General features: G+C 41.3%; 11 protein-coding genes across 15 annotated transcripts; 6 read left to right on the top strand and 5 right to left on the bottom strand.

Moving 5' to 3' along the window:
- Positions 1-2,175: 2,175 nt before the first annotated feature.
- pes (pescadillo) lies at positions 2,176-10,541 on the bottom strand. Its single transcript, XM_080467841.1, has 15 exons — positions 10,369-10,541; positions 10,099-10,178; positions 8,740-8,893; positions 8,552-8,661; positions 8,139-8,310; positions 7,947-8,036; positions 7,612-7,728; positions 7,416-7,490; positions 6,171-6,260; positions 5,212-5,342; positions 4,976-5,101; positions 4,506-4,690; positions 4,234-4,385; positions 3,986-4,153; positions 2,176-2,602 (listed from the first exon to the last, which is right to left on the bottom strand). The coding sequence occupies exons 1-15, from the start codon at positions 10,390-10,392 to the stop codon at positions 2,528-2,530; spliced, it is 1,749 nt and encodes a 582-aa protein (XP_080323967.1). The 5' UTR covers positions 10,393-10,541; the 3' UTR covers positions 2,176-2,527.
- Positions 10,542-11,974: 1,433 nt separating this feature from the next.
- On the top strand, positions 11,975-16,918 carry p2rx2 (purinergic receptor P2X, ligand-gated ion channel, 2). The gene is made up of 11 exons (XM_080467180.1): positions 11,975-12,283; positions 12,652-12,787; positions 12,876-12,947; positions 13,050-13,315; positions 13,831-13,911; positions 13,988-14,141; positions 14,787-14,917; positions 15,017-15,107; positions 15,195-15,260; positions 15,377-15,454; positions 16,358-16,918. The coding sequence occupies exons 1-11, from the start codon at positions 12,117-12,119 to the stop codon at positions 16,469-16,471; spliced, it is 1,356 nt and encodes a 451-aa protein (XP_080323306.1). The 5' UTR covers positions 11,975-12,116; the 3' UTR covers positions 16,472-16,918.
- Positions 16,919-18,918: 2,000 nt separating this feature from the next.
- On the bottom strand, positions 18,919-35,097 carry pole (polymerase (DNA directed), epsilon). The gene is made up of 48 exons (XM_080468021.1): positions 35,001-35,097; positions 34,745-34,880; positions 34,589-34,669; positions 34,439-34,483; positions 34,268-34,360; positions 33,750-33,904; positions 33,466-33,610; positions 33,295-33,375; positions 33,094-33,201; positions 32,908-33,018; positions 32,705-32,790; positions 32,480-32,599; positions 32,093-32,225; positions 31,893-32,006; positions 31,579-31,791; positions 31,386-31,493; positions 31,171-31,299; positions 30,852-30,954; positions 30,622-30,768; positions 29,755-29,900; positions 29,418-29,566; positions 29,229-29,321; positions 28,623-28,925; positions 28,317-28,512; positions 27,983-28,197; positions 27,392-27,494; positions 27,208-27,288; positions 26,931-27,053; positions 26,620-26,829; positions 26,218-26,430; positions 25,982-26,125; positions 25,741-25,881; positions 25,364-25,517; positions 24,955-25,061; positions 24,676-24,852; positions 24,112-24,335; positions 23,464-23,684; positions 23,172-23,376; positions 22,857-23,030; positions 22,435-22,560; positions 21,681-21,813; positions 21,402-21,597; positions 21,190-21,321; positions 20,911-21,104; positions 20,613-20,813; positions 20,394-20,519; positions 19,366-19,455; positions 18,919-19,269 (listed from the first exon to the last, which is right to left on the bottom strand). Exons 1-48 carry the CDS (start codon positions 35,069-35,071, stop codon positions 19,141-19,143), a joined length of 6,885 nt encoding a protein of 2,294 aa, XP_080324147.1. The 5' UTR covers positions 35,072-35,097; the 3' UTR covers positions 18,919-19,140.
- Positions 35,098-36,130: 1,033 nt separating this feature from the next.
- acacb (acetyl-CoA carboxylase beta) lies at positions 36,131-59,168 on the top strand. Of its 3 annotated transcripts, none has more exons than XR_013935473.1 (54): positions 36,131-36,254; positions 38,333-38,874; positions 41,855-41,987; positions 42,107-42,245; positions 42,348-42,457; positions 42,567-42,648; positions 42,750-42,848; positions 44,121-44,230; positions 44,437-44,547; positions 44,659-44,868; positions 44,947-45,117; positions 45,484-45,645; positions 45,731-45,894; positions 46,052-46,202; positions 46,283-46,386; positions 46,467-46,548; positions 46,624-46,769; positions 46,859-47,009; positions 47,098-47,232; positions 47,420-47,566; positions 47,719-47,907; positions 47,985-48,085; positions 48,178-48,266; positions 48,356-48,480; positions 48,576-48,689; positions 48,940-49,053; positions 49,151-49,240; positions 49,336-49,454; positions 49,959-49,982; positions 50,985-51,119; positions 51,222-51,321; positions 51,408-51,515; positions 51,616-51,672; positions 52,130-52,171; positions 52,250-52,465; positions 52,983-53,138; positions 53,413-53,616; positions 53,749-53,904; positions 53,990-54,112; positions 54,197-54,466; positions 54,569-54,666; positions 55,079-55,199; positions 55,310-55,420; positions 55,579-55,722; positions 55,818-55,938; positions 56,041-56,137; positions 56,243-56,339; positions 56,431-56,566; positions 56,699-56,876; positions 56,968-57,054; positions 57,170-57,324; positions 57,405-57,575; positions 57,749-57,885; positions 58,065-59,168. XR_013935473.1 is itself a non-coding variant. In XM_080467507.1 (54 exons), the coding sequence occupies exons 2-54, from the start codon at positions 38,429-38,431 to the stop codon at positions 58,189-58,191; spliced, it is 7,191 nt and encodes a 2,396-aa protein (XP_080323633.1). In that variant the 5' UTR covers positions 36,131-36,254; positions 38,333-38,428; the 3' UTR covers positions 58,192-59,168. The 3 variants fall into 3 exon arrangements, 2 of the variants coding, with proteins under 2 accessions (XP_080323633.1, XP_080323634.1); XM_080467507.1 differs by having other exon boundaries at positions 56,968-57,080; XM_080467508.1 differs by lacking the exons at positions 54,569-54,666; positions 55,079-55,199; positions 55,310-55,420; ... (9 more) ...; positions 57,749-57,885; positions 58,065-59,168 and having other exon boundaries at positions 54,197-54,237; positions 54,311-54,392.
- On the bottom strand, positions 59,062-66,058 carry foxn4 (forkhead box N4). Its single transcript, XM_080467509.1, has 10 exons — positions 65,261-66,058; positions 64,561-64,672; positions 62,125-62,291; positions 61,471-61,583; positions 61,277-61,387; positions 61,057-61,184; positions 60,865-60,961; positions 60,568-60,775; positions 60,068-60,460; positions 59,062-59,982 (listed from the first exon to the last, which is right to left on the bottom strand). The coding sequence occupies exons 2-10, from the start codon at positions 64,638-64,640 to the stop codon at positions 59,738-59,740; spliced, it is 1,542 nt and encodes a 513-aa protein (XP_080323635.1). The 5' UTR covers positions 64,641-64,672; positions 65,261-66,058; the 3' UTR covers positions 59,062-59,737.
- Positions 66,059-76,642: 10,584 nt separating this feature from the next.
- myo1ha (myosin IHa) lies at positions 76,643-84,206 on the top strand (the record flags this gene model as incomplete). Its single annotated transcript, XM_080468225.1, has 31 exons — positions 76,643-76,795; positions 77,079-77,194; positions 77,321-77,519; positions 77,621-77,701; positions 78,256-78,435; positions 78,522-78,620; positions 78,717-78,830; positions 78,934-79,005; positions 79,112-79,231; positions 79,317-79,384; positions 79,494-79,599; positions 79,677-79,757; positions 79,871-79,962; positions 80,308-80,402; positions 80,523-80,569; positions 80,942-81,022; positions 81,197-81,302; positions 81,387-81,504; positions 81,618-81,731; positions 81,811-81,887; positions 81,970-82,038; positions 82,128-82,212; positions 82,299-82,461; positions 82,550-82,633; positions 82,719-82,812; positions 82,975-83,030; positions 83,116-83,251; positions 83,329-83,399; positions 83,812-83,909; positions 83,991-84,090; positions 84,180-84,206. The coding sequence occupies 31 exons, from the start codon at positions 76,643-76,645 to the stop codon at positions 84,204-84,206; spliced, it is 3,102 nt and encodes a 1,033-aa protein (XP_080324351.1).
- Positions 84,207-84,561: 355 nt separating this feature from the next.
- Positions 84,562-88,474, bottom strand: kctd10 (potassium channel tetramerization domain containing 10). Its single transcript, XM_080468235.1, has 7 exons — positions 88,391-88,474; positions 87,083-87,296; positions 86,827-86,996; positions 86,513-86,599; positions 86,351-86,403; positions 86,069-86,264; positions 84,562-85,960 (listed from the first exon to the last, which is right to left on the bottom strand). The coding sequence occupies exons 1-7, from the start codon at positions 88,391-88,393 to the stop codon at positions 85,742-85,744; spliced, it is 942 nt and encodes a 313-aa protein (XP_080324361.1). The 5' UTR covers positions 88,394-88,474; the 3' UTR covers positions 84,562-85,741.
- Positions 88,475-89,740: 1,266 nt separating this feature from the next.
- Positions 89,741-100,408, top strand: ube3b (ubiquitin protein ligase E3B). Its single transcript, XM_080467727.1, has 27 exons — positions 89,741-90,137; positions 90,290-90,461; positions 90,588-90,705; positions 90,876-90,935; positions 91,021-91,125; positions 91,218-91,314; positions 91,414-91,499; positions 91,612-91,694; positions 91,827-91,932; positions 92,017-92,137; positions 92,257-92,434; positions 92,766-92,932; positions 93,031-93,198; positions 93,289-93,460; positions 93,972-94,090; positions 94,171-94,285; positions 94,383-94,482; positions 94,565-94,684; positions 94,792-94,968; positions 95,047-95,157; positions 95,249-95,386; positions 95,483-95,548; positions 95,635-95,693; positions 96,458-96,640; positions 96,815-96,926; positions 97,020-97,112; positions 97,943-100,408. The coding sequence occupies exons 2-27, from the start codon at positions 90,301-90,303 to the stop codon at positions 98,132-98,134; spliced, it is 3,207 nt and encodes a 1,068-aa protein (XP_080323853.1). The 5' UTR covers positions 89,741-90,137; positions 90,290-90,300; the 3' UTR covers positions 98,135-100,408.
- Positions 100,409-101,647: 1,239 nt separating this feature from the next.
- aldh3b4 (aldehyde dehydrogenase 3 family, member B4) lies at positions 101,648-106,788 on the top strand. Of its 2 annotated transcripts, none has more exons than XM_080466784.1 (10): positions 101,648-101,810; positions 102,279-102,474; positions 102,558-102,668; positions 102,962-103,082; positions 103,169-103,254; positions 103,655-103,736; positions 103,842-104,231; positions 104,315-104,481; positions 104,575-104,674; positions 105,356-106,788. In XM_080466784.1, the coding sequence occupies exons 1-10, from the start codon at positions 101,761-101,763 to the stop codon at positions 105,553-105,555; spliced, it is 1,503 nt and encodes a 500-aa protein (XP_080322910.1). In that variant the 5' UTR covers positions 101,648-101,760; the 3' UTR covers positions 105,556-106,788. The 2 variants fall into 2 exon arrangements, with proteins under 2 accessions (XP_080322910.1, XP_080322909.1); XM_080466783.1 differs by having other exon boundaries at positions 101,763-102,207.
- Positions 105,680-108,411, bottom strand: mmab (metabolism of cobalamin associated B). The gene is made up of 9 exons (XM_080466785.1): positions 108,250-108,411; positions 107,740-107,798; positions 106,952-107,045; positions 106,799-106,856; positions 106,643-106,715; positions 106,458-106,555; positions 106,311-106,375; positions 106,134-106,193; positions 105,680-106,059 (listed from the first exon to the last, which is right to left on the bottom strand). The coding sequence occupies exons 1-9, from the start codon at positions 108,339-108,341 to the stop codon at positions 105,975-105,977; spliced, it is 684 nt and encodes a 227-aa protein (XP_080322911.1). The 5' UTR covers positions 108,342-108,411; the 3' UTR covers positions 105,680-105,974.
- A 48-nt stretch (positions 108,412-108,459) lies between these two features.
- Positions 108,460-119,085, top strand: mvk (mevalonate kinase). 2 transcript variants are annotated; one of them, XM_080468288.1, is made up of 10 exons: positions 108,460-108,911; positions 110,110-110,257; positions 110,506-110,650; positions 114,160-114,315; positions 115,055-115,119; positions 115,319-115,364; positions 115,531-115,621; positions 116,029-116,148; positions 116,272-116,425; positions 117,751-119,085. In XM_080468288.1, the coding sequence occupies exons 1-10, from the start codon at positions 108,834-108,836 to the stop codon at positions 117,900-117,902; spliced, it is 1,155 nt and encodes a 384-aa protein (XP_080324414.1). In that variant the 5' UTR covers positions 108,460-108,833; the 3' UTR covers positions 117,903-119,085. The 2 variants fall into 2 exon arrangements, with proteins under 2 accessions (XP_080324414.1, XP_080324413.1); XM_080468287.1 differs by having other exon boundaries at positions 108,485-108,911; positions 115,055-115,158.
- The last annotated feature ends 15,247 nt before the right edge of the window (positions 119,086-134,332 follow it).

Here is a 134,332-nt window from a genome sequence, read left to right as displayed (position 1 = left end):
CATACTGGTACATACATTTTACACACTAACAACTTCTAACACAATCTGGACTGTCTGACAGTGTAAAATTGTGAAGTTGCATTCACAACAGATTTTCTCTCTCTTCATCATCAGCAAAGCTTTCAACATTTCTATACTGCTGCTGTTATAAGGCAATGGTAGAGTGTGCACTGCACGGACAGTATCCTTTGCCTGTGAAGCTGCCGTTATCAGAAGTTTCTTAAACAAGTCAGCACAGGCGGGTCAGCGGAGACACAAATGAGCATTCGACTGGAGCGATGAGTCTATTTCGCTGTGTGGCAGGATGGAGCAACATGTGGTCACAGCAGTTCACCGAACACAGTGCGCACAAGCTCTGTCTCCCTCCACAGATACTGGACGGCATGCTGGATTTGCACTTGCTCATCCCACATCCGCCATGGTCAGGCATGACAGAGCGGCTTTTGTTCAGCTGCGAGTGCCTCAGCCCACAGGCGCCCCGAGTGCCAGGCTGAGACTTGAACTGGGTGGGCATGTGTGGAATGCAAATGAAGGGTGAGAGGGGCAAGACGACTGTGAAGTGCGAGGCCTGACTGGCCTGGCCTTTGGCCCTACAGATCCTCGCTCCATCAAAGAGGGCAGAGGGGCTTCTGCTTCTTCGTCATCAGCACCCACTGTTCAAGCCAGGGCCAATCAGCGAAGAAGTCCAACAAACAGCAGCATAGTGAGTGCAGCCTCTGCTCAGAATAGAGTATTGAACTATTTGACCTTGTGGTACACAAAATAAAGCAGATGTATGAAATGTCAGGTCTGTGGGCCAAAACTACGGCCTGCCAGTGAGTGAAATCCAGCCTGCGCTGTGAAAGCCAGCGATGCTATTAAAGTAAAGAAGCCTGAGCATCAAAGTCAAACGAGGGTGAATTTCCCAAAAACATTAACACTGAATGTTGCAGAAATTATGAGTTCAGACAAACAGGCTTCAGCCAATATTAGTCTAGAGAGAAAGAGAAGCACTATGCCAAAGGACTTCATTTCCTTCAGCAACACGTACAAAAGTCATTTGTTTCATCTAAAATAAGAGTGAAGAAATGCAAGCGGCAAATGGAGGACAGGCTCTTTTGTACTTTTCACTGAAGAGGTTTTGGATGAAATGCACATGTTCATAACCGACTCATAAATCCTTCCACTAGATTAAAGGAAAACATTTCGTAGTTGTCATGGGTTATGTTGTCACGTCACTGCTCCAGACACTTTAGATCAAACTGGGGTTCATGTGGAATCTGAATAAAAATGACTTTGAAATGTATTTTAAAATCTCAAATCCCCTAAAAGGAAACTAGAAAGTGAATAGTGACCTCTCTTCTATTTTTAGATGAACACAAAATGAAAAAGACACATCTTCAATAGAGGAAGAGACATTGATTGGTTCTGTTTGTTGGTAGATTTGCAGTCTTCCACCAAATGAAATCTACTATGAGCATTTTCTTTTCAAATCAAACCCAGACATTGAGGATCAGAATGTTTTAAATTTGACTTTCTTCCAACGAGGCATCGCGTTGCCTCTTACATTGTACACACAGACCGAGGCTCCACAGTGAATAATCTAACCACACCATGCCTTGTAAATAATCATTTTCAAAAGTGAGCGACCATTAAAAATCATACTGAGCTTTATTGAAGGATAAGTGTTGATGCAGACCTGGTTTTCAAATAGTGTGGTGGAATGAAATTGTGCATGTGAAACATTAAATTTCACTAAAATATGCATCTTTATCTAAATGAATGCATCAAATCAATGGTAATACAGTTCCTACAGACACATGCTTGTTCAGCTCGTTGCATCTCTCGCCAACACAGTGAACCCTCATAATTCCACACGTTGTACACATGTATGCATGCAAGTCTTGTCTTTGGACCAGTGATCTAGAGGTTAGCACTCTCAGCTTGCAATGAGAATATCCTCAGTCCTGGACTCAAAGCCTTCCTGTGTCAAGTTTGCATGTTCTCATACGTGGGCATGACTGTACTACCAGTTCAACTATTGTGAACAGGTAGTACAGTCACTCTTACTGTCAGTAGAGATCTGGTCAAACACTATGTGGTCTCAGGTTGGATGAACTGGCCTATGGTGACCGTGGTCGGTGATAAATAGTAAGTAACATGTCTTGGTTGTGACTGAGTAAGTAGTTTTAGATTGACCACTAAAAGAAAACAAGACATCATTTCCTCTCTTTATTTTAAAATACAGTTTCAAGTACAGATTTAAAAATATGATAACACAGGTAATGTATTATGTGGAGATTGGAGCGAGGTTCATACAAATGAAATGAACATAAACACTTTTACATCGATAATTACAGTTGTTTTGTGCCACATCCTGAACTTTAGCTGGAAGTCCATCAGGGGGTGAAAACGCCCAGAATCTCAGTGAAAGTAACTCACATATGGAGCTCTCATCACCGCTTTCAGAACAGATCAACCTGTGAGGGGCGCTGCCTCACCACACTGAATACAAAAAGTCAGTCTGAGAAAAACATCACGACACATGTTACTTTCTGGTCTTTTTCTTCTTTGCTTTTTCAGCATCATCATGGGCCTTCCTCTTGGCAGCGAGCTTGTTAGCCTGTAAGAGAAGAATGAGTTCAGTTACTGAACAGATACCCAATATCTGCCACATTTTTGCGGTCAGTGAACCCAGGAGGTCTGGCTGGGCTTATGTGTTCTTTACATTGCTCAAACACAATATTGTTTAACATTCTGGGCCTGAGATAAGATGCCAGGTTGCAATAATGAAGCATTCAATGTTAAAAATGTAAGAATGTCCCCTGTCCACATAGCCTAACAAAGACTTATCTAACCGAGATTCCATAAGTGATCACATGGTGCTGCTCGCCCAGAGGCCAGCGACATCCAAGGCTTTGGAATTATATGCTAAAGGTCAATAACCAGTAGTTGTCTAAACCTTTGTTATTTTAATGTGATACTAGGATGGAAAGTCGTCTCATTCATTCTTTCACTGCAGCTGCCTTTATCATGGACTTGGCCCCGAATTCTATACACGCACCTTAAATACCAAAAGTTAAATAAATAACCGCAACAAGTGCAATGTTACATGGTGAGAACGTACAGGTGGTGGGGTGACGTACATGAATGTAAACTGCTGAATAAACGCTATTGGTTGGTTTTCTTAAAATTCAATCCTGTTTTTAACTGCCTATATGTACCTATTTACTTTATTCTTTTTTTTTTCCAAACAAATATTCCAACCATAAGTATGCACCCAAAAAATGTCCTCCAAACATCAGGATTTGGCAGATAATGGACACCAGAATAGTTTTTTTTAAAATACTGTTTGACCTTTTCCATTTACCACTCTTGTATTAGCATATTCTTGATTAAATTAATGCGTTAAGTACAATTTTAGAAGTAAATCTGATTGACCAGGACCAGAGGCCCTTTAACATCCCATCAAACCCACTAAACACAAAGTGTTGTCAACACTCACGTTTAAATTTGTTATTAATGTCGTACTTCTCCTCGGTTGAGCAGACTTCATTCAAAAAAAGGCTCAATGAGAAACTCATGGTTTTATTTTTTTCCTTTTTTAAATTTAATATACCGACAGCTGATTTAAAATATTTGACATAGTCTCTGTTTAATAAAATGTTTCTGAAAGAATCACACTGAACGTCAAAACCGCTTCACTTTTGTCTTTTTATGTTTGGTGTTAAAGTGATCTGATAGTGATTTGGTACATTCATTTGGTGTGAGAGTAAATTACTGCTTAAATCTTTCAATAAATACCTTGTAATTGTCATGGATTATACTTTCAAAGTAACCCTCCCAGCCCCGGTCGCAAAGCAATTAAAAAACCCAGTGAAATATGTGGCAGAGCAGAAGGGAAATACAAACAAAAAAACAGAGGAGCAGAAGTGAAAAGAAAGACCTCCTTGTGATGAGAAGCCTGTATTGATGACACTGATCTGCTTGGTCAGAATGAACCTACCTCTCTGACTTTTCGTTTCTTTCCAAACATAATCTTGTCGTACAGATATTTTTCCTTTTTCTTCATCATCATGATGGCCAGGCGTTTCTCCTCTGCTTTCTCTTCCTGCTCCAACCGAGCTGGATTTTCTGCCTTCAACTTCCCTGGCGTCACTTTGACCTGCAGAGTCTGGAAGAAGAGCGACGAGTCAGTAAGATGAAACTCCTACAAGAACAATTGACGGCACCAAGAGTTACAAATGGACTTACTTTGCCCTTCGATCGCTGTTCTTCCATCTCCTTGAGGCTCTTTTCTTCTGCTTCTTCCTCTTCATCAGCGTTATCGTCATCTTCCTCATCATCCTCTTCTTCATCGTCCTCATCCTCTTCTTCATCCTCATTTTCTTCCTCCTGTTTGTTAGCTGTAATGAGAGAATTTTAGGATTCTAAAGTATTGTCCCCCAAGCCTTCATCTAATTCCTCTATAAAACACTCAATGTGGTAAAACTTGTGAAAGAGGCTACATGTAAAGTCAGATGTACCAGATTTTTCTCCTCGCTGTAGGGCCATAATCTTGAGTTTCTCTGGGGGCACGTAGTCGCCCTCCTTCTCCTCCACGAAGGGAGAAAGATGAGGTGGAAGAGTCACTCCGATGAAATAATCTTCCACAGGCAGGAGGATTTTGGCATTGACACAATCATACACCCACTGAGGCTGGATGTAGTACCTGAAACAATGACAACATATGAAAATAACTTATAATAAATGAAGAAAAAAGAAAACTAAGCTTTTTGTTTTTGCTGTTCAATCTGAGGGAGAGTTGGTAATGACTACCAAATACGAGGAACAGAGTTACTGAGAGAAGCCGGCCAAATAAAAACGCTTCTACTGATGTAGAAGGCGCCCTAACTGCACACGTCCTTCTGTGAGTCTGTTTTGTGGGTTTCAGAATTCAGAAACAGACAACAAATCCAAGAAAATGTCAAAAAAATATATATTCAGACTAACTCACCTGTTGATGAACTGTTTGTCAATGTTTGGTCTGTCAACAATGTGATGTGTGATCGTCTCGTCGGTCATCTCATATGTGCCACCAATGCAAACAGACTTGTCCCAGGACACCTCGCCACCGAAACATCTGTGAAGCAGCAAGCCCACAAAGAGCTTTGAACCAGTTCCATGGATTTTTCATGAAGCTTTAAAAGGAGCTGAAGTTATGAGACTGTCCCATCTCGTTTCATTGTTTACCTGATGACAAAAGCCAGGGACTCCCGCGGAACTTCTCTATTCAGGAAGAACTTGAGCCCCTCAAAGATCTTTTTCTGGGCCTCCAGCAGTCTTTCTTCCTTTTCTCTCGCCTCCATCGTTTCCATGTTCTCCTGAAGAGGACCAATAAAAATTTAGGGTTCTGTTAATTTCATAACTGTACCATCAATTCTTCTAATGAGGGCACAAGATTTAAGAATGAAAACAAATCAAAGTCGATGTCATGACAACTGTGACTCAAAAACTAAATAAATAACATCCTGCATTGTGACACGTAAATGTTATGTTTTAAGGTCAAGCACACCGCCTAGTAAATGATGCTTACAATGAAAGTGGGAATTCCTTTAGATTACATTTTTAATGTTACATACAGTATTTGTTTACACACTATTGTATCCTGAAATGGAAAAAGATCCTTACCTTTACAAGTTTACATAAACAATTAGGTGTTATATTTCTAAATCTTTAGTGTCTAGCAGTGGGTTGCACACTTTGAAGCACATCACCACATGGATCGTTGAAGCTCACAGGACTGGCTCATGCAGCGACCGTCCCAAAGGACAGTGGTTGATGAGGAATAACTGAAGCCTTGGGGTGGATTTCTGCACTCTAGCTACAGGACTCCTTATAGGTGGCCAAACTCGGTGCAGTCGCGTTAGGCCAAAAGTAAACAACTTCATACCAGTTTAAGAAGAGAAAGTGTAAACAAGCAGCTGTGAAGTGTCTCCTCTCTAGCAACCATCCATAAAGCTGTGAATCCCCAATCTCACACCTCTAAAAGCTTCAACTCCTCTGCTAAATCCACAAAACCTTTCACTTCTGTCCTCAGAGACCAATTAGCTCATCGACTACTGTTTCTGTGCTGCAATACTTGACATCAGTGTTTTATTATCTGCTTCGTATGCTGACAAAATAGTCTTGATCCATTTGGTTCAACTTACCCCTTCATCTGGAAATTGATCAAGTTCAGCCTCCTCATCCTCTGTAGAAGAAACCACCCGGGCCAGGCTGGCGCTGAGAGCCGACAGTTTCTACACAATGGAGTCAAGGAAGAAAATAATGAACTGCTTAGTTATATTTTCACATCGTTATTCTGAACATAGATACAACAATACCGGTTTGAGACAACACAGGTTTGCATAATTTCTTGGCCAATGTGTGGCACTCCATGGGGATGGGGCCAATCCGATCCAGTATCGGGTTCCAAGACCAACGGAATTCATGGATGGGAAATTTCTGATCCAAGCTGCACTGTGCGTTACTGTCTGCTGAAATGACTCAAGTGTTTCCCCGCCGGGTGCTCTGCTCGCTGGCAGCAAAATGTGGAATAGATTTCATGAACAGAGGGGGGTCTCAATGAAATGCAGAGTAATGAGTCAGGAAATCCATTCCACAGTTTGCAGCCAGCGAGCAGGCGAGTGCCGCAGCACCGGATATCAGACTTTTCATGACAGCATGTTCGCTGTTTGGACGTGTTTTACGCTCAAAACACTGCAAAGCAAGACAGGAACGTCCAAAGTCTGCAAAGCCTTTGTACAGTGAGGCGGCCGCTCTGCAGCCAGGCGTCACCATTTTAAAACGCCAGGAGAACAGCGCTGATGGTGGCATCAAAACACTGAAAAGCTGCTCCTCCACACTGCCAGCAGGCGATTCAAACCTCTGTGAAGCTGCTCCGACTCCACACAAAACTCTGTGAAAATAGTCCCAATCGGTTGTGTTGCTTCAGTGCTGGAACCACTGTTGTTTGTGCTGCGTTGCTAAAGAATTTCCCCTGGGATCAATAAAGTGATCCTGAGGTTTTAAAGATATAACAACTTTTTTATGATGACGTCACGCAGACCCCCACATTGTCCAAATTGAACAAAAATAGTTTGTACTGCTTCCTTTTCTGACCTTATACTTACTTCAAGTTGCCTTTTTGGAGCATACATGCATACATTCCCAAAACCAAACCCCGAACCTGGGGTGACAGAGCCTTCTCGACATCTGCCCTTGCACTCTGGAACTCCCTGCCCCAACACATCCGTGACTGTAGTGAACTTAACACCTTCAAATCTCACCTGTTCAGACCTGGTTTTAATAATTGGTTAAAATAATTTTCTGTTATCTCTTCAAATCTCAAAGTGTGGACTCTGTATTGAGTGAGAGGCTTAAGATTTTTGTTTATTCAAAACGAAGGGACTCACTTCTATGTAGCTTTCTGAATCCATGGCGTAGTCCTCACATTCTTCCTTCAGCTCCGACTCTGCTTTACTGTCCAGCTGCAAAGAGTCAGGACATGTGCAGGGTTGTGGTTTGAAGGAGGCGACCAGATAATCATAAATCCCCGGAGCCACAGAGAAAAGACCTCGTGATTATTTTTGAAAAGACCATATAAGATACCTTTGGTGGGTAGAGCAAGTTGAGTGAATGGTAGAGTCTGAAGTTGACAAAGCCCAGGAGGGTGGTGTACATCTCTGTGAAAGTTGCCATGACTCTGTAGTCAACATCTGTCGGGTGCTGTGAAAACACAAATCTTTACTTCAACCAAGTCACAGTGGAGAGCTGCATAATAATGAAGCACACACGCAGCTTGAAGCAGTGAAAGAACTGCATTTAGCTTGTTGTGTCAATTAGTGCAGTGCTTTCTTCAAACTCCAGTCAAAAAGCTGACATGGCTGTAAAAACCTCCACCCTAATCCCATAGCTATAAAATAATCACATTCATCTGCACTTACATCATGGGAAAACTGATATGGCACCAGCCATGTAACGAGCTGTCCCATCACCTCTGCTTGATAATATATTCCCTTGATGGAGATGAAAACCTATCACGGAGAGAAAAGTGTTTAGTGCATTACAGGTCACGGGATAATTAAGTCATAGCAACAACCAAACATTTTCAGTTGCTGTGCAGAGTGAACTTGCACCTTCCGCAGAGCGCGCGACGTAATCACAAAATTCATCCACTCCACAGTGAGACGTCTGCACAGCTGGATTGTCTGCACATGGCATTTTCCTGTTCTTGCAAAAGTGGAGAACAGGAAGCCCATGCAGAGGGCATCGTCAATGTCACGGAGCGCATCAATGAAGGTGGGATACCTGTCACAAAAGAAAACACCAGTCAGGCAGGATAAGTCTATGATACGTCATGTGAATGTTTATTATCTTAAAAAGACAAAGTTCTAATAGATTAAAAAGACCTCTGAAAAATATCAGCTGCCCATCTTTGTATTATAAAACTGGCAGATAAAGAATCATTTCAATTTATTCAACTTGACGCTGAAGAAAAATACCAAGCTCAACACTGCACTCTTCTGTTGAGAATGCAGAACTGTCTCACCTTTCTTTAATGATGTGGTCCAATTTATAGGTGGGCTTGTTCTCCCTCAGCCTTTCTACTGCAGACCACTCTGTTTTTCCATAAGCCCTCTTAAGCTTACGTACAAAGATCTGTCAAAATAGAACAATGACAGTTTGTTAATCTCAGTGTGGTTTTCTAAATGACAGAGGAAGGGTGTGTTAAAATACCTTGTACTCTCTGAACTTGCCAACGATTGGTTCATGGAGCAGGAAGCGGATGTCTTTGAGGAGATAGAAAGTCCTTGGGGCTGTGGAGCCTTTGTTCACCTTCTTTTTGTGCTTTGGCTCATGAGGATAGATGCCTTTAAGGATGCACAGTCGCCTGAAAATACAGAAAGTAATGAAATTTCACTATCTGATGCATCTGTAAAATGACTGCTTCTTTTGAATGCATCCTGCCTAATAGAAAACAGGGATGGGCTGGGTCATTTGTATAGCTATGCCTTTATTATCTTGTTGAGTAAGGCAACTGTACATCATGCTACCAAACAATTTGAAAATGGCTTCACAGTGACAATGAGGAGTTATCATAGTATATTGGCATCAATGTGTTTGAAAACCTAGTACTTATTTATCAAAATCAGTGGATTTGCCACACACTGATCCATGTTTCTTGTATTTAACCAATTTGAGAAATATATCTTTAACAGGTAGAAATTATGAAAGGCAACATGATGCCTTCTTATTAAAGGGTAAATGAAACACATTTGTTGAATTGTATGGAGGTGTTTGCTGTTATTCTGTTTGATAAAGCACATTCTTGACAAGCTAGAAATCAAGACATGCATACTTCTATACTGCTTCTTCAGAAAAACTAACCCATTTCGTTCAAGTTGACATGGTAAGGATTAAAGTTGGGAAAATGTTGATGCTGGCCAATGTATACATGATGTTCAGTTGAGCAGAAGACTAAATTAGAGTGTAAAAATGAGCTGATTGCTCCAATACCCACTTTACATTTGGATGGGAGTATTTTCTTATGTTTATGTTGTTTAAGAACCAGCCTTGTGAAATGTATATTTTTTGTCTGCCTGATTCTATTTTTTTGCCCCCTGCTACAAACATCTCAATCAATAAGCACCTGTCCCGCAGTGAATGCAATGATGAACATTTACAAGCATAAACTCGTCTGACAGTTAATCCCTGTTAGTCCATTAATTTAAGATTCCAGTCAGACATTATGTTGTGAAAATATTTAATGATGACCCTCTTCCATTTATCTTAGAAGCAAACTAAAATGCACAATACTATAAGGAGTAAGATCTATATCAAAATACAAAAATAAATATCCTCACGTAAAACAGATACTTAAATTTTTTTTTTAAAAATCCCAATGACTGATTTTAAAAAGTTGTCCCCTCTGAAGACATGTGACCTGTCGAGCTACATGACCAATACTTACTCATTTAACAAACAGAAATGGGATAACGCATTTAACATATATAACTGTGTCCTTTAATAACTCTAAAATGGGACAAAGTAATAACACAGTATAAAGAATTACAAACATCACATTACACATGTTACCTGAAGTCTGGCAAACTCAGCTGAAGCTTCTTCCGAGCTCTGTTTCTGGTGATGTAGTTGGTGGCAGAGCCGCTCTCAAACTGTAAAACAACAAAAGTTCTTTAATCACGTGCAAACCGCAGGGCAGAGAAGCTGCTTCAAGTTAACAGAATTCTCTTTGGGACGAGAAACCGACTGGAGACAAACAAACTCCAGCTAGCTATGTTAGCTAACATGACGACCGGATTTCTGTCGGAGTTTAATGTGTCTCTGTTTGATGTCACCTCCTACCTTTTTCTTCTGAACGCCTCCCATTTGATAAAGAGTAGCGACTCCTCGCACAAGTTTAAGAAATGATCTGCAAATTTAACAAACGTATAGAAAGCTAGTGCTCCATACACAGAATGGAACTGCACGTGTTGTCTGACGCGCACTGAGGAGGGTAGGAGGCGGCGCGTGCAATCCACAAGGACCCTCGGGCGGCCCGTGTCTCCGCCTGTATACAATAAAACAAAACAAGTCCTTTGCTGCGCCTTTGGAAAATTATATTCATGTGCATACACCAATTTATTATTTTAATTAAAATAGACAGACTAGGACTAATACTACGCCCTATAATCTAGAATTATTTACTTCATATTTATCTTAACTAAGATATTGAGGAAAATCAAAATGAAAAAAAAAGTACCAATCTGCAGGATAAACAAGGTGGCGACCAGGGCGATATTATTGTTTGGAAGTTAGCACCAGATAATATAATCAGATATATAAGGTAATATCATAGACATATATAAACTTTAGTTAAATATATTTTAAACATGACATGGCTACCGGCCACAGGCACATCTGTCCCACAGCGCCACCGTCCGCCAGCAATGGCATAGCAATGTAATATGTGTTGATAGATGGTTTTTGTGTGAAAGTGAGGTTCGTGAGGTCCTGTGAGCAATCATAGTAACATAGATCCACTGAGACAATCTGTATCTTTGTTAGTAAGTAAATGATTTAAACTGCTGTGTTTAATCGGGCCAGTGGTGGCCTGGAGGCTTGGGAGTTTGCAGGTTCGATTCCCACAGTGACCAAGTCACAACCTTGGGTCCCTGAGCACAATCTTGACCCCCATCACGTCCCCAGAGCTCCTTAATATGCTAAAAACACAACTCCAGTTATTCAAATATAAATATAGAAACACATTAGATTCAGAGTGACACAAAACATACCCACCAAACAAACAACCCAAGCATAAACAACCACAATCGGCTGCACCTGAAAACAGTGCAGTCAAAGATATAAAATGTACAATAAAATAAATTACCTGTAAATAGTATTGATCTGCAGTGACATTAAAAATCCACATTTACACTCTTGAACAAGACAAAAGTTATGAGACGCAATACAGCAGAAATACAAATTCTGATATAGTAGTCTATGCAATTTCAGCAGCTATCAGAACTTCTGAACCCCAAACAGTCATAATAAAATTAATTCTCAGAAGCATCTGAAGCAAAAGTGTCACAAACTCCTGCAGTTTAATAAATTCCATAACTCTGTAGAAGTCTAGAATACGAATGCACGAGGATCAGAGATTTAATGTAAACGATGCTGTTGAATTTGAGTTCAATGTTGAAGCTGACAATGACAAAACAAGAAAGCACGAGGTAAAGCAAACACTTAAAATTCATCCACAACAAAAGTGATAGGAAATTAATTAAGTCTTGTTAAAAAACGAATTTCAGTATAGTGGATGGCTTGTGGGACTTCCAGGATAATCAGCTTATTGATTCAGACAAATCGAATGGATACAGAGAAATATAACATTTTCAGCATACTTTGTGTAAAAATGACTCACGATGCAACCACATCCTTTTCAAGCCACACCTCTTTTGTCTGCATTGTCGCTGATGAAAAGGCTGCTGGAGTGAGATGCAGGCAGATGCTGCCAGGGTCAGACAGTGTATAGAGGGAAGAATAAGAAAAACATGAAAGTAGGGAGAGAAAACGCATTCTAGACAAAATAGTCTTTAAAATAATCTGCAGATATGTGTGAAGTTTTTCAAAACATTGTCATGGGGTTTAGTGGCCTCATAAAGGAATATTTTCATGGTTTCTGGGACTATGAGACCCCCAAAGTGATGGTGGTGAAGAACAGGACGCTTGGACTAATTTACAGAGCTGTTCAGTTTCTGGTAATCACCTATTTCATCTGGTAAGCTTCGTGTTTGCATGCAAACAGTGTCTCCAGTTTTAATACAATATTCTCTGTATAATCTTTAATTGATGGAACGACTATTGGTGGAATTGAATCCTAACTGCAATTAGATAAAAACACAATATAATTGACTGAAAAAAAAATGTATGACAAGAAGTATGACGGATCCTTGCTGTTTTTTCAATGAGAAGTAGTTTTTACATATTAAGAGTTTGTTTCTCTGAACGTATTCACATCATAATTTATTCCTAAAATCCGGTGTCTTACATCATCTCATTTTCTTGGACAGTCCAGATGGCAGAGCTGTCCTGGAGTTGCTTGATTCTTCTGTTTTTTTCTTCCGTTTATCTGTTATTCTCCTGAAGGTACGTCTTTATCAGTCAGAAAGCCTACCAAGAGAGTGAAAACCGTCCAGAGAGCTCTGTTTACACTCTCATGAAAGGCACAGCAGTTCGAGGGGATGAAATCTTGGACACTGTTGAGTATGCTCGACCCCCAGAGGTGAGCTGAGAAAAATAATGTAGAATTACAAAGTATCTGTGAGTTTTTCCTGATGCTCAGGTAACCAATGGCATGATTTCTCTTTTAGGGTGGGGATGTAATCAGTACAATTTTGAGACGTGAATTCACCTATAATCAACAACAGGGTACCTGTGCTGAGGTGAGGGGGTTAACTAAAGTTACTGCATTAAAAACAACAGATGTAACAGTTACGGACTCATTTATCCTCTCTTCACTGAACATCTGTCTTTTTTCACTTCAGTATTTCAAAGTTGCCAAAGCCAACTGCACAAAAGACTCTGACTGTGTGGAAGGGGAGGTTGACTTCGACGGCCATGGTCCTGTCATCACTTCCAAAATAATCTCAATTAAGGGTTCATTTTTTTGTTTGAAGCCACGTTTCCCCATTTTAAACTCTTTATCCCTCACAGGCAGAAGGACTGGCAAATGTGTCCAGTACTACAACCACACCTTCAAAACCTGCGAGGTCCAAACCTGGTGTCCCGTTGAGGACCATGCTGTTGTACGGTAAGACCAGAGATACATAATCTCCTGGTTTCATTGATCACGTTTGAGTCAGGTTCAATTTGATTATGCTATAAACCAGAAATGGTCAAACTAATGATTAGCCTCAAAATATCTTAAGACTCAACAATATATAAACAACCCAGGTGACAAAAGTGAAAAATACATTATTTTTAAACAATTTAAAAACAGAAAGACAGATGTATTACCTCATAGAGAGATCAGGTAATTGATACAAATATAGACTTGTTCAGATTCTATCATAACAGGAAGATTCTTTCATCAAATATCAACTTCAAGTTCTGATATTAAAAAACATTTTCATCCATCTAGCAAATGAAAAATATGAAGGGTGAATATGAAAACATTAAAATACAAAAGAGTTTCGAACTGTGGGAGGAAGCTGAAGCATCTGGGGACATAATGGAGGTCAAACCAGCCAAACAGCATTTTAATGACATCAGCTGCTAAAACCGAGGTCACTTAAGGGACCGCTGATCATTTGTTGCTTTCAACAGAGAACCTGCATTAGTGGAAGCCATCAACTTCACCATATTCATCAGGAACTCCATCCACTTCCCCAAATTTAAAGTGCTGAGGTACAGTAGAAGACAATGCTTCTGTTACCGTCACGCTCAGATACTGATGACGATATTGTGCTTTTGTGTTCGGCAGGGGAAATATTAAGGATGCCTTAAACAAGCGTACCATGCAAAAATTCCTTAGTAAGTGTCAATACGATGAAGAGACGGAGCCATACTGTCCAAACTTTCGCCTGGGATACATTGCAAAGCAAGCCAGGGAGAATTTTAGTGAGCTCTGCCAGACTGTGAGTATGAGTTGGTTTTTTTCTCTTCAATTTAACAGAGATAAAACTAAAATAGAAACAGCTGTTAAGGAGAGAAAAATACATTATTTCAAAATGAGCACATTTTGCTTCCTACAACAGTATAACGTTGTGCCCTATGCACACTTAAAGTAGGTCTTAAAGTCTTAATTGATTTCTGCTTGATCTTGCAACATGATGCCGTCCAGATTTATTTCTAAGTTCATTGAGACTCACGGATGTTATATGTTGATTATCCTCTCAAATGTTATCATATGTTAATGATACGCTATAGACTTACACATGATGCCAATGAAGGCTTGCTTCAGCCTTTCTTTAAAAGGCTTTATCATTTCTTTTTCAGCATTTCATCCAGTTTATACAGATCAGCACACTCTGCCTCTCCTTTACTTAAGTTACAGTGACTCTGTGTTCGACCACGGCACGTTTGTTTCATGTTTCCCAAGTTCTTGGCTGTGAAATTCTTAATGCATTTTAATATTTGTTGTCTTCTGGATTCAGTTCATAAATATGGTGTTTCCTCAATCAGTTTTTATTCCTCACATGGGTTTGTTTTACAAACCCACTTGTTTTACACTTTGAATACTCCAGAGCTGTGCTTTAGATACTGACATGCTGTCTGTTCAGGGAGGTGTGATTGGAGTTTTCATCAACTGGAACTGCAACCTGGATCTGGACCCTTCACACTGTAATCCCACATATTCATTTCGTCGTCTTGACCTGCGAAAGGATCAGGCCAGCTCCGGTTACTATTACAGGTTATCACTGTTTCCTCCTTCTTTATTTCTGTAAGTGTGATGTTCACTTTGGCTTTTGGTAACAGTTTTTGATTATGAGATTTATGTCTGACTACCCAGGTATGCCAAATATTATAATAAGAATGGAGTCGAGTCTCGAACACTGATCAAGGCCTTCGGCATCCGTCTAGATATTATAGTTCATGGACATGTAAGAGGATCCTTCAGCATCTCTGCAACACATTTCCTCCCTAATGTGGTGACTATCATTACATCGCTGCATGTCATTTCTCTGCAGGCTGGCAAATTTAGTCCTATTCCAACCATCATCAGCACCGTGACTGCTATGACATCTGTTGGGATTGTGAGTAATAGCTCTATCTTTTTGAAAAAAAAACCCCCATTATTTTCAGACTCTGAAGTGAAGATCTAATGCTCTATGGACCACAAACTGTCTTATCCTTTTCATTTCCCCTCTAGTGCACCATTATCTGTGACTGGATCATGCTCACATTTATCGACAAGAATGAAGTCTATAGCGAGAGAAAGTTCGATGAAGTGAGTTGCACAACTTATCTCAATCATTGTTCGATAATGCACCCTTTAGTTTTAAGTTGAGTCGAGAGTTAAGTACCACTTCAACAGCAAAACATTTATCCAACATAAAAATGGTTAAATGTTGAGGCAGATCAGAACATTGTGTTGTCTGTTTGAGACGAAATAGCAGTTTCACACTGCAATACTTAAACATGCAATATATGAGACCTACAATTCTGCTTCACTGGTAGTAATCGATCTTTGTACTTCATAATAAGAGTTGAGTTCTCTGGAATCCAGAATACTTAAACGATAACTTTTTTCTGCTCGTTGTAAATACAATAATGGGGAAACAACACACAACCGGCCGTACAACAGCTGAGCAGCCAATTGTCCAATTATATTTGGTCCCTTAAAGATGTGGAGGGCACATATAAAATATGTTTAAATTCCTGTGGCATAAATACTGTATATCAGATATATTGCATAGGTGTTGATGTTTATTTTAAATCTACTATTGAACAGCCTTTTAGAAACACAGACAAATTTAACACTTCAGGGCTTGTCTGTGTCTAAGGTTGTTTTGACTGTATGAGTAGTGTCATTAGACCTTGAAAAAAAAATCAACAAACATAGTCTACGATATATTTTAGAAATATGTTTTAGAATAGATGGAAGCTTAGTTGTCTGTGCCTCCTTTACTTTAAGAAAGTTCATGTTGTGTCAGGAATCTGTGTCAGCCTCTAACTTATCCATTAAATCCCTGCAGAAACCATCCACTCATACAATGTGACCACAAAAATATGGCTCCCTTTTAGTAGACACTTCCACAATAACAGTGTAAATGTTTTCAAACATATTTCAGTGCTTTTCAGTGATTTCTGCAGATATTCTTTCTACTTTATGAACATGTATTTTCCACAGGTGAACAAGGAGCCCGCAAACCCCGTTTCTCCAGATCCCATCTCCACAGAGCTCAGCTTCATCAACAGCTTTGGCTCAACACATTCGGACCTGTCAGACGGAGTACCGCTGTGACGTTGTTCGAGTTGCCTCAGTCACTACTGGCTCAGTGCGTGGAATCTCCTCCATGACAGGACTGTGGCAACAACAGCAACTCACCTGCTCCTCAGGTGTCGGCATCATTTCCGACATGGACCGGACATAACGACGTTGTTAGTGGGAGCACACTTAGAAAGAAGCACATGCTTGTGGGGTATAGCACGATCAGTAGATATATCACCTTAACTCTTCATGGACATCAGCTGTGCATCAGTGAAATCATACTTGCTATTTTTGTTGAACCACTCCAATCACAAACAGTTTGGAACAACTGTCTTAGAGAGCAGGGTTCTTCTCTCAGTATGAAAACAAATACTCTGAGATAAGAAAAATATCTGTGCACATCTTCATATCATAGACAATCTAGATGTATTGCCGATATCCAGCTGATCAATAAATGTCCCTTTTTGTGTTTGAAAATCTAACTCGTTATTTTATAATTTCTTGAGCATAAAAACTATTTGAAAAGCGTCTGATCTTTATCCATTTGAAAACATTTTAGGCACAGTGTTTTGTATCAGCCCAATTATTCTGATGCAGTTCCTTTTGTCTTTTATCCCGATGTGTTATGTAACGAGAAAATACAGGAGGAAAACTGTCAGGAGGTCTACAAGGAGTGCAAAGAACCGTAATGAAATAACACAGACATTTCCCATAAAATGGTTTCTCTAACTTGATTGTGGGGCAGTGTGATTCCATCAGTGGTGAGGAAAGACTTAAGTCTCAAGGCTGGTGGATCGATATCCACCGCGATGGATAGAGGAGCACGATGGACAGACAACAACATGGAGATATGGACATTTTGTTTCCAGAACGAGAAACGTTCAAACACGTTACGTCATAAAGGAATGAATTTATGTCTATATTTGACTTGAGCTGAAGAGCTAAAATCAGAAACCATGAAAGATTTACACACAGAAGTGCTCTCGTTCCCCTTCTTTATCCTATGTACAGCAGGTGTGAATGAGAAACACATGAAGGAGTAAATCTAATTGTGCCTCAGTCCTTTGGCTGAAATTAGATTTTTTTTTTTTCATCTGGGACACACCCACCGGCAGGCAGGGTGAGTCAACTGCAAGGCAATGAGGTTAAATTGATGGAGGCACGTGGTTTAAAATCACTATGAATCGGATTTCTTCGCAATGATCATAAATAATAAAATATTTTCATCACACTAGATGACAAATGACTTTACAAATACATGAGTTCATTGTAAAATTGCTTCTTAATTACTATCAATTTATCAATGTTCTGAGCATCAGCGGGCTTTTCCCTCTGAAGGTGAACGCAAAACATGATCCGTTTCCTCATGTAGCAGCGATCACAATGCATGTCAATCATCGCTGGTTGAAAACCTTTTTGAGCACACTCACTAAAACATGTGTGAATTGCAAATGTGTAACCTAAGGGTTGTATTGAAAGATATCTATTCACTTCAGGACAGTAAAGTGAGTGTTACGCCAGTGAGTGTCAGTGTCCTGAAAAGCGCGATATAAAAGTCAGACATTTCACTATTTCTAGTTAAAATTTTTTTTAAATAAAATAGCCTTCAAAAATCACAATTATAAGAAAGAAAGTAAACAAAACAAAGCAAAATAAAATTTGTCATTTGGCTCAGAATAGAAGCATACAGAATGTCTCTCTGGACACGGCATGGTGAGGAAGTGGTTCGTGCTCTTGCCTCACAGAGATGCTCACTGACTCAACCACAGGCCGGGCCTTTCTGTGTGGCGTTTACATCCTCCTTGTGCATAGGTTTCCACCCACTGTCCAAAAGCAAGCATGTGAGGTTAATTGGTGACCCCAAGTTGCCCCGAGGTATTCACACCGTCCGTTGCTCTGTTTGCTTTGTGATAACCGCTCTTGTCCAGAGTAAGCTGGATTGGCTCCAGCGCCCTCTGGCCCTTATTAGGATATAAGTGGTATAGAAGATGAATTTCTCTCTAGGCTCCATTTGACTCAAAACATTTGTTTATACGTCATGAAAATCCATAAGTCAAAATATTTTAATTTTTTTATGATAAAATGTTTAATCTTCCGAACTGAAGGTCATAATCATAAGTATTTAAATAAATGTCTGAAACACTTGATTTCTCTTTAAAACAAGCTATTAAATAAAATCACAAAACAATACATTTTTAACCCCCCCCCCCATTATACTTCAAACATAAAAAATACAAAGATAAAATTCTCACTTTCCGCAGCAGTTTGCAAACTGCAATCAGGCTGTGGAATGAGAATACAGATAAGTCAGTGAGGCTGAGCACAAACCACAAATAGCCACATTAGGAGCTGAGTGAGGAGGAAACAGACAATTTTACCGCTGATTGATGAAGATCCTCACTGTGGGCAACAATCAGGATCCCATTGCTTCCTCTTTCCAGTGAACTGGAGTTATTTTCACAACAAACGGGCTCAGAGTTCAAACAGACAGAAAAGGTTTTATTAACAATGAAATTCAGAAATTTACACACATACATAATTGTAGCTTGGCATAGTAAAACATGATCTACAATGCACACGTTTCACTACCTCAATGTCACGAAGCAGATGAGGTGCATCAACTCGGTACCCTGAACCTTCGCGCGAGTTGGAAAAGGTACAAGCTCGGCCGAGGAGGTCTTGGAGAAGCTCTGAAGCGGCCGTCACACGTTGGAAGCGTTCTGGTCGAGCTGAGGACTCATGGCAAGCAGCCAGGCAATGGTCTCCTGCAGGAAGCTCATGTTGTAGTGAGACGCTATGTTACTGAACACTGCGACCTGCTCCGAGAAAGTCTTTAGGTGTAGGAAGAAAAAAAGACAAAATCAGCGATACAGTTAACAAGAAGTGACCTGTAATATTTATGATACAAGAAGTCTGAGAGGAGAAACCTTGGCTGAGAAGGTGAGGTCAAAATCTCCAGCGCACCGGCAGTAGACAGGCATGTTTGCTTCCTTCACTCCCTTACATTTGGTGCACAGCTAATGGAAGGGGAAAGTAAAATGAGGCACATGTTAACAGGAAGAACAATGGTTCACTTTACTGACCAAAGATTTCTTTTAGGTATAGCCTGGTGAACAAATGATTGTTCACACACGCACACACGCGCGCACACGCGGGCGCACACGCGGGCGCGCACGCACGCACGCACGCACGCACGCACGCACGCACGCACGCACGCACGCACACACACACACACACACACACACACACACACACACACACACACACACACACACACACACACACACACACACACACACACACACAAAATAGGTTGTGTCACAGCCACCCGGCTCAAAGCTCTAGTTTTGTCCTGCGGTTTCACCAGTTTGTTAAATGTGCTCACAATCTGTGTGTGTATGCATGTATCTGCTCTATCGCTCCAGTCTAGACTGAAAGATTGCTCATGTTGGTTATGAGCATCCATTGCAAGTTACATCGTGTTTCTGCACTGAAAAAGCTCAGAGACCTTGACTTGACTTCTCTTGTAGTAAACCGGGAGGTCGTAGCATAAATGTTTAATTAAAAATGAAGGCCTCCAGACCCTCCAGAATAAACCTTTTTCCTGCTGGATGTAGGTTTGCCAAGTGGATTTGGGACTATGAAAGCCCGCTCCAGGTGTCATGAGGGACTGTTGTGTTTGTGGCTTACTGATGGTTTCCATCTTGACTATAATCTCCCTTGGGTTTATGAATTCTCCCCAAAGGACAGAGCAGACTAATATGTGAGCAGACGTTCTGTGGGTTTTGCACTGCTCTCTGGTGTTCTCCGTTTTGTAAAGTGAAATTGTTGATTGATGTATGGATTACATTTATAGGTTTTTCTTTTGTTCTGGTATTGTCCGGGTCTTTAGTGTCTATTATTGCCAATTCATATTCTGACTTAACACATATTGTATAAACACGGTTGCACTCACCAGGTCCTGCAGAGTGTAACTCATCAGTTTCTTTTGAAAAGCTTCCACAAGAGCCATCTCAATAAATTCGGTCTCATACTGTGCCTGGCAGTTGGAACAAAACCACTGAGGCAACACTGATCCATCCTGCGAAGCAGACACCACAGTTTATCTCACTTACTGCAGCAGAATTACAATTTAAATGGCTGAGAACCGTTATTGGAATGGCTCAGCTCTTGCCTGGGCCATTGACGGGTCCTTGCAGAGGTCCAGGTCACGGCAGAAATTGCAGTGGTGGCAGATAACCTCTGGCAGTATGTAGGAGTTACAAGGGTCCTGAAACTGGGCGTTCTCTGAAAACTCTCCGACGTCCACGAGCCGCAGGAGGTCTCTCTTCAGCTTGTTCACCTGATTCACGATGTTGGCATCCAGTGAGAGAACCTTAATAGATGAGAAACAGTGTGAAATGAAAATAAATGAAACAAGGTTTTCGATTTGTGCTGCTGCCTTTGCCAGTATCGTGGTGATGTTTGTTTACCTGACAGACATATTTGATAAACTCCAGCGCTGGGTTGTTGAGAGGCAGGTGTGAACCGGGCAGGATAGGAAACATCTCAGAAGTCTTGGACACACTCCTGGTGCCCGTCACCTTTTTCTGAATTTTCTGAGTGATTGTGAAGAAGTTCTGCGTCAGCTCGCTGGACACGTACTCCTGAGAGAAGGAGATCATTCCTGCGGGAGAAAGTGAGTTTAACTCGAACTCTTAAAATAAACAGTGACGCAGAAACCTGAAGCAGCCTCCCAAAGGGCGTCTTACCAGGAAGAGCACTCAAGTCGTGGACAGTCTGCTGGGAAGCCTGACTGCCTCCGCGTCTCTTGACTGGCGTGGCTCCAGGCGCGTTTCGCCTCAGCTCCTCTTTCATGCTGTGGTAGACAGCTGCGATGTAGGCTGGCATGGAAAAGGTGTGTGTAAGTATACGACAGGCCAGATAATATGTATGTGTGTGTAGTGTTTTGTTTTTTTTATACCTGAGACAATCATGAGGAAGTATTTCTGACATGACGCAGTTTGAGGAAGATACTGCATGATGTTCCAGTTGCTCTCAATCAACTCCTCGACTTCATCCGTGTCTCCATCTCTGTCCTCTTCCTCAGCATTTTCTTCCTCTTCATCCTCGCTGGCGTCCTCATCACCCTCCCCTCGTTTCTTCTTCTGTGTGTCACCCTAGTAAAGAAAGGAGCGCTGCATTCAGCTGAATCTATATGAAAGAGTGACCCTGAACATAAAAGTGGGTCTCAGGTTAGTACCTCTCCATACAAGACGCTTGCAGGGAGTTTTCCCTTCACACCGCCGTAGTTGGCAGGGTCCATCCACAGCAGGAACTCCCAGCATCGTGAGAAGGAGATGGACAAAGAGTGGAAGATTTCTCTGGAATGAATACTAGGAGAGAGAAAAAACCCCAAAAAACATGTTTTTTAGTTTTTCACAGCATAAAGAAAGTCAACTCCTACAGTGTCTATGATATCCACAGAATTCAAAAACTACCAGAAAGCAGAGAAAGAACCATTTGCACTCTTGTACTACTCATTGTGAATCGCAGGACTTGTGTATAAGTCACTAAAAGTTGAAGTGATCTTGTGTAACGGGGCAGAAACACTCATTGCATGTTTTTTCTTTCAAACTATTTTGCAGGCTTAAAGTCAAAATAATTCTTGACTTTTAAATACCTTTAACCAAAAGTGTTCAAAGTATTTAAAAGTATATCCAGAGATGATTTAAGCTTTGAAGCATTGTTGCTAAACTGACGCAGTGGCTTGCGAACCAAAATCTTCTCTAGCCTGTATCAGTTTTAATGGGCACGTGCATGTATTTCTGTGAGTTTTCGTGGCGAGACTCAACCATCAAACCACTTAAGAACTACAGAGACAAAGGCATGCTCGGTTGCTTGTGGATAGGAATACCTACTAATATATATTTAGGAAATGGAAAAAAGAAAAAGAAACATAAAACAATACCACAAGAATACAACAAGAATTTAAAATAACGATTACAAGTGTCTACCTGTTGGTTATGTATTCTACGTAGCCGATGGCGTCATCGATTCTTCGTTTTTTAGTGCACAAGATGATCCGGTTAAAGTTTCCATACACCACAGTCGAGCCGAGACGCTTAAACTCCGCAACCAACCTGAAGGCACAGACAGAGGATAATTACTGGAGGCACAAGAGATGGAAAATAAGACCCCACAAGACCCTGGTTGTTTAAAAGGTTTAGTGCTTTTGAAGCCAAGTGATTAGAAGAATGAATAAATAATATTCTCAATGAGAAAGCAAATGTCATCAATTCGGGATAAACTGAACTGCGCTGCCTCTGGTGGTGATCCAGTGAATAACTTTGTCAAACAAGATTTATTTTGATTTTAAAAAAACATCAACAAAATGTTCAGGAAATGACAAAATATTTTACAGGTTTTTTGCACTCACTGCAGAAACACCTTCTTCATCATGTTGAGCAGGGTGCGATGCAGAGCTGGATCATAGAGCAGAGAGCTTGGAGAGCGCAGCCAGCGGTAGAAGTGCATCACCTGGTTGTCTGCGTACACATTGTGGTACTGTGTGATCTCCCTGACCCATCCTACCACCATGCTCTTCAGGATCCTGCTCAGGAAACACAGCACCAAGAGCGGACTCAGTGACATACAAAATATAAATGAACAAATTTGAATGTTTTAAGATGACAAGCCTTGAAGTGCTACACATTTAATGAGATTGTACACATTCAAATCACAATTCACACACCTGAAAGTGTTGGAGCACAGGGCAGTTTCATCATAGCTTGCAACCGCAGTTGCACCCTGGTTTCCGGACATCATGTCCTCCAGTGAGGCCTGCTGGATCACATCGAAGCTGACTCCCAGACTGGCTCCGCCCTCCATGTCATTAACATGCTGTGATTGGAGGATGGTGTTCACCGCCAGGCTCTGCAGGTCCAGCTCCACACACGCTGGAACAAACACGAGAACGCATCGATTCAGAGAAGATCTAATGAGGAGTGACGGGATACTGTTGTGACTTCTTGATGTCTGTGTACCTGTGGAGTAACACCCTTGAGCGTTGATCTCCACTGAGCCCCTGTCGTCACTTTCCATGACCAGACGACTGTCGTCAGCCTCCTTGCCCCCGAGGTCGGGCCTGGCTGTGGGTGAAAGCCAAAGCAGGTGGTTGTGTTTCCGCAGATGTCGAGCCAGGAACAAGTCTGATCCGAAGATGGAGACATCGTGGGGCAAGTTCCCCACAGGTAAGTGGTAATACCTGAAAGTGAGAAGCATTTATATAAATCAGTCACATATAAATCTTGAAGATGTCCACCTCAGGTGATGAAGATGAAGGTGGTAAAGACTCAACTTGATCAAATTTGGGAGCTCCACTTTTCCTTCTATAAGTAGACGGCAGAAAGACACGTCCTCTCTGTGTTGTGTCAAAGCTAAATTCATCTGATGTTTTTTTTTAGGTTTACAACCACAAAACCAAACAAAGACCAAGTCCATTCAATTTACAACATTAAATGAAAACAGCTTATTGATGATTTGCGGCTTTAGAAGGAAAACTGCAAATAAAATACCTTAAGGAATAATTGCTAGACGAGAGGCTACAGCAGAGTTTGACTGACGCTTCTGACTGAAGTAAATGTATCAGAACAAGTCATCTTGCGAGATTCTTGTTTGCGGAGAGCTCGTACCTGGCCATGTCAAACGCCTGCGACAGGCAGCTGTCAAGGTTGAGGTAGTGGCGGATCATGCGCCGGGCCCCAAGACGCTGCCAGTCGAGCACGTTGTAGCTGATCTCATCCACCACGTGTACAGGGACGACTGGGAACTCCTCGAGTACCGGCATCCCCGCAGTCAGCCGCCGCAGCTCCCAGTTGGACTGCACCGCGATGAGGGTGGGCCCACGACGCTCCTCCTGTGAGAGGAAGCAGACACGTACCAACATGAACACAGGATCCAATATGAAATGATATACATTTCTCTCAAACTGAGCCTCAGAAGTCCACAAGGAATTCATATACTAGTTATTTAGGACCACCAATCATCCAGTGCTCCAGAGCAGCAACACAGAAAGTTGGTTTTGTCCCAGTGGACAGGTGTAAAAGAGGCGTGCTTGTCAGGGCCTTCTCTATGTCAATGATCCACTTTCTAAATGAATACAAGTGATTATATGAACAACCTCCCTACTATGGATCAACACACTCACACTTTGATCAAGTAAAACGTGTTGAAGAGTATGGAGCGGTGAGTTTCACCTTGTAGCTGAGCAGGATACGCTGCAGAGCGCGGGCAATAGCTTTCATGTCATTTTCAGCGCGGACCTCAAAGACGTGTTTCTCTGGAGGCAGAAGCTCCTCTGTGGTCTTTTCCAGTAAAGAGGTGCGTTCAGCTGTGTAAAGGTTGCTCAGGTTTGGCATCTGGTTGCTTCGGACCTAAAAAACCCCCAAAATAAACCACAATGTTAAGTTCAGTTATTTAGCCGGAGAGCAATGCATTATAATACTGGGCTGAATCCAGAGTTGAAGGATTCTCACTGTGTCCAGGACGAAGATGCTGGCTTTGCGCTGAGATGGAATGAACAGGCCAAACAGAGCTTTGTGGCCTTGGCTGTGATGATACAAATACATGTGGCGCACACTCCCTGAGTAAACAAACAAACATAAACACTCCAATTTGATACGGTAAAAACATTTAAACTGTTCATGTGGCTCATACACAGTACTGTTGGTGTGGCTAAGAAATAATCCTCTCTCGATGTCGTCTGGCTCAGATACTTTTTTCTATCCAAACAGAATCAAAATCTAAATATTACTAATTAGATTGAGTTAGATATACTTCAGGCAGCTGTCAGAACTCTAAAATATTTCCAAGGAGAAAAAAACACACACATACACACAACAGCCTACAAATCGATGAGTATGAACAGCATTTTATTTGTCTCACCAGGTTCCAGGTAGCTGAACTGGGCCAGAGATCTCATCTCCAAATGCTCCAGGTCAAACGAGTCGGCCTCCCTTCCACCCAGATCCCTCACCACGTGTTTATTGACCATACACACACATCCGAGCTGCACCAGGGCACGAAAGAGGAGCGGCACCTAACAGGAAGATAAGACGTTTAATACTAGTATTTACAAAGGATTACCTAACACTTTGCACATGTTTATAGTATACAAAATGGTGGAGTAGGTACAACACGGGACAAGAACAAACCGAGTGATGAGCGCTCACGTCTGAGCGGACAGCAGGAGGGTTAAGACATGATGAATTATGGGACCAGTCATGTTATACACATACAACATGTGATGAATATATAAAAACCTGTGTTTCATAGACGCCTTCGATGTCTGGTGCCGAGAGGTCAGCGTTGATCTCATTGATGTGCTCCTGGTACATGTCCTCTGGCACGGTGTACTTATAAAGGTAGTACACTATGTTGGAGCGAGGCAGCATGCGGTTCACCTACAACCACACAACATCAAGTTTATATGCTTGAGATGTCACGACAACATGCGTTTGAATAGAACCAGGTGATTTCTATGTGGATTTCATCATCGCATGCCTTCTTGTATGTGGCTCCCTCCTCCTGTTTTGGTACTTTCTGGTTGACATAGAAGACTCGTGGGATGTTTAGCTTCATGCAGTGGAGGTCATTTCCAATCACAGCCCACAACTTGTACAGACCAGGATGACTTGTCTCTGCGATCTGACGGGCAACAAACAGGGAAGGATGTCATGTTTCAAATTCTTCACTTGCTAGTGAAAATATCAGCGAATGATGGGCTAACGTTTCCCCACCTGCACTATTTGCCAGGGCATGTCCAGGATGCTGCGCGCTGTCTTGCGGAGGAAGCTTCCCAGGCCAGTGGTAGGGCCATCTCTGATAACTCCTCCTCCAACAGACTGGGCTGCACCATCCAGCAGCCTCCTCCTCTTCTTTCTCTCCTTTCTCTGCCGTAGCTGCAGCTCCCACTTCTTCTTATGGTAACGCAGCCACACCAGACGCTCCTCCTGCACCCAGACACAGATCACCGTTCACAGCTTAAAGCCATCAGTTTCATTTATTTATTTATTTATTTTTTTGAAGTTGGCTCCAAAAATGCTGAAAAGTTTCTGTAGCATTTGAAATATGATCCAAATCTAATAGAACACCACATGTAAATCTAATTAAACAATACATCGACAGTACTGCGTTCCTACCCGGGTCTTTCCCATGGGTGGAGGTGGCCCCAGGATTTCTCTCCAGGACTGTGTGAGCTCAACATCTTGAGACTCCGCCTGGCTGTCGTCTCCCTGTGAAGCTCGTTTCCGCTTGGTGCTGATGAGGATGGCCGGCTGCAGGGGCTTCGCTGGCGCTCCAAAGTCCTCGATGTCAGCAGCTTGTCCTGCTTCAAGAGGCTGACGGGCCACCTGAGACGGCGTCATTCACAGAAGGAAAGTAGAGTTTGATGAGAGTTGGAAATTTGGCAGCTGGTTGGAGAAGCTGAGGACACTTTAGGAGATGAACCTACCTGTCTCTTGCCCTCACTGGTAAACAGCTCACTGATCTTCTTTTGCTTGTAGATATCGTTTTTCTCCAGGAGTTTCTTGTGGAGCCAGTCAGGGTGCCTCACTCTGGGAACTGGATTCTTCACCTGACGATCAACAGAGGAAAATAATTAAGTTAGAGAGACTTATTGCAATTTATCGAAGGTTTCCATTAATATATATTAGTTCATAAAGGTTTAAGGAAAAAGACAGACTAACTTCGACTGACTGGAAGAATGTAACAATTCAGTGTTTTTTAACCTGTTGCAGAGCTGCTGGGATGGTGATGATTTTCTGGATCGCACTGCCCAACCTCTCTATGTAATAGCTCCAATCAAGGATCTGGAAAAGGAAACAAGCAGCCAGAGAAAATATGAGAAACGGTCACATAATCATCGTTACAGTAAACTAATGTTTGCCAGGGTCTCGTCTTCTAAAAACTCACAGAGCGTATGTCCAAGTCGTGCAGGCTCGGCATCTTCAGCCATTTACGAAGGAAATGTTTCTTCACACTGGGCTCTGCCTGGAAGATGGCGAGAGGAATCGCCCTGATGGAGAACAGCACAGACCAGTCAGTGTGGAGGATTTTACTTCTGTGAGAATCACAAAGTGCTTATTCTCTATCATGCACTTAACCTTTGAGAAGCAGCTTTAAGATAAAGTTATTTGGAGCTGCCAACAATATCAACGATAATAGAAATGTGCTTTAGAAATCCTTTCTTTTTGATTTGTCTTGGCAGAAAAAAAAAAAGTGCACTGTGGAAATTTGAATTTATGTTTTGAACCTCAACAACTGACTTTGTCGAGACCCGTGTGTTTAGTCTGCTCACAGCTCACAGCTCTTTGGTCTGTGTTGATTTTCAGTTCACATCAGATTTTATTCGAATTCCAACTTAAACAAATACAATGAACCAATGCAGCAGTTGCACCACGGTGTGAACATACCATTAGGTTGCTTTGTGAAATTCGTATCATGATATAAAGAGTCTTCACACCATCTAGTAATATAAACACACATTCTGAGAGGATGCCCCACCTTTCTGTGACAGGTGAACCTTCAGGTTTTCGGGAGATAACGTAGCGACAGCTCAGACCGGCATCTTTCACCATCTGGTCTCCCAGAAACTCTGCCAGTCTCTTCGCCGTGCTGATGGACGTGGACTTCTGCTCTCCATAGTCCTCAAGTTTTCTGGACATTGAACGATTCTCTGAAATGAGTTCGAACAGCTCTGCATCTGGCATGTTGGCAGCCTGCAAAAACAGGAAACAAAGCCGTGACTGGGCTTTGCTCTCTTTTCTAAAAGGACACAAAGCAATATTGAAATCTGATTTTAAATGCCGTCTTCCAGCATTTGATCATGGACATTTACCTTGCTGTAAAGCACATCGAGCCAGTAGTCTGCTACTTTGGAGACCGAGGCATAGACTTCTTCCAAAGTGGTTCCTTTGAGGAAGGCCTCAAACACAGACGACTGGAAGATCTTAATCAGTTGCAGCTCGCCTCTTCTCTTCACTTCGAAACCCTTCAGCTCCGCCAGAGAGCCGTCCTCGTTAAACACAGCATACCTGAGGACAACGGGAAACTTGTACACCAATTCCCCTTACAACCACAGTATCCACTTCTGTTGCACCTGCCAAAGTGAGATGACACATCACAGAAAACAGGAAACACTAACCTTTTCTTCAGCTTCTTTCCTTCCTCTTTGGAGGCGGGCAGGATCATTGCCAGGTACGGTCCATCCACCTCGAAGAAGATGCTGTTCTCTGCACGAATGTTGTAGTTGAGGGACGCGGGGTCGACCAGCTCGTGGTACTGATCGTTGGTGAATCCCTCCTTCACCAGGATGTTCAGCATGGCCCCCGGGTAGGAGATGGTCACTTTGGGCTTCTTTTCGTTGCTCGTCTTTACCACAAAGTTCTCAGGGAAGGTGTTCGGCAGTACACACCAGATACCATCCGTGTCCAACTCAAGAGGCCTCCTGAGTCACGAAGAGGAACGAGTGTGATGTGTGAGAACAAACAAACAAAATAACAATCCCAAGACAAAACTAAAAAATTCATAAGAAAGTAAGCCGGATTTAGGATTCACCAGGATGTCAACACTTGGTTGATGACCTCCACCCAAAACACCCAGTAATATCCAAGAACTGCCACGTATTAAAAGTCAAAGTCGGAATCAATATAAATCCAGTCATACGAGGGTTAAAAAGCCAGTTGGTAGCTTAAAGAGGACTGACTGAGACGGTGCTTACTGTAAGAGCTTGTCACAATATCACACTCACCCGATCTGTTCTATGAGCTCTCTGGCCTGAGTGATGATGTTGGCTCCAGTGAAACACACGATACCAGCCATCTCCATGGAGTACCACCGAGCCCTGGTGAAGACACGCCGTCAGCACGGTCAGCATCGGCAAAAAAACATTTTAGAGCTCCAGTAACAGTGCAGGTGGACGTGCAATCAAATCTCTCACCCTTTCCTCATGACGTAGCCGTAGAAAGAGTTCAGAATACATTTGTGAGCGAGCTGAAGAGACTCGTAAAGGATTTCCATGTTTTTGCAGCGCTTCACCTCTGCAGCGTCTCCGCTGTCCTGAGCAGACGACAGTTTCTTCTTCCATACCTTAAATTATGAGAGAGAATTTTTCATCAGAATGACCAAGTATTTGGAAGGTTGTATTTCGAAAGATCCGATTGTACGGGGCAGATCTTCTCAGAGTCGCTATCATTATGATGGAAACTGAACACTTCAGGAAAAACTCAAAGGTCATTAATTTAATAGTCAATATTTAGTGTTTTCGGGAACTGTACCTTGTGAAGACCTTTGAATTCATATCGCCGATCTCTGAAAGCTCGTACGGTGTCGACATAGAAGGAGTTTTCCCTCTGACAGATGGTCGTAACGCGCTCCTCCAGCTTGGTGACGTGTGTCTTCTTGTAGGCCTTCTTACAGTAGTCTGCGAGATCGAAAAGACAGGTCCAGTTATAATTTCCCAACCAATACCAAAGACTACTTAAAAACTGGCTCTATAGTAACCACCTGGAAATGTTTCATGCATATGGGTGCATTGTATACAATGATACTGTGTGTAAGTGTGTCTACTTTTTGTTTTTTAAATGTTTTTAGAAAGCCTATAGTAAATAGGAAAATGGCATCACACACATATTTTCATGCAATCAGATTGGCATCTGCCTCTTTGATTCAATCTCCCTCAAACAACCAACATCATCACCACGTTTTGTGCAATTCAAAGTCAAATGCTGTCTTCACTGAAAATGAATAAAAACTGCTTGAGCACGTCGGCTGCTCGATGCCTTCTCTACAAGAAAGCAAGATTGGCGCAACACACTAACGTCTGAGTTTGTAGTTGATGGCTGGATTGATCTCTTGATGTGATTATACAATATTTTCGGAAATTAATTCCATTATCAAAAAAAAAGAAGCATTTTACAAACTTTGAAATCAATAAAATGGAAAAAATAATATATATATATATATATATATTTTTTTTTTTTGAGAGCATTACTTATTTATTTACCTCCTGATCTGTGTCAAGCAATCGCCTAAAACTAATTATTGGCGTATTCTCGAAGATATTGAGTTAAACAATGTGGATATTTGCTTCTGCCTTGAAGCACATATCAAATATCATTGCGTCCTTCATTTTTCTTCCATACCTGCCAGCCGTTTCTTCTCGTGTTTGGCCTGCTCCTCCCGGTTCAGATTGTGAAAGGCTCGAGGTGGACCATTGGGGAAATACGGTGGGAACTTCTCAGACTCCAGTTGTTGCTGGATGCGGTGAAACTCACTGCGGCTGGCCGGCACTGCAACCACGTCGGAAATCTTGAGCAACCGTTGTGAACTTTTGAGGCAAATGATGCTCCATCATATCTATAAGATGACTCACTGATCTCCCCTCTCCACTGCCACGCCATCCTCCTCTGGCAGGTGGAACCGGGCTTGTTGAAGTCACAGGCAGCACAAGTGGCTTCATCGACCATCGCAGAAGGCTAAAAGTGTAGGAAAAAAGATCCATCATTTTCAAGATCTGACGGTTTTGTTTTTTTCTTTTATCCACCACAACAGCCAGAGTAGTAACAACACAACAGATTAATCAGAACTCTGTAACACCAGATGATATATTCATAGTTTAAATATCGAGATGCTTAAATAGGACAGGTCTTCATTTGTCGTCTTCATGTTTAGAAACATTCAAAATCTTTCACCTGAAGTCGGTTCGTCAGAATGATATTGGGGTACATTGCACCAACGTCCAGATGGTAGATAAGAGGGCATTCGATCCTGTTTGGAACCTCTTTCAGCGAAGTCAGCTTCTGTTTGATTTCATCGCAGACCTGAGGAAATAAACCAGAGGGATTTAAGAACTTCAAGAGGGAAACACCGAATGAAGAACACAAGAAAAGAGGGAAAGTTCAGATACCTCATTAAAGTTAGTGACTTGGTCCAAAGGGATTTTCTCTTCTTCTTCAATGGCATGACGTATCGTTCGCTCAACTCTTTTCATCAGGAAGTCAAACGCAGCTGGATTCTGTTTGCGCATTAAAAGCTCATGTTTAAGACATGCATTCACGAGGATTAATGATCGTTATGAATATTTGAATTTCCTCATTCACCATTTTAAAACGACAGGGGATGTCACTGCGAAACACCCCGGACTCCAGCGCCTCCACGTGGCCTCCAACGTACGTCTCCGAGTCCGTGACGTGGCCGTCGTCCGTCAGCTTGTTGAAAACCTGCTCCTGCTTGTTGGGGAAGATGATGTTGGCGTGGAAGGCCTGCACCATGAGCAAGGCTTCGCACAGAGTCCCGGAGCCCTTGCGCAGTACCTGGTAACAGCCAGACGAAGCAACAAAACAAAACCATCATTATAGAATCTGTTCTTGCTTTAAACTTGAACTTTCCACGCCAATAAAGGTCTCAAACAAACCTCATCGGGCTCCATGGGGATGATGGTGCACAGAGCAAAGATGAAGGGGTGAACATACTTCATGTACAGGTAATATGTGGCCACAGCGTCTGACACAGAGTAGGTCGCTAAAGTCTTCAGAATGGAAACGGAAAAAGAGTTAAAGGAACTACTTCTTCTCATTCAAAACAAATCAAAGACTTCATTTCCTGTATCAGGACCTGTGGCTCTTCGGTGGCCATGCGGCACATCTCCTCTGGGTCCAGCTCCACCGGGTCGTAGCCCAGCTTAGCCTTTGCAGCCGCCTTCAGATTGTGGCTTCCCACCGGCAGGTAGCTGTCTCTCTTTACCCACCTGACACACGTTGAGAGACTGATGTTAAACCAACTGAAAATAAACCTAGAAATTACAGTGAACATCACCGAGCAAATTACTGGGCATGTCTGAGAGGAATGATACGATCTGATCGTGCATAACAAGAAAACACAGGATTAATTCCTCATGGTCTTCGCAGGAGGGATGGTAATTGCTCCACAGGTATTGTGAGACCATGTTTTGCCCGAATAACAAACGAATGTTCATAATTTAAATCGCAAAAGAGTGCATACCTCAAGCAGTCCATGTGGATGGCTTGACTGGACTTATACTCTCCCTGGTTGTCCTTCTGGAAACCGATCTCCCTGTGCATGTTCAGGCCGTGGAGGGCAGCTCGAGTCTCAACAAAAGGCCTTGAGAGAATCCAAATCAATCAGAGAGCCGAAGGAGCAACTAAACTTTATGAAATACATTCAACTGGCTTTAGAAATTAAAAGAAAAGGGCAAATGAAGCTCACCAATCAAAGAAATCTCCGTTGTAGGTTACAAAGATGTTTGGCTTGGTTTCTTGAACGTGGTCAAAAAACCTCTGAATGAGAGCAGCCTGTGGTGGGAGTCACATATTAACATGCTATTACAGGAAAAACTCTCAACTCAAACGATGGAGTGATTTTTGGATTTCTCTCTCTATATATATATATGCTGTCACGTTGTCGCACACCTCATCATCCTCGTTAAAAACTGTGAAAGGTCCCTCGTATTCTGGTTTAGGGGTGAACTCGAAATCCTCAATGTTTTCAGACACAATTTCTCTGTTTGTGATTAGAAACCCCTGAAAGAGCAGACAAACAGTAATCGATACATGTCATCTGAATAGAACTGCAACTGTGAATTCATTAAAACTCACCTGTCCATCGATCATGTAGGAGATCATCATAACTTGATCCGTCTCTGCGTCTGGGAATTTCAGAGGAAGTTTGGTGGTCTCTATGTCGAAGGCCAAAACCACAGGGTCCTGATGAAAACAGGCAACGGGTCATAATGAACAAGAAACATTTCTTGCACGACAGACGGCATCTTACAACAAGATTAACCAAATTCCTCGTACAGGTCGTTCCACGAGGTCGTCTCTTCGTACGATCTCTGGTGGGAACGTACTTCCTCGATATCGAACGTTGTACCAGTGAGCCTGAAGACACACAAAAAGCAAAGTTTAGAACAACAAGTGTGTGTATGCCGCACAATCTCTGTAACTGGGATATCAGGAAGTTGGCTTTACCACATGGATCTTGAGGTCGATGGACAGGCGGACATGGTACGGCACGTCATACTCTCTCATGTCCACGATGTTGTCCAGCTGATCTGAAATACTCTTTAATGTCCCGTCTTCTTCTGCCGAGGTCACCTGGCCACCTGATAAGGCGCTGAAAAAGGGGTTCAGGGATATTTAAAAAAATTAGACTTTTATTTAGAGGCACTTTTTAAAGCTCCCAGTGTGTCCTTACATAGGAATAAATGAACAGTGAAGTTTATAGAAGCTTAACAAAGACGATTTGATGATACCTCGATAACATCGACGTGTAGGTGTCGTTGGACTGCTCTCGCTCTCTGTTCTTGCGTACAGCAGGTGAAATCTCGCGCTTGACCTTCATGAGGTCGTCCACAGTGTTGAACGACAGCTTGATGTAGCTTCGCTTCAGTCCAACCAGATGGTTCGGCTGAAGGCAGGGAACAAGTGAGCAGAGTCAGCGTGCGTCTGTGGCCTCAGAAGATCACTTCCACTTCAAGGAGAAAAAAAATCTCTCATCTCAAAAAAGCCAGAGCATGACTTTGTACCTTGGCAATTATTTGTCACTATTCTCTTCAAAAACACAAGAGCCCACTTTACACGCTGAAGAAAATATAAAAGACAATAAGACGATAAAACTGCGTCGGTGATTTCTTCTCAGTTTTCTGATTATGTAAGATTTGTTTTTCCTTCAAGCTAAAAATATGATAGTGTCTTTAAGATTAATGCGAGAGACTGCAGCATCGCCACGTGAAACCCAAATAAAATAAAAGACAGAAAGTGATAGACGCACCAGGTCCAGGTCCTCTTTAGGTAGAATCTCAAGCTTTGCCACTTTTCCTTGGAACTTCTTGGACAAGTATGAGATGACTTCTCTCTCACAGTTCTGGGGGGGGGGGGGGTCTTTGATATATTAACATGCTCACAATGTCACACCACAACCAAACCTCAGTCCCTGACTTACCTTTTTAGTAGCAATGTAAAAATAAGGCTTGTAGGGGAGAGCCACCTGCAGACAAAGTATGGAGATCATTTCAGCACAATGTCGCCACCCAGGGGTAAATAAGCTTATAATTCAAATAGCCTTGTCCGTGGAGATATTCTCCAAACACACCTTGAACCTGCTTCCATCCTCCTGTATGAAATAATAGTCCACGGCGCTGATCATCCGCTTGTCTTCATCCAGGATCTCCGTCTGGAAACGCCAAGGAGCACATGAGAAGTGTCGCTTACACTCGACCCTGGACTGACCACCCCCGGGGTAACTTACAGGGTGCATGTTGACCAGCCAGCCCGTCTTCTCCCCCGGCTCCCTCATCCTGTCGAATCCGAAGCGGGTGTCCATCTCGTCGGTGAACTGGCTGCGCTCCAGTCGCTTGAGAGCCGACATGGAGGATCCATCATCCCTTCATCAAAGACAGACATCATTCACGTTTTTCTCGACATATAAACCATTAACACGTTCAACACAGATCATTGAACAGTATGGTTTTTCCTGTGTTAAGAGTCGATGAACTGAAACCCACTGGTTGTCCTGATCTCCACCTCGGTCTCCACCTCGGTCCGCTCTGTACCGTCCGCTGTTCTGCAGAACCATCTTCACCCGAGAGAATAAATCAAACGCTCTCCGAGCTCAGATAAATCTGCTCACACTTTTTTATTTGAAGCTCATCTGGCGTTGTTTCGATGGTGAATCCTGTCTGTCACTGTTACGGGCTTCTGTGTTTTCCTATTTTGGCGCGCTCCTGCAGTTCCCGCGAGAACCACGCGGAGTGCGGAAACGTCACAGATAGTTTATTAAGATGATGAATCACTCCAAAGGAAAGTTCAATTCACGGGACGTGGCCTTGTCCGTAACGTGTACTATGTTGACGTTCGGTTGAAGATGTGATGGAGGTGAGTAAACAATCTGAAAGTGCTCTCATTTAGTATGGATTAAAACGTCCACGCTCCAACAGGTAAATTAGGTCTTGAGTTAAACAGTTTTTTTTGTGACGCAAAAAGTTTTTATGTTATGTTATTTTTTTTACTTTTCACATTTGCATGTCAGTGACTATGTTGGTCTCAACATATTACATAAAATACGAGAATTAAGTCATTGTGTTTTTTTGTGATGAATATTCGTGCTGAACAATGACGTTCCAAAATGTGCCCAAGTAACAACAACAATTATTATTATTATTATTATTATTATTATTATTATTATTATTATTATTATTATATTGTTCTCCCCTATTTCAATTTTAAGCTATATTAGGAATCACGGTGAGTGTCACCCGATGGCAAACTTGACATAAATTGAAATTTGTCACAAGCGTTATCATTTGTCTCCTTCACGTTTGCGCCGATGGTCTTTTGCGTGCTGACTGTTGATATCAGAGTGAAACATCTTTAGTCGTCACATATCTTTGAAGGAAGTCCTTTAGTTTTTATCTGGGAGGAGCTTGCAGATTGTCTGCCTCCTTCCTCCAGTAGAGAGTCTCCCTGTCGGGCATGGTTCCTCCCCCTGAGGACTGTTGGAGGCTCTGAGAGTGTGGCTGCTCGCTGGGAGGGTTTGACATTTGCTTGCAGAAGAAGGCGACAAAAGCAGTCAATTATTAGCGGTGCTTTACACTTTTATCGTGTCCGATTATTTATGACCAAATTCAAATTAATTAAAAAACAACAAAAAAAAACAACAAAAGCAAAAAAGCTACACAATAAAAGTTTTAAGTTATGAAAATTAATCAGTGACAGAAGAAACAACAGCGACAGCAGAGCTGGAGCTGTTCTCTGCAGCGGTGAGTGGAAATGTCAAGTTTGTACTTATCAGCACGACTTGAAAACTTGTTCTAACCCGTTATGGCGCAAAAAGTAACCTCATGCTTGCTCTTGAAAAGGAGATTCATCTACAAACAGGATGTAAACTTCCCCAGTGTTGCGTTCCCGTCATGTTTGTAGATGTTGTGAGACGTGGTGAGGTTATTGATCTATTTTAGTGTTGCTGTGCAGCTGATAAGGCTCATTGATATGCGACTTTTTGTGTACATTTGACTGGCAGCAGAGGTCAACACCGAGGTAAAGCCACCCCAATGTTTACTATGTCTCTAAGTACAATTACCTAAATGGCACTTGTTTGCATTGAAATCATGTGAAATACTAATACAGTCTAAGTGGTTTTTAATCAGCCCCGTGATAACATTTGTTTCACAAAGAGATCCCCCAGGTAATCTGCTTCTTGTGGAAAGTGACAGCTCAGCCTTTTCTGTCAAGCTTTAAAGCCAAAGTGACTTCAGAGGCACAGATGCCTCCTTCAGATGTAGGGCATGTCAACAAACCCTGTTTTGAATCTGTCATTTGGGTCTGACATCCTATCATATTCATTTCGCCCAAATGCCCCGCCAACATGTGATTGTTTTAGTTTCTTTTTGTTGTTTACTGGCAAATGTGTGGATTTTGCATCCTGCTTTATCCCAAATCTCCTTGGCCCCCCTCAGTATTGACCTTTACCCCACATGCTGCAGCAACACTCAGCTCTCATGTCAGCTGTTCCACACAAGCTGTTTATGGGAGCCCAGCTGGGAAACGTGGCTCAGAAAACCTGCACATCTATACAGAGAAATAGGACTCGTAAGAAGATAAGCCATGTGGCTCTACAGCTGAAGAATGTTTACTGAGATCATCGATTTAATTGCTTTTGAGTGTCCCCTTAGTTTTCTTTCTAATATTATGCTCAATGCCTCAGCAGTGAGGCCTTCAGACCACTGACGTCTTCAGACTGGCCAAGTACACAAACATAGTTTCGACATAGCATCAGTTGGCTGATAGGAGACCGTAGCTGTACTTCTCAATGACAATCTCACTGAATATCAATGTTTTAAGATAAAATGCTATGTGGACCATTGCTTTTCGGCAAATAGGTGTTTGTAAATTGCCTCTTGATGTGAATCCATGATGTCTTGGTCTATCAGCAGGAGCTCCTTCAGCAACGGACTCATTCCATAACAGAGCGCCGCCGGGGATTCTTCATTCCTGTGGCAATCAGACTCGATAACTCCTCCTTGTAAACAGCATTTGTTGTGTTTTCCTGTTAACCTCACTCTGCTATGCTTCACCGCTGTGCTCTACCCTGTATACCCTAACATCACTTCAACTTCTAGTTTATTGATTCTGTGTTGTTTTATATGTGGAGCTATGTTACAAGAATTTCCTCCGGGCATCATAAAAGTATTTCTGATTCTGAATGGGATTGTTTCTCTTTGTTTGCAACACTGTTTTGACAAAGTGATATATTTATCTTTATTAACTTCGCCAACTAAAGTTGGGCAACCAGTGCGTGCGTGCGTGCGCGCATGCGTGCGTTTGTGCGTGTGTGTGTGTGTGTGTGTGTGACCAACTTTTCACCAAAACTACTAACCACCCGAATTGCATGAAATTTTCAGCTATGATTTGTCATCATCCAAGGACCAATCAATTACATTTTGTGATGTTAATGGTAAACTGTTTCTGAATAAATCCCTAAAAACTGCAACAAAAATATATTCTCTTATAGAGCGGCTGAGAGAGGCACCTCGTGGAGGAGCTCAAACTAGATCAGTGTCTGTTGCCATGGAGAGGCTCCCTGCTCAGTGTGTCACACAGTGATGTAGCTACCTGACCTGCCTAGCCAGCATTGATATAAGCTAATGGCTATCATGCCAGCGATGCTAAAATATTTGAAGTTGAAACCAACAGAAACATCTTAAACTTGAGCATTTGTTTCTCTTAGTTTTATGATATTTTAATAGTGAGGACATATGTTTTTGTGAGTTGTCAGTCAGTCCACGTTGAATTAAAAATGCTGGGATCTCATATATGAATTTTCCTGTTCTTGTTGCAGTCGCAGAGGACGTCTGTGAATGCTCCGGTTGACAGTTTTTGGATCCGTCCTCTGGACCTTGTGGACCCTGTGGAGGATTCACACAAGACAGCAGCAATGCCAGTGAAAGGGGAGAAATGTCCACCTGATTGCGATCCCGATACAGCCAGTGGGAATATACCACTACAAGCTTCCGCCCATGCAGACGAGCATTCTCCATCAGAGGACAGTCCTAAGGTTCACGGTGAGCCTGCAGGTCTTTCAGTCAAGACAATGAAGTCTCATACTAAGCAGGCCTCGTGTGAGATCAATTCAGGGCAGCCCTCGCTCCCTCGGACCACCCAGAAACGTTCTCGCTCCAACACACCAATGCTCAGCTCGGGGCCTGAGGCAAGGGAACGACTCAAATTCATCCTTGGGGCGTCCGAGGATAACTCTTCAGACGAGGAGCCTCTCATCACAAAACCCCCAAGTGGCACGTCTCAGCTAAAAACCTCCACTTCTTCATGCTTCACACAGCAGGCTCCCTCCACGGGGCCAGAATCAAAGACCTCACGACTGAAGTAAGGCTTTTCTTCTTTAATTGAGTAAGTTTAATAACAGATCTGTAAGGTGAAGCATTAGTCGGGTTTCAAGATTATAACAAACCCGTCAGCCATAACAAAAACAACTGAATGACATTGTGTCAGTCATGCCTCCAATCATTTATGGGACAACTGAGCATATTTGGAGTGCTGCTGCTGGTATGGTTTCCCTCTATACTGTGGAAAACCGTCTGAAATGTCAAAGATGAATTTCACTTAAAAATATCAAAAACTGTCCTCGCAAAACTAGAACAAGTTTTGTAACGAAGGCCCAAACCTTTTAGTAAGTCATATTTAGGGAACCCTTCCTTTGAAAATAATACATCATACACTAGGATAGTGATACTCAATAACATGTAGCCCAAATTGTACTGATGTCCAATGAGACGTATAGCAAATTTGAATGATTCTAAAGCATGAATTTGTGAAATATGTAGGTCTTTTTTTTATATATATATATATGTATATTTTAAAGCATGTAAATGGCACAGAAGTGTTTTTGTGGTGACTTGGGTTTGTATTAATCTGTCAGTGGTTGTAATGTTACGGCTGATTGGTGTATCTAGTTTCTTTAGTTCTTCACAGGGTTTTATCATATAAATGAACATTTGTGGCTTTCTGCGTGCTGCGTGCGGTCACCTGACTAGGCCACGTCGATGGTGTTATTGTTGCATGCCATCTCTGCACCTATTATTGGAACAAGAGCCTTCGCCAAGTGACTTTGAACACTGGTGGTAGTGTGACTCTAGATCGCAACACAGCAAGCACTTTGAAGTCCTACACAAATCTTAATAAAAAAAAAACAACATCTTTTTAAAAAATCATTTTTTCTTTTGGGATAGACTGAATGTCGAGTTGTTTTTACAATTGTGGTTTTAGATATGATAAGGGGAGACGGGTTGTTTAATGTAAACAGAGGAATGTTAGGCTTGACATCCTTGAGTTGTGCCGACTTATTCAAAATGTTTGTCTGCTCGTGGAACTTGTGGGACCGAAACATGGGGGAGAGAAAGGTAAGAGTTTTGTAAAGTGTCTTTGTTTTTTTCCTTTCACTATTGGTTTGTGTTTAATGGGAAACTAGATCTGGTATCCAAGACATTGGATCCAGATTGCTTTCTCTGTGTGGAGTACTTTTTGTCCTGGGGTTGGTCTCAGTTTTGTTTATGCTTGTAAAGAGCAGCCAGCGCTCTGTCAAGAGGGGATCTGTGGATTTTTTGCTGCAGATGTGGGAGGGGAGAAGGGAGGAAGCACTCGTAAGGAAACGGTTTGCAGGCCACTCTTTGTTTTGGTTTGAGAGATTCAACCCGCTTTTTGACCACTGAGCCTCAAAGCACACTGAAGCGGGCTCCAAATGGAAGGAAGAAACAGTCCAACTCTCAACTTATTCCCATATCTACTGAGGTGAGTCCTCAAAGACATTTGATATCGCTCTTTGTAACTGGATACTCCAGCTGCAGTGTCTGAGCCAGAAGGAATGAGAAACCAATGTTTCTTCACTTTACACAGACTAATGTGGTGACCGCCGCATAGGTTTGTGAAAAGGAAGTTGATGTGACTATGCTGTTGTTATGTAACTGTTCACAGCGCGCCTTGGCACATGTCTATTTGAGGAAATATGAAAAAAAACAAAAAAAAAACCTTCAGAGGAGGGATGTTTGAAACACGGCAGAATAAGTTTGTCATCATGGAGCAGTTCAATCATGAGTTAACATGTTTTAGCACAAAGGATTTCTTTTTAAACTTCAAGCCATGTTTCATATTTGTGTCAGGAGCCTGCAGAGACGTCTCCTCAACATGAACCCTCCCCCCTTGTAGTGGTTCATATCTGGAGAAAGAAAGAAAAAAAAAAGGATGACTCTGGACTTGGAAAAGAAGTAATCAGAAACTAGTTGAATAAGAGATTGTGTTTCCTGAGTGAGCAGAGCAGTACAAGAGTGAAGTTTAAAGTTCATATCAGCCGGGACAGAATTGCAGTGAAGCCACACAGTGTTTCTCTGCCGTATCGGAACATGGTGCAGGATTTCTGTGAAGGTTTGGAATGAGAGAGACATGAGCCTGATGATAATAATGGTATGTAACTGAATTGTTTGGATGATATTTTGGGTGATTGCAAAAGACTTTTTCATCTTGTGTGGTATGTTCTAATGTGGGTGTTATTTAAGGGATTTCTTATTTTACCTGTCAAAAACAAATCAAGTCATACAAGGTACAGTATTGATACTTGTATTCAAATACAGTGTTGTATTTTTGCAAAAGGGGAGCTTTCTTTTACTTACAGTAAAATAGAAACAACTTAATTTGATCTTTAGGATTTGTCACTGTCCCGGACTGCTGAAGGCTGTTAGTATTGACAGATTCAGATAATCTGGTAAATGTACTTTGAACTTAACACTAAATGGTCACTTTCTTCAGGATCATACAGGCTGAAGATTATTTCCAATTATTCATATAGTTCATTAAAAAAACATTATTCGCTAACAATAGAACCTTTTATGGTAGAAGATCCATAGACTAAATACTGGAGCATTTTCTTTTGTCAAATGTATTGTTGACAGCTCTCATTTGATTGAGTGCAGCTGCTATATATAAATGGTATTCAGGAGCAGCTGCAAATTACACTGAAGGTACAGTCAGTCTCAACATTATTTTTGATAGTAGGTCAGATACAGATGGGCTGGTCTACAGGCTGTTCACGCATGCTGCAGCAATACATTGAACTTTGACTTTTGCTTTTATTTCCAGTGCTGTAATGCCGTTCTAGTTATCTTTAAGAACAAGCTGATTGAAACTGTTGTACAGTAATCAGCTCGGGTGAAGCACTGCAGTCTGATTGCTGAGACTTCAGAATCGCGATATGTAGCCTTCAGCTTATCGGATTATTTCTACTTTTCAGAGCAGAATATTCTCGGGTGAATATGTTTTGCTGTGTCTTTAGATAACCACAAACTCTCCTCTCTAGGCCTAGCATGTCCGGTCCCCACCTGGTGAAAAAGGGACGTGAACATAGAAAAATGGATCTGCACAGAGACTTCACTGTGGCCTCTCCTGCTGAGTTTGTCACACGATTCGGTGGCAGCCGTGTTATAGAAAAAGTAAGAATGCGTCAATTTTAAATGTGCTATTTTGTCTTATTATTTTTTGAATTATGACACTACCGTACATAATTTACAAAGCAACTCACTCCTCACATGTTTTCTGTTTGTTTTTACAGGTGCTGATAGCCAATAATGGCATCGCTGCAGTCAAATGTATGCGCTCTATCCGTCGCTGGTCCTATGAAATGTTTCGCAATGAGAGGACCATCCGCTTTGTGGTCATGGTGACGCCTGAAGATTTGAAAGCAAATGCAGGTCAGCTTTTTTTTGTGTCTTAACTGGCAGTCACCTGTTGGATCATGTAGCCTGTTGTGTTAATTACAGTTCTCCCCCCCCCCCCCCCCCCCCCCCCAACAGAATACATAAAGATGGCAGACCAATATGTGCCTGTTCATGGTGGAACCAACAATAACAACTATGCTAATGTAGAGCTGATTGTAGACATAGCGAAAAGAATCCCAGTGCAGGTAGAGTTCAGATTATCTACATAACTCTGATTTACACCTTTCAACTTTGACCTTTTCTAATTGTTAATGAGTAACCTGAAAAGGTGATCATGTGTGTCTGTCTGAACAGGCTGTATGGGCTGGTTGGGGCCATGCATCTGAAAATCCCAAACTGCCTGAGCTGCTGGACAAAGCTGGGATATCATTCATGGGTACAAAGAGCTAATTGAAAACTTTTCCCTTTGAACATTTCCAGCATTGCTTGAAACTGCGTCAGACAGTGTTGTGTATTGTGACCGTCTGTTTCTCTCAGGGCCGTCCAGTAAGGCCATGTGGGCACTAGGAGATAAGGTGGCCTCTTCCATCGTGGCACAGAGTGCAGACATTCCCACACTACCATGGAGTGGATCAGGTGATGCATCGCACTCTCATGTCCCTTCCTATCACAGTGTGTCTCATATCTAGACTGCATCCAGATACGGCAGTCATCGTCTGATTACATTTAAAAGTGGGATTTATTATGTGTCCCACGAGTTCACATGCTGATTCAACACAAATCAGATGTTTCACATTATTTAAAAAAAATGTTATCTTCATTTTTTACTTTTAAATTCCATGTCATATTTTCTCTTAGTTTTATATTCTTCTATTTTTGTTATGTTTTACAACCATTCTATATTGAGCTCAGAACACTTTTAATGCCTTTGAACGTATCCTTTAAAAACAAAAGTATTGCAAACCTGCTGTCATTGCTGCTCGAAACTCAAATCTCACGAGACCTCATAGTTTTTTCTCCTGCTTGTTCGGCTTGCAATGTCAATGTATGCATTGTTAAACTTCTGAATTTATTCTCAGAAGACTGGTACACAGCCTTTTTTAGTTTAGAAAGCAAGGGAATAACAATATGATGGTCATTATATATGTGGAAAAAACAATTCTATTTCTCTGAATCATACTTTTATGTGGTTGAGTATCAATCAGCCCATCTTTAATTATATAGCTTTTTTCCAAAACAGTGCAACACATTTTTACACAATAATAAGAAACACACACACATACACACAGTCCATTCCACATATATGAGAATAAGAACATAAGACTGTATGTCAAGGATACGTAACTTTGGCACAGGAAAAGCTCCCAAAATCTACAGTGTCAAGAAAATGATTGAGCGCTTCTACCATAAGATATGGCTAACTAACTAATTAGATGACAGTTGATCAAACATTTATCCATTTCATTTTTCTGCCCTAAAATATACATCATTGAGCATAACCAAGAGAAATTGCAATTGCTGACTCTTTAAAAAAAACATTCACGATCACATGTGAAACTAATAAGTTAGCAATTTTTGGGAACTTTTTTTTGGCCACAAATGGATGTGTGGATGACGAGTCACTGCGGCCCATGTCTGACATAGGAGACATAAATACATAGCTGATAGACAAATAGATAAAAATCAACTAAACACCTTGGTACAAAGCTGATTCTTAATGTTGCAACACTGAATATTCAGCACTGTCTTTATGAGGGCACACAGTTTAATGGCAGGTGTATATGAGAGCAATAATATATATTAGGATATATTGTGCTGTCTCTACATCATGTTTCCCTCGTGTGTCGTGGACTGACTCCATCAGATTCGCTCATGTTTGTTCTTATTTGCTTTATGGTTGTGTTCCAGGTCTGACAGTGGACTGGTCTGAAGAGGACCAAAGACTGGGCAATATTATCAGTGTTCCTCCAGAGGTCTACAGAAAGGGCTGTGTTCGTGATGTCGATGATGGACTGGAGGTAAGGATCCTCAGCTTGCTTGTTTTGTTGTAGTAGAATATTACGTAAAATCAATTAAGAAAAGGATATTTTCAACAGGAATGTCAGGCTTCTGAATTCATTTCTATGCACTAATTCATGCAAAAGGAGGCCAAACCAAGTTTTTTTTTAGTTTTGGTTTTTACATGTACCTGTATATACACATATGGTGTGTTGTTTGTTTGCAGGCAGCTGGGATTATTGGTTATCCAGTTGTCATCAAGGCCTCTGAAGGTGGAGGTGGAAAGGGCATCCGGAAGGTTGAAAGTTCAGAGGATTTTCCGAGCTTCTTCAGACAGGTTTACATCTTTACAACACGCAAACTAAAGCCTCACATTATTTGTTCTGTAATTACGACCTCCTTCATGCCGTGATGTGATCGTTCAGGGCTTGATGTGCTCTCTGTTCAGGTTCAGACGGAGGTACCTGGCTCACCTATCTTCATTATGGAGCTGGCTCAGCATGCAAGGCATCTGGAGGTGCAGATACTGGCTGATGAGTATGGAAACGCAATCTCTCTGTTTGGACGAGACTGTTCCATCCAGAGGCGGCACCAGAAGATCATCGAGGAGGCTCCTGCAACCATAGCTGCTTCCTCAACATTCGAGCAAATGGAACAGGTTAGTTTAGGTCTCTACACTGATTTATTTTTAAGGTTATGCAGCTTAAGAAACCTCACTCATCTTTTCTTAATGTAGTACGCTGTGCGGCTGGCCAGGATGGTGGGCTACGTGAGTGCAGGGACTGTGGAATATCTCTTCTCTGAGGACGGAAGTTTCAATTTCCTGGAGTTGAATCCTCGTCTTCAGGTGGAACATCCCTGCACAGAGATGATCGGAGATGTAAATTTACCAGCTGCCCAACTTCAGGTACATCTGAAGTATCAGATATACGTATACAGAAGCAAGCTGAGTTCTGCTCCCGCATTGTACACCTTACATGGTTATTCCACATTGTGAGAATATACTGTATACATTTTGATTCCAGATTTGGCTTTCTCTATGTTGATTCTGCATGTTCTGCTTGTGTGTGGGTTTTCTTATATCGAATCAGTTGGCGATTCTAAATTTCCTGTAGGTGTGTGTGTTAGGATATGTGTTTGCCTTGTCACCAAAAAGTCAGCTGGGATCAGCTCCAGTGGCCTTTTAACCAAAAGCTTAGAAAGTGGTAATAAAGACTGATGAAGGTACACTATTGGTACTCTAACCCTACCCTGTTTAAATGAATCTTTATAGATTGCAATGGGAGTCCCACTTCATAGAATTAAGGACATTCGGATGCTTTATGGAGAGAGTCCATGGGGTGACAACATCATCAACTTTGACAGTCCAGACTGTGTGCCAAGTCCAAGAGGGCACGTCATCGCTGCTCGGATCACGAGTGAAAACCCAGATGAGGTAAAACTTTATTTTATGTGACACTTAAAATGCAACATCTTCTAACGTTTGCATTCTGACTGGTCGTCCTTGTGCTCACTCACAGGGATTCAAACCCAGCTCCGGCACTGTGCAGGAGCTCAACTTCCGCAGCAGTAAAAACGTCTGGGGGTATTTCAGTGTAGGGGCAACTGGAGGCCTTCACGAGTTTGCTGATTCCCAGTTTGGACATTGTTTCTCGTGGGGCGAGAATCGTGAAGAAGCCATTTCGTAAGCCTGTTTTTTCTTTATTGTTCTCTAGAATTATTTCCATTGCTGTTTTTTTTTCCTCAGGGTGAATGAGACAGTATTATCTGTCACAATGTGACTTTGTTTTATAAAATAATGGGAAATGGGTTTATCTCATTGTATTTAATGTGTCCTTCAGGAACATGGTAGTGGCTATGAAGGAACTATCCATTCGAGGAGATTTCAGGACCACAGTTGAATATCTCATTAAACTTCTGGAAACCGAAAGCTTCAGAAACAATGACACTGACACAAGTTGGCTGGACCATCTCATTGCAGAGAAAGTGCAAGTAGGTTACTCAATACATATGTCATGTTCTGTGCCATTAATGACTCTTTTGTGTCATGACAGCATGTGTTCTTTCTGTAGGCAGAGAGACCAGATACCATGCTGGGCATTGTCTGTGGAGCTCTACATGTCGCTGATGCGAGCTTCAGAAAGAGCATGTCCAACTATCTTCATTCACTGGAAAGGTCAGAAGCTACAATCAAATCCCATTCAGTTCAATTCACATGATTTATGTCTACAACTATATATTTTTTTGCATCTGTAGGGGGCAGGTACTGCCTGCTGCCAGTCTGCTCAACTCTGTCAGTGTGGACCTGATTTATGAGGGAGTCAAATTTTGTCTGAAGGTATTAATTTTGTTCTCCTACCATTCTTTGGTCAACTCTGTTGTTTCCTTCTTTAATTGCTGCTGCTGCTTGCAGGTAGCTCGACAATCCCCAACAACATATGTCATCATGATGAATTGCTCCAACATCGAAATAGATGTCCACAGGTTGAGTGATGGCGGCCTCCTGCTGTGCTACGACGGCTGCAGCCACACCACCTACATGAAGGAGGAAGTCGACAGGCAAGGCTGTGCAAAATGGGAAGTTGCTTTTTTTTATTTATTTTTTTTGCTCTTGATTTAACGATTTCTTGCTTTATTTAACCGAACAGCTACCGCATCACTGTTGGCAACAAGACCTGCGTGTTTGAGAAAGAAAAGGATCCCACGGTCCTGAGGTCGCCCTCTGCTGGCAAACTGCTGCAGTACACAGTGGAGGATGGGAGCCATGTTTTTGCAGGAGAAATGTTTGCAGAGATTGAGGTGATTGGGATGAGTTATTGTTTGCATCTGTAGTCTTGACCTCTTACCTAATATATCTGTGTCAATTTGAATTTGTCTGTTAATTCAGGTGATGAAGATGGTGATGACTCTGACTGTGCATCAGTCTGGCTGTATCCACTTTGTCAAGAGGTCCGGGGCAGTTCTAGAGCAGGGCTGCATCATGGCTCATTTGGACTTGGATGACCCCAGCAGTGTGCATAAAGTAAGTTATTTCAAAACTTGCAAAGATAGAACTTAGAATTCTTGCAGCATTGTAATTACATCTTGACTAGGCAGGGTCAAATTATAAATTTTGACCAGATTTTATTATTTTATTGGGGCTGGAAGACAAAAATTTCCCAAAATTCTACTGTTTTTGCTTCAATTTCTCAATTATTCTTTTTTTGTAGGTGGAACTTAACACTGCCACGTTACCACCGCAGCAGCCATTGCCAATGGTTGGTGAGAAGCTTCACCAGGTGTTCCACAGTGTGCTCGAAAACCTGATCAAAGTGATGGATGGGTACTGTCTTGAAGAGCCTTACTACAGCACCAAGGTACATACAGCCTTTTGCTTTTGTAGATTCCTTAATTGCAAATGGGAAATTAACTTCACTTATGTGGCGCATTTTAGCTTGGGGGGGTCATTGTGGGCTGTATCAGACCTCAGACTTTGATTGAATTTCTGTTTGCATGTTGGTTGGTGTAGCTGAAGCAGTGGGTGGCCACCCTCATGAAAACTCTCAGGGACCCCTCACTGCCACTTCTGGAGCTCCAGGAGATCATGACCAGTGTGGCCGGTCGCATTCCACCGAGTGTTGAGAAAGACATCCGTAAAGTCATGGCTCAGTACGCCAGCAACATCACCTCTGTCCTCTGCCAATTCCCCAGTCAAAGGGTAAAATCCACGTCAAGCAAATGTTCCTGTGCTTGTATCACGCTGCACTCGGCAACGTTGGTTTCTTCTGGTTGCAGATTGCAAACATTTTGGACAGCCATGCAGCGACTCTGCAGAGGAAATCTGACCGAGAGGTTTTCTTCATGAACACTCAGAGTATTGTACAGCTGGTGCAGAGGTGAGTATCTTCTATCCTCGTCAGACTGTGCAGCTGCCGTATTGAACATGAAAGATTTTTGTGACGTTTCCGATCAACTTGTGTTTGTTCAGATACCGCAGTGGAATCCGTGGTTATATGAAATCTGTGGTGCTTGACCTGCTGAAGCGTTACTTGCAGGTCGAAATCCAGTTTCAACAAGGTAACGCCAATGGCCTTTGGTCGGATATTGTCTTTACAGCAACAGCAGTTCAGTTTCAGCTGAAATACCTGCACTGTTTTCCCTATCAGCTCACTATGATAAGTGTGTTATCAACCTGCGAGAGCAGCACAAACCAGATATGAGTCCTGTGCTCGACTACATCTTTTCCCATGCTCAAGTCGCGAAGAAGAACATCCTGGTCACAATGCTCATAGTAAGGCTTTCATCACGAGCTCGTTGGTCATTTTTCCACGATGAAGTCTTTGGGACATAAATAACTATGCAGCATATGTTTTTGATTTTATGTAGGACCAGCTGTGTGGACGGGATCCCACTCTGGCAGATGAGCTGATGGCCATTCTGAATGAACTCACACAGCTCAGTAAGATGGAGAACTCAAAGGTGGCTTTAAGAGCCAGACAGGTGCGACAACCTATAATGTTGTGCAGAGTTTGTATTTTCTGTGTGTGTTTTCTCTACTCTGGTTTACTCCCACATTCCAAAAGCATGTTTGAGGTTATTTAGTGACTCTAAATCGGTTTTCCGCAGTGAAATGTCCATGGTTTCGCCTGCCTTTGTTCATTGTCAGCTGGGATTGGCTCCGGGGCCTCATGACCCCCAAGTTGGATAAAGCTGCATATGGATAAATAATGTTTTTGTAAATATTTCATAGGTCTTGATAGCTTCCCACTTGCCATCATATGAGCTGAGACACAACCAAGTGGAGTCCATCTTCCTATCAGCCATTGACATGTACGGCCACCAGTTTTGCCCAGAAAACTTGAAGGTTTGATTCATATACAGAAATTTCTTCATGAACATGATTATTAAAGCAGTGTATCTGATGCATCATATACATTGTTTTTTATCTTTATTTGGCACAGAAACTCATTCTCTCTGAAACCTCAATTTTTGACGTTTTGCCCAATTTCTTCTACCACTCCAATCAAGTGGTTTGCATGGCGGCCTTGGAGGTATGTTTTGTCGGCTCGTGGATGCAGGGCTTTGGCTTTTTAAATGCATTTCTTTGTTAATTACTGATGATTGGCTTTTTATTGGTCTATTTCAGGTCTATGTTCGCAGAGGGTACATTGCTTATGAGCTGAATAGCATCCAGCACCACCAGCTGCAGGATGGGACGTGCGCTGTGGACTTTCAGTTTATGTTGCCCTCGTCACATCCAAACAGGTAACAGATCGTCTCAGAGCAGACTCATAGCAGACTCATAGCACAGACGAATATCAATGTTATTTAATTCTTGAGTGACGTCTGAGTTAGGACCATCACAGGCTGCAACACTGTTTTTCAGTGAAACATCTAATTTGTGATAATGACAATATGGACTCCCACTGATCAGTTTTGTTTCTCTGAACAAATCACACATTTAATGATAATTGCTTCACTCTGTAAACTCTTACCGTTCTGCTACAACGCATAGATTTCTTTATGAAGCTGTTCGGATAACCAAGGATGAATTAATAAAATAACCGGTGCTGCAGATGGAAGTGGGCCTATGAACTGCTGCTGTAACTGCTCCTGGCTAACTTGGAGTGCCGAACGTTTTCTCCCTCTTGAAAATAATCTGAATGTGCATAGCATCTTGTAGCGTGTGTTAACCTAATCGTACCTAGAGGTAGATGTACAGTTTGATCATTCCCTCCTAATATTCATGTGTCAATCGTCTTATTTCAGAGGGAGCAGCCCTACTCTGAACAGGTAGAGTAAAGCTCCTCCCAACCAGCCAAACCACCTGATGGTGTGTATGTTTTCAGAAATGCATGCCAGATGCACCGTGTTGCTTTTTCCTGCCGCCAAGATTTGTACATTTGTACAAGGACTAACAAGTTCTTCTTAATTCCCTTTTAAACCTGAGCTACTCTTTTTTTCTTTTATTGCTGCTTTTTCCAACATGCAAAGCCCTATTCTATTTCTTTTCAGAGGTATGCCCTCTTGCTATTTCATTTTCCTCTGAAGAATGTCAAGCCAACAATTTCATTGATTGCTGCTGGTATCGCCTGTATTACCCAGCTTCAGATAGTGATTCTCAATCCACATTTTACAATCAAATATAGTAACATTTGTTCCACATGTCTTTCTATTAAATGAAAAATGTATCAATCATTGTGGCGGGGAGTCAATTCATGACTGATTTCTCACTTTATATTTGACTCTGACTTTAGTACTTGTTGAATATGACTTCACATTGGCTGTTATTCTATGTCCTGGATTATCTGGATGTTTTTCATACTCAGAAACTGAAAATCCTAAGTTTACATGGAATCACAGTTAGAGCTGTTGTACTGAAACACACCAGACTGTACAAGTGTAATAATGATCTTGATACCAGACACTCAGGATGAGCAGGCAGCAGAGACGGTGTAAACGGCATTTAGATTATCATCATTTATGCTGCAAATACTTCAGATTCCTGTTTATGGCATCCAGTTTATCCTGGACCTGACCTGAGACTTCACAGACTTGAAACACAGTGACATTATGCTATCTGTACCTGGAGTGGATGTCATGGTGGGAATATAAACGTATACTGTAGATTTTATTTTTTGCAATTGTCAAAGAACTTGGAAATTTGCTTTAATTGCTCCTTGGTATGATTTTAAAAAAAAAAAGAAAAAAAAAGCGACAACTCAATACGCCGTGTGTGTGTGTGTGTTATGTCTTTGTATTTATCACTGAGTGGATTTGGCTCCTTTTGTTTAGACTTCCTGTATGTGCATCAGGCCAGTTCAAAATCAGGCGGCACGGCAGCGAGCTCTTCCTGGAGGGAGCCTTGTCGCCGCCCTGCCAGCGCTTGGGGGCCATGGTGGCTTTCCAGTGTTTTGATGATTTCAGAAGGTTAAAATCAACTTCCTTATTCTCCATTTCAAATGTTCCTGTTTTCATGGCAACAAGCCATGAACTGGAATGTGTATTATAGTATGTATATTTGTTTGGCAGGGATTTTGATGAAGTTCTGTCCAGTTTTGCTGAACCTCTCTTGGAGAGCTCTCCGTTCTCAGAGTCCTGCTCCAGTCTATATGAAGATGAGAATTTCAAGGTGTGAGCTCCGGCTTGAAAAAAATCCCCTCCAAGTGTTTTCATCGATGTCTCTGCAGCCACTAAGTCCCCCTCTGTCTCCTACAGAATACCAGGGAGAACCCAATCCACATCATCAACGTGTCCATAAAAGCAGCAGACACAGAAGATGATGACGAACTGGTCACAGCTCTCACTGCCTTTGCCCAGTCGAAGGTCAGTCAAACTAAGACATTTATCATCATGATAATGTTTAATGTGTTTTTGTTTGTGATTTTTAAGATGGATATAAAAATAAATGTTTCTGTTTAAACAGAAAGCAGTCCTGTTTGAGTACGGAATCCGGAGAATCACATTTTTGATTGCACAGAAGGTGAACTTGCTTATAATTATATACACTATACGTGAAAACACAAACAATATCGTCTGTCAAAAGGCCATACATTAACAGCTGTAATATTAAGTGCTTCTTCAAATGTTTTATACACATGGCTGTTATGCTGTTATTTTTCACCATAAATAATATTTTGGTGTTAGTTTCTTATAAAAATGTTTGTGCTGCTATTAACCAATAACCAGTATTTGAAAGCTAAATTAAACTAATGATGACTAAAAAGAAATTGCTATCCTTTTCAACTTTTTATTTTTGATATGCAGTCTAAAGGCACTGCCAGTGCTCCCCATAGATTAACTTTTTTTCCCCCTGTCCTTTGTTTAAGACTAATAGTTACAACATACTCTTACTTTGGAATGTGTCTTATACATAAATAAATAAAAAGAAGAAATATTAAAAGGAAATATATTTCTTATTCATATTTTTTTGTTAACAGAGAGAATTTCCCAAGTTCTTCACATTCAGAGCCAGAGACGGGGTACGTTTGCGATATCCTTGATGCAGTTAATGAGCTGCTGTCTGATGAGATGGTGACCACTGCAATTCCACTGTTCAGTTCCAGGAGGATCGCATTTATCGTAATCTGGAGCCGGCTTTAGCGTTTCAGCTGGAGCTCAACAGGATGAGGAACTTTGACCTGACGGCTGTCCCCTGTGCCAATCACAAGATGCACCTCTACCTGGGCGCCGCTCGCGTTGAGGAGGGTGCCGAAGTTACGGATTACCGCTTCTTCATCCGAGCAATTATTCGCCACTCAGATCTCATCACAAAGGTTAGAGGAGGGACTCTTAGGTCAGGGGTGGGTACTTAATTTTACAGGGAGCCAAGAGGAGAACTGGGACTGCGTTGGGCCGGGGTAAAGGTTCTGCTCAATAAGAACATGTTTGCTAATGTTATTGAGTTGCATCAATTAATTTCTTAAATTTTTTTGAATGTTTTATCCAGTAATAAAGATACAAATGGTAATTTGTAATACAGAAAAGATAAACAGGAAAAATCAGTAAAAGCAAAGAATTTGTGTCATAATTATTTTATTTAATTTTACAATTTCTCATTAACATCCTGTGAGCCTGACAGAGACTCCCGAAGGGCTGCACGTGTCCTACAGGTCATGTAATGCCCAGATCTGTCAGCATACCTGTACTTTTGTGTGTTTGTGTTTTTTTTTCTTAAGATGCCTTGTTTTCTGAAACATAACAACCTCATTTGTGTCATATACACCAGAAATTACATGTTGCTAACATTTCAAATGACATGCACTTTACTGAGCAATCTTTGTACAAATCCAGGAAGCATCCTTTGAGTACCTTCAAAATGAAGGCGAGCGCCTCTTGTTGGAAGCCATGGATGAGTTGGAGGTGGCCTTCAGCAACACCCACGTCCGCACGGACTGCAATCACATCTTCCTCAACTTTGTCCCCACTGTCATCATGGACCCCTCGAAGGTCGGTGTGCAGCAAGAGCTCTTCACTGCAAAACATTAAGATCATAAAGTTATTCAACATATGGAATTTTGCACAAGAAAATGTAAAAAGAATAGTGAGTTTTTGAATAGATCATTAGTTATACATAATATATAGATAATGCTGAATATTTTGTCACTTTTCATCATCTTTTTGAGTTCTATTCAAAGACTCATCAGGACTTCACACACCATACTTGGTAGATCTGCTGTTTGGTCCTCTTTTTATACCCTAATCCTGACCTTTGGGTTATTAGATAGAGGAGTCTGTCCGCTCTATGGTGATGCGATATGGCAGTCGTCTTTGGAAGCTGCGGGTCTTGCAGGCTGAGCTGAAGATCAACATCCGCCTGACACCAACTGGAAATGCCATTCCTATCCGCCTGTTTCTCACTAACGAATCTGGCTATTATCTGGACATCAGCCTTTATAAAGAGGTCAATGATCCAGGATCTGGCCAGGTGAGCATAGTAGAGTGAACGTTTCAGTGGAACTAACCAAAGCAGATATATGATGTTAAATGGCAAGGGGATTTGTTCAGACTGTTTCCTTTATCGTTGCTTTTTCTTGGTTCCTTGTGTCTTTCTTTACAGATCATGTTCCATTCATATGGAGACAAGCAGGGGCCGCTGCAGGGGATGCTGATCAACACTCCCTACGTGACAAAAGACCTGCTGCAGGCTAAACGCTTTCAGGCTCAGACTTTGGGAACGACATATGTTTACGACTTCCCTGAAATGTTCAGACAGGTGCTGTTAACTCACTTTATGAGAAATGTATGAGCATTTGATTTTCTATGTTTGTGGTTTAAACTCACTGCAAATCCGCTTGTAGGCTTTGTTCAAGCTGTGGGGTCCACAGGGCAAATGTCCCAGCGATGTGCTGATATGCACAGAGCTTGTTCTGGACCCACAAGGAGGACTGGTGCACATGAACCGCCTGCCTGGAGACAATGACGTTAGTTGCTTTTATTAACATTTGTAATAACCCCAAGTCTTTCACTCTTATGATACTGATACTACTGTTGCTATGCTTTTGCAGGTTGGAATAGTTGCTTTCAGGATGAAGATGAAGACTCCAGAGTACCCAAATGGCAGAGACATCATTTTCATCTGTAATGACATTACCTACATGATCGGCTCGTTTGGCCCTCAGGAGGACGAGTTGTTCCTGAGGTCATCTGAGTTGGCCCGGGCTGAGGGCATCCCCCGCATTTACATTGCGGCCAACAGTGGAGCTCGCATTGGGCTCGCCGAAGAGGTGAAACACATGTTCCAGGTGGCCTGGATTGACCCGGCTGATCCCTACAAGGTAACCAATGAAAGCAACAATTCTCATTTTAGTTTAAGGTTTTGGAAACAGAAATTTGTGAAGTTTCTATGTGTAATGTGGCATTTCCATTTATTGCCATAGGGGTTCAAATACCTCTACCTGACGCCGCAAGACTACACTCGAATCAGTGCCACCAACTCTGTTCACTGTCAACATGTAGAAGAGGGGGGAGAGTCCAGGTACTGTGTTTGTATCCATAAGGCCTCAATGATGTGCCTCCATAATGTATTAGATTTTTCTTTAAAAACAAATGGCTTCCATATGTAACTGTTGAGATATACAATACTGTGCAAAAATGTGAAAAGTTGTGAAACAATTGCTGCATAGCTAGAATGTTTGAAAAATGGAATTACTGTTTTCTGTTTTTCTAAGCAGATTTAATAAACAAAGTGAATGTACAAACAGAAGTGTGCATCACCCCTGCCCTCTGTCAGGTCTACTCCTATCACCAGTCCCACTCACATTATAACACAACTGTTCTGTGTGAGAACAAATTTACAAGGGAATTTAAAAGGGACATTAAATGAACACGTAACAAAGATGGACTAAATTAAATTATATGGATTTTCTGTCTGTGCTCAACCCTCTCAGGTACATCATCACTGACATTATTGGGAAGGATGAAGGTCTTGGTGTTGAGAACCTGCGAGGCTCAGGCACCATTGCAGGAGAGTCGTCTCAGGCCTACGAGGAGATTGTCACAATCAGTATGGTGAGTATATTGATGTGAGCCGCATCAACAGGAAGTTCCTGCTGTGCTTTTTTAAAAACAATTTTAATTTTTTTAATTTTCTCATCATAAGTAAATTTGTACTCTTGCAGGTGACGTGTCGTGCCATTGGAATCGGAGCTTATCTGGTGCGACTGGGACAACGAGTGATACAGGTGGAGAACTCTCACATCATCCTGACCGGCTCTAGTGCTCTCAACAAGGTTTGTTGGTTTTATCTCAGTTTTGTGGATGTATGATTATTAAGTGTTTTCATTTCATAGTCATATACTTGTATATAAGCTTTCAACTTGAAATCTAACCATTTTCCAAATGCGCAAGCGTGGACTTCAGGTCATTAAGCTCCTTTTCCTGTGTGCAGGTTCTGGGCAGAGAGGTCTACACGTCCAACAACCAACTTGGAGGAGTCCAAATTATGCACAACAATGGAGTCACACACACCACTGTTCCAGATGATTTTGAGGGTGTCTTCACTATCCTGCAGTGGCTCTCTTACATGCCAAAGGTTATTTTAAAATATGTGAAGTGCATTTAATGTACATTTTCCATGTGGGAATTTTAGTAAATGTAGTTTGAGTTTATGTTTTTGTTTCTTCACAGAACAAACACTCCCCTGTGCCTATTATAGCAACTACTGATCCAGTCGACAGAGAGATAGATTTCATTCCCTCTAAAGCGCCATATGACCCCCGCTGGATGCTCGCAGGCAGACCTCATCCCAGTAAGTTGCAATATCTAAAACTTGAAACTACTGTCATTTACTAGTTTATTTTATTTTATTTTTTAAAGAAAAAGAATAAATAAGTCACCTTTGTGCCCATAGCTGTGAAAGGTTCTTGGCAGAGTGGATTCTTTGATCACGGCTCCTTCATGGAGATCATGGGTTCCTGGGCTCAGACTGTGGTTGTGGGTCGAGCACGGTAAATACCATTTACTCATAATAAGAACTTCATGAAAAGTTTTGTAAATACTTAGAAAGATATAGACACAGCTGGATCCATGCTAATGCTGTTGAATGAATACAGGTTAGGAGGGATCCCTCTCGGGGTCATTGCTGTTGAAACACGCACAGTTGAGTTCACTGTGCCAGCAGATCCAGCCAACCTGGATTCAGAAGCTAAAGTAAGTAAATCCCTATTTGAGCTTGTTTTGAATCCAAAATTCTGTGATTGTAACTTGCGGAGGGTTTCTTGTCTTTGTTCATTGATGTCAGGTCCTGCAGCAGGCCGGCCAGGTGTGGTTTCCAGATTCAGCCTTTAAAACAGCTCAGGCGATGTGCGATTTCAACCGTGAACGTCTGCCCCTCATAGTGTTTGCCAACTGGAGGGGCTTCTCTGGAGGAATGAAGGGTAACGGATGAAAGAGATTGTCTCAGGCACAGTCCAGACAGGGCAGTCACACTATTCGTGCTCTCAATGCTTTTACATTGAAGTGCATATGAAATGACATAAAAGAGTAATAGTGTTCTCTTTTTTTTCTAGATATGTACGACCAGATCTTGAAGTTTGGGGCTTATATTGTGGACGCCCTGCATGGTTTCCGCCAGCCGGTGCTGGTGTACATCCCACCACACGCTGAGCTTCGAGGGGGATCCTGGGTGGTGATAGACCCTACCATTAACCCGCTGTGCATGGAGATGTACGCTGACAGAGAGAGCAGGTACACAAAGCAGAGAACATTTCTTAGATTTCCAGGTTGAGGCGCTTCACCTGGAGTGAAATGCCATTCATGTGGGTTTGTTTCTGTCCAGAGGCGGCGTGCTCGAGGCCGAGGGTACAGTGGAGATAAAATTCAGGAGGAAAGACCTGCTGAAGACCATGAGAAGACTAGACTCTGTGTATGCTGGCCTGGTTGAGCAGCTTGGTGAAGGCATTGTCTCTCTTAAAGCAACTGAGCTGATTTAATTTTTCTTTATCTGTTGTTTGACTTCTGTCTCTCCTGCTTTGTTTCAGCCTCACCGGAACTGTCTGAAAAACAGTGCAAAGAGCTTGAGCTGAAGCTTATAGCCAGGGAGGAGTTCCTGCTACCAATCTACCACCAGGTGGCAGTGCAGTTTGCAGATCTCCACGACACACCTGGCAGGATGCAGGAGAAAGGTGTCATCACTGTAAGTGTGCAATTCCTCAACATATCATTGGATTAAACAGGCATAACTTGCTTCATCATGTCCTTTCATCCTCTAAAAAGGATATCTTGGACTGGAAAAATGTGAGGACTTTCTTCTACTGGCGTTTGCGTCGCCTCCTGTTGGAGCAGGTGGTGAAATGTGAGATTTTACAGGCCAACAGGGATCTCAGTGATGGACACATGCAGTCAATGCTGAGACGGTGGTTTGTTGAAACAGAGGGAACTGTCAAGGTAAACAAAGGCAAAGGTTACTTTTTTCTGAATCTGCAATTTGCACATTGTCTGTAAATGTAATCATAGTTTGATGTCATATTATTGAGGATTGCAAACCTTCAAACTGGAGGACTCACTGCTTTAGAAAGTTCCGTTGTTAAAAACTCATCAGACGTCCGTTTACTTTCTAGGCTTACCTTTGGGACAACAACCAAGCAGTAGTTGAATGGCTGGAGAAACATTTGTCCACTGAGGATGGAGTGAAATCCGCCATCCGAGAGAACATCAAGTACTTGAAAAGGGAAAATGCTCTGAAACACATTCGCAGGTATGCAGACACCTACATTCATTTTGTGGCTCAATATTGGTTTACATAAGGGTTTTATCCTCAAAAGTTGATGTATATTAATGCACTCCATTATTAGGCTAGTTTGGATGCATAGTTTGGTTTCTTCTTTAACAAATGTGTTTAATTAAACTTAGTGTAATGTCTCCTCTTGTTTCTAGCTTGGTGGAGGCCAACCCTGACGTGGTCATGGACTGCATCATCCATATGAGCCAGAACATCACTCCGTCTCAGAGAGCCAAGCTGACCCATCTGCTGGCCACTATGGACAGCACCAGCGCCACTTAAGCTCTGGGATCATATTAAAGAGTACCATGAAAAAAATAACACTACTTTAGTTGATTTTGTATGGTCGGGGTATAGGTACTGAACCACTTATGTGTTAAAAAAACAAAAACAAAATACAAAGCTAACTGATTTGTTCGTCACCAGCTTTGCTCTGCACAGTGGCCTTTCCACCACGTTTGCTTGTTCATCCAGAGATACTTCTCTGATCCACAAGCTTTCACTTCAGCACACATTTCTCTGTGCTGCAGTGTCAGTGTGCCTTGCTGTACTTATTCCGACCTGATTGGTTTCGGGAGCTAGTTGTCACATTTGTTAAATATTACATTTTGAGTATTTTTATGTTGGAATGTAATTTGTATGAAAAATAAGCTCAGACAACTGGTCATCTCTCTGATCAGACTTTACATAAAATGAAAATGACAAAGTAATTGCATGAGTCCTAATCCACTTTTCGTAATTTTATATCGACTGAAAAAAATCAGTTGCACTGTCCTTTCAGCTCATCCTTTTGATTTTCAATTTTGATCTTATTTATGTTGCACCTTATGTGTCTCCAGTACGAATGATACAATATGATGTAACACTGGATGTAATACTTTGTTTAGAGTATATTTATACTTTAAAGTTATATGTTTCTGTTTGAAGTGGAAGCTTTTTCAACTCAGGTTTCATGAGGGTTTTGCATTTTTTGCCCCTCACATAATATCTTGATTCGCCTGACCTCTGACCGGATCATCAGAGGCTTCAGCCACAACATTTCATTTGAATGTATATAAACTTTTTTCTGTGTCTTCTAATTTGCCATGGGCTGTTCATTAATAAAAAAAAAAAACATCTATTCATGGTATTTAAATGTGAAGAAGCTTCTTTCATTGACCCATTTGACTTTTATTCTGATCATGTTAATGAACATAATGTACATCTGACCTCTTGACATGTTAATCACAGGATGTAGAAGAATAAACTGGAAAATCTGGATGTGTTGGCACACTTGTATTTTGGAAGGAAGTAGGTAAATACAGTCAAAAGAAAGCTTTTCTGTGGCAAAACAACATTCAAATATATATAGAGAGCAACAGATTGATAGAGTCATTTTCTCCAGCTGCCTTTTATAAATATAAATAAAACATCACAGCAATGATATCTAGCACAATACAATAGACAAGAGATGTCAAGCTACATTATGGACAGGCTTTAAAACGCAGAGTGAACAATAGAACAACTGATGGTTGCTAACGTACACATAAATCTCCAGAGTCTTTGTACTTATACAGGCTTTGAGTCTTTGCTTGGCAAAGCTAGATACTTGACGTTTCACATGTTTATTCTTACATCCTCCTTTCTATTTATCAGGAGTTTTAGTTCTTAAAAAGCAGTTTTCTTGCGAATCATTTTTTGATTTTTTTTTTTCCCCTGCCAAGTTATTGTGCAGGTTCTCACATTTCTCTTTAGAAGCACAAGAAAGCAGAACTCCTCAGCTGGCATCTGCAGATATCCAAAGAATGTTTAATGAATCGTGTCGACCACTATGAACAGTTAGGCTGCTTTAAAGAAGCACAATAGGCTTGCTGTTGGCTGATGCACCCATGCACTGGGACGACAGAGGATCCTGGGAAGTGTAGGAGGCGTAGAGCCCGGTCACCTGCACATCTGACAGGTTCGCTCCACTAGAGGGGTGCTGGAGGGCGGCTGTTCCCAAGTCACAGTCTGATAGTCGGAGGGGCGAGTTACTGAAAGTGCCCAAAGCATCCAGGTTAAAGCTGTCATCCTTCATTTCTTCCCACAAATTCCCTGAGCAGATGGAAGGAGTGCATTAGTTTACCAAACATTTCTGCAGTCATTTTGAAAAATTGTCTGCATTAAAATATGCACTTACCTTGAAGGGCAAAGTCCATGATGCTAGGGTCCAGTGCGTCCACCTCTGTGTGTGAGTCACTGTGCACACTGTAGAAATCCTCTGGGGGCTTGCTGGGCTGCTGGGTGAGCGGACTGTGAGAGAGGTCAGGGACTGTGTGGAGGGGAGGGGTCTGGGCTGGAGCAGGGGACATGGGGGCAAGCCGGGCCTGAGCCTGGAGCTGGGCCTGAAGCTGGTGGTGCTGGTGTATGGGTAAACATGGCAGGGAAAGCGTGACTATGGGTTGAGGGTGCATCTGGGCTGAGATGGGCAGCGGAAGGCCTGTTGGACAACTGGGCAGGCGAGTCATGCCGGACTCTAGAACCTTACGTCTGCAGTTCTCCGGGCGGTCTGTGATCAGTTTGTCCAGTTCATCTGTGGGAAGCAAAACAAAGCAAAAACATGACACTGTCAGTTTTTTTGATGACTTGCTGCCTGACTGAGCATTTGACCTTTCACATATTACAAGACCCATTTCTGACCAGGATTAGCCATGCTGCGGCGGATGGCTGGGAGGTCCTTGCGTTTCCACTTCTGCATTTCTTCTTCCATCTTGTCAATTTTGGCAGGGTTCAGTGCCCATAGACAGCCCTTTCGGGACGAGCTGCTTGTCTTGTTCTCCACCTTCTCAAAGCATTTGTTCAAGGAGAGGTTGTGTCTGACAGAATTCTTCCATCCATCAGGTGCAGTCTGAAGGGCGAAAAGGCAGTGTGTATCAAGTGACACCAGTTATCTCCATGTTCGTTTTTGGTAAATCTCCTGCAATAAAAGTATCATACCTTAAAGTAAGGAAAATGTTCCTTCATAAAGCTATAGATCTCGCTGACTGGGAGGCTGCCTGTTTTGCTATTCTTCAGGGCCATGGCAATCAAACAGCTGAGGAAGAACATATTTTAAATACAGGTTACCTAAAGATGCAGATTCAGGTGGATATTTTTCATTTTCTTTGAAGAATGTGTTTGTGTGCTGACCTGTAGGAATAGATTGGCTTGGGGAAAGACTTGGGCTGCAATTCCTGGTCTTGTGGAGCCAGGCGAGGTTGTGTAAATAGACTTTGGTTGTTAAAAGATACATTGCTATAAAGCCCACCAGCTGTGCACTAAAGGGAGAGAAATCATGTTAACCCCACCGTTAAAAAAAATCCTCCACTTTTTTAAAAACCAGTTCCTTCATTAGCTTCACGTATATTACCTGTTGTCCAGTTTGGGTAAGAGAGTACACCTGCTGAGGTGTCGGCTGGTAGACTGAGGTAGGGCACTGGTATCCAGGAGAGGGCAGCCCATTCATGGAGAATGGAGACATCTGTGAAATGAAGGGATATTTTGGATCAAACCGAGCAATAGTTCACTTGACTGATTTTGTTTTACACTGTTTTTAATACGTACACTTCCACTGTGGGTGTTGATTATGCTGATTCCCAGGGGGCTGTGCTGCATGCTACTCTGCAGGTGTAGCATAGAGCCTTGACCCGCGGTCATCGTCATGTTGCCCAACTGAGCTGTGAAGCGGAGAAGTCAGAAAATCAACAGTGAGTGTTAACTGGGCTGTTTTCCTCTTGGGGGGGGGGGCACAACAAAAAGAACAACAAAAAGAAACAGTAATTTAATTAAGAAATGGTCTCATCTACATATGTCTTTAGGTTTTTAGAGCTTTTGACAGATGACTAAGGCACAGCAGTATCTTGATGCTGCAAAGCATTTAAAACCACTGTTTGTGTTTATCAACTTCAGGTGCAGAAACTATAATAAAATCTTTATATGTTAGCAACTATTTTTTCATATGTGACAAAATAAGCCAATATTTGTTCTTCACTTTAAAGAAATGCAATTTTTATACATTTTTGTAAGTATCTGTCTTTGTTTTAACTCGAAAATCATTTGTAGAAGCAAAAAAAAAAAAGCGGTAATCTTTAGTTTTTATTTCTCAAACTGTGTTTAGGACAGGGCAGAAAATCATAGGAGCAGACTGGTTCTAATTTGTCCAATCAGAAAGTGGTTGCAGTTTTTGAATGTTGCTCTGTCCCCTCCCTGTCACCTCACCTGTCTGTTGCTCCAGCAAACTGCCCTGGGAGGACCCGTTGCTGTGGCCCCGGCTATCAGCCATCTGCTGTAGCCGGGGCACATCCACCGAGGTGAGCCATGACAGAGACTGCAGGTCCCCAGGGAGGTCCTCCTCCCCCAGCTGGGAGGGGTCCGTGGTCAGAAGCCTTTAAGAGACGAGGAGGAGGAGGAGGAGGAAGGGGGATGAGGTTTGCAGGGTTAATAGGACTGGCAAATCAGACACACGCAGATCATGAGCGGAATTTAAATCTAAACACCAAAAAGTTCATCCTTCAAAGTCAAAACCATCATAATGAGACTCAGCGTAGGGAAACAGAGATGAAAGCCGCCGTGTATTAGCCTTCTAGGATTTAACGTAAGAAGATTAACGACAAGTGTTGTTTAGAAGTGACAGTTTAATTCAACAATGAGGGGGTTAAATAAGCTTTGTTGACACAGGCATGTCTTTTGTTATTGTTTTTGTTTTTTAAACTATAGATGGACACCGATATCGTGCTCCTTTTTTAAGACCTCCTTTGTTTTTTCCCCAAATAAAACTAAAAAACTAAATTTGGAAGATTTTATGTCTTAACTTTTATTAGCTAACATCACCATTCATTCACAAAATACCTTTTTTCAGTTTATCACAAGTTTTACCTAAAAGTAGATGAACATTGTTGTTTAACCAGTGCACTGCCAGTACTAATCAACTTTCAGTTATTATGTCTTTTATATAGCAAGCCTCAAAGAGAAGGGAAGAAAAGAGAGGAATCCTCTTGAATCCTCTCCAGTCTTAGCTGTGCACACACTTACTGCACAAGTGTTTGGTAATTGGGGTCGCTATGACAACTCACACTATTCAGTTACTTTGTGGATCGGTGGACAGTGCATGGCACTACCCCCCTCTCCCTGTCTCACATGCACACACCAAATCTCCTAATAAAAAAATCAATCCTGTGTCAGGTGACCACGGTCTCTCCTTACCCATTGGCTGAATCATAAGTAAACAACACATGAGATCGTTTGAAACATGGGACAGCAGCACATGCTGCCTGCAACAGTTGGCCTTGTCTATTGAAAAATGATCACCTATTGTGTCCCAAACGACAAATCTGCCCAGTGGCACGTGGCTCTATTGTCTTCCCCAGACCCTTCCTTGATTGTCTCTGTCACTTCTTTTCTTTGCCCGGCCCTTGCATTAATCTGTTGGAATGACAGCCTTCACATAAGAGGGACAAATAGGATACCATCTGCTTCCCTGTCCCTTTCCAGCCTCTATCCTTACTGGCACCCCAACCCCCTCCATCATTCCCCCTCTGGCCCCCCCCAAGAGGGAAAATCAACGGAGCCTCAGGCCGAGGGGGGTGCAGATGTAGGTTGAGGTCAGGGCTCTGTGTTGGCCGTCTAAAGAAGTGACATCATTAGTGGCAGGAATCAGCAGCACATGTCCTCAAACAGTTTGCATCCATATCACTGACTGCTTGCTGCAGCTTAGAAGTGATTGTGTCTAATTACAAAGCTTCATACAGGAAGAGAGATTTAATTACTATTCTTTTTTTCTCTTTTTCATTCATCTGTGAGTTTTTTCTTCATTTCTGACGCAAAAAAAGAAAGTGTAATATAACGGTCTGCTGGTTTATGACTAATACATTTGAAAGTTGAAGTGACTGCAAAGATACTGAACCACTGCAAAGGTACACTCACTAAAAATGTCCCCGCTGCTCACAAACACACAGAGCTAGATGTACACAAGCACTCAATCCGCCATAACTAAGTACAATACTTTCTGTAGATTGTAGATTTATAGTGATTTTAGACAAATCTTTTCAAGGCTGTTATCACCCACTATGAACATAAACTACTGAATTAAAAACAAAAAAACTAATTGCTCACTGATACAAAACATGTCGAGTGTCACCATGTATCATCCAAGCCTTCCCAGCGGTTCGACGACACTAAATATTGCACCTCCTCCCTTCTTTTCTACCCTCCTTTTCTAATTGGGAGCCACTTGTGCACACTGGTGACCTGGAGCGCCCCGTCTCCCCCTGAGCTGGCAGGCCAAGAGGCTCAGGCTCTCCGTGCGCCGACAGCGGGAGTGTAAACAGAGCTGATGGTTTCTGACAGATCCATTCAGACTGAAAATCATTTATTCTTTGAGATTTTTTTCTTCTCTCTTTTTTTTTTTCATGCAACTCCCCCCATGCACAAAAAGAGCTGTCCATCTACCATTAGATTAAACATAGTGGCTGAGACAGTTTGTTCCAAAACCCATTTAGAAAAGCGCCTAAAAGGGTTCAGTCCATAAAAATATGCCTTTCATCTATTGAAGCATTTCAGAGTTGAAGGTTTTTGACAATATGTAACAGGAAAATTACCACAAGTTTAGTATCCTGTTATTATATTGCCAAACATAGTTTAAATCAGAGATCGTACCTGTAGTCCTGTGGAGATGGATGATGCCCAGCATTCTCAATTATTCCTGACATCCTGGAATTTATTCCACCTTCTATCATTTCCTAGGATGTGTCGTACCAGTTTAAGAAAACTGAAAAAAAGAGTACAGTTTAGTAGTGTGTCCTTAGTGAGTTTTCAAACCAAAGATAAGCACACATATTTTCCAATAAATAAATAAGACTTAAAAAAAAAAAAAAAAAAATACAAAATCAACAATGTTACATCAAACCATACCTTCTCCAAGTAAACAAACCTGATGAAAAAATATGCAAGCGTTTGAAAAATATAGAAATAAATATCAAAAGCCACCAAAACCAAAATGTATTCATACTTTGTCAAAAAAAGAAAGAATAAACACATACAAAAAAATGTGTCTAGCGTTGTACCTTTGTTAAAGCCTTTTTCATATATTTCGGATTAACTCATCCTGAGTATATTTGATATATATAAATGTGTAATAATATAGCTCAGATTTATTCAACACACAGTACAACAACTTTCAGTGCAATTACCTCCTATTTTGTCAGAAACTCTAGATTTACATGCCTTGTCATTTTAAGCTGACTGCTGAAATTCATAGTTAGAGGCTAAAAAGCTTCGAAATGACAGTTGGCTCAACTGAAGTAACCATCCGATGATACCTGCGATACTTAAAGGGAAAGAGTGTAAAAGAAATCACCTGTTTTGGTTGATAAAGAAGAATGTGAGAGCCGGTCCTGAGCTCCTGTACTGTATTTCACTGTGTTGCACTTGATTCTCCCAAAAAACCGTTTTTAAATTTCCCTCTCCGGAGCTGTCCAGTGGTCGGACATGCGCAGTGGCGACCTCAGCGCAGCTCCAAGTGGCCCGGGGGGCAGGAGGGTCCCATCAGTTTGACAGCTGGTGTTAACGCTGCTCCTGTCACCAACGTCGACGACATCCACACCTCCAAAAAAAACCCAGTGAAGTACCGAGCCTCGGATCTTTTGTTTTCTCTCACTTTCTGCAAACTTTGTTGCCAAACTTTGCGGGTGCGACTTCAGGTCCTTCCTCCAGCAGCAGCAGCAGCAGCAGCCAAACAAACGCCCGTCGTTCTACAATTCGACTCATACTCCATCGCAACAGTTTGTTCTTTGCACGGGATGCTCATGAAACAAATGAGATTTCATGTATCGATGCAGGTTCTTTGTTTCACTCTCTCCTGTGCGCACGATACTCCATCCGCGCGCTGGTGCGCACTGCGCGTGTCAATAATACACAAAACACACGTCCAGGCCTAAATCCTGTCCATCAAAATAAAAAAAAATGAAAAAAAACCCCAGCCTGTTTTGAAAAGTTGTAGATGATTAAACACAGGCGCGGAAAATGACAGAAAAAAAACAACAGAGTTAAACCCCTAAGAATTATATAAAAACAATTAAATATCCCTTTTCCCCCTTCTCAGCCTGTCCTGCGAGGTTATTCCCAGTAACTCCCTCAATCACGACTAAGACGCTGTGAGTCGCCACTTGTGGTGGCATCTGTGTATGTGTGAGTGTGAACTTTTTTTCTTTTCTTTTTTTTTTTTTTTAAGGGAAGTGCTTGTAGATAATTTGCTTCCCGCCGCCGTGGCCGCGTCCTGCTCCTCTCAGCAGTGGGAAAAAGAGCCGGGGAGGCGGGCAGGGAGGGCAGGGAGGGCAGGGGGCCCCGGGGGCTGCAGCAGGAGGCGGCAAATGCTTACACTTGTCTGGAAAGCAGGTCCACTCCAGGACGGGAAAAAAATGTTTTAAATACAAGACAGAGCTCTGTCTAAAGTGACAACACAAATCAGTCCAATCCCTGATGATGCACAGCATTGTTTTGAACAACTGCACTGATTTAATGCAAGTTGGGAAATAAGTTTGAACTAAACTTATTTACTTTAGTTTGAACTAAACTGATTTCCCAATAGGGGAAATATTTTTTCATAAAAACCCTTTTGAGAATAGATGCAACTCTCGAATTGCGGAAAAATGTCCTAGTGATATTCTGTGGAAAAGCAGTTATTTACAGTACTTTGGTTTATGTACCCTTTTCACTTTTTTCTGAGGTGCCATTAAAGATGTCCCCAGCAGGTAAAAACGTACATGGCTGAGTCTTCATAATAGATATCAACGTTGGAACGTCGCATAATTTGACGAAATTTAGTGAGGGACAATGTATGGTCTCATTACCAGTTTCAGATTAAACTGCCACAGGAAATTAACGGGGAATTCCTGAAAGTCTTTGGGGAGACTGCAGTGACAGCGGTATCAGCCCCATGGGACCCTACAGATGGCAAATCGGCCTGTCACAATAGGCACAATCAATGATTACATGCATGAACGTAACGGACAAAAACAAGAGCATCCTCAAAAAGCAGACCCTTTAGGTCCTAAAGCCCGCTGGGTTATGATCTGGAAACAGGGGCAACAGGGACAGCTAGGGCAAGACCATGATGATGATGATGATGATGATGATGATGATGATGATGATGATGATGATTTTACCTTCTTGAGAAACTGACGGTTAAAAAAACGATGCAGAACTATAGTGTCCCATTCCATAATTGCATAAAATCTCATTATGATACTTATTAATAGTAACACAACAAATTGGTTTAGCTTTTTTGAATCTGTAATAAATTTCGACTGTCCTTATGGTAATTGCTGTCATACATGGCTTTTCAGGTACTCCAGTTTCTTCCCGCACACCAAACACAAGCATTTCTTGGATATGTCACTAAAATGACTGTAGCAGTGACTTTAAATGTTTTTGGATGTCTGTCTCTGTGTTTTCTCTGTGGTGGGCAGGTAAAGCAATAAATAACTAGTCACTTCAAAAACTAATTCATGCATTACTTTTGCTCGCCTCTCTTAGTCGTGTGCATGTAGTTGCTTTGCAGTGATGGAAGCTGAGCTGACAGCATTGTGTTGGCCAGTCTAGTGATTAAATCACCCATTAAGTTCAGCTAAAATGACTTTGGTGAGCTCAAAGTCAAATAGTGGGGCAGATATGCTATTTTGGTTGAATTGAGTTGACCAGTGATTGTTCCCTACCATCTGTAAACACTCCACTGCACTTGCTTCTGCGTTTTTCACCTGTTTTTGAAAGTAATTGATTCAAACAAATGACATCGAGAACAAGCTGCAACTTAAGAACTGAGACAAAAAAGATTTAGAAAGGAACACTGTCACCACTTCATAAAACACGGTGTCTTAAAATATAAAACGTGTGCCTTCACAAAGAAACAGCAAATATTGGATCATCAACACTGCAAACCTCTGCAAGTGAGAGTATCTACCTTGTTTGGTGTTTTAGTGGGTATTTTATTGTAAGATGATACTGTAAAATGATGTACAAGCAATCTTCAGGAGGAACAAAGCCAATGAACCGGAATTTCTGAGAATAAATGGTAAAATGTGTCTGTTTTGGTCAGATTCTTGCCACTTTTCCTGCAATTGGATCATATAATACGCATGAAATGACGAATTAAAGTCATGAAGTTAAGATGTATCCTTCAGCAACGCCTCCAGATTACAATGTTCAATTTACACATGTTTTGATGAGTGTCTGATGTTACCAAATTCCAGCAATGATTTATCACACTCAGAAATAGTTACAGGGTATGTTTATTTTGAGAGTTTATTAAAGATTGTGTATGAATTAAGACTTTGTGGACATATGTTAGAGTGATGAACAGTACTTTTATAACACAATCTGTATGCTATTCACTAGGTTATATCGGTTCAAAGTTTTACCAGGTGTCTGTTCACATCCATCAGTTTCCCCTGAAGTACATAAAAGACCAGATCTGCTGCAATTGAATGGATGGTTGTTTCTTTTCGCTATTAGTAGTTTTCCCACGTTCCCCTGTTGAAATGTGAACTGTTTCATACTCTGTCTTTGGGCACCTGTTTCTGCTTCATAACAGCGACATCATGAATGTTTTCACTTATGTCCAGGTAGCATTTAGTTCAATGGAAGTAACGACAGTGACCAGAAGGTACCGCAGGGGGCGTGACCTGGCTGTTTCTGGTGCACTCAGACTCGGTACCACCAAGAGCTGGAGGACTCCCTGCAGCTCAGGAACACAGGGTGACTGCTCTCCTCTCTCATGCCTGCTCAGGAGTAATGGGGAAACAATGGGATCACCGCCTAAGGGCTGGCCTGTGTTAGGAGCCTGTGTTTTTGTCTTGCACCAAGTGTTTACTGAAAACACATCGGATCCTCTGAGAACGAGGTCAACTCACCCCAATAATCGCCTCTGCAGGCAGAGACACAGTGTCCCCCTAGAACAACATGTCACCCAGAGTGACCCTCTGGCCACACAGAGGAAGCAGCTGTCAGCCATGCTTAACCAAGGCCCAGCATCAGTGTGCTGCTTTGTTTTCCAGGAAAGCTTTAACCTGGATGGCTCTGAGTGTCCTGATTGTCAGGCCCTGGGTTTCCCTGTCACTGGTCAGTGGTCACTCAGCTACAGACAGGTTACAACAGGTTCGGGTGTAGTTACACTTTCACAAGGTAGAGATGATGATTAACTGGCAATACTGATGTCTGGTTTACATAATAACTGCATACAGATATTATATTCACATGTTTAGAGAAACCTGGTGATCAAACACTATAAAACAACCCAGTGTTGATACAATTATGTGGAAAATGGGCTCAACACTGAAAACATACATGTTGATAACATTTGATGTGCTGCATAACTAAATCTCAGCCTTCTATAATGGGGTCAGTGCACCCAGAAAAGAAAATCGTATCCATGTCAGTATCTAGTGTCTGTAAATGATTGTATTTATTTTTGGGTTATATTGATATGAAATGACCCCCCCCCCCCCCCCCCCAAAAAAGAGAGACTCTGTCTCAAGGGACTTTTTCATGTTCAAAATGAAATCAAACAGTCGCAATATAATATAACCATCAGACTTCATAAGCATGTAAATGAGGGCTCAGATATTCAAATGTTTTAGTTTATGCTTTTGGGATGTTTTCATTCGATGTTGCTTATAAACAATAACTCATTCGAAAATGTACTTTTGCTATATTCAAATGAGAGCTATTTTTGTTAGTTCTAATTCTACAGGATCTAATTCAAAACACATTAAATAAAGGTAACACCATATTATGTAGAATTGAATACAGTAGGATTGGGTTCAGCATTGATTCAGAAAAATAGTTACAATATATAAAACAGTTGAATGATATGTGATAACATTCCCGTCAAAAAGCCTTTTTTCAACAACAATGCAAGTTTTTTCTTTCAATAAAAGATAGCGTTATGGTATGACACTATTACATAGTAATCATTTCAAATCACAATTTTCAACATGCACAAGTCTGAAAAAGCTTAATTGTCTCAGTATTTCATCTCACAATGGCACTCTTTAGAAACAGGAGTTCATCCTTCTGTCCAGCTCTTTTCTTGTGTTTTATGAAGCATTAGCTATTTGTTAGATAAAAGCATTCCCTCAAATGAATTACAGCACTGTGCAGATTTTTACTGTCAGCCATGTCTACAAAGCAACTGAAAGACTTGATTGGAGTGTATGTTTTATGCATTGACAAAGTATTAGTCAGTATTGATAAAGCACAACAGCCCCTGTAGATCCCATTGCAGCATCTTCTCTCTTACAAAGCATTAATATGGAAAGACTGCTTAACTTCCCAGTCCTGTTGTCATCAAGGATCACAGAAAACCCAATCTTGGATATTTAAGAAAGGTCAATGGTATTGACCTTTGACTTGACCCGGGTCAACACCAAAGCCCCTGGTCAGAGAAGAGGTCAGAACCTTTTTGTGCCCTGTAGGTTAACGATGGAGCAAAAGTCTTCTTTATTTCCACAGCCAATGGAGTGTAAAAGAGTCTTATTGCCAAAAGTAATTTCATTGAATTTTTTATGTGGCACAACCTGCACATGAGGTGCCCTCTCATTATGGCACATAAACATCCCTTAGTCAAGCTGACTGAAAAAGATTGTGTTTTACTTTTGCAGTGATCTTTCAGGGGTTAATCAGGCTGACAAATGTTTTTTTTCCCTCTACATGCAGGTGCTGTGCTCAGAAAACATACAAGTGAAAGTACTTAATTTACGTATTTTGAGGTGTTTGACCAACAAATATACAAAAAAGAAAGAAAAGCTAAATTGGGAATCCTAATCGATAGGATACAATAATGCATTAATTGTGATTTAAGTAGTGTCTGGGTAAGAAATGCTCTTCCAGTGTTCTGTATGTTAAAACCTCAATGACAAGCACTTCAGGGCTAAAATGATGACGGGGCCCAGTCTTGGTTACGCTGCTCTGACCAATTAGAATAATGAACTATGGAAGAAAGAAAGATCCTAAGAAAAGGACAGGGGGAAGAAAGAAGGTCTTGGGGAAAAGATGAATTAGATAGGAACAGAGAAAAAGAAATAAGGGGAGGGGAAACAGTGAAATGGACACAAAATAATACGGAGAGAAGAGAGAGCAAAAGAGGGGTGGGGGCAGTAGTGGTGTGATGTGAGTGTTATCATCAGCTCTCATTCTCAGCATGGAATCTATAATGGGAAAATCAACCTCTCTGACTCCTGTGTAATTGGATTTGCCGGGTCTCGTGCTGAATCAGAGCCCAGTGGGTAGCACAAAGCTTGTTAAGATTGGACAAGCATTGCTGGGCTGCTGGGCCGGGGAGAGAGGTGGGGCGACGGCAGAGGTAACCTTGACAACTTTTCTTGAGTGAAAAGTGAATAATTCAATATGTCGAACCCTCATCTCGTCACATGTTGTAGCCAATTGACTGAATGCTCACCAAACAATAATCTAATCATAACCTGGGTGAAACCTGAGCTTTTTTCTCACATTTAGGTCACCAGAGCAGAGAAAAAGGACACCTGAGTTACCTGGGAGAGTCTGTTTTCTAACAGATGTTACCAGGTTACAGGAGTAAACACATTATTACTCCCCCCCAGTCTGTCCAACATGCTGCCATCATGTTTGCTTTTTGTTTTTGGAAAGAAATTAGAATTAAAACTTATATAGTCATGAATCCTTGTTCTCACCACGTATAAATCGCCTTAAAACAGGCTCAGCAATGCAATGTATGTTAAAAGTACTATAAAGAATGGCTTTCTCTCTGTCCCTGTTGAAACATTGCACAAGCTGTACAGTAGTCACCCTGGCTTGTGTGGCTTTTGAGATAGCACTTTTGGCCATTTTATTCATTACCTATTTTCAGATTGATATAATTATTTGTATCAATTAAGGGTCTGCGGCGATCACAATGGAAACATTTGTACCCCAACCATCAAACAAAACATGTCTGTACTGGAGTCGGCTGTGTGATTAAAACGTATTACCTGGAAAAAACCCAGAACTATTTCTAATTGCACAACCAACAAATCTACTGAGTCAAATTCAGCGCAAAGTTTAATAACTACATTGCATTGTAGCATAGCAGCAGCTTCAAAACTTTTTACTAACTGGTTGAATATTGACATGATGGTGCTAAATTTATCTAAAACTAATCATATGTTGAGGACATCAAATGAAAAAGAGCAAAAAATACAATTTATAAAATAAAATAAATTTTATTCAAACGCAAAGCTGACAGCTCTGCTTCACTTAGATTTTAAAATACTTTTCTTTAATGTGTTATGTCCGGTCTGCTTGTGACTGAGCAGGGGGTATACATTTTTTTCAACCCCCTGCAGTGAAAAAAATTTAGTAGGGGAGTTATGCAAATCAGAGGGGGGATATATCCCTCCAACGCCCCAGCAAATAATGTCCTGATGGTGCGTAGTGCACCTATTAAATATCAGCTTGGCCTTTCACTCTCTGTGATCATTTATTGATATTAGTATGGATGTGTTCAACCAATGTTGGAAATGTTGGAAAGTTTAAGACATTTGTAAAGATTTTTGAGGTGCTAATGGTTTAGATTGGATATGATGGCTATGAAATTGGTTTATGGTCAATTTGGCGGTCATGAATGTCCCTTCAGGTTTTGTGTTCAAATTTGAATGAACCCTGTGTTTCAGCAGCTCATAAGACAAACTGCCTATAACACATATATAGTTCAGTCCAGCGGGCTTCAGCGATAAAATATGGGAATCACAAAGTGCCCAACTCTCACCAAATCTCTCATTTGGCTAAAGGTCAACGCATTTCTTGTCATTTCAATTGCTCCAGCTCTCTATTTATATACCACCCCCAATTCCTGCGGTGATAAGAATAGACATGCCAAATAAAGGTGGAGATAAGTGTACTCACTGAAGCAAACAATTTGGTAATTGCACTTGGGCTCCAGCCTGGTCACATTTTCCAAAAGTGTCAAGCACTGGCAGCTCAGGCTACAGCGCAACACAAAGGAGATCTCCTGACTAATATTGTTATACTGAAAATTAAAGCAGTTAGTTATTATCCTGTAATGTACCCAGTTAATCAAAGATCAATTACCAGACCTGGGCTGTGCCAGCTGGAAGAGTGAGACTGGAGGCTTTTTGCTATTGGTAGTGATGTAATGGAGCTTAGCGAGAGAACGACAGAATGAAACACTGAGAAGAATAAGAGTGGGTAAGGGGGATGGTTAGATTGGTGTGGTTTGGATCCTGTTTCTGTATTGTTATGTTACACTCAGCAGAGCAGAAGATACCCAGGTAAAGCTCTGAATAAGATCTCTTCGTCTCTCCACCTCCCAGGACATGAATGATTAAGCACTTGGCCCACAGTGCCCTGAGCCTGGGTGAAGATGTTGTGGAGAAACGTATATGTGTACACTGGCCTTCACACAGCATCGCCGGCATGGCTCAACTACAGCCTCATGTACGAGTCAGCTACAGGACACAACAGCGATGACGGGAAATACATTTTCGTACTTGAATTTCACCAAGTTTACAATTGCCAACTGATTGTCAAGAAACTGGTACTTCACTGAAGGTCTCCATGCAAGCAGACACAGGAGGAAAGACGACTTTTGGCTAACTTCTCTGGAAGGAAGATTGGATCTTGACTGAGATTCTTCTCCTGCGCAACAATACAGCTTCAGAAATGCAGGTTGGATGTTCTTGTTTGTGCCATTAAAAATGTTGTGTGATCCTTACCTCGATGGATTCTCACAGTCCTGATACTAAACGGCGCTACAGAAGACTTCGCAGCTCAGAGACAGGGAATGTTTTTTTGAAATATCATTCAGACCTGAGCTTTAGTTATCATGAAACACTTGCATTCTTAGTGCGCTGCATTGAAATTGCTCATTACCACCTCAGAGAAGCTGTTTCACTTCTATCAAATATAGAGTTAAATGTTAAAATGGATACCACTGTCATCAGGCCAATCTACTGCCATGAGCCAGTTCGCTTAGCTTAACAAAAATTGTGAAAACAGTGAAAATGAGATCAATTACATCTGTTTGGCAACAAATATCATTCAAAGTGACTAAAAACTTGTCTTTATCTGACCTGCTTATTGTGTACAATACATCAACCCAGTTGTTATTTTTGAGTGACGTGATGGACCGTTTATAGGTATGGAGCAATGGCTTCCTGGTGTCTTCACCAGTTCACTATTTTTACGTGATTACACTATTCTGTAGAAATTAAAAACACATGTGAATGTGTGACTTTCATTTTTTTTTTCGAAACGTCTGGAGGGTGATATCTCTTGTATTAAAGAGGGCAAGATTACAGTTTTGTACACTATACTATCTTGATATAGAAAAGATGGTCCTGGGGAATTGAAACTATATACTGTAGATGCGACCAGAAGTAAGAAGAAGCAACAGATGAGGCCTAATGACATCTTACTTACTTCATATCAACTAATCTGTTAGAATGGGGGGGGACGTACAATTTCCTGTTTGTTTGTGAATTGTGTTTTAGCCAATGATCCCCCTCCCTCCTTCATCTAATTCTACATCGACTTCTCACAAGATGAGGTTGCTCAGTTTCAGGCAACACTGACACTCTAGACCAAGATGAGGGACCATCTCTTAATTAAAATACAATTGGATGTGCTCTGTGGTAGCAAGGCATTTCACCTGATCTGACACTGGCTTTAAGGATTCATTACATAATCATTCTCTCCGACATGCATCAGATTGGGCTTTCTATTGTTTAATTAAAAGGAGAATTGTAGTCTAGCTTATTTGGTTTGTTAAATTTTAAAAATGCATGCATGGGAAGACCTTTTCTGAAAAGGCAGGTGCTTGGCTCAGCTCAAGCTCCCTTGTCCTTCTGGACTAAGAACGCCCATTCAGTGTTGAGCCTTTCAGAGTCATTAGAAACACTTCTGCTTGCTGCTGACAGCTTCCTTAAAAAGAAATACCTGCAGCACACCAAAGGAAGCCTTAAAGGAAAACAGCAAACCTTTCAATTTAAACCTGAAACATTAGCCTTATTATCACCACTGAATTCATTAATCCGTCTCTTGACAGGAGCTTATCTGTTCATGTTTTTACTTGTAATACTGTATGGCAGTTCCCTAAGTCACGCTGTCCCAGCACATTGTCTGCTTGTGCTGCCTCGAGAGAAGTTTGTTCCCATGAAGGAAGGGGGTGTCACAGATACCCCGCGGCAGCACCACTACCATCACATCGCCAGATTGATTCTGACGACCAAAAAAAGGTTCCTTCAATGATATTGTTCACCTGTCTCATTGGCTTAAAGTGGGTTTGTGGGTGGAGGCAGACTATGGGAAGGAGGTCGTATGAGGGTTATTGGTGGGGACACAGGGTGAGGGACATTGTTGGAGTGAGGGGTGAGAGCTTTGGGGGTGCGGGACTGACAGGTGGAAAAAAAACACTCTCATCTGACGAGCCTCCTCTATCCTGCCATGGGGCCCCATATGAGCAAAGTAATGAAGTCCAAATTACAGCACAGGATTGCTAAGAACAAGCCTCTATTGTTTGCCCTCGGGGCACACTAAAGCACACTAAATGAGTGTCACAGCAAGCAGCGGGGCACAGACCGTTACTGCACTATTTAGTCTACCCCGTTGTCTCAAGACGGCCTCGTTTCAGAGGTTCTCAGATCAGACAAATACTGCTCCCCTCTTGCCCCCTCCTTCGCCTTCACCCTTCCTCTGTACAGCGAACCCCTCCCCAACTCCTCACCCCAAAATAGGCCAAATCTCCTCCATTGTGTTTCGACTGCCTAGTGTGAAATTCACTGTGACGTTAAATGTTTTCTAATGAATAATTACTGAATGGATATGCAGGGGGAATATGTGTAATGGATTGTAGACTGCATTTTAAAGACGTCTTTTTTGTCTCTGCTCCGTGGTATTTACAGGACAAAAACACTTGGCCTTTCTCAGAAGAAATGAGGGCCATAGGCGGAGTATAGTCACCGGGAAGGAGGGGGGAAGGAGGGCTTTGTGTCAATTAGATCCAATGGATTATCTTTTTTTAATGTTTTTACAGAGAGAGTTCAGAATCAAAGGACTTCTGCTTCCAAAGAAGAGGGAAGAAAATACAAAACCAACAAAAGCTGTGAAAACCTTTGGTCTAAGTGTTGGTGCTGCGAATGCAAAACAGATTGGTGGAATTTTTCCCACTATGCTTCTTAAATTTGCCGCTGTTTTGGGCTCCCCAAGTCCATTTGCACACTGTGTTGTGTTTGGTTGGTGCGTTAGCTCATGTGAACTATGGGCTGCCAGCCAAGGTCCCTGTGTTCTGTGTACCAATCATTATCTTCTGTCGGTTCTTCGGCACAATCACAGACCTGTGCTTCAGAGGCACATCAGACCTTTCGGCCTCTTGTTTCAATAGTATGAACAGGCACCATAATTGTGCTTTTTCTGGTGCTTTTTTCAACACTGCTCTCCCCCATGGAGCCATTTATACACACATCCATTGATTTAGCTGCACTTGTCAAAATACATCATGGAACATTTTGAATGTCATTTTTATGGGCTTTGCATGTTGCAGCGATCAATGGTCTCTTTGAACGTCCAGAATTCTAGCAAACTCAAAGCTGTTGTTATTGTGAAGTACATGAAGTACATATATTTTACAATCTGAGATATTAGCAATTAATTTCTATCTAAACATGAGGAATATAATGCTGTTATTGCTGATGCTCTGAAGCAATTTATCCACATGCCACTTGTTGCACAGGGTCCTCTGGACATGGAGGGTGCACTGACTGCCAGAGACCGGGTAGGAATCCAGGACTTTGTCCTGTTGGATGAAACCACCGAAGCAGCATTTCTCAGCAACCTAAAGAAACGCTTCAGCGAGGATCTTATCTATGTGAGTGTGGGAAGTTGTGATTTAAACCAACGATTGAGACTGTCGGTCCTGGAGGGCCAAAGTCCTTCATGCTTTCACTGTCTGTTCTCACCAACATACCTCAATCAAATGAATGTGATGCCGAGTGGCTCTGCAGTGAGCCTGATCATGAGCCACTCAGTATAATCAGGTGTGTTAACATGCAGAACTGTGGCCCTCCCAGAATGGCATCTTCTGCAGCAAACAACTAAATTCATTATAAGTTCATTATGTAATAAGTATGGTAACTTTCAACTCCTTATAGACTTACATTGGTACATTGATAGTGTCGGTGAATCCTTATAAAGAGCTTGACATCTACAACAAGAAGCAGATGGAGATCTACATGGGCGTCAATTTCTTTGAGCTTCCTCCTCACATGTGAGTGTAATTCTTATATGCCAACCTAATGTTTCTCATAACTCTGTGCCTATTCATCAAAATACTCTCATTCTAGTTCATAAATATTCAACAGTGAAAAATTGTGATTGTTCTGTACCTGCACAGCTTTGCTTTGGCAGATAATGCTTATCACACAATGCTGACGGAGTTCAATAACCACTTCATCCTCATCTCCGGAGAGAGCGGAGCAGGGAAAACTGAGGCCTCCAAGAAGATTCTACAGTATTATGCTGTCAGCTGTCCAAGCACCACCCTACTGAATACAGTCAGAGACAAAATGCTCATGTCCAACCCTGTATTAGAGGTCTGACATTTTGTTTAACATTATGTTGATGTAGTGAAATGGCTGGGGCAGGCATTGTAAGCATTATTCACTTTGAAAGACATTGCTGTCTTTTCCTACAGGCTTTTGGGAATGCCAAAACACTAAAAAATGACAACTCAAGCCGGTTTGGGAAGTATATGGACATCCAGTTTGACAGCCAGGTAAGTATCACAAGGAAGAGGCACTGAAGTGGTTCTGAGAGACAGTAGGTCTTCAAAAATTACTCAAACAACCAAGTCAGACAGAGAAACAAACACAGACCAACTGTCAACCAACTTACTGAACAACCCAATTTTATTTACTGACCAACAGAAAGACAAGTCAGCCAACCAACCAAATTAATTAACAGACCACCCAATGACAGAACCAACCAACCAATGATCAAACAAAGCAATGTACTAAGAAATGAATGAACCAATGAATTACCGATCAACCGAACTAAGCTTATGAGACTTAAACCTCTTACTTTTGTGTGGTAACTTTGGGGGAGACATACAGTAAACTTGACAAGGTACATATACATTATCACTGTATATATATTATAATGACATATAAATTAAATAAAATAACAAAGAGAAGTTGTATGTTTACAGAAACAACAGGAACAAAAAGGAGATACTTTATCCTTAAAGAGTTAAATCTCGCCACTGGACCATAGGCTGTGTTTTTTCTGAAAGTTGTAGAGCTGCTGTCTTTAGGATCATGATGCCCGTAGGGGGATGCAGTCGGAGGCCACATCTTGAACTACCTGCTGGAGAAGTCGAGGGTGGTGCATCAAAATCATGGTGAGAGAAACTTCCACATCTTTTATCAGCTAGTGGAGGGAGGATCAGATGACTTACTGCAACAGCTGGGCCTGGAGAGAAACTGCCAGCAATACAACTATCTAACTCAAGTATGTATAATTTAGCCATTTATTTTTTTAAATAAGATGTTTCATTAAAAAAGCTTGGGAAATTCATCACTGTTCAATTCTAATAGGGGGAGTGTGCCATTGTGTCTTCTATTAATGACAAAAATGACTGGAAAACTGTTAAAAATGCCCTGCAAGTCATCGACATTGATGAGATCAACATTAATGTGAGTTTTATTTTATCCCCTACGAAGACCTGATAGTTGCTCATCATTCTAGCTTGTGTGATTTGCACAACTATTAGAATAATATTTTTTCTGCAGAACTTGTTTGGGATTGTTGCCAGTGTGCTCCACTTGGGGAACATTCAGTTTGACTCTGACAGCAAAGGCCAGGCTCTCCTGAACAACAATGATGAACTGAGCTGGGTATCAAATGTAAGAAATGGAAACAAACATCTCAATAAATATTTTGAAGAGAAACACATTTTATCAAAAATAAATAAATAAATGCTTGATCTCATGCTATTTTCCTTTACAGCTCCTAGGCGTAGATGCACACACTCTCCAAGAGGGACTCACTTTCAGGAAGATTGATGCCAAAACAGATCAGGTTCACATATATTCTAACGTTTTCATTTTATTATTGAAAAATACTTTGTGTCAACTTTTTGGTTCTGTGCGTGATATCAGTCTATGACATTGTTAAACCAAAAAAGGTCCTCAGCCCATTCACAACTGATCATGCCATCTACGCACGAGACGCACTGGCGAAAGCCATCTATGGTAAGACCTTCACCTGGCTGGTCAACAGGATCAATGAGTCCATGGAGAACAAGGTGAGGACTAGATAAATGTGGAATAAAAAACAAATTACACACAGTAGTGATGTGTTTTTACTACCATTATTCTTTATTCTACAAGGATCCTTCTCGTAAGATGGTCATAGGGCTTTTGGACATATATGGATTTGAGGTTTTCTATGTGAACAGGTGTGTAGTATTGTTATATGTCCTATATTTTGGTTCCTATAGTGTTAGTGTTAATAGGAGATACTTTTTTGTTGTAATTACTTTTCTTTGTCTTCAACATTTTTGTCAGTTTTGAACAGTTCTGTATAAACTACTGTAACGAGAAGCTGCAGCAGCTTTTCATCCAGTTGACCCTCAAGGCTGAACAGGACGAGTACGAAGCGGAGGACATCGAGGTAACTTCACGCAAATACACAGAGGACTCGTGAGCTGTTTGTTCAATATACTTTAATCTATTTAATGTTTTTTCCAGTGGGAACCAGTTCAATTCTTTAACAACAAGATCATCTGCGACCTGGTTGAGGAGAAACACAGAGGAATCATTGCAATTCTGGTCTGTGTGTGTGTGTGTGTGTGTGTGTGTGTGTGTGTGTGTGATCAGACATTTACATACATGAACCACATTACTGAATTATTACATGAATTGTTTATGATTTTTTCATGCAGGATGAAGAGTGCCTCAGGCCAGGTGATGCCACAGATCTGACCTTCCTCGAGAGGTTAGAGGAAAAAATGGGGAATCACCCCCACTTTGTCACGTGAGTTTAGAAAATAACGCACACATGCAAAATATTTCACTTGTTGCAAGCTGTCAAGACTTGAATGAGAAAAGCAGATTATTTCACAGTTTAACATGTATTTTCTTTTCCTCATCATTTGGAAGTGAATGTTTTGTTATTTTAATGAAAGCTATTATTTAACTAAATGACATGGTGCAATTCAGAACATTCCCTCAACAGTGATTCATTTTTTATTGTTGTTCTGTCGGCTGGTGTCTTGTGAACGAACCGACAGGGAGCTGATGGAGATTGAGGATTAGGATTCTCATCTGTTAAGCTTTTCCCTCTTCATCCGTTTGTCTCTCTCCACCTCTTTGACTGCAGGCACAAACTGGCTGACAAAATGACACGTAAGACTCTCGAGAGAGGAGATTTCCGTCTCTTGCATTATGCTGGGGAGGTCACCTACTGCGTTGTGGGTAAAAAAAAACAAAAGCAAAACACAGGCACAGGCCCGGCTATTCAAACATTTAAACCTTTTTTTTTAAACTGCCCGATTCATGATTTCTATACTGTTTTCTCTTTCTGTGATTCTGTAGGTTTTCTGGACAAGAATAATGATCTGTTATATAGAAACATAAGAGACGTAAGTCTTTCTCTTCTTGTGATGCTGGAAACTTTCACCAAATAACAGAAAAAAGGGGGTAGCTGATTTAGTAAATATGGCTTTAGGTGTGTGTGGACGTGCATTTATTACTGTTGGGTACCTACATTCACATTATAGGGACTTTTCATCTTAGACAGGATGAAAATCAAGTATCCCTTAGTAAAATCTTTTTTTCACTGTGAAAATATGTTTTAGGATTAGGTTGGAGCTAAAGTTATAGGTGAGGGTTAGGGTTGGGCAAGTAATACTCATGGTTGAGTTTGGAGTAAGTTTACTGGAAATTACTGTAACACTATAATGCATGAAGATACAAGTGTACATGAGTGTCCCTGTGTGTTTTCTCTGTTATAGCTGATGTGTCAGTCCAAAAATACCATAGTCAGGACATGCTTCTCCAACGTTGATCCAGACAGCAGAAGGAGGCCGGAGACAGTATGTTTACCCTTTTGCACGGCTTCAACTGTGCAATTCTCTAAATGTCATATCATAGTGCAACAAACTGAGTATTATCAAAGTGTCAGCAGCAGTCTGACTGTGTCTTCATGAGGCCATATGTATCTGACAGTTGATCTGTTGGAGATTACAGCCGTTTCGTTGTGTCTGTAGGTGGCTACCCAGTTTAAGAGCAGCCTGCTGAAGCTGACAGAGATCCTCATGGCTAAAGAGGCCTGGTACATACGTTGTCTAAAATCCAATGAGTCCAAGATGCCAGGTAGCTTGATGAACAGAAGATTAATGTCAGAGAGATGAAGATGCTTTCGGTTGACTGAACCGTCCATGTCTCTTATGATATCAGGCCAGTTTGATGAAGCACTGATCAGGCACCAGGTGAAATACCTGGGCCTGATGGAACACCTCCGAGTCAGACGAGCTGGTTTCGCTTACAGACGCAAATATGAGGTCTTCCTCAAGAGGTATAAATGTTCACAGAAATCAGATTTTTCACAGGAATTTCCTATTTAATTCAAGCTGTTGTTGATCTCCCTGCATTTGTCTTGCATGGTTTGTTGTTTGGCTCACCTCGCAGGTATAAACCCTTGTGCCCGGCTACATGGCCTCACTGGATGGGAATGCCTGCTGATGGAGTAGAGGTGTTGGTTCAACATCTGGGTTACATGCCAGATGAGTACAAAATGGGACGGTGCGTACAGCTCTGTCACTAATCTAAGCTAAACCAATCGGATCACCGACAACATGAATAATAAATCTACATTTTCTAGGACTAAAATATTCATCCGTCACCCCAGGACGCTTTATGCCACAGAAGATGCTTATGAAAAATGTAAACATGAGCTGGGTGAGTTAAAAATCTAATTCTTCCTCTGGGTTTTCACCAGCTGCAGCTCACAATGATTCAATAATGTACTCTGGATTTTCAGCAACTCGTCTTCAAGCCAAATACAAAGGATACAGGGCAAAGGGAGAATTCAAAAAACAAAAAGAAGCCGGTAAAAGGCACAACACATTATGAATACAGTACCCAATACTAGGGAAATGACATAACCTCAAACATGTTTTGTTTTTTCAAAATCCTCAGCCACAAAAATTGAAACCTGTTGGAGAGGAGTGCAGGCCAGGAAGGAGCGAGAGAAGAGGGCATGGGCGGTGAAAGTCATCAAGAAGTAAGAAACAAGTTAAAAGTCGTACACCCCTCATCACACCAGTCATTTGAATCTTCTCTGATATGCTGTTTTGAAATCTATTTTAGGTTCATTAAAGGCTATATGACCAGAGGGCAGGCGAAGACCACAGATAACTCCGAGTATCTGGCCTTCGTGAGGCAAAGCTACTTGAACAGGCTTAAAGGGAAGCTGCCAAAGACGGTTTTAGACAAAAACACGTGGTTGCCTCCTCCACCCGTGCTGACAGAGGTACAGTCATTATTCAACATGAATGAAAAACCTAATTTGACACGTGTCCTGTCTTTTTTAACAAGCTACGTCATTTTTTTCTTTTTAGACATCAGAGATACTACGCACGCTTCACTACCGTCTCATGGTACGAAAGTATGTGAGAACAATCACACCTCAGAGGAAAGCGCAGGTAAAACAGGCCACTGACATTATTTCTGACTGTTGTTTCAGGAATGATCAAAAGTTTCTTTTAAAATAATTTTTCTTCATTTTAGCTTCAGCTGAAGCTCGTCACAAGCTCCATCTTCAAGGGCAAAAAGGAGAGCTACCCAACGAGTGTCGCTCAGCCCTTTGTGGACACCAGGATCAGTAAGCACTAGATATACAACCATACAATACCAATTCCTTTTTGATATCTAAACATAAATAACAAGGGATGGAGGTTTTGTCCTTTTCCAAAGAAGGAGGAAATCTTTTTAACTCTGTTATATCATTTGTACACCCCCTATTTTCTCACTTCTTTTTTTCCAGGTGAACAGGAGATAAACATGAGGATCCTCCAGTCGATTCGCAATGAGCACATTAAGGTACAAAAAGAAATTACAAGTAGATCATGAAGTAATTTGGCCTGACATTAAATGCAGCTGACTCTAGCTCCCTGTGTTTCTGCAGTACAGTGTCCCAGTGATCAAATATGACAGGAATGGCTTCAAACCACGGCCACGGCAGCTCGTCCTCACCCAGACTGCAGTCTATGTGGTAGAAGAAGCAAAGGTCAAACAGAGAGTGCTATATACTTCTCTCAAAGGTGACCGAAGTGCAATAGCATAGTTTTTAAATGGCCATCAGGGAGGAGAGACTGATGGTGTGTGTTATTTACTGCAGGGATTTCGGTCAGTAACTTGACTGATGCCATCATTGTTTTTCACATAACCTGTGAAGACCCTAAACAAAAGGTATGTGGTAACATGAAGCATATATCTGGCTTGTTAGATGCCTTAATTTAGAACTGTAGCTCAGATATAGCTTCTACAGAAATAAAGAATGCTATAACTAAATAAGAAAAAAATATTATTCTATATATAGATTATTATACTTCATATATGTGAAATGTCCACACGCATTTTAAAACCAATAAGTTAACTTTTTAAAAGTATGACATTACATTTAAGGGGAATTAACTTTTTACACTTCTGTTACATCTCTATGAGGCAGGAGAACAAACCAATAATTACCAGGATGTGTACTGTATATTGTGTCTAATGCGATAAAACAAATTCATTCACTTGACCATCTGCTTGAATATCGGCTATATGCTCTCAAGATGAAGTCCTTTTGTTTGACTGTGTTCTATTCTGGTTGTTTCAGGGGGATCTGGTAATGCAGTGTGACCACTTGTTTGAGTTTTTGACCAAACTCAGTGTCATCGCAAACAAACAAAGCGTCTTACAAGTAGTTCAAGGAAGGTGAGTTTGAGTCTTGAATCTAACAGATGCAGGTTGAAATATTGTGAGTTGAAACACGTGTCTGTTTGCAACAATTTCCAGTATCAAGATTGAAATCCAGGCGGGGAAAGAGAGTGCAGTGGACTTCAGCACGGGGCAGGAGCCCATGGCGTACAAGGCCAAGAACGGACACCTCATGGTGGTGAGTCGAGCCCCTTCAAAAGTAAACTGGTGTAAAATTCATCTGCAAACAAAGAGATGCAACGTGAATCGAACCATTTGTCACGGCAGGTTGCCACCCGGGCTCGGACACGGTAAAGTGTGCAGCAGAGGCGGACACACAAGAAGCCCCTGCATATTTCATCAGGAGAGGAGACCCCTCGGAGAGGATCAACATTTCTGCAGGAAACACAACTGACCTAAATTATTTTGGAGGAGGCACGATGTCTGAACCACAGCTCAGAACCACAGCTCAGAACCACAGCTCAGAACCACCGCTCTGATCCACCGCTCAGAACCACCGCTCTGATCCACCGCTCTGACCCACCGCTCAGAACCACTGCTCTGTCTGACAGATACAAATCACTGGTTTAAAGTATTCTTCCACTTCACTATGTTCAATTACACAAAATATTGGCCAGAATTCAACATCAGTCATTCATTGCTATTGTTTCTGCAGTTCTGGGAAATTTTATTGAAAGTAAAGGCCAACATCCAACTCATCTGAAATATTTTTAAATTACTTTTAAAATGCTCCAAATGATTGCGATCCTGGTTCTTAAACAGTTGCGCCATATGTTTGATCATTTTTGTTGTTTATATGGTGATGAGAATATACAAATAAAAAATCTATACCAAAGGACTGTTTATAGAAATTTATTCATGATAAAGTATGTATAAATATAAAACATACATTTGTGTTCACTTCTGTACAATGGACCTACAAGTACTGTGATTGTTAGACATATTTCATCCCAAACCTGTAGTGTGCAAACGGTACATTGTGTGATGAATGCAGTGATGAAGGACAGGTCTAATTTCTCTCCCTGTTAAAAGCTTGTAGACAGGGGTTCCTTCCTGCCAGGGTGATCTCAGGTTACAGTCATTCACTCCAACCTCAGCATCCATCATTCAAACAGGCCGGTACATTTAACACCTCAGGTCACAGATCAAGTTCCCCACATTGAAAATGATTTGTTTAGTGGGAGTGAAGCAAAAATGCATGAATGTTAAAACTAAATATCGCAGAAGCACTACAATGAAATGTTGCTTCTACAAATGATACTTAAAAAAAGGAATTCTGCAAGTGTAATTGCCATTATATGCAGGCTGCAAACTAGCCCAAGTTCTTTTAAGAGTAAAACAGTGTCCCCATGTGGCCACATGGTGTACTACACCAGGTTCATCCACCGAGCTTCACAGTGGACCCGTCAGAACCGTGGTACAGGAAAGCTAAATTAATCATTTACACTAAGTTTTAGCTGCTAACATGATATAACACTTTATTCTGAATAAAATGCAGTTAGAATCTTGAATAATAGATTTATATTGACAGTATCCTATTAGGTCCTCAAAAAACACTTGAAATTGTGGTCACCTGCAGTGCTGAATACAAACATCCACGACTGTGAGCACAGCTGCATAAATTTGTGATAGAAGACATCATGGCTAACATAGAAGAACAACACACTACAGTTCAACCACAGAGTAAAGAGGACACACTCATCTCATGGTAGTCTCCAGGAGAAAGCTCTACAATAAGAAGGGAAGTGAAACAGGCGCTGGGTGGTGTAAGGCACAAGTGAGGTGCAAAGACTGTCCAGGATCAGGTGCACATGCTGACAGGTCAAAGGTCACTGGTGGTGGTGTGTGCGGTCGTCAGGTCGTTTGATGTGAATCCTGCGAACTCGCTCAATTCGTTCTCGCTCCTCGTCCTCGTCCAGATGATTAGATCGTCCTGCAGCACCACCTGTGGCCTCCAGGAGGGCGTTGTCTGGACCCCTGCCATCGTGCGACTCATACAGGAGGATGTTGAGGGTTTCTTCATAGATCCGAGCCTCAGGGAACTCAACCTAGAGAGAAAAGTGTGGTGTCATTCTAGATGTTGACTTACTTAAACATCAAACCGCAGAACTTAATAAAAGTTTATTTATTTATCCACTAAACTATTTATTACTTACCTTGGTCTGCTTCTTTTCTGTTGCATAGACAATGGAAGTGCAACACACTTCAGCAATCTTGCGTCCCTGGCCATAAAATGACCAGCAGCAGATTTCATCCCCAATCACATCTTTGATGAAGAGCACTCGCCCATTGAACCGCAGGGACAGCTTGTCAAATAGCTCAATATTTTTCAGCATGTTGTCATCTGAATTGCTGGAGAGGAAAAAGTTTGAAAATGGACAATTATTAGGACAACTGGTCTGAACTCACTACATATTGACTCCTTTTCAATAGCTCACCTGGTATACGAATATTTGTTGTTGCTTCTATTATACAGCAGTTTGACAGTCGGCTGTAAGACAACAAAGTTTGTCTTTTGAAATAAGAATCAAAATAATAGATTTCACGTGATAAAAGTGCTCAGAAATCCTGACCCTCAAATATAAATTAGCAGCTTTTACCTTATTTGAAGTGGCAATGAGCCTCTGTTCTTCCTTAGATGATGTCATCAGAGGCACTTTACAAAGAGGTTCGTAGGTTTCTTTGTTCTGGAAGAAAGTTTTATTGAATAACAAAACACTTACTTACAAATCTGCTGCTTCCTCTACAATGGCCATGATATACTAGTATAAATAAGAGAGAAATATCATGAAATTCCAGTTATCGCTGCAAATAAACTGTGAGAAATATTTTTTCAGCCTGTTCTAGAATGATTTTCACACAGGGTATACCAACGTGTGTGCGTGCGTGTGCATAAAATGCTAAGGTATTGTACCTGCAGAGCAGCAGTACATTCATCAGCGAGACCCTGGACAAGGTAATACTTGGCCTCAGCAAGAAGCTCTTCAGTTTCCCGTCGGCTGTCTGGGAGTGGCACCGCGCCATCTCTCAGGTAGTTAAGAATTGTCCCGAAATGTTTCCCACAGCGATCAATAAGAATCCAACCTACCAACATGTAACAGTGAAACACTAGTGGTAAAACACATTAATGCAAGAGCATGTAATCTGGAAATGATTCACCTGTTGCTCACCTTCGCTGTCTGTGAGGACCTCCATCCTGCCACTAAACATGGCCTTAAGCATTGTGTCCTGTTTGGTCAGAGTCTGCATTGTAGTATAGTACAATGCTCCACCCACATTTAACTTCACATATTTGGAGCTGGGGCTGGAGCCTTTAAAGGATGTAGTCCGGGTAGTAGCTGCCGGCACTGCCGAGCTCACCACACTCTCTCCTGACATCTCTTCCTGGAAAAGAACAAGATAAAGCATAATGTGGCACACTGATCTTATAGAAGCAGCACGGCTTGCAGAAATGAGGAACAGCTGGATGTTAAGAATGAATTTTGTGAAACTTCAGTATTTCTTCATAGTAAAGAAGGCATTGTCCAGTGTAAGGGTATGAGTTATTCCAAACTTAGCTATAAGCAACATTCTTTTATAGTAGTTCCCTTGTGGTGTTCACAAGCTGGACAATGTGGTGATAAATTAATGTCACAATAATAAAAATATATATATAGCTTCAACGTAACAACATGGTATTACCACTTGAATGTTGAGGACGACGTTGCAATGTAATGATGTCATTACTTCCAGATAACAGCCCGCTCTCGCTGGTAACTTTCTCACAATGAAGTTCATTTAACTAAACAGTGATTTGCTAAAGTAAAATAATTAGCACATATTTCGGTACAATTGATGAAATATTTGACATTTGACCGTGGCCATAATATGGACCGCTGTACAATTTTAAAATAGTTGGTCCACAAGTGGATACCATAAAGAATACTTTTGTTTTTTAAGGATGAAAATGTTTTTTTTAAGCAAATATGTAAAAGCTCCATTATAACACTTTAATAGGAGGTTGAAAATACAATGACCCAAGAATTACGCTCGCATTTGACATCGCAGGAAAATCAAAACATCTAACATGTAAAATTTCACAGAAACTAAGGTTTGTTGTCTTCTTGAAAAATCAATTTGTCAAAATTACACACCCTGAAAAGTAACAATAAAAAGTGTTAAATACCAACTCGTCATAGACAAAGAGATATATTAGTACATCAGTCATCACATAGTAGCTTCTGACATATCACAACTCATATTTAGTTCTCTTTAAGGGTAAAATGCGAAACTATAATCTGTCATCTTGGATCCAAAACATAGTAACTTGATGTCAGCTAACACGGCTAATAAGAGAGCAAACGAGTTAGAATCAACCGAATGTGTCGACGTTGATATACCACCGGGCCAAACGTGAAATATCACGACACTGGATATTCAAATATTCCTCTCTAATCTTGAAAATCATATTTGCCCTGAAAACAGACGAATATATTTACCATAGACCCCCACAGCAGACTTCGAAAATTTAGCTCGCTAACCTCAGTCAGCTAACACCCACTTCCTTCCGGTGCGCTGCTGCGCACTTACAGGATGACGTCACCCGTATTTCCTTAAAGAGAAAGTAACAACATCTTTACCTTCGCCTACAAAAGTTGGGCCTAGAAGGTTATGTTTTCGTTTGCGTGCATGTATGTATGTATGTATGTATGTATGTATGTATGTATGTATGTATGTATGTATGTATGTATGTATGTATGTATGTATGTATGTATGTATGTATTTGTTTGTAGGTATGTATTTTACCAACGTTTCACAAAAACAACTCACCCAAATTGCATGAAATTTTCAGGGCTGATTTTGCATCATTCAAGGACCAATCGATTAGATTTTGGGAAGTTAACGACGAACCATTTGCAAATGAATCCCCCCAAAAATGCAAAGAATTTTCCCCATACAAGCGGATGAGAGGCATCTCATGGAGGAGGTCAAAGGAGATCAGCGTCTGTTGCCATGGAGATGCTCAGTGTTTCACCTACCTGACCTACCTAGTGAGCTGACTGCAATCATGAAATCAATACCAACTCGGTTCTGCAAACAAATGTGGTGTTGGCGAAGGTGTGAACACTAAGGAGTGGCCACTGGAGCGTTAAAGTTAAAATCAAACCAATTTTATTGAAATTAGATTTCACTGTACAAAGCGTTTTTATATTCTTTTGAAACTAAGCTTATTCTGTGAAACGCATAATGCACAAATGTTCAGATGGATGTGATGTTTCCCTGTGATAAACATCCATCAATTTATGAATTCACTGTGTAAATGAACGATGAAAGTAAATTCTAGTGTACTCTAATTTACAATGTCAGTGTGTTTTGTACTCAGATATAGCATTGTTTTACTATGATAGTACATTATTTGCAGAAAATTCATATCCCAGAGTATAATTTAAAATATCGAAACACCATATCAAATTTAAAAAAAATCTCATGTGGAGTCCATAATCGTCAAAGAAAAGAAGCAGACACGCAACGTGGAAATTGCTGGAGTTGAATAAAAAAAACGGGCTTAATTATTATTTTAGTAAAGTCAAAGTGTTATTATTGTTATTATGTCCTCTCCCATTTCTCAAAACTCTGCACGCTTCCGCTACTGAAGGAGTAACAATGAAAACTGTCCCTTCCCCACCCGCCTCGTGAAAAGTGTAAAATAAATCACAGGAAAAACTAAGTACTCTTCTCACAGCACAAATAAAAATACTTTGAATGGTTTCAGGCCTTGGGCAATAAGGTGAATTATTATTCCCGTCTCGCGAATTTAACGATGAGACAACTCTTACCCGGAATCATTTATTGCGACACAGGGGATTAATGGCTGCAGTCGCTGTACGGAGCTTCTCTTAATGTTTACATTGGAAACCCGTGTGTTCCTCGCGCCTACAGACCTGTCACTGATACAGGACCAGTGCTTATCCCACAATACGTCTGAATGCGGCTGGGTTAATGTATGAGGTTGTCCTACAGCCGGTATCAAACCGACAGGCAGCGAACTAGCCCGGAGTGCTAACTATCCCAGCTCCATCTTTACCGTGCCGCTCGCTGCTACAGAGATGGCTATTTAGTCCTCTTGTTGTGTTTCACCTTTCGCCCCTGCTCGGATCCGAAGGACAACCAAATGACTGAGGAGGTATAGCGACAGGTGAGCCCTGCTGAAGGCCAGAATAAATCCTGTAATCTGCACTATCGCAGGTAGGTGCAGTCTTGTGTTCACTCAAAACAATGAAAATGAGCGTTTGTCAGGAAGGTGCAGCTCAAGTCACTGTCTACAGACTATTCAAACCAGCATGCAGATCACCAGGGCATTAAAAAAAAAAAAAAGTTTTTCCTCCTTCTTTTCCAAGGGGGGGGCACAATGTTTAGTGCACCTCAAAGCTCAAAGTCCGAGTTCCTGGACAAAGCCAGGCAGGCCAGAGAGGAGAGGAAGGGACAGAAGGAGAAGGAGAGAGCTGCCACCCAAATCCAAGCTCTGGTCAGGAAATTTCTCTGTCGCTGCAGACTGCAGAAGCAAATCAGGTGAACTCCAAATCTGTTTACTTACTCCATTTTTTTTAGTTGTCTCTGCTTGACTTTCCTGTGTTTGCTATATATACATAGTCATACTATTGTTTACTCACAGTCCCCAATCTTTTTTTTCACCAGGAAAGAGGTTGATGACTATTTTCAAGCTTCTGAAACTGGGACATCGAAAAGAAATGCACTTTCAATTTTCAAAATTGCTCGGAAATTACTGTTTATATATTCCCTAGAGGATAAGATGGTGAGTTGCCAGCTTTTCCATTTAGAGCAATACTTAAATGTAATCATTAGCACAACTCTGCTTATAATACCAGGTTCTAATATCCTGTCTTATTTGTTCTGCTGTACACTGAACAGTTTAATTTATAATCCTTATTTGGGTGATTGAATGCTTGTAATCTTGTGTTTCAGAGGTTCGAGAAGCTCTGTCGGGCCATCCTGGCAAGCATGGAGGTCGAAAATGAACCTAAAGTGGGTCTTCAGTTTCTTACACTACCATGTCTTCAACATATTCCACATGTGACTTTTGTTTTAGTGACTGACATCTGGCCCTCAGGTCTGGTATGTTTCCCTGGCTCTCTCCAAAGACCTCACTATTCCCTGGCTCAAACAGATAAAAGATGTGCTGTGGACTTGTTGTCAGCTCCTGAAAAATTTAAAGGTTCGTCATAATTTGAAGCCAAAATGTTTTGGGGGGATATCTGTGTTGTATGTGACTGGTCTAAGAGTCTAACTGTGATTTTTCCTTTCCAGCCTGACATACTTCAGGACAACAAGATGATAACTCTATACCTCACCATGCTGGTGACCTTTACAGACACTTCAACCTGGCGAATAGTCCGAGGAAAAGGTAAGTGTCAATTTAGGTTGATGTCCTTGTTTTTAAACATGCATTTTGTTGTTTCGTTTGTTTATATACACTCATAATATTTTCTTCTCTATATTGAAGGTGAGGCTCTCAGACCTGCTTTGACGAGGATTTGTGAAAACATCATGGGACATCTCAATCAGAAGGGATTCTATTCAATACTGCAGGTAGAGTGTTACTCCACGCACTTTGTGAAACAGTGTGAACTGTTATTATATTCAAAGGAGCCAGTCTTGTTTCATCAAGAAATCTATACTCTGTGTGATCTTTTCTGTTTAGATCTTGCTGACCAACGGCCTGGCTCGTTCCAAACCTTCTCTCTCCAAAGGCACTTTGACAGCCATCATCACATTGTCATTAAGGTCAGTTTGTATTCCAGTTTTAATTAGGTTGAAAAAAACAACAGCCTGTTATTCTAAAGTTGTACATCTGATTCACTTACTAATGGTATTTAATTTAAAGCTAACATTTAACTTGATTCTGATGTTTTTCAGGCCAGTCATTGCAGCTCACTTCTCAGAAAACCTGCTGAGATCATTCCTCATTCACATCATGTCAGTCCCAGCCATTATAACCCACCTGAGTGTGATTACTCCAGAGGTAAAATGTAATTTTTTTATATTAGCTAAATGGTGCTGTTGACATGTAAGAGAGAAGGCTTTAACTTTTGCTCTGTTTCATCAGTGCATGGCGTCCCTTCAGACTCATGACCTGCTGCGGAAATTCATCCTGTTTCTCAGTCGGGAGGAGCAATGTTCGGACATCTGTGTGTGCCTGGAGGGCAGCCACACACTCTGCTTGCTTGGTACAGTTGTTTGACGATATGGAAGCACTTTCCATTTACCAGCTCTTGCATAGAGATGAAAACAATCACTATCCTGTTTTCAGCCATTGTTGTGACTGAATCTTTGTCACACGTGATAGGCAATCTGATTTACTTGGGATATCTCAATGAGAAAGTGCTAGAAGAAGAGGCCAACCACTTTGTGAAGGACCTGACTGACATGCTGTCCTACTGCCAGAGATATGTTTCACAAAAGAAGTCTAACCTAACCCACTGGCACCCTGTCCTGGGCTGGTTCTCCCAAACTGTAGACTATGGGTAAGTGAAACTCTTCATATTTGCTTTAATAATGCAATGTTTTTTCACCTCAAAACTGCACTGGCAAGAGATTCCAAATATAGAACCAAATGAAATAATTATTATCCATCAGTACTTGTTTTATTTTTCAACTTGACTTTATAGAGGGTAAGCACACAGATTTGTGAACGAAAGCTGTCGGCTTCTTCCGGTCAACAGTTTGTTGTTTGTTGCCTGTGTCGCCTGAAACATTGAATTAGTTTGTAAACTTGTTCACATTTTGCTTGTATAAAAAGCGATTATGCCAAATGCAAGTAGTCTTATTCCTCTCTCCCTCTTCTTTTCTCTTCAGTCTTAATGAGTCGATGCCACTGGTCACGAAACAGCTTCAGCACCTTTGGGGTGTGTCTGTCATACGGACACTCTTCAATGACGTCCTCTCTAAGAAGCTGGAGAGTCAGGAGCCCACTCCCCCACCCCCACAACCGAGTACATCTCAAAACAATCTCCCAGTGAAAAGTATAGTATACACACAACTCTCCTATGAACTTGTTAAGAATGTTCAAAAGCTGAGTGTTTCCGTCTTCATGACATTTCTCATGTGTCTGTTTTCAAAGACCTCTTCAAGCGAGCATTTCAGAAGTCGGCTTCTGTGCGTAACATCCTGAAACCCGTTGGAGGAAAGCGAGTCGACTCCGCAGAGGTTCAGAAGGTCTGCAGCATCTGTGTGCTTTACCAGACCGCTCTGTCTACACTGACACAAATACGCCTCCAGATACTCACCGGTCAGTATCACCGTTTTATCTTCTCCTGATAAAGCTAAATTGAAGGATTGTGGGAAAGGCATTGATCATACATTTTGTGTTTATTTGCAGGTCTGACACATCTTGATGATCTTTTGCCAAAACTTTGGGCCTTCATTTGTGAGCTTGGGCCTCAGGGAGGCCTCAAGCTCTTCATGGAGTGTCTGAACAACGACACTGAAGAGTCCAAGCAGCTCCTGGCTATGCTCATGCTCTTTTGCGACTGCTCTCGGCACCTCATTACGTAATTGCACCCAATGTAGATAGATATTGTCTATTTCTCACTGTACATACATACGACATGTTGTTTGGCCGTTTAATTTGATCAGCTGCTTGTAACATTTGCAACAGTCCCAAAGTAGCAAATAGTTAACTAGAGTGATAATATTATTGATATTATAATCATAATACAATATCCAAAAGAAGAATCTACGGTATATTGTTTTGTGTCTTGTACAATTTGTATACATTAGTATACAGTACTATAATATTAGATATATAGTTAATTTTTATTGTCATTCTGACAATTTGACAATGCACTGCAGAATAAAATTTCGCTCCAGGGTCAACGATAAAACACACAAAAAGTACCTGAGATCAAATAAGTTAAAAAGCCCAGAGATAAATTAGATAATTGAATGAGAATATAACACCCCCCCCCCCCCCCCACACACACACACACACACAAAAAAAAAAAAATACATATAGTTATATATTTTTTTTTTATTTCATTTTTTTGGTTAATTATGTTTCAGAATCCTGGATGACATTGAGGTCTACGAAGAACAAACGTCCTTTAAGATTGAGGAACTAATCACCATCTCCTCATTTTTGAACACATTTGTGTACAAGATGATATGGGATGGCATATTAGGTGAATATACGACTTCATTGAAGATTGCGCGTACTTGAAAGGATCATTTTTAATTCTAAAGTTGTCTATATGTTTATTAGAAAATGCTAAGGGGGAGAAGCTGGAGTTGTTCCACAGTGTTCATGGCTGGCTGATGGTCCTTTACGAGCGGGACTGCAGGCGGAAGTTCACTCCTGATGAACACTGGCTGCGCAAGTAAATACAAACTCCATAATAGTAATATAATTCCTTTGATCCGGGACAGACTGCTTAATAATCAAAACCTGCCTTCATGTGTGGTTGTTGTGTTCAGGGACCTGAAGCCAAGCTTGTTGTTCCAAGAGCTAGAAAAGGGCAAGAGAAGAGCCCAGCTTTTACTGCAGTACATCCCGCATGTTATTCCTCATAAAAATGTGAGTAAATGACTTCCTTTTAATCTAACGGTGAATGTAACTTTCATTGTCATTCTTGTAATTACTGTCCATGTAATTCCAGCGGGTGCTGCTGTTCAGGAACATTGTTACAAAGGAGAAGGAAAACTTGGGATTGGTAGAGACGAGCTCTGCATCTCCACATGTCACTCATATTACTATCCGTCGCTCCCGGATGTTAGAGGTAACACATATCAACTGTTCGGATTTGTTTTTTGGACTGAAAGCAAAAACATTATACGACTCTATGCAAGTTATTCCAGAATAACACTTGGCTTTCCCCATTTGAAGGATGGATATGACCAGCTCCGACGGCTACCGGTGAATTCTATCAAAGGTGTAATCCGTGTGAAGTTTGTCAACGACCTTGGAGTGGACGAGGCCGGTATTGATCAAGATGGTGTCTTCAAAGAGTTTCTAGAGGAGATCATTAAGAAGGTCTTCAATCCTGCTCTCAACCTGTTCAAGGTAAGGCGTCCTTTTGAAGCTGTCAAACCTTTTACTGTGGTTTTTCCTGCTGTGTATGACACGTATATTTTTTTATAGACGACGAGTGGAAATGAGAGGCTCTATCCGTCACCCACTTCTTACATCCACGAGAACCATTTGCAGCTATTTGAGTTTGTAGGAAAGATGCTTGGGAAAGCTATATATGAGGTAGATTTGATCTCTAACGGAACACTTTATTACTTGTTTTGAGTGTGAACAGTCTTTTGGTTATTTGTAATGTTGATCTTTGTGTATTCAGGGCATTGTTGTGGACGTCCCTTTTGCCTCGTTCTTCCTCAGTCAAGTCATGGGGCACCATCACAGCACTTTCTACAGCTCCATCGATGAGCTCCCCTCTCTGGACTCGGAGTTTTACAAGAACCTCACTTCCATTAAGGTAAAAACAAAGACGCTTTAACAGTTTTTACTCTCATCACTAACTCACATTTAAATTTATTGCTATACCAAGTATTTGCATTGATGTCATTTTTAGCGTTACGATGGAGACGTAGGAGATCTAGGACTGACATTGTCCTATGATGAAGATGTGATGGGACAGGTATGGATGCACAAAGCACAAGATTTAAGACATCATAAATGGACAAATGAGTAAAGAGCTATTTGTTTTTTGTTGCACCTTTATAGCTCGTCTGTCACGAGTTGATACCTGGAGGGAAAACCATGCCAGTCACCAATGAGAACAAGTATGTAAATTAATTTTATATATCATGGCTCATATTTAGGGAAACGTGTTTAGCTTATTTAAAAAAAACCAAGCTATTAAAAGCACGTGAAATCAAACAGCTGCTGTTAATGTTTTTAAACATGGTTAATGTGACCAACATGCAAGAACAGACACACTGGCGGACATACAATAAGTCTTTTTTATTAAATTAGCTATCATTAATCTCATACATTCACAATATTACCGTCTGTCCATCAATCCATGCTTAATGCTGCATTATTCAGTACATGGCTGTGGGGTCTTGGAGCAAATCGTAGCCAACTGGGGAAAACACAGGCCAAAGAGACAGACAACCACCTGTGCTCCAGTCATGCTCTGGTTCCCCCTGCTTCTTCCGTAGTGCATCATCCTCACTGCTATCCAAAACATTTAAAATGCAGCATTTTCAAGGCTTTGAAGGGCGAGTTAACAACAATGTTGGGCACCCGTATCCGACTTTTCATCCAGAAAGTATTTTCACGAAGTTACCATTCAACGCGCGCTCAAAACCTTGACTGTTGTTTGTGACTGTTGTTATGTCAGCTTATCAATAGATTAAAAATAGAAGACAATCACATTTTTTCAGATGTATTTCCAGGGAGACCTGTCTTATATTCAATCCAGCGTTATATTTGCTAACAGGAACCATATTCAGCTGTTTTGTGTTCAAAATGATGCTTTTCTGAATGTTGCGTATGATTTGAAATCACCATTCGTCTCAGTTTGCATCTTTGTCAATCACAGGATCAGCTACATCCACCTCATGGCTCACTTTCGGATGCACACGCAGATTAAGGAGCAAACTGCTGCCTTCATTCGGGGCTTCCGCAGCATCATTAATCCAGAGTGGTTGCACATGTTTTCCACACCTGAGGTTCAACGCCTTGTCTCAGGAGATAATGCTGAGATTGATCTAGATGACCTCAAGTACGTAACAAATTGGCTTTGACATCTTTCAACTGTTATTTTTCCATTGTCCTGTTTGGCAGCTTGGGCAAACAATATTGTTGATTGAGAGCCTTTCAATGTCATTTGATATTTCTTTATAAGACTACGATGATTAGTCTATGTTGTCAATATTGTGTCACCTCTATTTTCCAGGAAACACACAGTCTACTATGGAGGATTTCACAGCAGTCATCGTGTCATCATCTGGCTGTGGGACATCCTGTCCAGTGACTTCAACTCTGATGAGAGAGCTATGTTCCTGAAAGTAGGTTTCTGCTTTTAAAAATGGGTGTAGAATTGTTTTGTTGTTTTATTTGATAGAGCTGAGTCATTTGACCATACATTGCTTTTTCAACAGTTCGTTACCAGCTGCTCGAGACCACCTCTGTTAGGTTTTGCCTACCTCAAACCACCATTCTCTATTCGATGTGTGGAAGTGTCCGATGATCAGGTGACAATTACATTTTCTGGGTTATTTCATTTTATGTTGTATTTTAAAGTGAAATAACTGACAGTGATTATTTACTTTTCACGGCATTAGGTCAAGGGTAGAATACATTTATCAGCAAATTAACATTTTGTTCTCAAAGTTGATGTGTTAGAAGACAGAATAAATAAGAAAGTGTAAAGATTTGATTGGAGTCAAGTTACATTTCCAAACCTACAGCTCTTATTGGTTGCTCCAAGTCTGCAGTGGTCAGTATCTATCACAACGATCCCAGGAATGAAAAGAATTAAACCATTGGATGGATATTGCTCATTGATGGACATAAAAAGTGAAGCCCTGCCTGTGTGGTCCAAACCAACAAACACGCTACCGTAGCTGGAGCTGCTGCTGAAGTTCATAGAAGTGTGTCAGAATACACAGACCAGTCTTGGTCTGCAGATTCACAGAGAAATGGAAAAATATTGGATCAAGATTTTCCTTTTCATTACATGGTAGATGGCTGTGTGCGGTACTTAACACATGGCCCCATGATTCATTAACAGAAGAAGGCAAAGGCATCGAGATGCGTTGGGCAGTGTCCTGCCTGATCGGAGCTCCCTTGCAAATTCCTGAACCTAAATCTTTTGCTGCTCACATCTTGATGCTAGATACCGCAGCACCTTGTCAGATGTCTAACAGAGAGCCATGCTTCAATAGCTACTTTGGCAATAATAAGAGCACCTCCAGAGTATTGGACAGGCAGTCGTAATAGTATAGCTGTTTGATGTGTGTGTGTGTGTGTGTGTTTGTAATAATAAATTTAATCACGTTTTATATATTTTCTTTGTGTCCAGGACACTGGGGACACCCTTGGCAGTGTCCTTAGGGGCTTTTTCACAATCCGGAAAAAGGAGCCTGGTGGTCGACTCCCTACTTCATCCACATGCTTCAACCTGCTCAAGCTGCCCAACTACAGCAAGAAGAGCATCCTGCGCGACAAACTGCGCTACGCTATAAGTATGAATACAGGCTTTGAGCTGTCCTAACTCAGTTGCATCTGGACAATCTGCACGAACTGCACCGGAGGGTTATTTGAAACGTCCTGAATCAAGCAAGAGGCTCAGCTTACCTGGACTGGAGCCTCTGACATCAAGAAGAGGATCACTTAAACATAAGCGGACTCATAAAGGAATCTACAAATTCTCCTTTTTGTCTGCTTTGCAACCCGGTTGAGCTCTGAAGAGGTGAGCTCCACTTAAGCTCCCTCTCCCCATCAAAGTGGGTGCTGTCTCTGCAGCCCAATTCACTTTGTAACAGCTCCCTCAGCCACTCCAAAAATGGACTATATCTGGTATTTAACTTAATAGCATACAGATATACTGTGGCTGGATCTCTGTTTCTCAGGCTTAACAGAATCATTCTTGGAACTAACACTCCCATTTTAAGTGAAATGGAAAGCAATACAGATGCAATGCAAGCCATTAGACACATGGTCGATTCACCCTAATAAAACCAAGTGATGCATCGATAATATACTTACACCTTGGATTCCATTATACAGACAACTTCAAGCTGATATTGGATGAGTCTTAAAATATTTCTGCTGAACAAAATGCATCTTTTATAAGTGGAAGACAAATCATTGTCCTGTGTCCCTCGTCCACAAAGGAGCTGTGGCTCATACAGTGGTCCTGCGTTGATTCCATAATGTCTCGTTTTGAGGAATATCTTTGTCCTTCGTATGTTTCTCCCCACTAAAAGACACTGCAGTAACTTGAGAGACGGTAACCTTCTGATGAAATTTGTTTTTATGTTTTCAATGCATCTGAAAACCATCAGCCTCAGTTCAGGTGCAGTAAAGAAAAAAAATGTCTGGAATATGTGATCTGTTGTTGATTAACTTAAAAAGAAATGTCCGTGCTGTAGCGTTTGTTACTTTTGAAGAAAAGAACAGAAAATGTTTTGTCACCGTTTGTTTTTGCTAAGTAGAGCAGAAACCTCCGTTTCCTGTCACATGAGAGAAAAACGTCCCCATCGAAGTCTTGTGATTAATGGATCTTTGAATAATGCAGAGTGCCTCATTAATTGCCGCCACTTCAAGCTATCATTTTTTCATTTGCAACCAAGAACCACATTTATCGGAAACAAGCCATAGAAATAGGGGCTATGGTCCTGGACTTATTCTGTGTTCCTATAAAGAAGACGGAGCAGTAACCCAGCCACTGTACTACCACAACAACAAACGAGGAGGGTCTTACTACAACGCCCTTTGATTTCTGAAGGACTTTTGAAGCCATGTGGAGGAAAAAAAAAAAAAAGAAAATTAGGTTTCAAAACCTTTCAACATGATGTCATGGACTGGTTGGTCAACCAAAAGTGACTGCTTGACTTGATGTTCCCTTGAAAATATTGCACATGTTTTTTGCTTATTGTGGCTGTTTGGGGGTAAAAGGGACATGAGGGTGAATGTTCCCTAATCAGCCTAAATATTACTTAATACAGGGTTCATTTACATCTGAAAGGCAATGAAGACACTTTTTGGTAGTTTACTAGAAAGATGACTGCACCTTTCAAAGAAAGGGTTAACATAAAATATCTAATCTTTACCAAATTAATCATTATGCAAAAAATGAAAGTGTTTTCTGTCAATAATGAATATGGATACTTTTCTTAATAAGTAACATAACATATAGAAAGTAATGGTTGTTTTTGCCATGTCACTAACAAGTTCAAAGATTGGGAAAAAGTCTCATAACTTCATGCAGCCTTAGAAATGTGTAAAGAAAAAACAAACGGATGGTATTCCATTTATTTCCGAGTTACTAATGAGATTGGTCTACTTTCAGATCTGACAAATCACAGCAGGGTTTTACCTCGGCTCTCATTCTTTTTCTGTCTATTCAAGCAAGAATTGGAAACAGTGATGCTCTAAAGTGAATGTGTGTTTTTGTGCAAGAGAGATGAAAGATACCTCACATGCTCGTCTGTCTCCGTTGATGAGGTCAACTCATCTGTTTTAAATGATGTCAACAGTATAGGCAAGACTTTAAATGTACCCGTGTACTGCTGAAGCTGAATTTGAAATCCACTCTTTTTGGTATGATAAAAATGATCCTGGAAATGTTGCCGCCATTCCCGTGAACAATTCCCATCTCTTTTTCAAAGTGTCTTTGAATTTAGCTGCACTACAGTATGGAGTGTCTTATTGTATAAAGAGAGGGGGGAGAACAGGAGATACCCTTGTAAGATTTGTCCATGTGTAAAAAATCTTTTTTCCTGTAACAGTAAATCATGTACACAAGTGTTATATAAAACCATTTAAAATTATTTGCAGGTTATTATTATTATTATTCTTTTTTTAAACATGAATTGTTGATGATTCATGACGCCTGTTAATTCAAAACCATGTGTCCAAAACATTTTGTCTGTGACGGTCAAGATGGGAAACGGCTTGTGTGGTTTGCCCCGACTGACTATGGGTGAAGGAAGAGCACTCTAAACTGGATGTGAGCTTTTATAGAGGATTGATGGATGGTTGCTTCTGTTTCATAGTCCCCTTCCTTTTCTCCATCACCCAGCGCTGCTGAGCAAAGTCACATCCCAGTCATACCAGTGACTGGCAGTAAGCTTGATGGACTGGTAAATGATTGTGGCGTTACCACAAAGTGATACTGATCTTGCTAATGCTACCGGTTGATGTTGGTGCCAGTTTAAACAAGTTACAAATGAAAGACAAGTTCCACACAGATTTTTATGAACTTTAAAGTCACGCCGTCACATCACACATGCCTTTTCTCACACCAAGTTGCAGTTATTACCTCAATGCTGATTTACTGAACTTACTTCACATCAGAAGATGATGGTACATATACTGTATACTATTAGAATTCTGAGGCAAAAGTTATGATTCAATATGGCCAAGTGTAAGATTTTTATTCTGAAAATGATGGCTGTAACCATTATACTCATGGTTTTACAACATACTCTAATTTTTTGCTTTAAAATTTTCATTGATCATTTTATTACTTGTACATCAGGCATTTTGTTACAGGTACTTTTTGAAGCATTTGTCTTAAACAAAAATCAGTTACTATGATTTCTCAAACATTGGGAGATAGAGGCTATGCTGGGAAATACTAGTCTGTTTCTGTGATATTTGTTTGTTGTGTGGCAAAAAGTCTTCTGAAAGTCCAAATGAATCCTTCCATCCTTTATACCACTTTAGCTTGTTCAGGTTCACAAATAGCGGACCCATCAATAACTATTTATGAAGACAGGTGGGCAAACACAGAGAACAACACCTCCAGGCTGAGGATTCAAACTCACAAAGCCAATGCTCAGGGAGAACATGCACACCCCACTCAGAAAGGCCGGCTTGGATTCAAACCCACATCATTCTCGCGATGAAAGAGCCAAATAGCTTCAAAATAAAGGAGTTGCCTGAACTTGGCAGCATGTTATTGTACGTACGTCACATCTCGGGTGAGGCCACTGAGCACTTCAGCAGGGGCCATGGAACCGCCCCTGTGATTGAAGGCACATGAGCAGAGAACCGTTCCATAACGTGTATTTTCTACTCACCGTCAACGGCGGATTAAGGTTCAAAAGCCCCGTGAGCATGAGGCTGTTTTGAGGATTTCTACAAGCTGTCTGAGCCAGATCTTTCTCCACAATGAGTCTGCAGAGTCCTTCTCCATCCCGCTGGTTCAAATCGCTGCGCAGGTAAACGACTCCTAACTTTCCTGTTTTTGGCCATGAAGGGAGCCCAGCTTGCAAAGTAACCCGACGTGTTTTGTGTGAAGGATTTATCAGGCATTTTCCACCTGGACTGACAGAGATATATTTGCAGCCTCTCTTGGGGTTTATGGTTACACTATCATCAGGTGGTTAGATTCCTAATAAGACTCCAGCTTTATTAGTTGTACACACATCACCTGACTGGAGTTGCTCGGATTTGTCTTCTTCCTCCTGCCACTGGGACTTTGACTGCATAGGCTTAGCTCCACAATACTCCATTCAGAGAGTTCACCACTGGAGATTTGTTGACTGGAATAAACATGAGTGGGAAAGTAAGGGCGTGCTATGTTTGTCAGAGGAATGGCCGGTTAACATGCAGAAGGTAAAGTGATCAGATATGGACTTAAATGTATTTGATCGTCCTGTGATGTTAAAACATGTTCTATTTTCCAGGACCAGACTGGGGGAGCCCTGTGTGAAAGCATACACTCCTGAGTGTGTGAATCTGTTGAGGAGAGCTCGGCTTGCCTTCCGGGCCGGACGCACCCTGAAGGAGAACTTCAGACAGTACCAGCTGGATGCTGTGGTGCGGATGCTGGAGGAGCACGAGTGTGACTTCGTGGACGCCCTGGGAAGGGACCTTCACAAGGTGAGGGCTGAAGCAGTCTCGTGCGATTTCTGTTCTTGGTGCACCGGTGTTATCGTTCCTACATGCGTCATGTTTTCTTTCAGCCACGGTTTGAAACCGTTATGGCCGAGCTGACCCTTGTCAAGAATGAAGCTTTTCATGCCATCAATAACCTGAAGAAGTGGATGCAGCCGCAGCCTGCAGAGAGGAACCTGGTGAGACTATTGCTCACAATGTCATGCTTATTACAATAAAACAAAACTTCCCACAACTTCTGCATAACATTATAGGGATTATTCATGACTTGCACAACTGTTTTGGAGTGAACATTCAGTCTCGCTGCTACAAAGAAAAGCTTTGTGCTGAGCTCGTCAAGGTAGATTAAAAGTTAATGCCTTGCCCTTTTCTGTAAGAGGAAAGTGGACTCGTGCCTTTTCCCTTCTGTTTTGTCAGTCCTGATGCTTTATTTGACTTTTAAACTAAGTATGAGGTCGTCTGTTTTCTGCAGTCCACCACGTTGGATGAATGTGTGGTGATCAGTGAACCTCTGGGGGTGGTGTTCATCAGGGGAACCTGGTGCAGTCCGGTCCAAATGTGTCTGGGGCCTCTGGTCGGGGCCATTGCAGCAGGTGCATCAAAAGCCTATTAAATCCAACCACACATAAACATACTTACAATCTGACTGTCACTGATGATGTTGTGATTATTCATGTAGGAAACTGTGCGATCATCAGCCCTTCTGAGTGCACCGCTCACACAGCAGAGCTTCTCCATCGTCTCATTCCCTTCTACTTGGACAATGTGAGTAATAAAGCACAAATGAGTGATTCTGTCGAAACATGGCTTTCATTTGTCTGGCGGATGAAATACTTTCATAGCCAAGGTGGCTATTACCATTTAGGTTACTCCAGTCGGCCTAAAACCATCTTATTCAATTCAATCTCCCAACAGCTTTCAATGACTCATTAGTAAGAGTCTGTCTCAGCTGGTACCTTTTGTTCTGTGCTTCATCAAAGATGACGTTTAACCATAAAGACTCAAATGTACCATCAAATCTGAGATTGTGTATTCCAAGGCAATAATAGCCGACTTGCCAATTATGATATTTAGCGATTGATTTGATTTTAGCAGGGGAATTACAAGGACATTTGTGTCCCAGACAAGGGCAATGATCTCATCCAAAGTTCTTATTTTCCTCAAGGAATGCTTCCATGTGATTCTTGCAGGCCTGAGTGACTTGCCTGAAATCTTGGATCTCAAATTTGACCACATTTTCTTTACAGGTAAATACTGAATTACATTGAAGTGCTACCCCCTCCCATTTTTTTTCTCTTCTGGGTATAGTTTTATTAGCTCGTAATGTATTAACCTTTGCTGTTGCACCACAGGAAACCGAGAGGATGGAAGCAGAATTGCTCTGGCAGCAGCTCGCACTTTCACACCTGTCACCCTAATTTTGGGAGGCAAGAATCCATGTTATGTAGACGAGCACTGTGACATTGGCACCACCGTGCAGCGTATTGCTTGGGCGCGCTTCCACAATGCTGGCCAGAGCTTAGTGGCTCCTGGCTACATTTTATGCCACGCGGATGTGAAAGCACGGTTGGTGCAGGCCCTAAAGTGCTGTCTGATGCAGTTCTATGGTCCTGATCCCAGAGAGTCCCGCAGCTTTGGTCGAATGGTCAGTGTGGAAATCTTCAACCAAATGAGAGATGTATTGTGGAGATCTGGCAAGGTGGCCATTGGTGGGCAGGTGATCGAGGCTGAGAAATATATTGGTAAGGACATTTTATGTTTATTCTCTTAATGTCACACAATAACCGTAACATATCTCATTCTGCTGTTTTTGTTCTATCTGAAGCGCCAACGATCTTGACAGAGGTGACGGAATCAGACCCAATTATGCAACAAGAGGTGTTCGGCCCAGTTCTTCCCGTTCTGACTGTTGACAGTGTGGATGAGGCAATTACCTTCATCAATAAACAAGACAAGCCCCTCTGTGTGTACGCATATTCCACCAACAACAAGGTAGATGGTAACACTTAAAGTTAAGACCCTGTATCATGCCTTGTGTTACCAACATTTATTCTGATTTTGTGATCATATATTCTGACCTTGCAGGTGATTACCAGACTAATGAGTGAGACCTCGAGTGGGAGCTTTTGCTCCAATGACTGTGCCCTGCAGAGTCTCATGGTGGCTTTGCCTTTTGGTGGAGTAGGTAAGTCGAGCATCAAGCTACGCACTGGAGGGCAGAGAAATGAGAAAATTTACATTTGGATTTAGCTGAAAAAAGCATCAATGTTTATGAACGAACATAGCAACAGGTCAAACTTTAAGATGTTTTTTAATGATAGGAAATTTGAAAAAAGTATGAAAGGAAAAAGTAACCTTTTGAAGAACATTTCAAGTGTTACACAAGGTGACAGCTATGAATGTTTCCTTTTCATTAGGGCCATGGATAAAGAATTAAGTTTTTACTGTTAAGCATTATTAAAAATCCACAAACATTTTCAAGTAAGGTCTTTTACTTTGGTTCTATTTTAAAATAATGAAAAGTACATATTCATGTGAATAGTGTTGGTGGTAAAATAAAAAGCAAAAATACAGAAATCTCTTCATCTTTTGACCTTCGTCTCCCTAAAATAGTTAGAAACACTGGTAAGTTCTCTAAAGGTAATCTGCATGTCACATAATCATGTTTGCCTCATGTTATGTGTATTATACAAACAAGTTATGTTTCTTTTAATCATTTAATTAGGTGGTCATTTTTATAATCCTTTGTGCCGTTGTCTTAGCCATGCCGACTTCAACAATAAAATATTGATCCCCGAATGATCTGGTTTAAAAAAAGTTTTCACAAATATTTTCAACAAAAACTGCATTTCTTTTCTCTTCACAGGTGCCAGTGGAATGGGCTCTTTTCATGGCCGCTACAGCTTTGATACCTTCTCTCACAGAAAATCGTGCCTGCAAAGAGGCACGCGGTTCGAGTGTGTCACCTTTCTGCGTTATCCGCCCTATGAGGACCGCAATCTGTCTCTAATGACATGGGCCAGCACATTGTCCCAGAGGAGCCAGGGCTGGTGCCAGATCTTGTGACTTGTGCACTGGAATAATACCTGATGTTCCTGCAGTCATGAACGGGCCTGACAAGCAAGTGTATTGTCAGTGTTGAAAAATGAATTATGGAAAATCCACAAAGGCACAGTCACACCTGACAGATAATATTTCTAGTAAATGTTTATTGTTGTAGTTTGTTGAGACAGCCATGGAAAAACACTGGTCATTATTAAATCTGAAAAAAATCTGGAAAAGCAATTAACTTGTAAATATTCTTATCTCAATGTACATGTTTTATCAAACGTTATCGGGGAAAATCGGGAATCTGTATATCAAGATGGGAATGACTTTTAGACCTCACCTGTCTGCATTTTTGTATGTATAAAATGACTGATATCTATCACAACCATTTTCAGAAGAAATTATGCTCATGACTTATTTGAGGTATTTGGATGTGATCATTCAGGTCTCTGGTAGATTTTCTCCTTGTTGCCTTCTTTCATGGCTGCATATCTGGCCACGGTGAACAGGTAGTCGCTCAGTCTAGAGTGAGAACATAAAGAAATCTATCAGATTTGTTGCGAGAGACACATTTGTGTGAAAAGTAACAGACTCACCTATTCAGGAACTTGGCAACGTCTGGATCTGCCTCCCCCGATCGCACAATTGGAGCAACACTGTAATAACAACAAAAGGCTGTTGGAACCAAATGTACCAGCGAAACAAGACAAAGAGATTCATATTATTCATCATAATGTGATAATGTTAGAAGCTCGGAACATGATGAGACAGACCTGCGTTCTGCTCTCCGACAGACTGTCCGGGCCAAATGCAGAGCTGCGCTACATTTCCCACCTGACTGTAAAGCGTAAAGCATCAGCGTTAATGCAACAGGAATACCTGGGCCCCCATGAGAATAATACAAAAATGTTTAGACTCACTGGCAAAATGAAGTTGGTCAGTGGAGGAAGTTCATTTGTAAATTCATCGATCCATTTTTCCAGGTCTGTGATTGGCTGAGTAGTAAATTTAGTTTTTTCTTAGCAAGACACAACAGGAAAAAAAGTCATCCTTTGACCACTGCAGATGCAATAAATCAAGTTGTACTGTATTTGCACAAGCCTACGTATATGGCTGTCTCTCGCTGATGATCGAGGGGTAGCAATATTGGATCCCACATCTTGCAAAATGCACTGTATCTGTATTGAAAAAAGAAACATCGCTGGTAAATGTAAAATAACAGCACTAATGGTGATTAATAAATGCAACGTGAAAATCAAACCTTGTCCAGCTGATGTGTGAATGAGACACCTTTGTCAAGGCAAAATTCTCTGGCCAGTCTGTAGGAAAAACAAACCATGATTGTAACTTCAGAAAAGGCGAGTGGAAAAACAAGTGCACTGCAACATATAAATACATAAAGTAGGAAATGTACCCAATAACTGAGGACAGCTCATCAGTATTTCCTAAGGCTTCAAATATATGATCTTCCTTTGGCCTCCGTTCTCCTGTAAATGTGCTTGAGAAACCTGCACACCAAAAATCAAGTCATGTCAAGGACTATGAAAGTGAAAATGATTAGCACAATACAGGTAATATTGGAAACAATAACAGAAATATTGACTTGATTTGGGTTAAAAATGTTATTGTACAGGAATGTCACACTCACACAACACGTGCATGTGCCTCCATGCTTTATCTGGCTGCGTAATAGTTTAATCCTCAATCCTAATCTGGTCTAAAAGCTATATGATAACATTACACATAAAGGATTAGTATTTTCATGACTCTCTATTAAACTGTGAGGACACCAGTAGACATAAAACTAGGATGGGATTTGCAGAAGGGGAAATGTTTTGTGTACCATCTGGGCTCCAGGTAATAATTTTTCTGGCCCCTTGTGCACATAACTACTTCACCAGTGGATAATAGATTTGCCTAATGCCAAGCAGTAATTACTCGGTGGAAGGCACATTCACTTTTGTTCTTTTTAAAGATGCTCATGAAATTAAAACACAGTTAAATTTTAAAGTAAATGCTATGGTAAGTCTATATATAGTATGCTGCCTTCACACCTGCTCTATGAAAACAGAAAGCTCTCCACATATGAAGCAAGTAAAGCTAGAAGATATATGTATTGATCTAAATTATAGATTGAAACAAGCAATACTATTCTGTATCTTTGTTGAAATGCGTTATTTTATGAATGAACTGAAAAGTAACCTTTGTCCCCCGTTTTGGTGTATATTTTGGGTATTCTCTTGTCTCCATCGGTTCCATAACTGTTGAGGAATAGAGAGGAAAAGAAAGGTAAGCCTCTGATGCCATGAGTGTCATAAAAAAACATGTTTGCTGAAATTAAAAATGCAATGTCTTGGTTGTCTCATATATTAGACGAGACTAATCAGCCAGCTATAGGTCGATGACATCTTCCTTGTCGGACAATAATACATTGTGATTAATTCATGACTTGGATGAAGCTGTTTGTACATAATTCACGTGTTGTGTTTTACACCATGACTCTCATGAAGTTAGACATGAATCAACGTGTGCTTGACTGCATACATAATAAAGACAACCCAAGTGATCCTAAATGCTTCACAAAGTCTTCACAGCTGTTCCTCATAGCATGATCTGTTATGAAAGCTGCTACCAGCTTGCAGCTTTACATGGAATGACACGAGCAGGAGCCCAAAGCTTGTAAACTAACACAGAACATAGACATGCTGCTACCTTCTGAGTGAACAACACAGCGGAATGTTGGTCCAGCGCTGGTTTATTAACCTGCAGCCCCAGCGGATGTGAGCAGGTCTGACAATAAACATGTTGGAGCTATGTTGGCTAGCTGCTGAAGGTGAGTGGTGTTGCTGCCTTGTTTGTCCCTTTGCAGCCTCCGTAGGTGATGGGCGTTTCCCTTTAAATCGTATGAACGTGAACCCACAGAGAGGAGGACGCTGATTGGTCAAAAGGAAACATGTTGGCGAATCAGCCGGTCTGACTGGTCAGAAAAGGTCAAACCTCCATCCGTCCCTCGTCTTGCGTGTCTGCTGTGTTTTTAGCACGGCCAAATCATCTCATGTAGTAGACAGTCAGCATATAGGACATCTATGTATTGTCCGTTCGTAAAAATGGTTTGTTAAATCCTGGCACTCTCGGAAAGTTAACTGGAAGCGTGACATATTGAGGAAGAGCCGTCGACTGTCGCTGCTTGAGAGGATTAAGGCTCGCTGAGCTTTCTGGTCACTGTCATTGAAAAGTTGGAGGTGTGGGTTCAGTCTGCAGGCTGGACACTTGGACACTTGGACACTGTCACCGAAATGCAAGTGAAGGAGATCTACGTGTCTGCTCCCGGGAAGGCGATCCTGCACGGAGAGCATGCGGTTGTTCATGGAAAGGTAAACAACCAGGCTAAATCTATAGCGAATGGCACAACAAATGATGCTTTAACTTAGCCTGGAACCTGTCCTCGGTCAATTTTCCTTAAAGAGAACACGAAACTTGGTTTGACTGTGTTTCTTCACGAATGAATTGTATAGTTTACTTTGTCGTGGGATAGTTGAGGCCACAATAACTGCTACTTTTATTTTTATTACCACTTCCTTGGTAGATAAAATGTAGGTCATTATATTCTTGTGGTAGTGGTGAGTGACTATTAGTGTGCAGGCTCCTCTAAGTCTGCTTCACAAAGTGGTTGCTCCTAAATCTTCAGACTTAAACCATTTTTATATTTACCCCTGGATCCATTCTTCTGTTATGAGTGCATGTGTTGTGTAATATCTAATGCTATTTCACATCAAGTGCAGTCTGAGCTTCTTCCAGAGGTGTTCATGTGCAGTGTGATCACCTGCAGTTCCTTCTACTGTTGAACTGAAGACAGACTAAATCAGGCATCAAGGTAGGGAGTTATTATTCTTGGGGGCTCCATGATAAAAACAAAGACTACAATGGAGGGCTGAACCCAAAGAGAAAAGCTGTCTCTTTTTGCCTCTTTCAAGTTCTTGTAAAGCTGCAAATCTGCCATGAGCAGAATACAAAAGAGTTGCTTTTTTTAGACGAATATTAATTTGATTCCGAATTTATTTTTCATCCCTGGTAAAAAAAATAAATAACCAGGAGCAGCCAAATATGATACCCTGGTCTGGAATAGAGGCCACAGTGATTCAATGTACGCACTATGCAGACTGTGCAGCTGGACTAAATGCTTTTGTTGATTACCACCCTTCTAACAGTAGAGAGATATGTTTGAAATAAAGTCATGACTATTGCTTCCTTACTGTTGATTAATTCAACTTAATGCTTTATAACTATCATTAAAATGTATAACTATAAAAATTGTGTTTACCATACAGTCATGTTAACAGAAGATCAAAACTTTACTGTTGATTTTCTGACATTTGTCAGCATGTTGCCAAAAACAGTATATTAAGAAACAGAAAAATGTCATTGAACAAAACAACATTGCAAATCAACCCCCCCCCCCCCCCCCCCAAAGAAAACAAGCTAAAAAACAAACACAACCTTTGATGAACTAAGACTTGGAATAAATGACATGTTATTAATCCCCTGCATGTTTTCTCTTTGTCTTCACCATAGGTGGCTCTTGCTGTAAGTTTGAACCTGAGAACATATTTGCGATTGGAAGCCGCCACCACAGGCAAAGTCAGCATCAACCTCCCCAATATCGACATATTCATGAGCTGGGACGTGTCTGAACTGAAGCAGCTTATTCCTTATTTCCGTGGTAGGACATTATTGAATCACAGGTCACAAGCATCTACAAATACTGATTCTTTCCTGTTGCAGCCAATTTATGCTTCTGACTGTGTAATATATGCCAGGATGTTCTTTGTATTGCTTGTTGGTAAATTAGACAGCTGATGCCATGCTACTGCGGAAATTTTGATTAATTTCATTTTATTGTCAAGTTTATTTCGTATTCCGTCAGAAAGAATGTTGTGTTCTGAAAAGCCTTTTGCCTTGTGTTTCTAGGTAAGAGCGATGAGGTGCAGCGTTTAGATGGAGAACTTGTGAGGATCCTGCGTGAGTTTGTTGGTATAGCCAATGGAAACTCTGATTCTTGCAACATGGCTACTTTGGCTTTCCTGTACATCTATCTCTCACTGTTTGCTTTGAGGTGAGTGGAGGTGAATCGGATTTTTACTGGTCTTTTAAATGACCACAGAAATTACATTTCTGTCTTCGAGATGTTTAACGAGTGCAGAAAATTTCCACTGAACTCCTACATTTATATAGGGACTTATCATTTCAAAGGTATTTAAATAGAGTACAAGGTGTGAGCAAAAACATATACTTGATAGAAATACAAATACGTTAGATACGGTAATGTGAGTATTTACAATGTGTAACTTCCACTTCTGGCTAGTGACACAAAAAACTTCAATAAAACATCCTGGCTCTAATCAAAGTGAATTGAGTTATGAAGCATTTCTGTTGGTTTATGACCTTTAACTTGTTTTACTAACAGTCCAGTGTGAGCCATTTCTGAGAAACAATGCCTCATCAGTTATTAATGTGATGTGTCCTTGCTGATTTTCTTCGTCTGCAGGCAATGAAATGCAACAGTGTCAGAAAATTCAACACTTTTGGTACTTGCAGGCAATGATTGCTGCAACTGTATCTTCTCACTCACAGTTACTGAGTAAACTTGTGAGGGAGAGAAGAGGTGTGAAATGCAACAATCTTTTTCAGATGGCTTGTTATCGGAAGGAATTGTAAGTCTCCAGTATATTTAAGGGGTCGGGTAATATGAAGTGCAGTTGTAGGTGGAAATGGTGCAGGTATAATTCTGTCCCAAAACTTATGTGGAAAAACAAATTTTACTTGGCAGGACAACAGGGGGTGTTACTGAAGACTTTTCTTTAGTCTGCACAACACTTAAGAATCATTCTTCAAAGCAGACATTCATGAATTGGTTTAACTGAGCTGTCATGTTTTCCAAAAACTGAATTTGTATATCCTCTGTGCAGTGATTCTGAAGGGATAGCCAGAGCTGTTTTCATGTAGGTGGTTAAAAAATACTTCATGGAGGAGAAAAAAAGAAGAAGAATATCGCTCTTTAAAGTACACATTATCATTATCCTCACTGTGTTCATTGATCAAAAAAGCCAACAAATGTACACTCATGTCCATAAATGAATAGAATAGTTTAGAATAGAATAGAAGGGAAATACCTTATTAATAGAAACTACTTTATTAAGCCCAGTGTGAAATAATTTCACTGCATTGATCGACACAGAATAGAATAGGATGTTCAAATATCAAATAAGTCAGAAATGAAAATAAATAAGTGAATATTAATATGTACAAGGCTTAACAGTGCCTAATATATGCATAGACATAGTCTGGGTGGGCTCGGGTGATATGTGTGGGGAGTCTGTTCTTTCTATTGCTTAGGTTCCCTTTCCTCGTTTTCTTTCCTCCCATAGTCCAAAAACAATAATTTGAGATTAGTTGGTGATTCTGAACTTTCCCACAGGTATAAATGTGAGTGTGTGTCCTGGTTTGACTCTCCAAGTTTGCTCTGTGATGGACTGCTGACCTGTCCAGTGCGTCCCCTGCCTTCTCCTTGCTAAAGTTGGCTTAAGCAGCATAGAAGATGGATGCCTGGACATCTGCGCATTTCCTCTACTGCTTTCAGCATCAATGCTAGATTTCCATCATAGTAACAGAATCTCTGTTCTGTCAATTATTGTATTTATCAATGGAGTCTGGTGCCTTAAAGGTGAATGGTGGAAATGTTTGCGATTCATATTGAAGTGAGTGTGTGTTGGCAAGGTGAAGCAATGAAACTAAACTTAACTAAAACTAGTGTACACAAACTGATATTGTTTCCCAAGTGGATTTGTTTTCTATGACGCATTCTTTTTCAATAACAGCCTCACTTTAAATAAACTTTAGTGTCTGTTTGAATCACGTTGAAGCTAAATCCTGAAAAAGTTTGTCTTTGGTCTTGAGTTCTTTTGTTAGACGGGAAAAACCAAAGATTCAAGACCTTGAAAAGGTTTTTTTTGCTTTGGGAGTCATGTCTTTGTCATTATTTGCTGCCATCTTCAATCCTTCCATTTTCTATACTGCTTGATCCTGTGCAGGGTCACAGCGCAATAGAGCCAATCCCAGCTTATAATGAGCGAGAGCAGGACACAACCTGGACAGGTCGCCAGTCCATCACAGGATAAACACAGAGAGACAGACAAACACACACACACACACACACTCTCGCATTCACCTGAACCTGACTATGGGCAGACGTGGGGTAGGTACACTCTGACCACATCACTAGTCCATCTCAGTCACGCACACATTTACACCTACGGGCAATTTAGAGTCGATTGATTTCGATAATAATAATAGTGCATGAGTTTTATGAAGCGCTTTGTTTCTGGGAACTCAAAGCGCTTGCTTACATTATTCAGTCACTCCATACTCGATAGTGGTACGCCACTACAAGCACCGAAACGACTCACTCTCACTGCATTCACCCAGGCAGTTTGGGGTGAAGTCTCTTGCCCAAGGATACGTTGGCATGTAGGCAGGCAGAAATGGAAATCAAACCTGCAACCTTCCGATTGGGAGACAACCGCTCTACCTATCGAGCCATGCCGCTTCATTTCAAACACATGTTGGGCTGTAGAATGAAAACATGTGTGTTCTTAGACCATACAGGAGCCCCACCAGGCAGGTATGTTTTAGAATGACGTGTGTGGAAACTGACCAGCCTGCTGGGACTGCATTAGTAGATTTATTTTTCTTTTCAAGCAAAGTCAAATCAAATTAGCTGGGTTCATGCTATTTATCAATTTATCATCCATGGTATCGTCCTATTATGTTATTGTAGTGCATCTTTGTGGCATTATCTATCACAGCAGGAGTTCACATTTAGAAGTCTGGATGTCCTTTTTGTTTGTGTCACACAAAAGCTCCAAATGCCTGTAACATGCAGAAAGTGACAGGAACCTATCACCATCTGAAGGTAGTTTCTTTTTTTTTGCTGTGTTTTACTGTTTGTCAGCTTTTAATGAAACATTTATTTTTCAAGTTATGTTTGTTAATGCGTTCATGGAGATATAAAACAAATAAACAAACAAAACAAAAAAAACAACCTCTCCCCTTCAAAATAAATATAGTAAGTAGAGATGAGTGGAAAGGTTGGTTGTTAAGTTTCAGCGTCTCCAGTAGCAGTGAACAGGGAAGATGCTCAGGAACATTAGAGCTGCAGGTTGTCCGGAGGTTTAATCGGCGCTGACACGGTGCTGGCGTGTCTGAGAGAGGTGATGGGTTCTGACAGCATGGCCACTAATGAGAGTCTGGCACTGGGCCACTCTGCACCCTTTAACAAGTCTGGATGTGTTTTTCCCTCGAGAGGAGAGCTGGACAATTAGTTTAGAGTATTCTCCTTTCTGCCCAAAAGCAGCTTCCCTGACAGACATTGACAGAAATGTCAAGTAAGTTTCTGTTGCAGATGGTAGTGTACACAAACACATACACATAAAGTATGAAATGTAACTGCCATCGAATGTTATTTAAGCAGGGTACAAAAAGTAATTGTATTTTAAAATCCAACTCATAAATAGCCATTTTCAGGGCATTAAAACAGGCGCTCAGTCTTTCTGATTATTTCCCCAGCGAGCTCCCCAGCCTGACGGTGTCTGTGTGGTCCGAGCTGCCCACTGGAGCAGGTCTGGGGTCCAGCGCCGCCTTCTCCGTGTGTTTAGCTGCAGCGCTGCTCTGTGCAAGTGGAGTTATCCCCACCACCCTCAAAGAGTCGGATCATACCAGCAGGTAATCATCATCTATGATGAGTGTGCTGTTGTATGTCTCTGTTTTTACATGAATACAGTCAGCTGGGTTAATGATAAGGGATTAGTTTTGTGTTGTATTTTATGGATGCCTTACATTGTAAATATTTTAAGATAATCTGCTTCAACCTGAGTTTTAGAAACCGACCTTGAACGACAACTTTGTAAATAGCTGAAAGTCAATCACATAGACTTAAGCACACAAATCGTATTAATACAGTTACATTTTAGGAGAATAATCAAGAAATGTAAAAGAAAAGTCAAACTTTTGCATATTGGTGGTGATACTGAGTATAGATATTTTCCCCCACTACATTGTCTCTAAAAGACTGTGGAGCCCTCTCTGTGATTTATTTGTCTTCTCGACTCTCGAAAGTGTCTTACCATTTTAAAAGAAATGAATTTGACATTCTTTTAGCACACAGAGCCTTAAGCCACCACCTCTGATAGACCCCTCGTGTACATCTGTGTGTCACATGCATCATATCATGTTTAGAGAAGTGCTATATAAATAAACTAACATTAGAGTGAGGTATAAAAAACTTGCGCTGTGCTGCAAAATTTATATAAAATTAAATTGTTGACTTATAAAACATTTATCTATAGTTGCTGAACATACAGGCTTGTCGCTTTTGAGTATCTCAGCGTTTACGTAAAGGATGGAGAGTTCACTGAGTACAGTAGAGTACAGGTCTCCTCTTTTGATTCAAAAATGGCTGCAGGTGGTGTCAAGAGGACCTCGAGCTGATCAACAGTTGGGCTTTCAAAGGGGAGATCATCATCCATGGTAATCCCTCAGGAGTTGACAACGCTGTGGGAACATGGGGTGAGGCCTGACATTATCCAGCATGTCATATTGTAACATATGGTGGATTCCCCACCTCTGTGAGACCGTCTTTATGGAAAGATGTGAATATTGTTGCACCACTGTTCATTATTGTCTGGTCATTTTCTCTTTAATGATTCTTGGTTTTCCTGTTATGCAGGAGGCATGCTGAGATTCCTGGCTGGGAAGATAATACCACTGAGCAGGTGCTACTGCTGATTAACGTTTCTTAATTTGGTATCATTTTAAGAGTCAATTAGTGGGAGCACCGCATTCTATAGTGGTCACACAAAACAAATATTGTCTGGGTAAAAGTAATAAGAGTGATCCCTTGTTTGCTTGAACTCTCTGATCTATCTGTTTTGCCTTCAGGGTGCCGTTATTAAGAATCCTCCTCACTAACACGAAGGTACCACGTAGCACCAAGGTACTTGTTGCCAGGGTGAAGGACAAAATTAACAAGGTACTAAATGGTTTCTTCCTCCCCCGTGTGTTACTTGCCGACACTGTAATTAATATAATGGGAGGTGCTTTTGCATGGCAGATACTCTTGAGCGTGGCATTGAGTGCCTTCATAAAATATTAAAATTAAACTCTTAGCCAGCACCCTTGTGTGCTGTTGCCTTGGTGACACCAGCAGGTGTGCCGATTTCTGCCTCAGACGGTGACGGGCCGGGGTGGTGTTATGGCAGTGTTGTGATCAGGCAGGAGCGTGGCCAAAGTGTAACCTGACATTGTTTCAATCTGCATTTGTATAAATCTTAACCATCAATAAAACTGCTTGCATTTTTACACAACATGAACATACTTGTTATTTTTTACACAAGTAACATTTGATGTGGGAGCATTCTTTCTTTTCCCCTCCTGTAGTTTCCTTCCATCATGGGCCCTGTGCTTGACTCGGTCGATGCCATTTCCTGCACTTGTGAGAAAGTCCTCTCAGAAATGACTTGTGAGCCCATCACAGGAGAGCACTACAACATCCTGGAGGTGATGGCTGTGATTTAAATGTTGTATTTGACATTAAAATTTGTTTTTAATCAGTCACAGTCTCTATTCACATCGGCACAGTAGCAGCAGGTATAATTCACGCCTGTGCTTTTTCATTTATAGGAGCTCATTGACATTAACCAGCATCATCTGAGTGTGATGGGGGTGGGACACCCCACCTTGGACACTCTTTGCCGGGTCACGTTAGCCAGGGGCCTCCACAGCAAGCTAACCGGTGCAGGGGGAGGAGGCTGTGGCGTCACACTCCTGAGACCAGGTCAGTCAATGTTTGTCATGGCCGCATCACAGTGTCGGTTTTAGATGTATAGGTGCATTTAAAAAAAAGAAAACCAAAGACATTGTTTCTTTGTTTTTTTCTTTCTTTCTTTCTTTGCTTCTTTTTTTGTTTCTGTTTCTTTCTTTCTTTCTTTCTTATAATTTTCCTTTATAAATCATTGAAATCAAAGATATAGTATCTCAACATGTGAGAATATTTTATGCCATCAGATGTTGTTCTTAGTTTGTAGTAAATATAAATGATAATTGTCACAAACTAAATTTTACATGAAACATTTGTGTTTATGTTATGAGTCTTTCAAAAAAACTGACCAGAAAATAACCTCAATGATGCAATACTTTGCCTTCCCTGTTAAAAAAAAAAAAAGGCTTTTGTAATTATTCCTTTATTATGCATGTCATGTAGTTCAAACAATTTCCTTGTTTGGTTAAGGTGAGACAGAATTGTTGATTTGATTTGTCTTATGATGAATTGGATTTGATGAGGAAGTTTTGATGAGTCAAACTGTCAGACTCCTGCTGACAGCAGATATTCCGTTTTTTCTCAAACACTCCTTGTCTGTAACTCTCAGAAAGTATTTGAGTGGCAGGAAATGATGATCAGGCAGCACAAGCATGGGGCCTCTCCTGTGCTGGGCCTACTGTGCAAATGCTTATGAGGAGACGTTGCATTATTCTCTGTTTGATAAAGCAAACAGGCAAAGAACCTGCAAGTTCAGTCTGTTGTTGACGCCTGCAGCATAGTGAATCCTAATGAGTTTAAAAGCCTCCAAATGGATTCTAAAATGCTCTCTATTTGTTTTCTTAGCATGCATTTTGGCCTGTGGATTATGTTTTTAAGTGGATTGTGTTATATCTGTTAACTCTGAAGTCATGTGAGAGTCTACAAAACAAAGCAGACAGAGTTGATTGAGAAAAAAAAAAAAAAAGTTATTCCATCTTTGTACTTACAAGATGTAAAGAGGAAAGTCAGATTTTTATCTGGACTTGTGAGTAGCATCAGTATCTCCGGGCAGTTGTGTTTTCTTGTGGAGCTTCTGCTGAACTTGTTGGGTTTTGGCTCATTTTCTGTCGATGTTGCAGAGGGAACCACCGGGTGGTTGGTGCAATCACACAAATAACAAGAAGTCTTATTTCTGTGTACGTGTAGGTATTATTTACCTTGATGGCACTGTTGGCAATAATTTTGATATACATTTCTGGCTTTGCATCGGTCTGCTCTGTCAAGTACAGTAAGTGTTTTTGTTTTGTCAATTCTATTAGAAAATCCTGACATGACCTTATTATGACTTGTTTGTTTTGTAGAAACCGACTCCTCGGTTGTCCAGAGCACAATACAAGACTTGAGAGATTGCGGCTTTGACTGCTGGGAAACGAGCATCGGCGGGCCGGGCGTCCAGCAGCACACACCTGTTACTATAAAACAGGATATCCTGGAGGTTCTAAACCGTTACTGAGACTCACCTGACGGCTGAACCGGAGGACAGAAGCACTGTTTGACTCTTTGGTGCTGTTAACTCAACACTCAGAGGTATGCTGGACTACTGAAGAGGGCAGAGTGAACCAGGAGGTGCCTCACACTGAACACAGCACAACTGAGTCACCATGAATATTAAGTTTGGGTTTTCCTGACTGAAGGAAAATTAAGCCATTAATATTGTAAAACCAGCAAGTCAACTATGCAGTTTTTTTTCAAGCCAAGCAAGTAGAGTTTAGAGCGAATCCCATGCAATGACATTATTGTCCATTAGGTGGCATCAGAGTCGCATCAATGGTTTTTCTAAGGTTTGATTTAGAGGACAAGGCCATGATAAAATTGATTGATGTGTAAGACACTCACTGGTTGGACTGTGTTGTATTTCCCTCCAGATTTTTAAAGTCATTATTTAAATTGGTTTCATGATCATGTTTTTTTTTTTAAAACTCTGAAATATTCAATAATGGATGAATTTTTTTTTTAGATTGATTTCGTATGGAACGATAGTTGGAAATGACAAGATGGCAGAAATGTATTCAGAGAATGAATTGCATGTGATTGACATCATGTCTCATAAAATTTCGTTTGAGCGTCCAGTGTTATTTTGCTATTTAATTTCAAACATAATTGATTTGTGAAGATTATACTGAAACCAAAGAGATTTTTTATTATGTCTGCTCAAATTTCTTCTCAGAGTGTCTTATAGTCTTGACATATTTTGGGAAGTAGTCTTGTCTCTGTAATGTGGTGGTGTTTTCTGCAGTTAAAGACAGACGGGTTGTTTTGTTTCGCTAATAGAGGACGGGGAAAGGGGGACAGCAGGAGTGTGTGGCCCCTATGGAGTCTGTGGATTAGCGCCACTATAATGTGAATCAACAACAACCAGTGTCCTTCTCAGTCGCACACGCACACACATAGCAGCTTTTCCAAATTCTTCTCCACCTAATCGCTCATCCTCCTAAGCATTACAAAATATTCTGCAAATGCCGCAGATACAGAAGACGGATCTGTTTAGAATATCCCTGATTTGGAGAAAAGGTCATTGTGGGATTCGGTTGAGTTTGAATATCCATTTCATTTTCTATTTTTTAAATGTCATGAAGATTGAGGAGTACAAATCTGGCAGTGTACGTGAATAAACGACATTTGTCACCCTCCCTTCCTTTTCTGCCCGGCGCCCCCTCTGTCCTCTTGAATTGTGTCATCTTTATGTCGGGGCAGCCCCCCGTCAGCGTGCCGCACAGTTGCCCCTAACCCCTGCTGGAATTTAATTACCACTGCGCTTTTCAATTGAAATGGCATTGACGAGGGGGGACAAGAAGGAGACAACAGTGAGTTTTATTTGAAGCCCCTCTCTTTCTTTTCTGTCTCATTCTCTCTCACTCCTTTTAGCCCTGCAAGGCACAGATGGTAGTTTTTATTTTTTATTTTTTATATCAATGTCAGCGCCTTCTTCTTTCTGCTCTGATGAATAGAATCTAAAGAGAGCCTGAGATTATTTCAGATAACAGAGGGAGTGAGGAAAAGGGGTCAAGGATAGAGAGAGAATGTCAGAATTAGAGCGATACGGTGAAACCGGTGTGCTGTCCCAGCAGTGAGGAGGTGGATGTACGAATCATTTAACATTTAATGTTTTGGGGTTTGAGGGAGTTTTGTCTGGATGGATCAATGTGAGAGAATCATGGATGAATAATTCATTTTGTCCAAGCAGGAGGAATGAAATGTTAAATGTGAATTTGCTGAGTGGTCATGCTCACTGTGGCACATTCCATCTGGTCCCCTGTCGACGGGCGAAATGCTTGTCAGGACCCATTAAGTTTGAATACCGAATTAGACCTGACTGACAAGATATATCATGATGATGCCGACTGATTTGGCTGATGGGGAATTCAGTGTCCGAAATCTGCAGGATTGTATACATTTACATGTATATCAACCTCTGAATGACAATTTATAATTGAAGACTTGATTGTGCTGTGTCTGGATATCTGCGCTGAGAAACGATGCAGAGTTGGCCACAGCAGGGAGCATTTGTGCGACGGTCCTCTCTCCCCGCACTCATACGGACACAATGACAGAGGGAACATCAACATCATGAGCTCCTCTCTGTCATGATGAGCTGTACGATCCTCCTGGGGGTGTTTGCCCTTTCGGTAAGTGGGGGGTTGGCGGCTGGTGTTAGTAGTAGGGGTCCGATCAAGACGGCAGGGTACAAGGGCTCTGTCAAAGAACTCCAGAGGATTTCATTTTACGCTTACCAACATTTAGAGAAATGCTGTGAAGCTTTTTAGTTTCAGCTTGTCATTTGTTTATTAAGAGGAAATGCAGTTTCTTGTTCAAAACAATGTTCACAACTCTTTTGAGATGTTGCCCTTTTTCAGTATTAAAAGCACTAATTAGTGTTTGCACTTTCATGATTTAGATAAAACATTTTTTAATGGCGTGGCTTATTCACTTGATGAAAGCCTATTGAGTCAATGTACTGACTTTTGATGCAGCCGCTATGATACATCCACTATGGTGGTGGCTTATTAAAAACAAATTCCCTGGAGTTTAACATACCTTTGACTCTCCTCATAAATACTGACTTTAATGAGTTTATTCTGTAAATGAACTAAATCATTTAGTAGAGGGTTTCTCAAAGTGGATCAGGATGTTCTTTAACCCCAGTAGTACGTCTTGGCTGTTGTTTTGGTTTGTTGATGTTTTTCCTCCTATTTGACTCATTGTCTCATGTTCCTTCAGGGTTTGACCACTTTCATTCCAAACCTTTTCTCAATTGTTCTCAACTTAGATCAAATATTTCACAAGAGGTTTACACCTGTGGATGTGTTTGGTCTAGCGGGTTTCTTTTCACGACTGTGAAACAAGCCCACAGTGCATGAGCTGTATTATTGTAAACATCTGAAACGCATGACACAGAGCAGCTCCAATTCACATCTCAGTTTCCATCATGGAATTGTATCATGTCATTGTATTGATCCTGTAATTGATCCTGTGAAGTCTAAGGCACCTGCAACAAACTCTGTCATCCCTCAGTGCCAGGAGCGCTCTTGTTTAATTGCAGGCTAAGGCGCTGGTTTTTCATGTTGCCTTTGAAAAGCCTTATTGATTTTTATACCACCCTTCATCCTTGCCGTGCTCCGTTTTAAGAGCAAATCCCTTGTGTCGAAGTTGCCCAGAATGTAAAAGTCTGAAATCTGTCAGCGCTTTTCACAAGGCTTCCAGGTGCTATCCAGACACGTTAACACTCAAGTTTAAAAAAAAAAGTGAGGCCTCTTTTTTTTTTTAATGTTTAAATAGAGGAAGGAAGAAGAAAAGCTGTGTTTTATTCTGCCTGTCTCCCTTCCTCGTGTGGGACCAGTTGAATGGAAGGGTGTGTTGGAAACACTAAACAGATTGGTAAGGTCAAGACTCACCCCAAGAGGTTTTATACTTCATTCGTAAAGCCACTATTACACTATTACACTGGGCTGTGACCAATTGGAACGTCATTTGTGAGGGGATTTTCAAAATATCCCTAAACATCTGTATTTATCCATCTTCAGCTTTGCTCTATTCAACTCAGGCTGGAGCTGAGCCCACCAGGGGTACACACACACACACACACACACACACACACACACACACACACACACACACACACACACACACACACACACACACACACACACACACACACACACACACACACACACACACACACACAGTAATCAGTTAACCTGCACACTTTTTTTTTTTTAGAGTCGAGGTGGGGGAACACCAACCAGTGCACCACCCGCCTCATTTTTAACACTCTAAAATTGTTTTCTCGTCATTGCAGATGTCTGTAATCGTCTCAAACGGGTATTTATATGATCAAGAATTGTCATACGACTGTTGCGTGACATTTGCACATTCATTGCCAAGCAGTTGCAGCAGCTCAACCTCATTTCATCAAGATCATTTCTGGGGGAATATGTTGCACACTCCATTAAAATTGTGCTCCAGATTTGGTCAGTAGTTTATGAAAAACTATTAATGGTCACTAATTGTCCCATTTTCCTGCATTCCTGGAAGACATGCAAGAAAAGAGAAAAACAATATGTTCAGTATAAAGTGAAATAGAAATTGAGACCTAAAGGACTATTTTGTGTCTCCCAAGGAAAGGTTTGTTAGAATGAATTAAATTCTCTTTGTTTGTTATTAGTGTGCATTTAGGTCTCTTCTCCGACTTCAAGAACACACTGCATGAAATAACCTGAACCCCTTCAATCAAACAGGAATATATTTATGTCAGACTTTAAACTGCTGCTTAGATACTGGCGCCAAAATATATTCAGTACATGACTGTCTATATAGAACAAAAACATCCTAAATGAAATTTGATTTGCATTAATTTGAGAAGCAGCTTATCTAACATTCATACTTTGAACTTGCTTTGAATTCGAAATAGGTTCTCATCATTTCCCTGGGATTGCAGCCAATTTATTGGATTCAGGATTTCTTTTTTTTTTTTTTTGCTCCTCCGAGGCTCAGGGAGGAGGATGATCTCAAAATGTTACCACATGACACCATGTGATTGATGGACCATTAAAGTGTCAGCCAGATGTACTTAAAACCACAGCTTTTAGGTTGATAAATCATGGCACAAATGGATACATAAAGCTGTTAGAAACAAATATTCCCATCTCAAGCTATCTGCAGTCAGATAGTAATGGATGTTCTATCTGATGTTCTGTCTGTCTTCCTGGATGTTTCTTTCTACACATCCCCCTTCTCGCACTGTATCTCTGGACCAGTGCAGTCATGTAATTACAATGGGACAGGTAGGTGTGTTCATATTTCATCTGCTGCGTTCACGATAACATCTAATAATCTAAAAGCGTTGCAAAATTGGTATCTCGTTGCTCATGCATTATGAATGAGTCACTGATTGCTTTTTTTGCATAGATTAGCAATCATTTCACAGAAATCTTTCTTATAAAAATGTGCCAGGAGGGTTCTATCTCTTTTTCTGAAGAGTGGAGTTGCCACATCCTGCTGCTTTTTAAGATAAGACAGATCAGGTGATACCACTTCTTCTTTTGCCCCTCTGCTCCTCCGTTTGCTCTCTGATTTATTTCTCTATGCATATCATCATGAGGGGGGGGGGGTGATAAGTGTAATTTTCAGCCCACTTTGCAACTGATTGCTCACTTAGTGAATATATTCAGCATCTGCAGTGTTATTGTGTTTGTAGCCAAGTGGCTAAGTACCAGCGAGATTCTTTGGCATCAAAGTAAACATTTTCCAGCTCCAGGAGTGCATCGAGATGCAGATTATCTTCCTCAAAGCTCAGTGATCCATACTTACAGAAGGATTTCAGTCACCTTTGGACGTCCTGACTTGTAACCTCGCATCAGCATAACACATGAGGGGCTCATATGGTCTGGTGCATAGGAAAATAGGCTGGTGATCAGCTCCCAGGGAAAAGTCCCACGTGAGGTTAAAATCCTGCTTTTGCTTCCTGTCAGGCAAATGACTTGTTAGACGGTCACATTGATCTCCATGATACTGTGAAATGAATTTTGCTGTGCACTCAGACAGAGTTTCACACAGAACAATACCGGTTTTGTTTTTACACTGATTTGTCAAAGTTTCCTTGTTTGGAACCTTTCATACATTGAAGCTGTATGTATTTTTTGGTAAAGCTGCACTGGGATCCCAGTTTTTTTTTTTTTTTTTTTTTTTTACCATGCATGTGAAGTGTGTTTGCTACTTTCAACACAGTCTTTGCAATACTTGCTTCGACTTTGTCATTTTCCATTACAGTTGAGAGGGTTAGGTCTTCAAAGCAAGGCGACCCAAGATTCCTGTGGCACCATTTGCATGGTACACAAAAGCAACAACAATGTAGGACAGTGAGGTATACCTGCTGCTCAGTCTACTGCTTTCTGTAAGACTCAAGTATAAAAAACAAAAAAGGAGCCAAAGAAGTCTGCGTACAATAAGATGAAACACCTAAAGAAGAACACAGCAAAGTACATGAACAATACAGCAGTATCAAGACAGATATTTGATGCTCCGGTTCCCAAATTTTATTATTGTTTCTGACAAATTTGTCAAATTGTGATTTCTTTTCCTTCTTTTTCCTCTTATTTCTATTTATGACTGCTGATTGTACCACAATCTCCCTTATTAAAAAAAGCTGTCATATCTTGAATTATGAAAGCATGAAAAATGATTTTCAACAATTTCACATGGGTCTTGTTGGTCCAAAAACGTTGTATTGAAAGTTTATTGCACCAAGCTTTCCTTTGATTTTCATATGAGCTGGGTTCAGAATCTGCTGTGTCTGTGTGAGCTCAACTGTCTCCACCCACACATGCCCATCTTGGGAAGAAGAGGAAGTACTTCCTCTTGTGGAGACATGTGGCAAGGAAGAGTTGCCTAATTGTGGGAGGGTCAAAAGGAGGGCCTACCTGGATTGGGATTGGCTAAACCCCCAATGACACAATTTAGGGTTTGATTTCTGATTCGATCGTGGGAGCACACATTTATTTAAAAATGAAACAGGCCAGGGAGAGAGATGACAGACTTTCTTCAGTTTACAACAGATTACTGTTGGGGAAACCATTAGAAAGTGAATTTTGCATTGTATCACCCCTTTAACTCTGCCTCATTGAGGACTGAAGAACATCAAAAAAGTGCCAGCAGCCGTGTGCATGAGGTATATGCATGTGTGAATGCCTGCACTGTGTCTCCCATTGTAACCCCTGGCCTTTGCCCCTTTCTCCCAGATGGGCAGACTCTCAGCCAAGGCCCTGTGGAGGTTGGTGCCCTCTGCCTGACAGCCCGTCACTGTGCTATAGTGGTGATTTTTTTTTTCTGGAGGAGATGGTGTCTGATTGGGAGCAGTGTGTGAATAGCCCTGTCACACTCGATAAGCCAGCAAGACGACCTGTGACGGGGACATATGGCATGTTTGACAGGGAGAGAGGGTGCGAATCGCACTGAATGATAAAATGGTGTTTTTCCCCCTTCGGCAATGTCATGCTTTCAGGCAAGCGTGTGGACCATCGCTCACTCAAGCGGCTGACTCCGGCCTCCTTGTGACATCTCCTTCAAGGTCCTGGGTTTCTCTGCCTTGTGCCTGGCCAATTCTGACACTGCAAGCCTTTGCCGCTCACAGCTGCTCTGTTAGCTTGTCGATGTGGGGAACATAATTGGATATCAGTTTAGTTTAGTGATGCAGACTGGGAAATTCATCTTAAGAGCTTGTTCGTCAGAGCTCCTCTTAAAGCTTTCTGGCACAGCAGCCCTTCATCCTGTCTCTGCTCAGCCTGTCACATGCCTCACACTGTTGATTAATACACACACACACAGGCTCATCAGACGACTCTAATTGATGGGTTCAGCCTCCTCAGGACCCTGATTTATTTAAAGGGCCACAAGCCCTGCAGAAAGGAGAAGAAAGAAAATGAAAGAAGGAGTCGAGCAGACTTGGGTTTAAGTGTGTCGGTGAAATTATTGAGTTGAACTGCACGCCTCTCATCCTTACTGTCAGCTGGGTCTTGACTTCTGGTGTTGCAGCCTCAACTCCTATCCTGTCAAGTGTCACATTGTCAGTGTTTGTGGCTGTGACAGACAGCCCAGGTGTCACACTCAGGCTTCAGTGCACCATCAGGCACCTCTGCTCCGGTCCCTAGTGGCTCACAGTCAGAGAGACAGCACAGTCCAATAACCCCTCTCAAACCCAGCATGTCTCACTCCCTGGGGAGTCCCCCTGTGGAGTTTACTCTCTGTCCATTGGGCCAGAACTTGGAAACTCAGCCAGTGCTCGCATGATCCTGCTTTCACTCTGAATGATAATTATAACTCTAACTGCTAGAGTGCTACTTCTGCCATAATGAGGATTATTTGCAGTGTTGCTCCCAGAGCTCTATTGGTTTGTGTTGATTAGGAGGCAGAAGGTCAGTATGAGCTGACAGCAGGGGTGGAGCGTCCATGGTGGCATGGAGGGGTGTGGTGGTGTGGGTACTGGTTGGGGGTGGCGGGAATCTGATTGAATCTGTGCCATCCCAATTTTCATGAATTCTCAGTGAATTTTATCACTGTGTAAAGTTTCTCTCTATCATTGTATTATTGGAAGGAAATAAAACTCAAAACTGAAAGTTTTTTGAACAGCCTATAGGACTACACTCTTGACCCTGGTTTCCACTTGGATGAGATTTCTTAATTTAAAAAAAAAAGTAACACAATGTAAAAGTAAACCCAGCCTACTTTTACATTATTTTACACAACTGAAATAAAGAGAGAAGAAACCAACTGTGTGGCTGGATTTTTGAATGCATCTCCTCTCGTCGGTATATTATTCTAATGCAGTCAGATTTGACGTGAGAAGAGAAACTGATGAAACACAAGACTGGACTCTGCAGAACTCCACAGTATCAGTGTAAGTTTTTCAGCCTGTAACCTTACCCTTTTCTTTTTTTTTCTTCTTGTTTTTATTGACTGAATGTTGCCGCTGCTTTTGGCCAAATACTCTAAAGAGCTAAAAGGAAAGTAAATATTGGACTTTCAATTCTCAGGGGACATGAATGGGACTCCACAAGAATGCTAATGTTGCTCCACACCTTGTGGATGTGGCTCGCTAACAAGGTCACTATATCAACTTGAGCAGTGACAATAGGTCAGTGTTATTCTAATACCCAAGTGGAAGTAGGCGATACGCAAAATATTTGCTATGAAATTTATTGATAAATGCTTAATACCAAGAAGTAAGTCATTTTAAAACATCAATATTTTTAGAACCCCCCCCCCAAAAAATTTTTTTTAATTCAGTGAAGTGATCATATTGTGATAATATTGTGTTTTTATTTAAACAGTATGTTGATGAAAAAGCAAAACGAATAAGAACCAGTGTGAGCACCAGTTTAAACACCCCAAGTGTTTGTTGTATTTCAGACAAAAGTTTGAATCCTAGGTTTTTTAATTTATTTAATTTAATTTAATTTAATTTAATTTAATACAGTGCTATAAAATAAATAAAGAATAAAACAAATAGACATAAAAAAATAAAAGATAAAAGATAAAAAAATAAACCCTGAGGATTCAAACTGTTTGAAATACAACAAACACTCGGGGTGTTTAAACTGGTGCCCAAACTGGTTCTTATTGATTTAGCTTTTTCGTCAACATACTGTTTAAATAAAGAAATTTCATTACAATATGATCTCTTCACTAAATTTGAAATTTTTCACTTCTAAAAATATTTAGCATAACCTCTAACATAGAAACTGTCTTCTATCTTTGAAAGTGAAAGCATATTTTAGTCTTAGTACATAAGATTGTAATCAACAAGTATGACTGTTTGATCTTTTGAAGTTCTGTTGCCTTTATCTAAAGTAGCTCCCTTCCACAGTTAATTGACTCTGGCTCACTTCATGGGCTTTCAGAAGAGTACTGTTGTGGTACGAGTGTGGTACAGTTTGGGCCTCCCTTATTTTTATATCCATTAATTGTATTGACAGTTTTCCATTCCTCAGACTCTGTTCCTGTGAGAACACTTTGTGACAGCTGCTGTTCTAACGGACACAGTTTGAAGCTGAAGCAGAGATAAGCCCAGGACCTTCACCCATTGACCCTACATCACATTTTATTTTTGTTCTGGGTTCCATCAATAAGATATGAGTGTCAGGCTCCGCTCTCCAACTGCTGCTACATCGATGCTAACGCCGTCTCGGCTTTGCAGCAAGTGTTGACCTCAGTGTTGTGATTGTCCTGCTGCATTGCCATCAGGAGAGAAGAAGGGCCTTGATCACCCACTGTGCATTAGTGCACTGCCCTCCCTGCACGGTGATTGTTTGTTAATCAGCAGTTGGAGTCCTTGGTGGCTGAAAGTTTAGTCAAGTGGTCGTTTTGAAGATTTTTGTCATATATTTATCTTCTGCATTTCCTTGGAAGATTGCAGAGGTGGTTGGCTCTACAACAGAATTCATAAATATGCATTGGGCTTTGCGAAACACTAGAAACACAAAAGTGGCCATTTTGCATGATTGCATTCACTGACAAGAGGATATTATTGTGGGTGAAGCAATTTTGAAGAATTGTGAAATAAATCAAGTCGGAGATTAGCAAAACAAAATCTATGACCGTTATAAAAGATTGGATTTTCTTATCCTGACGGTGAACAAACAGGACAGTTTTGATGTGTGAAACTGAAGGCAAATGTTCATAAATGTAAAAGATGTTTACTATTTGTCATTTGTCCTGTGAATATATATTTGTTTTTATTGAGGTGATAATCAATTCAATTTGCATTAACAGCTTAAAATTATTCTTCTCAGATGTATCTGTTATCCCATTTCAACAAATCCTGTTACATCTTGCTCTAACAGGACTCCTGTCATTACTCTCCCCGGGTTACCTCTTTATGTACTTGTGATCTTTTCCATTACATGCGTAATGAAAGGAAAAAAAAAAATCTCTTGCAGAGAGGATGAGCACTGAAGTATTTAGTCCTCATCTACAGTCATGAGGACATCAGCGCTGATGAGCGCGGTCAGGGTCACCGCACTTCACTTTGCAAAGGAGGACCAGTGCTTGTAATCACATAATATGTATGATCTCTCCTTCGAGTGGATCTGACATTCGGCAAATGCAAATGATTTTATGGACTGTGTTGTTTAAGAGTTTTGCTCTTTGCTGAGCAGCAACAATGTTTGGTCACATCATGAAAAGCACGCTGAATGCGGGATGTTATGGTCAAGTTGCAGGAATGATTGATAAAATACTGACTATCATAGTTAGCACAGCATGTGGACCGCTGAGCTGCAGTAGATGTTCAATTTGCCCGTGTTCTGCAGTTCAGAAATTGAACCCAAGGGGATCATGCATGAGCTCTGTGATGTCTCTCCCCCTCTGTAATTAAGAACAACATTTTATGTTAGATTATAGGGAGACCTATCGTGCCATTGAACGGGTCTGCCTGATTAATAAAAGGCAGCTAATTTCAGTGGAGGAAGGCAGCGCTCCAAAATGGCTCCTAATTACACATTAGGAGTGTGAAAGGCTCCTGCCGCTCCGGCCTCAATTCTCCATCCCACCCGCAACCCCTCCCGCGCCGGGGTGCATGTGCTGGCCCATCAGCACATTAACGCTGCTCCCAGGAGTGCCTAATTCCAGCCAACCCGTTGGCACAATCAGTGGCAGATGTCAAGAATCGAAGATGATGAATTATGAATATCCCGGAGATGTGGATAGGATACCAGCATTAGGCGAAAAAGATTCCTTTTTTTTTCTGTGCCATTTTGGGCAGTCAAATAAGCAGGCGGATTCAGGAGGAGTGTGCGATGGTTGGAGTGATTGATTTCTATTTGTCATTATAAATGGGGTCCGACTGAAATTGGATGTTTTAGTGAAGTTGTCAAGGACTTTATGAGTTGGAGGGGCTGCCTGGCAGTGGAGAGACTGTGCCTGGCTGTGATAGCAGTAATGACTTCCTCTTCTTCCTCCCCTGGGTGGTCAACTCAAGGGCTCAGGCAGCTGGGAATGATGTCCCGAAGAGGACAACATGAACCTCTCAGCGCACAGCATTTGCATGGCTCCATGATTACAGCTGAAATGGAGCGGGTGTGGAGAGGGTAACGCTGGGGGTGGAAGGTGGCGACAATGGCAGCTGCAGAGAAGATGACAGGAAATGGAGAGTGGTTGTTTTAGTTGCCACTGAGCCCCTTTTACCAAGGTAAGATGGGAGTGTTTTGATAAAAAAAGAAACCGGTGGGTAATAAAATCTTGCTTGATGTAATTACATTTCCATAACTTGCAGCCCTTTTTCTCATTAAGACTTAGTTTTAATAAAGATCATGTTGAACGGAGCTTAATATTGATAGATTGTTATCCTGCATAAGCCGCCTGCTTTAAAGCAGGAGGCAGGTGCAGGTTGCCTCAGCTATGCTGACCTTTAAGCATACCCTTTTCATATGAATAGAGGAGAAGTAGTGGACACTATCTGCTGTATCCAGGGACCTTGAGACACGCTGATGGAATCGGATTCCTTGTCAAAACAGATGTCAAACTGATGCTGTGGTCTATTACTGACTGACCAGCCATTTGATGAGCCGGCTGCCAATGTGAACATACACCTGGACATCTGTGGAAGGTCACAACTGTGGTGGGGTGTGAGCCTGGGGCAGACTGCCAGCCCAGACCTCACCTCGCCACCTCCAATGAGCCCACAGAACATTTCCTCAGCCTTCCTGCCATTCATCACGACACCGTGACGGGCAAATTCATCTGAGCAGGAAAGAGGAGCTAATCCTCTGCATCTGAGACAGTGATGGACTTGCCGCTCTGCAGGACGGCTGCCGCATCAATACAATTTAGCCTAAAACTGCTGTGGGGGCTCGCAGGAAATTGGCCTTGCCAATCATACACAGCAACCTCGTGTTGTATCACAAGTGTCAAATTCAATGTTGATCCGGCAGCAACTGCTCATTTACACTGCCTAATGTTCATAGTGCAGCTTTATCGATCCCTGACTTTAACTGTTGCTTTGTCTGACATGATGTAGAAATGAATGTGTTGAATCTGTAATTCCGGATATCAGAGGTAAACAGCAACCTTATGTCCATAGAAGATCAAGTATATATTATTTTAGATCTCTAAAACTCTACATGTGGCTGTATTGATGTAATTTCAACCCATTTTCCTGATGAGTGCCTCAGTTCTGACACCCACACAGCTTCTCATAATCGCAGCGGTCAGCATATAAGTGGGCTCTCCACCAGCAACTCAGCAATATTGAAAAGTGAAAATCTATTCATCAACATGTTTTTCCGTTAACTACATCTGAATGCAGAGTGGAATCCCCAATAGGGTTGAGTCATTACTTTCAGTAAAATAACTCCATTAAATAAGAGTGAACACAAAGCTGTCCCCCACACTGCCTCTACTTTTCCCTGAGCTGCAGTCCCTCCTGCTGTCTCTCACAGCTCTGGCTTCAGAAACACTAAGACTGTCTACCAGTTCAGTTCTACATAGATGAAGAGACCAAGGGTGATCATTTCTTCCCCTTTTTTTCCTCCCCTCAGGTGACACTCTGAAATATATTTTGTGTGCCCTTTCACTTCAGACGAGCTCAGTGTGGAGGAAGCCCAGAGGAGACTAATGAGGGAGTGCGGGGGTATGGCTCCGTCTGCCTCCATGCCTCATTTTTCTTGATTTCAGCCGCTCCAGTGTCGGCATGGGCTCCTGCTGGTCAGGTGATGGCGGTGCCAGCTGGTGCATCCAGCTCGGACGGACAGCGATTCATTTCCCCCAGCTGGTGATTTATGGCACAGCAAAGCAGAGAGAAGCTGGTGTGCATGGCACCAGGCCGCCTGAGTTAGTGCACTGTCCGGCCCCGTCATGCTTTACCACACAGCGGGCTGGACTGCCTAATTTACGCTGGCAGACAGTCACATATATCACACCCCGTCTGGCCAATGAAGATTGGTGGTGTTTGAAAGGGTCTGTATACACAGTCGATTTTACCCACGTGTTACTCTCAGCCCAGCATTGCAACAAGGAATATAGTCTTTTTTCTCACCTTCTTTGTCTATTTGAACTTTCATGCTTCATCTCTGGACCTCTTTTTGTTCCCTCTCATCTCTATCTTTCTGTCGCCCCCTCTCTCAGTGTGTGGACCTAATGTGAAGTGACTGTGTTGGAGGGAGGCCCTCTCTCACTGGACTGGATCCTGAGGACTGTGCCCTTCTGTTCAGGGAAACTGGGGGAGGTCACAGTAGGTAGCTCCCTGGAGCCATGGCGTATTAATGCCTGGGCTGACCTCGGTGATAAGAAGGAAGCTTCGGGCGCATGTTTGATTCATGAGTCCATCCTCAGTGGGCCCTGGGGGGCTTTTTCCACTGCTGTCCTTTTACTGGCAGGGTGGAGGGTTGCTGCAGGGGAGATCAGTCCTGTCTGTCACAGAGAGGTTGGGGTATGATAAAGGCACAGGGCTGGGAGAGGGCCAGAGCACACAGATCATCCCCTGTGTTGGACACAAGCGATGACTTAATGGTGGGTGGTGATGTGACAGCCAAGTGTTGAGGGATATTAGAACGGATATCAGTGATGGGGCCTGACATCATGAGCACCTCACCTGCCTGGAGGACGGCTTGTTCAGAAATGGAATGAGAAAGTGAGTTGAAGGGCACTTGGCGGTTCCACTTCGAGCTTTTTATTTTCTATCGGTTTCTATTTAGCGTTTTCTAGAATTTCAATCTATTGGATGTGTCTGTGACTGGCAGAGGACAGCAAGATGGTTCAGATGGGGTGGAAGAAGGTTTGTGGGAGTAAGCCGACACACTTTCAGTTCCAGCACATATCTCCAAATTACATTCTCTGGAGTTTGGTTAGGGATTACTCCTTTCTAATCCTGACAAATTCTGTAGAGTGAGACACAACTCTGACAACAGAGCAACTACACAGCCTGTGATGGCCGATTGGTTTAAATAAGAGCAGGGTACAGGATGTACAGTCACGTGCTCACAGGAGACAAAAATAACATGCATGTGCCTTGATTAAATTTTAGATTAATAATTGAAAAGTATCCAAAACCAAAATCACAAACATCCCTTTTTCCCTTTTTTACAATTCCTTTTTTTTTTTGCATACTTCATAATGCTTTTGTCCAAGTAACTGGAAATTTGTACTTGAATATTGAATAGGTTAATAATTACACCTCAGAAAGTAACATGGTCATAAAAGAAGTTGCAGACTTAACAGTAAATGAGGATTTTTTTATTTTTATTTTTTAACTGGAGGTGGCAGATTAGGTCAGCTCTCAGCACATTGTAGATCAGTCTAAGAAAAGATTTACTGCTGAATTTGGTTAAAATAGTTTGTTAGAAGTGAAATAGTGGGGAATCCATGTGATTTACATTTGTCAGAGTTTTAATCTGTCATTTTTTAAAAGGTATTTTTATTTGCAACCTTTTATCAACTTTCGTCAGTCATGCACAGCTTAGTATAACAAGTACTCTTGAATGGAAATGATTTATTTTACTGTGAGAAGCAGAGTGAAGAAAAACACCCCAAACAGCTCTGATAAAAGTACCAGTATGGACCAGACAGTTCTTATAATGTTTGGCCAATATCTTTTCAAGGCCAGGAAGGCTGACGCCAATCAACCAGAGAGACAGCAGCTCCACAGCTGGTTCATCTCTGAAAAAAGACACAAACTCACAAAACAGCAGACTGTTTCTAATCTGAAGGTTGTTTGTTTGATCTTCCATCTTGCCTTGTCCATATGTCAAAGTGTTCTTGGGAGAGACACTGAACTTCAAATTGCTCCCAACAGAAGTCAAACAATGCGTCACGATGTAAGTGAGGTCCATTTAGGCTGCCTGATGGTAATGCGTTACTTGATAACGTGCTATTCCAACACTGCTAAATGGTCAGTAAACCATTCTGTTCATGAGGAATTTGAGTAATCAGACTGTGGCTGCATGCCTTCATAAGAAATAGCTTTCTTAAAGCCCAGATCAGGGTAATTACAGTGCACACAGAAAGAGAGGGAAGCACATCCTTGAACAACAGTATCCTGCCAGACACTTCAGAGCTCCTAATGCCAGCTGTTTGAATGTGGCTATGTAATACATAATCCTGATTTGTGATCCTTTCAGTCACCAAAAGATCCGTACATGCCTCAAAGAAACTTGTCAAGGCTTTTCAGCACACATCGCCTTTTTATAATCAAGTCGATGCTTGTCAACCCTCCTGATATCAAAATAGTCACTGTGGGGAGGAGCAATCCCCTTTTCACACATTCCATTGCTGTCACCTCCTTCTGCCCATCACTAATCTTTAAAAGCTATTTGCAGTTTTAATATAGATCTCAAATCCCGTTTCCCGTTCTCTCTTCCACTCGCACACGCACTCTGTCATTGTTCTTCTTTTGTGGTTTGCTGGAGAGCCGGGCTTGCTGGGCTTCTCATTCCTCTATGCGTTCCCATGGTCTTGCTTTTGTTTTAGCTAAGCTGGTGCCCCCGGATTAAAGGGAAAATAATCCTTCTTTCATTGTTGTTTTTGTTTTGAAAACCTGCTGAAAAACGATCTGTTGATTTTTCTCTCATCTTTCAGAGATTAAGTTTAAATTGAACGATGAAAGAAGAATTTGCTGGTAATGTCTGTTTATGTTGGTGCACGCTTAGGCAGAGGTAATGTTGGCTCCATCTTCTTCCTCTGGTGATTTTGTTTGAACACAGTTGAGTGAGGGCAGCTCTACAACAGTTTCCAATTTTACAACATGTAATTCACATTTGCCGTGAAACGTACTGTATGTTTAATTCATACAATCTCTGATTCATATCCACTTGAATTATTGTCTGGCCCAGCAGCCAAGCTACCCATTTGTGTCAGATGGCAGACTAATGGGGATATTAATGAAGTCATTGCTTTAGT

This window comes from Lipophrys pholis (genome assembly GCF_963383615.2).
Source record: "Lipophrys pholis genome assembly, chromosome: 7".
NCBI classification, from domain to species: domain Eukaryota; kingdom Metazoa; phylum Chordata; class Actinopteri; order Blenniiformes; family Blenniidae; genus Lipophrys; species Lipophrys pholis.
The sequence above is the reverse complement of the archived record's forward strand: the minus strand, read 5'-3'. Positions and strand labels throughout refer to the sequence as shown.

Bases quoted from the DNA above. Each gene is read 5' to 3' on its own strand.
- pes (XM_080467841.1), bottom strand. From the start codon at position 10,392: ATGGGAGGCGTTCAGAAGAAAAAG. The intron at 8,662-8,739 runs GTATTTTAACAC...CTATTTTGACAG, and splicing joins GCAAGTTCAGAGAGTACAAG to ATCTTTGTACGTAAGCTTAA. The intron at 7,491-7,611 runs GTATCTTATATG...GACTCTTTGCAG, and splicing joins ACTTGCTCTACCCACCAAAG to CTGGACAGTAAAGCAGAGTC.
- p2rx2 (XM_080467180.1), top strand. From the start codon at position 12,117: ATGTGTGAAGTTTTTCAAAACATTGTCATGGGGTTTAGTGGCCTCATA. The intron at 12,788-12,875 runs GTGAGCTGAGAA...TTTCTCTTTTAG, and splicing joins AGTATGCTCGACCCCCAGAG to GGTGGGGATGTAATCAGTAC. The intron at 13,912-13,987 runs GTACAGTAGAAG...TGTGTTCGGCAG, and splicing joins CCCAAATTTAAAGTGCTGAG to GGGAAATATTAAGGATGCCT.
- pole (XM_080468021.1), bottom strand. From the start codon at position 35,071: ATGGTTCTGCAGAACAGCGGACGGTACAGAGCGGACCGAGGTGGAGAC. The intron at 34,670-34,744 runs GTAAGTTACCCC...TGGCGTTTCCAG, and splicing joins GGCTGGTCAACATGCACCCT to ACGGAGATCCTGGATGAAGA. The intron at 24,336-24,675 runs GTGAAACTCACC...TTCCTCTCACAG, and splicing joins GTATCCTGCTCAGCTACAAG to GAGGAGCGTCGTGGGCCCAC.
- acacb (XM_080467507.1), top strand. From the start codon at position 38,429: ATGCCAGTGAAAGGGGAGAAATGTCCACCTGATTGCGATCCCGATACA. The intron at 49,241-49,335 runs GTATGTTTTGTC...GGTCTATTTCAG, and splicing joins TTTGCATGGCGGCCTTGGAG to GTCTATGTTCGCAGAGGGTA. The intron at 51,120-51,221 runs GTTAAAATCAAC...TTTGTTTGGCAG, and splicing joins TGTTTTGATGATTTCAGAAG to GGATTTTGATGAAGTTCTGT.
- foxn4 (XM_080467509.1), bottom strand. From the start codon at position 64,640: ATGATAGAAGGTGGAATAAATTCCAGGATGTCAGGAATAATTGAGAAT. The intron at 61,388-61,470 runs GTACGTATTAAA...TTCATTTCACAG, and splicing joins TCAACACCCACAGTGGAAGT to ATGTCTCCATTCTCCATGAA. The intron at 60,461-60,567 runs GTCAGAAATGGG...TGCTTCCCACAG, and splicing joins CCGCAGCATGGCTAATCCTG to ATGAACTGGACAAACTGATC.
- kctd10 (XM_080468235.1), bottom strand. The intron at 86,600-86,826 runs GTACAATACCTT...ACTTTCTTCCAG, and splicing joins AATGTACTGCTGCTCTGCAG to AACAAAGAAACCTACGAACC. The intron at 86,404-86,512 runs GTAAAAGCTGCT...GTTGTCTTACAG, and splicing joins TCATTGCCACTTCAAATAAG to CCGACTGTCAAACTGCTGTA.
- ube3b (XM_080467727.1), top strand. From the start codon at position 90,301: ATGTTTAGTGCACCTCAAAGCTCAAAGTCCGAGTTCCTGGACAAAGCC. The intron at 91,933-92,016 runs GTAAAATGTAAT...CTGTTTCATCAG, and splicing joins TGAGTGTGATTACTCCAGAG to TGCATGGCGTCCCTTCAGAC. The intron at 92,138-92,256 runs GTACAGTTGTTT...CACACGTGATAG, and splicing joins CCACACACTCTGCTTGCTTG to GCAATCTGATTTACTTGGGA.
- aldh3b4 (XM_080466783.1), top strand. From the start codon at position 102,146: ATGAGTGGGAAAGTAAGGGCGTGCTATGTTTGTCAGAGGAATGGCCGG. The intron at 104,482-104,574 runs GTAGATGGTAAC...CTGACCTTGCAG, and splicing joins CATATTCCACCAACAACAAG to GTGATTACCAGACTAATGAG. The intron at 104,675-105,355 runs GTAAGTCGAGCA...TTCTCTTCACAG, and splicing joins TTTGCCTTTTGGTGGAGTAG to GTGCCAGTGGAATGGGCTCT.
- mmab (XM_080466785.1), bottom strand. From the start codon at position 108,341: ATGTTTATTGTCAGACCTGCTCACATCCGCTGGGGCTGCAGGTTAATA. The intron at 107,799-108,249 runs GTAGCAGCATGT...ATTCCTCAACAG, and splicing joins CTGTGTTGTTCACTCAGAAG to TTATGGAACCGATGGAGACA. The intron at 106,857-106,951 runs GTACATTTCCTA...TTTTTCCTACAG, and splicing joins GAGCTGTCCTCAGTTATTGG to ACTGGCCAGAGAATTTTGCC.
- mvk (XM_080468287.1), top strand. From the start codon at position 108,834: ATGCAAGTGAAGGAGATCTACGTGTCTGCTCCCGGGAAGGCGATCCTG. The intron at 110,258-110,505 runs GTAGGACATTAT...TTGTGTTTCTAG, and splicing joins GCTTATTCCTTATTTCCGTG to GTAAGAGCGATGAGGTGCAG. The intron at 115,622-116,028 runs GTACTAAATGGT...CCCCTCCTGTAG, and splicing joins TGAAGGACAAAATTAACAAG to TTTCCTTCCATCATGGGCCC.